General features: G+C 40.2%; 1 protein-coding gene across 4 annotated transcripts; it reads right to left on the reverse strand.

Moving 5' to 3' along the window:
- Window positions 1-28,548: 28,548 nt before the first annotated feature.
- On the reverse strand, window positions 28,549-75,177 carry MAP3K7 (mitogen-activated protein kinase kinase kinase 7). Of its 4 annotated transcripts, XM_054399146.1 has the most exons (18): window positions 75,088-75,177; window positions 64,127-64,237; window positions 62,450-62,515; window positions 61,521-61,566; window positions 60,736-60,874; window positions 59,473-59,597; window positions 56,003-56,131; window positions 53,881-54,011; window positions 53,400-53,481; window positions 52,115-52,266; window positions 51,484-51,643; window positions 48,845-48,925; window positions 41,786-41,853; window positions 36,154-36,262; window positions 34,203-34,286; window positions 33,318-33,379; window positions 32,675-32,790; window positions 28,549-30,738 (listed from the first exon to the last, which is right to left on the reverse strand). In XM_054399146.1, exons 1-18 carry the CDS (start codon window positions 75,175-75,177, stop codon window positions 30,558-30,560), a joined length of 1,932 nt encoding a protein of 643 aa, XP_054255121.1. In that variant the 3' UTR covers window positions 28,549-30,557. The 4 variants fall into 4 exon arrangements, with proteins under 4 accessions (XP_054255121.1, XP_054255122.1, XP_054255124.1 ...); XM_054399147.1 differs by lacking the exons at window positions 34,203-34,286; window positions 64,127-64,237; window positions 75,088-75,177 and having other exon boundaries at window positions 41,786-41,850; window positions 62,450-62,462; XM_054399149.1 differs by lacking the exons at window positions 34,203-34,286; window positions 48,845-48,925; window positions 64,127-64,237; window positions 75,088-75,177 and having other exon boundaries at window positions 41,786-41,850; window positions 62,450-62,462.
- Between the last annotated feature and the right edge of the window lie 69,002 nt (window positions 75,178-144,179).

The following is a 144,179-nucleotide window of genomic DNA, read 5'->3' on the forward strand; positions in this document are numbered from 1 at the left end:
TTTGTAGCAGGCAGGTGAATCAGCTGCTGTTGCCTGTGGAGGGTAAGTGATGATTTCAGTGCCTGCACCCTGAGAAGCTGCCAAGGTAATGATATGTGGATTATCAACTGTCACCCAAGTGTCCCTTCGCAGTGACATTATCGTTCATCAACTCCTGGCAGAACACGTCCACAAGTGACTTGGCAGGGTAAAAGCAATCTTTTGTGCTGAAAGACCTTCTGCTGTACTGTGCACAAAGCAGGAGGGATAAGAACATCTAGCAAGCCAAAGTCACCTAGTAATACCATCAGGATGACTTTGATACCTAGCAAGCCCCATTCTTCACAGATGATTGATTCATTCAGCCCAGCCCAGACACACGCAAGCTTCCAGATTGCAACGGCATGTGAAAGACTGGTGTTTAACATGGTAGACAACTTGGTTTTCAAGGTGGAGATAATTTGGCAAGAGGTACTATAAATTACTGTGTCTCATGTTTGCCTCATTTGGAAGGATTCTCTATTTTGGCAGCAGCTCTGTTGCCAAAAGGGGACACTATGAATCTTGATTCAAGCAGAGACTACAACAAGTAAATAACCCTAAAGGAGTTTTAGCACATTCAGAATGCTTGTTAGCACAACTTCTCCTGGCTAGTTATTATCACTAGGTGGGGAAAATGAGGCAGAGAGTTGCCTGCCCTTGCTAAGGACATGCAGGTATGTGGCACTCCAGCCACATTCCTGCTCCTTGTTTGCAGAGATCCCCTGGGTCTCTTGATATCATCCTCATGCATACTCCACAGCAGAGATTGGATGGATCCTACAGGTGACCTTTGCAAATAGTGAGCACTGGGCATTACTTCAGTACTGACAGATTTGGGAAGGGGGAACAGGGAACATAAGAAAAGCACTACATGCTTTCCCCAGAGGGGAAGGGCAGTGCCTACAAAGTGAAAATGGTGGGGTTTCTTTTGCAGCATGCATAAATAAGGACTCCCTTCCCTTGCTCCCTACACCCTCCTGGGAGCTTCTGCTGGCTTGTAGCTCCCTTGACATGGCCCTCAAAGTGGTGTGTGCCTTTCAGCCACAGTGTTTCTAGCTCTCTTTGGGATACAAACTTTGGGCTTCGTTCAAGAAAGCACTTAGGCATGTGTAATTCCTTAAATTTCGGTGTGACTATTCATGAGCACAGAGCTAGGACATATTTAATTGCCTTCCTGAACACGAGCCAAAATAGAGAACACCCCAAGAGCACATGGGAAAGAAACATTTTTCTTTGCTTTAATAGAGATAGCTGCTCCACTTAGACACATTTGCACAAGGTTTGGAACTTCTTGCTAGCACATCTCTAGAAAGTAAAGCAAGGATCCAACCCTACTGCACACGAGTTGAGGATCACCTGTCTGCACCACCCTAAGGGGTAAAACTCACAGGAGAATTGATGCTTTTTCTTTTCTTCTCTCTCTCTTTTTTTTTTTTTTTTTAATGTCTGCCCAACAAGTGCTCATCCATCTGAGAATTTTTCAGTTTTTGTTAATGTCCTTTGGGAAAGAGCTCTGGATTTAGATTATTCAATTGTGCAGGTAAAAATAGAAAAGAAAATGTTTTAAGTGTCTCATCTTCAAGTCTCTGCTTTCCATTTTAAAAATAACTAGAAGGTGATGAGGAGAGAACCTTATTTTTGATATTAATTCTGACATGGTAACAAACTGGAAGAAGACGACCAGTAGTGATGCTACTCTTCCTTAGTGCTCAGGTTCCCACACAGACCCCGCAGACCTCCTCTGTGTTCAGTCAAAATTGTTACTGATTGTGAAAACCCACCAAAGTCTTAAGTATTTACCACCAGTTCTTAACCAAATAGTGCAGATACTCTCCTCACTTTTCAAATACCGTGATGTGGCTTGTCAATGAGGAGCAGCAATTTCCATTTGGCTTTTTCCTTGTAAGTAGTGAACACTTGGAACTGTGCTGGAATTTCAAAAACAAAGCCTTTTGTCCAAGACTTACATTCATTTATCCTCGTATGGCTAACTGTGGTAGAGACCTTCACATTTCTGATGAGGTTCACCTTGTTTCAAAAAAGATATCTCCCAGACATCTATTAGATAGCTAATTGAGTCTAAGAGATCACTGCTTAATGTTCAGACTCTAGTTTGCAACACTGGCAGCTAGCAAGAAAAACCTACTTTCCTCACAGTCCCTTTTAGTGGTAGCTTGGCCTGTGACAGTCATGACCCATATATGCATGTGCCAAGCTGACTGAAGATTAGCACACTGACCGCTGCTGCAGGCTTAGAGGGTTTTGGGTTGAGTCACAAGTGGGTGGGAGTAAGGCTTTCTCCTTCATAACCAGTGTTATTTTCACTGCCTGGGTGAGATGCAGAAGGAAGGAGGTTAATGAAACAGTGTGTGTGTGTCCTGCTTGCAGCAGCATCTGATGTGCCTGATCAGCATGCCAGGGTTGAGGGCAGGCATCTGGCCTCCATGGTGAGCAAGAAGCTGCTGAATCCTGGAGATGTGGATGGTGCCTTGGTAGCATAAGGCCCTTGGGGTGCACAATAGTCTCTTTTTTTGTGGAGAGAGGCAAAACTGAGCTCTGGGATGGGGCTGCTCCTCTTCTACAGCCCTGCAGAGTGCTGAAGACACTGGGCAATGGCTGGGCTTTGATAGGGACTTGTCTCAGTACCTGTCTGCTGCCCCATCCCACCTCTCCTCTTGCCCTCTCTGCAGCTGGGCTGCCCTTCATGGTATAAAGGCTTCTTCACTTAAAGGATCCTGTGCCATCGAAATTCTGCAAGGGACAGAGCTACTTTGGGCCCTAGGATGAAAGCAGATTAAGCCATGGTCCTTCCCTGCCATGTAAGAAGGGGGTCTCAGTCTGCACAAGAGCATTTGCCTGATGATGCTACGCAGCAGGGTGCGTTACTCACATTGCAGTACACTTCTGTGCCCGAGGTGTGAATGTCTTCCTTATGGAGATGAGGCAAGTGCTTTTGAAAGAATGTGAGAGAACTTCAAGGATTACTTCTACCTTAGCTATTCCTGAGGAGTATGGCCCTGGAAAGGCAAAACCCAAAGGGGTACTCACATTTACACACAAGTATATTTTTATATGTTCTATGTGAGGATGGTGGTCATGAATCACAGAATGGCCTGGGTTGGAAGGGGCCTTAAAAATCATCTAGTTCCAGCCCTGCTGCTATGGACAGGGACACGTCCTACTAGACCAGGTCGCTCAAGGCTCCATCCAACCTATCTTTGAACAGTTCCAGGTCTGGAACCCCCACAGCTTCTCTGAGCAACCTGTTCTAGTGCCTCACCACTCTCATAGAGATGAATTTCCTTCTGATGTCTAGTCCAAATGTAGAATCTTTCAGTTTGAAGCCATTACCTGTTGTCATGTCACTACATGCCTTTAACAAAAAGTCCCTCTCCAAGTGTCCTGTAGGTCCCTTGAAAGGCTGCTGTAAGGTCTCCCTGGAGCCTTCTCTTCTCCAGGCTGAACAACCCCAATTCTCTCAGTCTGTCTTCATGGGAATGATGTTCCAGCCACCTAATGATCTCTGTGGACCTTCTCTGGACTTGCTCTAACAGTTCCAATAGGTAGCATAAAACTTGCCCACAAAAAATGCAATTCTAAAGCAAGACTGATCTGTGCAAAGAAAATGGACTGTAACTGAAGGGACTGTTTTAAAATTAGCAAACCTTGACCAGTCACTTTGTTTTTTAACATTTATACCTAAATATAAGGCCATGCTTATAGTGGCATCTAGTGGCTATTGTGTTTGTGGAGCATTCCTTCTCAACACGGGACCAGGACAGCTTTGCCACACCAGTTGTTTGCCTTTTTGTCCAAGATTGACTTTCTAGTAGCATTTCTTCTTATGTATATATATATTTCTTTTATTAGAGTATTTTATAATCGGTCGATGCAAAGATCAACACTGAAGCTGGGAGAGTCCCAGACTTTGGGGTAAATGTTGGGTTAGAACACCTTATAAACAGATGAAGTTCTGGACTCAGGTCTCTGTCTTTCCTGTGCTGTGGACATCACCAATAGAAACATTAGCATGATGCTAAGTTTTTCTAGTGTAGACTTCTCCTCTGTTTCATCTGCCATTGTGCTAGTTGGTCGCTCCACCTTTGCTGGGTCCTACACTAGGGATTTCAGCCCCTTTGCACCTCTTTTGACTCACATCTATCTCTTCCTCCACCTTATGCCCTGCTGCCCCTTTCTGCAGAACTTAGCCGTTTTTGCTAAGATCTGTGAGCTCTGCTGTGACCTCTCTCTTCGGTTTGACCCACTCTTTCCTTTAGTCACCAGCACAGCTTTGACTATAACGATGTTATTCTGGGGCCTACGGCCTTTCCTTCTGTGAAGTTCAGACACAGCAGCCATGCTTCTGCTGCAAAACTCAACAGGCCAACAGAAAGGAAGGGCCTGAGCAGTGCCATGCTGTTTTCCATACAGTCCCTTAGCAAGTGGTGCCCTGGCATGCTAGCACTCTCTTGTGCTGAGACATAGTCCAGGACTTACTCCTAACAAGCTGCAGCAGCTGGATAGGGATACCTGTGCTGTGTGACAGCAGGTGGGTATCAGACCTAAAAAGAAATCTCAGGTCCATTTTGTTTACTGAGGCAGCTGTAATCAGCATGATTGAAAGTGTTAGGGAGAATGACTTATTGCTGTCTACAACTACCTGAAGGGAGGTTGTAGCTCGGTGGAGGTTGGTCTCTTCTCCCAGGCAACCAGCAACAGAACAAGAGGACACAGTCTCAAGCTGCACAGGGGGAAGTTTAGGCTTGATCTTAGAAAGACGTTCTTCACAGAAAGAGAGATTGGCCATTGGAATGGGCTGCCCAGGGAGGTGGTGGGATTGACATCCCTGGAGGTGTTTAAGAAAAGCCTGCATGAGGCACTTAGTGCCATGGTCTAGTTGATTAGTTAGGGTTGGGTGATCATTTGGACTTGATCTTGGAAGTGTCTTCCAACCTGGCTGATTCTGTGATTCTGTGACTCATTGGCCAGAAGATGACACCAGTCCTTACTGAATAGCTCCCTGGTCCCTCTTCAGCAAGCAATTGCTGTGCTGGCATGGCTGTGCACCTGTCATGAGGCCTGCCCTACCTTGCCCTGCCTATTGGAAAGGTGTTACAGATTTGGGGAAGTACTGAGATATACTCATGGCAGAAAGACTCCTCAAGGATCTTCAGACCCTTCATGTTTTCTTCAGAGATCCCCAAGCCCCTGGTATCACAGTATCACAGTATATTAGAGGTTGGAAGGGATCTCAAGAGATCATCAGGTCCAACCCCCCTGCCAGAGCAGGATCACTTACGGTAGCCCTGGAATGCATCCAGGTGGGTTTTGAAAGTCTCCAGAGAAAGAGACTCCACAACCTCTCTGGGGAGCCTGTTCCAGTGCTCTGTCACCCTCACTGTAAAGAAGTTTCTTTTCATGTTGAGGTAGAATCTTCTATGCTCAAGCTTGAACTCTTTTCTTGTCTTATTAGTGTGCACCACCGAAAAGAGCCTGGCCCCCTCCACTTGACACCCACCCCTCAGATATTTATACACATTGATCAGATCCCCTCTCAGTCTTCTCTTCTCAAGACTAAACAGTAAGTGTGAGGTGAGTGACTGGGAGAGGAAGATCACTGTATTCATACCTACTCTTTTCTGACATGGATCCCTAAGTATCCCCCACTTTCAGAGACAGGCTGGATGCACCCTTGCTGATGTTCCTCTTTGCTTGCCTTGCACACAGTAACAAAAGTAAATTCAAGGGCCAGAGCTCTAAGGATGGTGTTTTCTTTGGTGTGAGGACAACTAGATCTACATACTGAATTGCTGTGTTAAAACAATTCCATCAGCAAAGCTTGGGAAGACTTAGAGAGCTTGTGTGCTATAAAACCCCAAGGGAGGTTTTTCATATGTGCATACCTTATATTGTGCTGTATGAAATATTGTAGCTAATGAGTCCCATTTACCTGAGATGTTAATACATCCACATCCTGTACCACTTCATCTTTTGACATTTTAAAGCTGTTTCTTTTCTTTTTCTCTTTTTTTATCTTTTTTTTTTGAGTACATTATAATGAATTCATTTAAACACCTGAAAGCTCAGCTATAGTCTAATTGTGACATGGGTATTGATAGTAGGAAATCTGCTTTTGCAATGCAAAATTACTGCCTATTAGCAGAATCTTGTAAATTTGATTTGGAGTTTGGAGCAGCAGCAGCTGTTTATTCCGTTCACAGGTTTCTTGTGGTTTGTGGTTTCTTGTGGTTTAAACATTTGCAGGGTGTAGACATTAACGAGAGCACTGAATTGTTTATGGTGATCTTTGAAGCAACACTGCAGATTCGTTACAGATTTTTGCCAGGCCAGCAGAAACATATTAGCCTCTCCTTATGAAAAGTCCCACGTGCAGAGCAATCTTACTAATCCAGCACTTTGGGACCATGCCACAAAACAGGTCAGAGAGAGTTTGCACTTCTGCTGTACAGCAGCTGATCACTTCCTCTCTTCAGATTTATCGTTTGGAGGGTTGCCTTATCCCTAAAACAGGACATTCAGGCATAAAGCAAACCTCCCCCCCTCCCAAACAAAACAAAACAAGACAAAACAAAACAAGACAAACCAAACCAAACCAAACAAAAAAAAAAAAAAAAAACCAAAAAAACCCCAAACGCCTAATTTTAAAGAGCTTGCAGCAAAAGCCTGTGTAAGAGCACTGGACGAGGCAAGAGGTTAGCAACTTGTGAAGTAGCCTTGCAATGTCAGCTCTGCACTGTCAGCCCAGGAATGTGCTCTCCTAGCTAGAAACCCAACTCTTACAAAACCAATCTCCCACCAGAATCTGTCAGGCAGAGCCTCTCGTACCTTCTCTGTGTACTTCTGCCTGGTAATCCCCAGCTGGTTCCATCACTGCCTGTCTTCAGCAAAATTACTTTCCAGGAGCCCATTCAGTTCATGCCAAGCTCCATTGCATGAGCTATGGGGAGAATGGGCTGGTTTACCCAAACTCAGAGAGTAAGTGGCCAAATTAATGACTCCTTACTTGACAAATATTGACTGTAGAGTATCCTTACTTGACAAATATTGACTGTAGAGTAGTCCACTAGATTGCTGTTCGGGGAGGGGAGGCTTATTTGAAACAGTTGGAGCAAACCTCTGAAGAGATATAGTTGTTGGCACAGTATTGGAGAAATAGGAATATTAATCTTACAAGATCTTTCTAGCTAATTGTTGATGACATACCATCTTCTGTAGGTACATGGGAAAAGGGTAAGTGTGGTATAGGAAGATCTGTTTTCAAGATACTCCACAGCTGGTATCATTTTGTACTTCAGCAGCTAAGAAGGTTCATGAAACACAACAATTTGTACTACAGCTTTCAGCACTAAAGAAATCCAAGCTACTCACCCAAGCCCAGCATACTTTGCCTAATTTGCATAATTTGCATAATTAGCAACAGGTTGTAAAAATGTCTTGTGCTGTAGTATATAGTGGTGAGCTGAGGCATAGAATCATTTTGGTTGGAAGAGACCTTTAAGACCTTTAAGTCCAACCCTTAACCCAGCAGTACCAGGTCACCACTAAACCATGACCCTCAACCTCCCCTGGTGCAACTTGAGGGTGTTTTCTCTTATTGTGTTGCTTGTTCTTTGGGAGAAGAGACCAACCCCCACCTCACCCCAAGTTCTTTTCGGAGAGTTGTAGAGAGTTAGAAGGTCTCCCTTCAGCCTGCTTTTCTCCAGGCTTAACAACCCCAGCTCCCTCAGCCTCTGGCCAAGCCTGGGCTCTAGAGCTGGAACTCATGACTCTTCATGGAGCTACTGTCCTCACCAGCTGCTCAAATACTTCTCCAGCTTCACCAGGTCCCCAGAGTCTGAAGTTACAGAGGTAAATAATAAGCAATCAGTGTTGTCTTGTTCTCTGCACACACTGACACTGTGTGCTGGAAGATCTCAGCATCTATGTCCTGTTTCTCTAAGCATCCATCAAAGACAATCTGGAAGGGCTGGTGGATCTTTGTAATGTCTCAGACTGGCTGTTCTCATGCTCCCTAATATGGGGTATGAAAGGGTGAATAAACACTGGGGCGTGGAAAGCCCTTTTACCAAAGTCTCATACTGGCCTTCACATTTTGCACTCCCATGAATATCCTGCATTGGCCAAAGCTCCATGGATATGTATCGCTTCTCCTTTTCCTGATGTCCTTCATCATACCCTGCTCCCACTCCCAGTTACCTATGTGCTGACAGTACCACCAGCCAGCATGTCATATTTGTCCACATCTTCTGTAATTGTCTCTACTTCTCCTCCCAATGCTCTAAGATTCCTTCAGTAAACAAGCAAACCCATGCTTCTTGGCTTATGTATGCTGCAGTGGGGGTGAGGAGTACAGGAGTGCAGGAAGAAGAGAGCAGTCATGGTGTCACTGCTGTAACGAGGAGGTAATGAAGGAAAAGGGACAGCTGAAGGGGGACAGATTGAGTGTGATAGTTAAAAATGCAAGATCTTGGTATCTAGCAATTTGAGTGCTTTTGGATTATATAAAGCCTCTTCCTGCTGTTGGCTGAATGCAAGACTCAGACCTGCTCTGGTGCTTTGTTGGCAGCACGAAGGACAGGAAGGTGCAGTGAGACCCTCCATGCCCTGTGGGGTGGGTGTCTTTCAAATCAGGCACAGCAGAACCCAGCCAGCTGCAGCCCTCTTGCTGCTGCCTCCCCAGCCTTCCCTTCACACCCAGCTTGGGTGCAGTGAGTCCACTGGGCTCCATAGCCTTGTGTCATTTCCTCAGTGAGGATTTGCTGTCATGACAGACCTAACGATACTCCCTCCATTCTCTGCCAATTTGCTAAAGCACATGGCTGAAGCTCAGGTGAATTACCAGCAACAGGAATTACTGGGTGTAGCTTTTTGGCCTGAGTTAAAAGGATGATAGTCCCGGGGATTGCAGAGTTTCTCCTGAGCCTGAGAAACTATGAATCGCCCTGTGAAGCCTGCGGCTCTGCACAGTATTGCAAAGTCTTCTGTTCCTTTGATTTACCACCCCAATGGCAGTGCTTTCACGGGCTATGGCAGTTGCATAGCTAAAGGAGCCTATGACTGTATCTTCTCTGGTCTTTCCTTCTTGGACAAAAATTACTGTCAGGGAAGTAGTGTAAAGCATTTTCATTTTAATGGGATTTCCCCTTTCTTATTTTACAGCTCTCACACCAAAGAAATAGAAATGAGCAGTTTTGCCCTGAGTGCCAACCTGTGGCACATGCATGTGACACATGCAACATGTGACACATGCAGCAGCTTAGCCTCACACTTCCACCAGCACTGAGATTTCTGGGCAGCACCTGACTTCAGACAGTGAAGTAGAAGGTGAGGGAATGCAGCTGCTTGGCTGAGAAAGGCATCACACCTCATGTGTTGCTGTGCTTCTTAATATTGGGCTGGAGCAAGGGTGCCAACAGCAGAATTGCCTCTTTATAGAATCATCACAGAATCATAGAATCATAGAATCAGTCAGGGTTGGAAGGGACCACAAGGATCATCTAGTTCCAACCCCCCTGCCATGGGCAGGGACACCTCACACTACATCAGGCTGCCCAGAGCCTCATCCAGCCTGGCCTTAAACACCTCCAGGGATGGAGCCCCAACCACCTCCCTGGACAACCCATTCCAGGCTCTCACCATTCTCATGGTGAAGAACTTCTTCCCCATGTCCAGCCTGAATCTCCCCACTTCCAGCTTTACTCCATTCCCCCTAGTCCTATCACTACCTGATAGCCTAAAAAGTCCCTCCCCAGCTTTCTTGTAGCCCCCTTCAGATACTGGAAGGCCACAATAAGGTCACCTCGGAGCCTTCTCTTCTCCAGACTGTACAGCCCCAACTCTTTCAGTCTGTCCTCATAGGAGAGGCTCCAGCCCTCTGATCATCCTCATGGCCCTTCTCTGGACATGTTCTAGCGTGTCCAGATCTCTGTTGTAACAGGGGCTCCAGAACTGGATGCAGTACTCCAGGTGGGGTCTCACCAGAACAGAGTGGAGGGGGAAATCATAGAATGGTCTGGGTTGGAAGGGACCTCCAAAGCTCATCTAGTTCAACCCCCTCTGCTAGATCAGGTTGCCCAGAGTCCTGTTGAGCCTCACCTTGAATAGTTCCTGTTTCTATTTCTTTTCTAGTTGGATGACATGACAATGTCAGAGGTGGTTAAATTAATATTTCCTCTCAGATTTCGCTGCTGACCTGGAGTGTGCTTTAGATTCCAGGTTTTTTAATTCCTCTAAAAGTTTCATCCAGTTGAGAACTGCCTTAACCTGGGGGCCATGCCTATGTCAGTGTGACCCTCTATTATCTGCTGGGCTGTCTAGTGAGTGCTGTGGTCTAAGCCCATTGTGCTTTGCTCTCTGCAAGACGTGCTCAGACTAGTTCTCCTATCATCCCTCACAGTACCATCTGACTGAATTCCTGAGGGGCATCCCAGTAACCATGCAAGCACAGAAGGGCTCCAGGCATTAGAGCCTACAACTACCTGAGGGGAGGTTGTAGCCAGGTGGGGGTCAGTCTCTTCTCCCAGGCAGCCATCACCAGAACAAGAGGACACAGTCTCAAGTTGTGCCAGGGGAGGTATAGGCTGGATGTTAGGAGGAAGTTCTTCACAGAGAGAGTGATTGCCCATTGGAATGGGCTGCCCAGGGAGGTGGTGGAGTCACCATCACTGGAGATGTTCAAGAGAAGACTGGATGAGGCACTTAGTGCCATGGTCTAGTTCATTGGATAGGGCTGGGTGATAGGTTGGACTGGATGATCTTGGAGGTCTCTTCCAACCTGGTTGATTCTATGGGAACAGGGAGGGCTCTGATGGGTGCATGGTGAGATAAGGCTGAAAGAGAAGGCAAAGGGAGCACTCAACATTAAGACAAAACATTTTCAAGAGTGAGGATTTGGCACAGTGCCCTTACTTTCTGCTGATGGGAACAGCCTGTCTTCATCAGAGAAGAATGAAAGCTTTGTCTTTGGTTACTAAATGGTATTAGTCTCCAAAAATACTATCCTGCTTCTAGGAAAAAAATTGCTTTTGGTTCAAGTGTATTCAATATCCAGTAACACAAGAGTCTGGCTGTGACATGCTGATTGCAGAAGGATTCACCTATAAAGAATTGCTCAGTCAGTTGCTTTGAAGATACAGAGAATGGTAAAAGACCAGATTTGGGGGTATTAGCTGCCAACTCTGCTGTAACAGAAATCAAAGAGTGTAACACCCAGTACACAGGCACGATACACAATGTTTTCAGACAGTTGTGGTCTCTAGACCAGTGAGAGGAGGTCAAAGCATGACTTTCTTTCAAAATGCCCTTTCTATTCCAGCAAGCTCAGTGTTCCCAACACTTGTACTCCTTTTTATCCAAAAACTCCCTCTCTGGAAAAAAAAAAAAAAAAAGCCCAACCAACAAAAAACCTTTAAAAAGGATTTGGCCAAGGCCCAACTAATAACAACCAAATAACCAAGCAAACAAAACCTCCAGGCACTCCCTCAGGACAATATTTCTGTTGCCTCTTGAACTTGGGAGACTAATTTCCCACGGTGGTGGGGCAGCAATTTAATGCCTAGCTAGGCAGTGATGACGACACTTGCAAATTAATGTCATCCACTCTATTAGAAAGATTGGTTTGTCAGATGCTCATACAGACACTGTAGCTCCAGAACAGTTACAAGAGGCAAAAAAAAAAAAAAAAAAAAGACCCAAAACAAACCCCAAAAATTGAACAGCTCCCAATTAGCTGGTAGAAAGGAACACATGGTGCTTATGGCACACCAAAAAAGCAGCATGCAACTCCTCTGAAAAAAGGCATCTTGTGATACTTTAGCCTCCTGCGGTGCCAGATGTAGCTAGTGTTTTACTATTTCTTTCTTCAAATAGCAGTGCTCAGGGGGGATAAACTTTACTTAACCTAATTAATTTTAATCACAGCTTTCAAATCTCATACTGTGCAAAGAATTACAAATTGGAATACATTAATAGAAGCCATGGTTTATGCTGCAAGCTAATCGGGAAGTGTGCATTTACATTTTCTGCATGAGTTTGCAATTACCATTAAAATAAAATTCAGTTATGTCCTTTTGAATTACTAAATTGTGAAGAACAGATTGAGCTGGTCCCATTTGTTGCAGAAAATGACTAGAAAATGGCCTACATTTCAAAGAATTAAATGATTCTTACTGAATAAGAGATTTTAGAAAATGATTTCCAGTTGTCTAGAGTTAAGGTGCTTCCAGGCATTATGATTTAAAAAATCTTTCTTTTTAAAATAATGGATTGCTTAATGTTTCCTACCTGCTTCAGTACAGGTTCCTAGAATGAACAAAGGGAGTTCTCCCACAAAGCCTCAACTATGTCTTCCTCCAGGAATAAATCAGAGACACAACATCTCAGCTGACCACATCCAATAATTAACTCCGAGCTATCACAACTGTGAGCATCAGTCAAGAAAATTTCCTTCCCGTTGGGGAAGTTCCTCCTCATCTATGTCATGAATAATGAGGGGGAGGGGGTAGAAATATCCCCCCAAAAGAAACTGAAGCAGCTCTGGGGTTTCATTGCAAACACAAAACTCCTCCACGTGTCTTTGAAATTGTAATTCCAGTAGGACTAGGTTAAAAATATTACATTTCCCCAATGATTTAATAGCCTTCACCCATTTGAAAATAATAAACACATGCACTCAGAAGACTGATTCCTTCATCCACTGATGGTGACTGATACCCATTCCCCAGTGCCTGGCTGTGGGATTGATGGACCACTCTTCAGCATTGCCCATTTTTGGGAGCTTAAATGTCAAATTCCTGTGGTCTGTGTTGCTTCACATCTAGGGGCTTCTGTTTCAGAGATGCCAATGACTACAGAAGGAGTAAAAATTAGATGTCCCTAGCTTTGATAACAAATGGCTAAAGAGCTGATTATTTCATGGGATTGTGATGCCAGATCAAACCAATATGACCAACTAGTGTTTGTCTTTTAAAGCAGCTTGGTCTTTTAGGCAAGTAAGTCCCACTGACTTCAGTGGAAATCTAGGTTTTCAGTGCCAAACACCCTTTTGAGCCTGCAGCTCAGATACCTAACTCATCTGGCTCTTTTTAGAAAGTGTTATCTCACTAGAAATGGCCTCACTTATATGAAAGTTGAATCATTCCCAAGAGGAGCATGATCTTCAGGAGTGTATTGTGTGTTGCAGTCTGACCGTGCCCACAGTTGGTTTTAACACAAAGTTTTACACCATACTGACAGTGTTCAAAAAAGTACAGCAGTGCTTGCATTTATTTTCTAACATAAACCTGCTGAAACTTTTTTTTTATCAAAATCATTGAAGCAAGCAGTGCAAAATCCAGTGGAATAGATTTGTAGAATGGTCTGGGTTGGAAGGGACCTCCGAAGGTCATCTAGCCCAACCCCCTCTGCAGTAAGCAAGGGCATCCTCAACTAGATCAGGTTGCCCAGAGCCCTGTCAAGCCTCATTTTAAATATCTTCAGGAATGGGGCCCCAACCACCTTCCTGGGCAACATGTTCCAGTGTTCCACCACTCTCATAGTGGAACAGTCCTATCATAGTCTGTACAGACACAGAAACAGTTTATTCTTTTGTATAACAAAAAGGTCAAAATACGTGGCTTTGGGAAAATACAAGCATATATGTCTATTATAGATAATAACCTTTAGTTAAGTTGTGAACTTCTTGCTTATTAAATAATTGATGGCACATCAGAGCTCCAGAAAAGCCATGTTTCATATGCTGAGTTTAAAGAAAACGGTCTGTGGTAATGACTTTTTGTAAAACATAATAGAAAGGACAAATACTGACACAGAAACCAACAAGACGAAATATTTCCATTTTGTTAAACAGATTACTGTACCTAAAATAGCACTGAATATCACTAAAATCTCTGGAAGGGGAAAATCAATCATGTTTTCATCGTGGAATATCACTTCAAACTTGTATTTGCAACAGAAAGCTTGGTGAGGGTTTCTTCTCTTTAAAAATGGAGCTTAAATGCTTGATAGAGTGCACATAACCACAGAGTGATGTAAGCAGCTTTACAGGAAATGAGGAGCTGATTCTTAACTGATGTAAATCACCAGAGCTCTGTTTAGAGTAAGTGGAAATCTACTCAATGGACAATTTGGATTTTAAATAAGATACAGACTGTAGATCCACCAAAATAGTTTCCACATACTTTCTTTAAATTGCAACGAGAAGAGGAAAATTCACTTTTCCACCCTTTCAGTTTCCATAGGTGACTGTGAGACTACATTAACATTTGGCAGAAGGAAATGCAAAAACACACCTTCTTTTCCTTTCTGTCACACTCAGGTAAGTCACTGGTAAGTTTATAAAGGTTGCACCACTGGGAAAAAAAAAGAATAAAAATTTTGAGAGAGCACATAGTTGAACGCAGACATGCCTTATGTCTAAGTGATTAGTTGGCATCTTTTATGCCATGTAGAAGGATGAGAGTGGTGCAAATGCCACAACTCTGCCTTGAAAAGAGCCTTTCCTGCTGCTGAGGCAGAAGCTGGAGTCCAGAAAGCACTTTTTGAGTCACAGAACCACAGGGGATGGAAGGGACCTCTGAAGATCATCAAGTTCAACCCCCCTGATGGAGCAGGATCACCTAAAGCAGAATCACATAGGAATACCTCCAGGTGGATATTGAAAGTCTCCAGAGACAGATACTCCATCACCTCTTTGGGCAGCCTGTTGCAGTGCTCTGGCATACTCCAAATAAAGAAGTTCCTTAAAGAAGGCACTATAGGTTTGAGGCTTATGCCAGGGCTTACCCAGGCAGTCACCACCTGGAGCAGCACTTGTCCTTCTGCTCTTTAGTGGCAGCTGCAAATACTGAAAGGATCCTTCGGCCATTTCAGTCATTTCAAGGGCTACTCAGTTAATTTGGGTGACTTAGGTACTGTGTTGTTTGTTGTTTTTTTTTTTTTTTTTAATGTGGAAAATCCTACAGCAAAAGTAACATCCAAGGTCTTCATTAAATAATGACTAATTTCAGATGTGTCTAAGATTACTTAACTGTTAAAATCCAAGATTTTTTTCTGTGTTCAAGCCTGTCTAGCTGTCATCAAGGTCAGCCTGGGTTTTAAGTAGGCTTTTTGTAGTGGTTGCATGCACCAGCCTCTGCCCAAGTGCACATTCTCTTTGCTCTTAAATTATTAACAATGTCTAATTTCAGACACAAAACCATTTTGCACCCATTAGAGAGGCTTTGTGTATTGAACAGGCTCCACATGATGTTCCTTTGCAACAATTCAGGACCAGAAGGAGGAAACCACTGCAATTCCCATTTCCAAGCTGTAAAACAGCTTTCAGCACCACCATTTGACTACTTAGTGCATTTTAATTAGCTCAGGAACACTCCCAGGCCAGTGTTGAAATGAAATGTGTGCACAATGAAGACTTGCTCATTTGCAATCAAATCTTAAGTCAGCAGGCCCGTTGAGCTCTCTCTCTGCAGAGCAGAGTTGCTTCTTCAAAAGCTGTGATATTCTGCCAGAGGCAATGGAAACAACAACAAAAAAAAAAAAAAGAAAAAAAGGTCCTATATTTTTGCATAATCACTGCTTTCAGTAGGACAAAATTCACTGCTCTGTGGGACATTGCAAAACAAAAAGTCTTAGTAAGTATGAAGTTGTCAGTGCTCTGACATGTTAATGCAAGGGAAAAACTGCCTTGTACAAAAGGGATTATGAAGGTTATTTGGTACCATTTTTCTGTTGCTAGGTCTTTATTCAGGATCTCATCACATTTGAGGAGCAGAGTGGCAGGATTTGAAGGGCTCCATGAGCAATGCGGTTAAAAAAAAAAAAATCTTTCTCATGCTGCTCAGCATTCCTTCAGCAGAAGTCTCTCTCACCTCCAGGAAATCGAGGTTATAGCATGATATAATTTAGCCCTTGCTGTCAGTTTCAATACTGTTTAATTAACTTTTTCAAATTTATAGTGGCTTTTTGCCGATCCAGGGTAAATGCTGTGTCTTGGCTACTGCAAAGCTGACTGTGTTCATTTATTACCACTCATATAGTAAAAATACATTGATTTGTCTACTAGTATGCACAACAAAAAGAGGAATTACGTATCTTTTCCACTGTGGCTTGAATGTAGAGGCCAATTTCTGTTGATCATGTACTTGTTTCTCTATATTGGCATTTAGTCTTCAACCCATAACAAGGATGATTGTGCACTGCACTTGCCTTACCTTCAGTGATGAACAGTACAGTAAAAAGAAACCTCAGCTGGGCATAAAGAAGCCACTGATCAAAAAAAGACAAGTTAGAGTATAGTGACACAGATCTTGGGCATGCTCCACTGAACAGGCGTTGGCCTTGGCTGGCTCCATGGCTGGGGCTGGACGAGAGCCCCCAGGTAAGTAGCAGCACCCCGAGGTAGGCATGCAAAGAAATTTCTGCAAGAGATGACAAATTACATCTTCTCTAACACAACAATGGTACCCTGAGAACAAATGCAGCACCCAGTGCCAGTGTGCTGGGGTTTGGCTGTCCCCTCCTGAACTTGGTTGTGTTTTCTGAAACACTGAGAGAAGCTCTGGCATTAATTTATCTTTTTGTTTGTTTGTTTATTTTTGCCTGCCCCCCCCCCCCCTTTTTTTTTTTAAAGAGAATTTGGCCCTGTTCCTCAAGGCAAGTAGGCCACAGTTCTCTCAAAACTATGGGCCTCCAGGGAGCCAGGAATAACTGAGCTAAGTCAAGAGACTAGGAAAAGTTATTACTTTGAGAACCATAAAGGTTTTCTCAAGATAGATGTGAAACATGAATGTATTTAATTTTTGTTTGCTCTCTCACTGGTGTCACAAGCAAGTAATGCATTTTTGTTTATGGTTTTGCAGTTACTGCTGCATTCATAAGAGGAAGATGATCTTGCATTTCCTGTGTTCTAAATAGTAGAGAAGAAAGAATTTGAGCTTGGTGAGAAATTGTTCCTTAGGAGCACTGCATGTGGAGATACAGCTTTAGGCACATTCTTTCCTAACTGCACAGCATTTTAATGTAATTAAAGACAGTCCCTTGTAAGGAAGAAGTGAAATGTATGATATAAATAGCTCTCTGTTAACCTCTTATTTCAACAACAACAAAAACAAGATATAATAATTGAAAAATGTTTTTACAGAATTTTTAACAAGGTACAATGTGCCTGGTTTACAATGTTTTACTCTCTCCCTGAAATACAAAGTTCTTTAGAGCATTACCACAAAGTTATCTCTTAGGTTGTTTTATGTCATTAACAGTTAAAACCCTGAGCAAGATTAAGCAGAGTCAGCTAGTTTGTGGCAAGCCCCAAACCCATGGTCTTTTATTAAAACCTTTTATAGGTAGGAGACTAATTATCTCATATTAAGATGTAATTTCATCACCCTACTGTGCATATCCAAAAGATTCATTCATTGTTATCCCACTTTCACAATAACAGCTGACCTGGTTTGTAATTGGTTTACTTCCACGTGTATCAGTCTAATCAACTTAGCTGCAAACAGCAGTTAAAAGTAATAATAATAACAATTTACCCAATCCTTGCTAACTAAAAAGATGCCAAGTATGCTCTAGCAGAGAAGCCTATCCTGAATTGTACTGATTAACTGATATTTAATTAGGGACAGAATCACCTGAGCCCATGTGATGGTTTGAAACTGTCTTTTTAATTTTTCCTTGCAAAGTTCAAACAGAGAAAGTGAGAGAATGTAAATAAGTCACTATTGGGTGTAAGAAAGCAAAATACTGATTGTTCTAAACACTTTCATTGGATGGATAGAAATGTTTAAGAACTATTACCCAAAACAAAGTAGGCATTCTGCACTCTCTGCGTTCTGCAGTGGGGGCAGTTGCTGGGCTGTCTGGCTGCTGTTTCTTCTTCTCTTCTGGCTGAAGATAACACACTGACCTTGGCAGCTAAGTTAACAACTTTCTGCTTAACTAACTCTGCTTCTCTGTCCAGGAGGGTCTGGGGGGAAGCTCCTGGGAGAGAGAGAGGCCCCTTTGGGAGGGTCCCCTTGGGGGGAAGCAAAGGGAGCTTGGTTGTGCTTTTCTGTTGATTGTATATATTTGTAAGTGTTGTGAATTTTGTATATTTGTATATATTCATTGCATTTCATTGTAGATTTTAGACTCTGCTTGTAAATACAGCTTTTCATTTGCTTCCAGACTGAGCTAGCCTGGTTATTGTTGGTGCGGGGGGAATTTCAGCTCACACCGACACAGCCCACTATATAAATTGCTGGGTGGACAGGCAAGAAACTTGGATCTTATTCCCAAATTAGGTTTGGACCTTCTGGAAGCTATGCTCCCTTGAGTCTCTATTTTCCTGTAACCACACTTTTTGGAAAGTGTGAAGCCTTCATGTGGGAAATACTCTGCAAGTGTTCTGTAATAAAAGTAGGCCTAATGACCACATCTTCTTCCCTTAAAGGCTTCCCATGGAGCCAGCATCACACATGGAGACTTCTGCAGCATTTTCTTTTTCTTTTTCCCCCTCTATTAATTGCTGCAAGATGAGCTTCAGTTCCTGGTTTATCATGATAAGCTTGTGCTTGTGCATTTAAATACTGGTGAAAATCCAATCACTGCTGTAGATTTTCCTATTGTCTGTTCTCTGTACATTGCCAAACAAGCTTCTGGCTCCTGGTTGCTGCAGTGCCATTTTTCACAAGCCACTGCTGCCTGTGAGACCAGATTACAGTGTTAATGACCCATGGCCTTGTTCTCTGCTTCCCTTGCTTACGCCTCTTGTTTCTCCACACTCAATTAAGGAAAGGAATTGAGGGTAATATTCCTGTCCTTGAAATTAAATCTATCCTTGCCCCACAGTGCAATTAATGAAAACAATTCGGATACAGAGCCTTTCATCTCTAGGCCACCGGCTTGTTTAGCAGGAGTTGACAATGACTCACACCATTAATTTGTTTTGTCTGCTGGGTGGCAAACATAGAGCAACATTAGCCTAGATTACAGGCATTCACCTTGCGAGACCAATGCCACAACTTAATACCCCTGAGGTGAAGAGTTGTGGTGGCTACAAGACTTCCTCTTATCACAGGTCCTCCTGCAGCCTGCCTGTAGACACAGAGAAGATACATCTGACTCGTGCTGCTCTTCATATTACTAATTCTAGGGTTAACTAGATAAGCCTGGCCATTACATATCTAATATCAGCCTTGGTCCAAATAAAAGGGCAGGTTATACTACACACTTTCAGGGTGAAAACTACAGGTTAAATATATATTTGGATATAAAATGATTTTAAAGTCCAAAATGTGTTCAGCACAATCCAAACACAACCTACACAAATGGGTGTAGGTATCATCTCTGGTTTTTCTCATTGGCAGATGCTGACATATAGGGACTCCTTGGGGTATTCACAAATGCTAAAGGTATCTGAGAGTAATCTTGCCCATATCCACCTATGTGTCAGTCTATGCTGGGGGGGCAGAGGGCTGATTTGCCAGGCAAGACAGATGTAGGCCTGCATTATCCACTTCAGGAGCCTGAACTAGGCTCATGGCTTGACATAAAGCAGAAGAACACATCTCTCTTGCCTTTAAAGCAAATGGGAGAAAAGCATCTTTATGAATACTTCTACCACCACTCCAGTTACCTACTTCAGGGCTGGGCTCTGACAAAATGGTCAAAATGGTCAAAAAATGGGAATAGGCACATGCAGAACAGAGACAGCATCACCCCTTTACAAGCCTGATCCTTGGCACAGAGAAGGCTGCTTAAGGTCACAGCAACAGAAAGTCTTTCATTCACTGCTGCCCTGATACACTGGGGCAGGTTTTCCAACCCTGTCAAGCATGCTCAGCTTGTAAAAATACAGAGAAAGCTGTAGTTTTCTTTCCCACATCTCTTCAAAGCAAAACAACAGATCTCCAGAATTGTGGCTTGATTACAATCACACTGAAGGTTTTTAAACTCTGCTGTGCCTGAAAGAAAGGGGAGCCAGCATTAGTGCACTATCATCACTCACAGAGCAATGATTAGGTATGAGCAGATACCATATAGGAACATCAGTCCAAGCAAATACCAGCCACAGGATCATAACAGTTCAGGAGTGCTCAGAGTGCTTAGTGTTCATCATCTGATTCTTAAGGGATGTGTATCTCTGCCAAGTTAGTAAGTGAACATCATCGCCTATGATTCATTGCCATACTGTACAACAATATTTTTCTGCAAGCAGTTGAATATCACTGATGCTACATTCATTTTTTGACTGGCTTGTGGAAGTGGCCACTTTTCTTTTCTTGACATGCTCAGGCTGGACCATAGGGCAGACAATGGAGTTGATAGCACTGAGATTTGAGAAATCTGTTGTGATGATCTTGCAAAATTCTTCACAATGCTGCTGTGGTGGCTTGAATACAGATGAATCAATGACTTGCCTGAATGCTTCTGTATTTCAATGTGTATTTTAGAGCTACTGCACACTTGTCCATTACACAGCAGGAGGGACAATGAACCAGAACATAATCAGTCAGCACTTTTTAACTTCTTTAAAGCACTTTGTAAAACATTCAACTGATTCATCCTGCAAGCAAAAAGGGTTCTTGAGACTTGGCAGCACCATCTGACAGAGAGCTACTACAGATAATTTTATATTACACAGCCAGGATGGACAGTTCTTTTGCTTTACCAAGTGAACTAAACCTCGGATTTCTACAATCTCAGTTTAGAGATCGCCTTTTAATTTCACAGAATCATAGAATCAGTCAGGGTTGGAAGGGACCACAAGGATCATTTAGTTCCAACCCCCCTGCCATGGGCAGGGACACCTCACACTACATCAGGCTGGCCAGAGCCTCATCCAGCCTGGCCTTAAACACCTCCAGGGATGGGGCCTCAACCACCTCCATGGGCAGGGTCTCACCACCCTCATGGTGAAGAACTTCCTCCTCATGTCCAGTCTGAATCTCCCCACTGCCAGCTTTATTCCATTCCCCCTAGTCCTGTCACTACCCGATATCCTAAAAAGTCCCTCCCCAGCTTTCTTGTAGGCTCCCTTCAGATACTGGAAGGCCACAATAAGGTCACTTTGGAGCCTTCTCTTCTCCAGACTGAACAGCCCCAACTCTCTCAGTCTGGCTTCATAGGAGAGGTGCTCCAGCCCTCTGATGATCATCCTCATGGCGTTTGGAGCGCAATAGGTAATTACAGGAAACGCCGTCTTTTAGTGCAAGAAGCCAGTTGAAACAAAGTAACCTTAAGCAGCAAGCTGCTTATCACTACAAACCATTTGTAAGACACTTGGACATTGCAGCTACTGCTATAGTCTTAGTGAGACTTCCCTAGGAAACGAAGAAGAACATACTCTCTTCCGAGCCCTGTACACACTGATCACCTATCAAGGACTGTACTGTTTTGGGAACTTGATGTTAAAGAGCAAAGAACATGATACTGTTTGCAGTTGTGACAGTAAAAAGGATTCAGCCAGGCATGGTTTGCTGGCAGCCTCTCAGACCTAGATAGAGCTGAAAAAAACCCAAATATTTTGAAACACTCTCTCTCCTGGAGGTGTGAAGGTAACACACCGTTTGCTTCCCTGCCCAGTTTCAGATATTTGGATTAATGTGCCAGTTTGCCTGCAAATCCATTTTCACATAATCAACCAGTTTGGAAAAACCCTCAGAGATCATCAAGTCCAACCTATTACCTAATGCCTAACACCTCCTGACAACTAAACCATGGCTCCAAGTGCCACATCCAATCTTTTTTTGAACACCTCCAGGGATGGTGACTTCACCACCTCCCTGGGCAGCACATTCCAATGGCCAATTACTTTCTGTGAAGAGCTTTCTCCTCACCTCGAGCCTAAACTTCCCCTGGCACAGCTTGAGACTGTGTCCTCTTGTTCTGTCACTGGTTGCCTGGGAGAAGAGACCAACCCCCATGTGTCTACAACCTCCTTTCAGGTAGTTGTAGATAGCCATAAGGTCACCCCTGAGCTTCCTCTTCTCCAGGCTAAACACCCCCAGCTCCCTCAACCTCTCCTCATAGGCCTTGTGCTCCAGATCCCTCACCAGCCTTGTTGCCCTTCTCTGGACACGTTCAAGCATCTCAATGTCCTTCTTAAATTGAGGAGCCCAGAACTGGACACAGTACTCAAGGTGTGGTCTAACCAGTGTTGAGTACAGGGCAGAATGACTTCCCTGCTCCTGCTGGCCACACCATTTCTCATGCAGGCCAGGATGCCATTGGCCTTCTTGCCCACCTGGGCACACTGCTGACTCATGTTCAGCTGGCTGTCAACCAGTACCCCCAGATCCCTTTCTGCCTGGCTACTCTCCAGACATTCAAAGTTTTGAGATTTCAGCATTTGGTTTGATTTCAGAAGTGGACTTTGCAAGTTCACTTTCTCTGAACCCAAAGTTCTGCTTCTCCCCAGCATGAGTTGCCAGATGACTGGAGATTGGCTAATGTGATGCCCATCCAGAAAAAAGGCCAAAAGGAGGATCTGGTGAACTACAGGCCTGTCAGCCTGACCTCAGTGCCTGGCAAGGTTATGTAGCAGCTTGTCCTGAGTACCATCAAGCCACATGTACAAGACAACCAGGGGATCAGGCCCAGCCAACATGGGTTTAGGAAAGGAAGGTCCAGCCTAACCAATCTGATCTCATTCTATGACTGGGTGACCCACCTGGTAGATGAGGGGAGGGCTGTGGATGTGGTCTACCTAGACTTCAGCAAAGCCTTTGACAGAATCTCCCACAGCATCCTCCTGGAAAAGCAGGCAGCCCATGGCTTGGACTGGTGCACCCTTTGCTGGGTTAAAAACTGTCTGGATGACCTGGCACAGAGAGTGGTGGTGAATGGTGCAGTATCCAGTTGGTGTCTGGTGACCAGTGGGGTCCCCCAGGGATCAGTACTGGGCCCAGTTCTATTCAACATCTTTATTGATGACTTGGATGAGGGGATCAAGTATACCGTTAGTAAATTCATGGATGGCTCCAAGTTGTGGGGAGTGTGGATCTGCTGGAAGGTAGGAAGACACTTCAGAGAAACCTGGACAGGTTGGGTTGATGGGCTGAGGTCAATGGTATGAGGTGTAACAAGGTCAAGTGCAGGGTCCTATACTTTGGCCACAATAACCCCATGCAGTGCTACAGACTGGGGGATGAGTGGCTGGAGAGCAGCCTGTTGGAGAGGGACCTGGCAGTGCTGGTTGACACCAACTGAACATGAGCCAGCAGTGTGCCCAGCTGGCACGGAAGGCCAATGGCATCTTGGCTTGTATCAGGAATAGTGGCCAGCAGGACTAGGGATGGAATTCTGCCCCTGTACTCGGCCCTGCTGAAGCCTCACCTTGAGTACCATCTGCAGCTCTGGGCCACACTTCAGGAAAGATACTGAGGTGCTGGAGCAGGTCCAGAGGAGAAGAAGAAGACTGGTGAAGGGACTGGAGGGAAAGCCTGATGAGGAGAGGCTGAGGGAGCTGGGGTTGTTTAGCCTGGAGGAGACTCAGGAGAGACTTTATCCCACTCTACAAGTACCTCAAGGGAAGTTAGAGTAAGGTGGAGGTCTGGCTCTCTCCCAGGCGACTTGTGACAAGAGGGCATGGCCTGAAGCTGTGCCAAGGGGATGTTTAGGTTGGATGTTAGGAAGAACTTCCTCATGGAAAGGGTAATTAGAAACTGGAATGAAACAGGGACATTACCATCCCTGGTCCCTGGAGACGTTTAAGGAAAGATTGGATGTGGCACTTAGTGACATGGTCTAGTCAATGTGGTGGTGTTAGGTCAGAGGCTGGACTTGATGATCTCAGAGGTCTATTCCAGCCTCAATGTTTCTGTGATTCAGCTTCAATACCCAGACTGGAAATAACCACTCAGGTAAAAATAGACAGTACTACTTAAAAACTTGTAACATCAACACCTGCCATTAGACCGATGTTCTTCCTGCTAAAGACATCCTGAAAATTACTCATTTCATTGTTAGTAAGTCTGGTCTTGATTAAATCAAGTAAAGGCTAAACTTCTCTAGAGTAATTTGCTATGTAATTAAGATTTTATGACCTTTAGCAAATCTCTAATCTCTGTACATGGGCTTCACTGGCAGAGACTATACTTGGAGGAGCTGAATACAGAAAATCTGTGTGCCACTGGTTATATCAGCTAACTCTTCTTCTAGCTCCGAGTCTGGGCATCAGGGAAGGAAAAACTTTCCCAATATTTGAGCTCTCAGACAATTAAACCCAAACCACATTCTTAATGCTCATCCCTTTTCATCGTTCATGATTTACCACAGCAGGATTATATTAAAAAGAGATGCTCCAGTAGTAGTTCGACAAAAACTTATACTTTATGAAGGGGCAAATTCCTCTGCCCTTCCCACTTTGGCTCAAGTCACTGACCTGGAGAAAAGAAGTTGCTGCTGCTAGTAGCTTCGAGATGAATGTATTTGCTCCTTCCACTCTTGAAAAAGGAATAGCCCTCAGCTGGGCTGAGGTTTGCCCAGGAGGTGCAGGTTATGTGGCTCTAAAACCACACAATTAAAGCATTCGAGATTGAAAACTCAGGTTGACTTACAGCACTTTTTTGGGTGGGGCATACCACCATATGCAAAATAAACAATAAGCCAGCCACATTTGGGTCCCCAGCTGTGTTGTTAAGGCTTTGTCCTCTTTCTCCTTTCAAGTCTGAGAAGTTAGAGCACAGACAAAAGCAACCATGAAGCCTCTACCACACCACTTGTTTCACCACATGGTTCTTTTGGTAGTGCACTCGGGCAGGGCTTGTGCCAAGGCTTATAGGTGTGTTTCCCTGATCCACAGTGTGCTCAGTGACCCTCACCCTCATTTATTTGCTGGTTGTGTTGTTTTGTGGTTTTTTTTTTTGGGGGGGTTTTCTGTTTGGTTTTTTTTTTTCAGAACAAATGAAACCAATCTCACCTCAGCCATCTCTTGGTATCTATTATTTCATGAGCATAAAAAGTTCACCCTAAATCTCACACTTTGCTACATCCTTCAGTGTCTGCCAGCACTTGAGGGACACCTGGAGTGGTGGCTAAAGACCTCTAGTGAAAAACAGCAGTATGGCTCTTATGGGCTGGCCTGCCTACCATTCAGCTATGGCACTGTGCTGATGTAAGGCACAGGTGCACTGACCAAAACAGCTCCTTGTGCTGTCTCTGCCTCTTAGGTCCTGTCCAAGCACTTTACTGACAGAAGCAGTTTGTGCCCAGCAGACCCACACCCCAGGCAACCCTCAGAGGGCAAGCTAAATTAGCTTCACCTCCTACCTCACGAACAATTCCCGGCTATGCTCTAGCCACGTTGCTAATGATGAGGTAAGGAACTTAAATAAGAGTCTGATGTGCACGTACCAGGTTTAACTTTTTGGAGACAGCTGTTTTGAGTTGTCCTCTGGTGATGGGCACAGGCAGGCTCTTCTGAAGCCCATGAGAACAAAGATGTTCATGGCAATACTCCTGCCATAGCAGCTTGGCAAATACAGACATCCTCAGGTGGCAGGAAAATGTATTCTCTCTCTTAGCCTAATGTTTGTAACTTTGTCCATGTTTGGAGAGAAGTCTGCATAGTCTATTGTATTGACAGCAGCGATGCTGCATAAGAGGCTAACTGCAAACAACTCTCATTTTCTTAAGCACCTTTTTGGCCACCCCTCTTTTCACATTGCCACCACATCATGGTGGCTTTGCAAGTAAACTTAAAGTGGCCCAGTAGGTGAAGGACTACCTTGCTGCTTCATGTGAAAAAGGAGAGGAACAGACTCAGAGCTCTTAGGCTTATCCACCTCATATGATCACCAAAGTCTCTTACAACTAGGTATTTTTCCTAAGTTCCTGCTGTAAGTTAAAATTGTGTCTCATCCCACACCCTAAGCCCACAGGCTGTATGAGTACAGGTCACTCCTTGGTCCTCTGCCTAAATACCACAGAAAAGTGGCCCATGTGCAGCTGCTCTACAGCCTGTCCTATTCAGCACCAGTGGGAGGGAAAAGCAGGGCCAGGAAAAGAGAAGTGCATTTCCACCAGTCTGCATGTCAGCATTAGTGGGTTTGTATTTATGAAGGGAGCACCTGTTGCTTAAGACCAGGAAGAGGTCTGAGGGAAGCCACAACTCACAGAACCACAGAAACATTCAGGTTGGAAAAGACCCTCAGGATCACCAACTTGCAGCTGCAGCCTGTGCATTGCTGCTGAGGAGCCACAGACGGGGTGCACTGTGTCACCTCCATCTCCCCCAGCACCGGTGAAGAGCTGTAGTCTCACACCAAGGAGGCAGGGGCTGCACTCTGCTTTTTTCCAGGCCTGTCTCTCCCAGTGCATTTTGCTTCAGAGGGCTGAATATGCTTTTAACATTGTAAAAACGCAGCAATTTGTTCCTCTCTTTCTGTCCATAAAAGGCAACAGTTCCCAAGCACAAGAGTAGCTGGGCTGCCTTTATCCAAGTTAGCAGGGGGGTACAGGCAAATCATGTGTAATTATGTGAACACAAACCTATTATATCCTTTGAGTATTTCAAAGTTTTACTACTCAGTGTAAAGCACAAGGCTATTTATATAAAAAAAGATTTCTTCATTAATGCCTGTTTAGGTTAAAGTTCTAGGATTAATAGTGCTTTTAAAGTATTTTAAGACAGTATTTCATTGATAAGCTAAAAATGTAAATATTTGGTCTAAATTCCCTTTTGCTCTTTCATTAAGTACTCCTCCATGAGCAGAGTCAGGATACAGGTTCAAAATCTAAACATTTGTAGCAACTCTGTTCAGGTGTGGTGAAAACTCTGAATTGTCCCTACAAGAAGCAGAAAAGGGTTAGATGGGCACAAAACCATAACTGATGCACTCACATACACATACCTCTAACTGTGTCTATAGACCTTGATCCTCACAGGCCTTAAGCACCCGCATCTACTGATGCTATTGAAGTAAATAAAAGCTAACTACAGAAGGCTCAGATTTTGGAAATAAAAAGGCATCGTTCTCAATTTTGATTTGCTGTATGCAGCTCTCCACACTTACACATCTAACAGTGTGTATATGTACGTGCATACATGCGCAGAGGCATACCTGCCCTTCAACCAGATCACCACAAGGAAATCTGTGTTTTGAGGAGCTGAGCGTGCTGCATCTTTTTTTTCTCCCCCGGCCCTCCCACCCCCCTTATCCCTTCAAACTTTTCTGTAGCTTTGAGCACCTAAAACGATTGAGTTGTTCAAAGCAGCTCAGAACAGATCTGAAGCACAATTTTGTGTTCTTCACAGGCAAGGAGACAGTTAAGAGGCTGGCTCTGCCTGTGGTATGGCAGTGGAAACTCAAGCAATAAAATCCATTATGAACAACGTAGAAAAGTTCCATGAATCCTTTTTCAGAATATCCCAGTGAAAGATGTGGCATTCTTAAAATATCTTGACACTCAGTTATGAGTGGGACTATTTATCCTACACCCTACTTCTGCACACAGGAAGGGAAGAGCTAATAGCAGAAGCATTTTCTTTCAGCGGTGGGAACAACTGCATGATGATCTATCCCCCACACCCCATGTGGGATTCCATCAGGGATCAAGGATACCCTGGCAGGCGCTAGGGCATTACTACATATTTGTGGAAATCTCTCAGCTTTTATTAATTAGATTCCTGACAATGCAATAAAACCCTGTAGCAGAAAGCCACACTTCTCGTTCCCGAATCATAGGAAATCATTCACTGTTTATGTACAAGTTTTGAATTACAATCTTCTACTTCTCATCAGAAAAAAAAAATACACCAAAAAAGCCTAAAAATGGCATTTTTGGCAGAAGTGTACAGAAGCATACTTTCAATGACACAGTATTTTACAGAACACATACTTTAACAAAAAGCTGAGCCTGCTACCTTTTCTGATAAGGCAGTGCCCAGACGAAACTAGATGTTTCACCCCTGTCATTAGAGGAACAGCTTTAACTGGACAAAAGAATACATGAAAAAATTCCTGAACACTCCAGGTATTTTAACAGAAAAATAAAAGTACATTTGTAAACAACTTTAAAACAAGAGCCTTATGAAGATACTAAAGGTCACTGAAAATTAAGCTGTGAAAACTCTTCTTAGCCCAAACCACTATATTCTACTGTTACAGGGGGTTTTGTTTTATGTTACAAAGATTTTGCCACACAGAATGCTTTGCTGAGAAATCTGGGAAAATACTTTTAAAATTTTTGGTGGAGTTAAAGAGGCAATTTGAAGGCAAAAGGTTGAACTCTGAATTCCCTTTGAAAATTACAAAAGCCATATAACCTAGGTACTGACTGGAGCCGAGTTCAACCGTGTATGGTAGCACAGTACTTCACAATTTCGAGACCCTATGTAATGTAAACCCTGAAAAGTCATAAGCAACTGCTAGAACAGACTTCTATCATGTACCATTAAGTTAGCATTGCATTCACTTTCATTATTCCAACTTTGCCACAAAGTGACTTTTCATATACAATGCTGATTTACCCTTTAGTGTTGCTCTTCTATAACAAGGCAAACTGTAAAAAACTGTCCTGGGAAATGATTTTGTGTATGTAATTATCAACCATGCACCTGAAGTTGAGCATTAGTATTTATGCTGCTCTACTTCATGCTTCAGCATATGCTAAGGAAGCTGCTGATCATTGAGCATGTCCATTTTAGTAGATGGACAGATGTATGTGAATGGCAGTGCTCTGGATAACTTGTGCTATTCCTAATACTACAGTCATTTTCTCTGCCAATTACATTTTGCTATAAATATGTGTGCCCTTAAGCTGATCCCAATATCAGTTTCAGCTAACTAATCAAATTATCTGCTAAGGTTTTGGGAATGATAACCTTTCATTTATTTAAATAAAATGAGGGAAGGGTTTTTAACTCCCAAAGGTTTGCCACAAATAGATTTATTTTCCAGACAGGATGACACTGCTCAGTAAACTGTTTGTCACCTTTGCTGCACACAGATAAGCACAGCAGTATTAATGCTTTTTATCAGGTAAGCAGGAAGAGGAAGAGAGAAGACTGGAAAGTTTTTGCCCTTACTGTTTTTCCAAGCTCTGCTCATGGGCTCTTATGAATAATTATCCATTTGAAATAAGCGTGCGTCAAATTTCAGATGATTCCTCTTGTATTTTGAGGGCTTGGTAACAAAACTTCAATTTTTTTCTTTTCCTTCTGCAGAAGAGTGTTATTAAAACCCTGCCCACAAATGAGCACGCCAAAAGCTTATGTCAAGAATAATTTCTCATTATATTTAGAAATGCCTCATTTTGGTACCAGTTAAAAAGTTAATTCACAATCGATCAACAATGTAAACAAGTAGTTATTTTCTCCCATGTAATAACGGTAAGTATCGACACCAAACATTACATATTCTGCTTGAGTTCGGTAAATGCAACTCTTCAGCCACAAAGGGAGCAACCATTCTGTGATGGACTTCCTTTGAACTATGTTCAAGTGAGTGGAATCACAGACTCCTGATGGAGCCTTTTCCCTAATTTTCTTAATAGTTTCTGCTATGTGCATACTCAACTCCATTTATTAATTTGCTATTTGAAGTAAATTCATTTCCCCAAATCCTTCTCTCCCAATCTAAACCAAACTTATCTGCATTTATGGTTAAATGCTTTTCAGCAAATAAATTGTAGGGGGAAAAAATAATCCAAGAAGTGGTATAAAGGAAACAAGTATTTAAAGTTTTGTATCAATATGCTTCTGAATTTCCTTCCAAAGATGCTACAGGGACAAAAGCTTCAGACGTTTAAAAAACTTCACACATTTTTGATTCTTTCTCTTTTTTATATAAGGGATCAACCTCGCCCAGTGATCCCCTTCATAACTTTTGCAGGAAACTGTAGGTCATTCCCCCCAAGAAAGAAAATACAGCTTTTTACTTCAAATATTTTATGAATGCAAGATTACAAGAAATATATTAGTCAAAATGCAGGGCTATCAAGCACTGAACCAAGGATGCTGGCATCAGTTTGCATACCATTTTGCATGTGGGAAAAAATACACTACGTCTACAGGTAAAAGGCATCCCTAATGCATCATGAATTGCTCTGGTCAGCCAGCATCACCTCTGCAGCTTGGTGCATGTTTAAGTCCTGAAAAATAACCATCATATTAATAGTTTGAGATGAGACACTGGAACAAAATTGTTCTTAAACAGGAAAGTTTTCGTTTTGCTCGTATCGAGGTAATACCAAAAACTAAACCCAAGATCTTACAACTTAGCAGCTGTTTTCAGCACGTGTTAGGCTAGCCTTCACACAAGGAGCATGCACACAGCCTCTGGGGGCTTGCTTTAAACTGAGGGCTGTTGGTTAATTCAAGTCATTGTTTTCTCACCTTCTTCGATTAACCTGTTGAACTGGATGTCCACCATAGGAAAAAGAAAATTAAATGATGTTAAGTGTAGCAGACAAATACAGATCACACCAAGAAGCTAACACTCATGAGTTGTCATAATAAGGGATAGTAGTAACAATAAAAAAAATAATCAGTCTTTTCTGTGCATATTTTTAAGTTCAAAGGTCCCAGGAAATCATGATGTGCCTGGCCGTTTCTGTTGCTGATTTCTGATGACCTCTAATTGCTTTTTGCATTGCTGATAATAAGTTGAGAGACTTTTGTTCTCATCTAACAGCTTTTTATGTTCTTGTACCAGACGGGATGTGTTTTGCTGGTCTTTTTCATCCTGGTCCAGTTCTGCTATTAGTTCTTGTCTAAAATAATAACAACAACAAAAGTAATTGTCATTTATAATCTACTTCTATTTGTCTGTAAACGACTTCACACATTTCAAATCAGTATTTGATTATCAGTCTGAACTCATGGCTGATGGTATTTTCTGGGGAAAAAAAAGTAATTAAAAAAATCCTATAATTTACTGTAGTCTAGGGAAAAATTCTCTTCCAAATCAAATCTACATTTAAACTTTAAAATAGTTGCAAGTCTCTATTTCTCTAAAAGTGTTCTTTGTATACTGTCCTTCAGACACAGGTTTACACGCCACAATAAAACATCTAAGAATCAACACAGAATTTCATAAATATATTCAACTCCAATTTAGCTTAACTATGTACATTTAAAAAATAAAAAAAGATGAAAATGCAACAATTTTGGTAATTTTTTAGTGAAGTGCTGTTTTCTATTTGGACTTGAACTTCTTAAAACCAGTGGAAGAACCAAGCAAAATATTTTTCTAACTGTCATTTCACTTCATGAATGCCATAAGCATTCAAAATATGTTTTTTAGCAACCATTTTAGCGGAACAAACACACTGATAAACTTGCTATAAATTATCTTGCAAAACTCATGTGGCAGTTTGTTTTACTATTTGTTTATGAGGTGACAAGAAGGCAATCTGCCAGCAGCATTGCAGCAACAAAACAGTAGAGGAGAAAGTTCATGTTAATTGTTGCCATTATGTTTTTTAATTACAGTTAAAGAAAACTTAATAATTCTATAGAGGTTAAACTTTAACCAGCATTAAATTCATCAGTCTCAACACTGTATCTTAACATCTATGGGAAGTTATGTTTTGACTAAGAAAAAAAAACAGTTTGGGAGAAATGGGTATTCACACTTCCTAGATAAAAAGGTAAAGTAGGAATCTAAAGGTACAGATCTAACAATTTTGAAACAGCAATTTACATAATTTATTTGCCCTTTGGGACAACAGAAATAAAATCAAATAAAGATCTTCACACTAGTTTCAGTATCTCCTCATGCAAAAAAGTTGCTTTCAGGATGTTAAGCCAAAAGCAAATAGATGATAGGAGGTTGATCTTACAGCAGCATTTTTCTCCAGTCTGTATGCTGCTTCTAATCTACAAGAGGTTTATGCACATTCTTTTCCCATTACCTTGCTCACCAAGGCAAGTGCCTCATTATCAACTGCTTGCCTGCAGTGGGTCAGACTCTGGTGGCTAGGTAACAAGCTGGTTACTTGGTCTAGCATGGGAGTGTATATGACAGAAAACAGAAATTATGAGAAGCACAACACAACAGGATGTATTGCAAACCGAAGCCCTGAATCAGCAATAACTTTGGCCCTAATTCAACAATACATGCAGTTGCTTCATTTATATGTGTACACAATGTGTGAGGAAAGAATTTATTTCCACTCCGCAAAGATAAGGAGGTACAAAATAACTTTCAAGTCCTAAACTCCTGACAGAAAACCAGAAGATGGGTGTTGATAATTCTGTTGTAAAAGTAACGACTGGCAAAAGTCAGATCTAAGGTAAAAACTAACTTCAAAATGAGTAACATGGATGTATTACTCAAAATTCAATAATCTATTATCCAAGTGATCATCTACAAATTACAACTGAAAATCTTTTACTGGACATCATTGGAAATAAAATTCCAAGGTTCATCAACAGTCCAGCTCTTTCATTTGAGATGATATAAACCTTACTACTACGTTACATACACAGATGTGCCATACTTTGAAGTAGGATTTATCCAGAAGAAGAGTCTTGATATTGATTAAAACTTCAATTATCTGCTCTCTATATCTCACCTGTACTGAGCAGCTCAGTACTTCTGAGATTAAGGCTGGAAAATAATTATACCTTATGAAATGTTACTTCCTAAAGACAGAAATAACAGTCACAGAAGAACAGAAAAGGTTGTAACAAATTTCCACTTACTTCCTTTGCAACAGCAATGCAATTTCTGTCTGAACTTTCATATATTCTTGTGCCATTTTGCAGTGCTGTTCAAACACAGCCATAGATTCTTTGGAGTTTGGGCATGGTGCTAGAGGCTGAAAATACATCAGACATGTTAAAAACTAATGAACTGATACCTTAGTATATAGTCTGTTAGAATGTCTTTGCAGTGTATTTATAACATCTTTTAAAAACCAAGTAAGCTTTTAAAAATAAGTGCCCTGGAAAATGTGACTGCACTGATGTCAAAGTTGACTGAAACATCAAATCTGCAGTTACTCTGTCACAAAAATCAAAGCAGTGTTTAATGTCAAACACAGCAAATGAAGTGCATGCAACAATTTAATTCATTAATGCTCAAGTAAATAATCTATTACTTTGACAGTCAAACTCAGCTTATATTTGTTTTTAAGGATCAAGTTTCCCAGGGTTTGTTTTTAATAGCTTGATCAAATCTGAGTCAACCAGTCTCACATTACATAATATATTTTTTTAGCCTTGGTCAAAACTTAAGGCAGAATATAAACTCAGGTAAATATGTGACACTACATTTTGCAGCCCCAAATTCACACAGTAGAATTAAATGTATGATATATTATCTAATAAAACATATATTTATTACCTGTAACTGATGATCTAGTGTAAGATATGCCATTGGGATAGAGTTATCTGACCCATTGGTCTCTGTAACAACAGCAAGAAAATGTTAATGTATTTTCAGAGTTAATTCTATTCTTACAGGACAAACCCAAGAATTCTAAATCATTTTACAATACATTATCTGAATGTGGAAAGGCAAATGGAAATCGCAGCGGTCCAATTCCAAGGCAGATGCATCATTTTGTCTTTCTGATAAAGAACTTCAAAAGTAAGGTCTATCACACCAAGAAGAAATATAGATTAAGGTTAGCATCCTACACTTCAAGAAGCCATGTAACACCATAAAAATTTAAAAAATATTATTTTTCCCAGTTTGAAATCCTGTTCTTAATTAAAAAAAAAAAATTGCCATTTCATTCTTGTTTATGAAAGATAGCCAGCCTGCCCATACATCTAATGATTTTAAAATTAGAAACTGTGCAAACAACCTCTGCCAAAATAAAATAAGCACAAGCTCCTGCTCAGTTTTGAAACCTGCTCCCAGTGAGGTCTGTAAGTATCTTCCTCACAGCACGCTCTAGGACATCTTCTCTGCTCTGTAGAAATACTTTGTGGGTAGCAAGGAACCTGATAATCCATCTGTCTCCTGGGCCTGGCTGCTCTCTTCTTACACTGTAGTTAGTCTGGATTTCTCCAGTGCTTTCATTCCTGATTTAACATGTTTCTGAGTTCTTACAGATCCTGTCTTTTGGTAGCCCACAATCTGGGGATCACAAGGTTACTGTAAAGCTTTAAGAGACATAGGAGTAAAAGATGCATGGAGAAACTACTGATTTTGTATCTGTATCATTGCTAGTAGAGGATTACATGGAGGAGGGTAGGTGGGGAAAAATGAAGTGCTGCTTACCCATACCCCAAAAGCACCTACCACAGAGTGGTAGCAGAGAAATTAAGGTGTTGCCCTCAAAGACTATGCTGTCTCCAAGAGCAGCTTCAAAAGGAAATAGAAATAAGAGGGTGGGAATGAAGACAAAGTGGTTAAGTGCATGCTTGTCAGGAAATGGGAAGGTGGTTTAAAAAAAAAAAAAAGAAAAAAGAAAAATCAACCTAAACCCAGAGACCACAGTATCTTAAAGGAAAATAATATAAGAAATCCTTCCCTACATTAGACTATTACTGTATATGAAATATTACTACAACATACGAATTATTGCAATGTTTCAAATACATCAACACATGAAAAATACTTCAGATGACATTCCTGAGCATTTCAGTACTGTCTTGCAGATTAATCTCCTGATTAACCAGATTTGGCTGCATCCTCATTTTATCATTTTGCTTCACTAACTTAAAAACATACCCTCTTTTACAGAAAACGAAAATTATTTCTCTCTTTAGAAACGTAAACAATTTGCTGTTCATGGACTACATAAACCTAACAAGAGAAAATACACATGTAGTACATTCTGTATTCACCTGAATATAAGGTGAAGGATTTCTGTGGGGCAGAAAATGGATCTGGCCTTTAGCTCTAGTGCTGTGCTGCATTTAAGGCCAAAGACTTGGGACAAACTGCCTTTGCACTGGCATATGACAAGAAATTTTCAGTTCCCAATGAGCTATCAACTAGGCAAGCATTTGTTTCTGTGCAAGACTGCAACTCCCTTAAGTGGTCATTGCCTAAAGCAACTCAGGACCCATGCTACACAAAAGAACAGGGTGGTCTTTGGGAGTGGACAAGGGTTTTGGGAAATTATGAGTGACAAGGCATAGAGTATGACCAGCCAAAGTTACAAGGGACAGAAAGAAGAAAGTACAGAAGTAAAGTACAAGAGTATGTTGTCCCTTCCCACTTAAAAAAGGAGGGGGAACCCCCTCCACCTCCACCTCATATACAGGACCATGTGCGCACACACAGAGAAATCTATGCGTGTATATATATATGCTTGCGTGAGAGTCAGTCCACAGGTGAGTTTCCATTTTGCAGCTGGTTACAGAGAAAGAATGAGAGTCTTATCAGCCAAACATGAAATGGACCACAAGAAAAAGATTTCAGAATTTGAGGCGCTATGAGGTACCAGCTTGAGATTAAGATTTAACACGTACATTTTGGTAACAAAAGGGTACTGCTTATTTATAGTCTAAAGACTAATTTGTAGGCATCCATTGTTTTCATGCAGTGCAGTATTGGTTCTTCTCATAATGGAGTGTAATACAACTTCTAAAATGGAATTAAACTATTGTATTATGTTAGTTCTTAATCTTGTTTCACAACAAAAGAACAGTGATGCCAGAGCAGAACTATTTACAACACTTCTGAAGACATACTTATGGTAGTTCATTTTAATAAAAGGAAGCCTGTGTGCACGTTTATACTGCACAAAAAGCAAAATTACAGCAGATAAAAAAACCAGAATTGATGTATTCCAGCTGATACCCACCTACCTAGCATTTCACTCCAGAAGTGAGAGCTATGAAAGCTTTAACTGCATTTGTAATAGAAATGCATAAGATTAGAACACTCTAAGACGTCTGTTTCCCTAATGCCCTCAAACTACACCACAGTTAAAAACTGGTGCTAAAAGATCTGCATTAAGTGCTACTATTATTGCATATGTACAATAATTTCTTGCAAGCAAAATGCTTTCAAGTTTATGTAACAATATAATGTATATAAAACCAGTTCTTAAAGCTAGGGTACAAAAGAAAACAATAATGACTTACTTTAAGCAGAACTAGAAAGCACTGACTTTCACTGTTTGATTTTGTTAATGTCCAGGCACGCATCTGACACCATAATCAAATATTTGTTCTTTTTACAAGCACAAAGTTAACTAATGAACTAATCTTTTGATTACCTGCATCATCAGGTGTCCATGGATTACGAGTTGGCTTTTCAGAGGTTGGTCCCGAGGTAGTGATCATTCTTACACTAGGACTAGATGATCTACTGCTGTTTCTACTCTCCTGAAATGATAAAAACACAGTAACAGGAAAAGTTAACAGAAGATTTTCTTGAAGGCTTCATTTCAAAAAAATATCATTAAGAACAAAAATACATGTGAAGAAATCTGAGCCTGTAATCCTCCCAAAACCTCTCCTTTTCAAGCTTTTATCCTCAAAGCTCTCCATATAGTTTGATAAACCTTACATGCAGGGGATAATCTCATCCTCATTTCTACTCCCATCTTTGCCATATAAAAAGAAATGGATATAGTTTGACTAATCAGCAAAATAAAAAGAAGCACTGAACAGTGTGCTCGAGACCTTTATAGAAAAGCATGACAATCTAGTAATATTCACACCAATATCCAGTGAAATCTAGCAGTACCATAACACAAGGAAGAAATAAAGTTTGTTTCCAGTGTTTAATCAATGAATGGAACTACAATCAACTAAAGGAATGCAGCCTAGTAACTGCACTAGACTGAGGTGTATTCATCTACAGTTATCTTATAGTTCTTCTGTTAACTCATGAGATTGTGAGGTTCAGCTTCAGAAAACACAAGAAAACATGGTTCATCAAAACGGATCAATTAAAGCAAAGGAATTAGAAAATGAGTACACACTCTCTCACAAAGCAAATGGAGAACTGAAACAAAATTCTGTAGGAAGTTCCTTTACATACAGCTTGAGGCCTCCAATCCTTTTGTTTACCAAAGCACAAAAATGTAACAGACTTCATTATTCCACTGAACCTTTTTTTTTTCAGAATTATTATTTACAATGTATATTCTTGTATTTCATACACCCCCTCACCTCAATGACAAGATTAACACAGTAAAGGACTCGAGACTATAAACCTCAGTGAGTTTTGCAAGAACAAAATGAAGTAAAAAGAAAAGATGCTATTAATAATACAACTATTTTCAATAGGGTGCACTTATCATTAAATAATCAATTTTTCAAAAGCACTCAAATACACATTACTTGGACACTGTATTTCTTCATTACTCTAATTTCCAAATATCCTATTACAATTTAATTTTAAAAAGCCAGGATTTCAGTCAAGTAAAAAAAAAAAAAAACAAAAAAACAAAAAAAAAAAAACCCAAACAAAACCCCCCAAAATTTTACATACTGAAGTATCCATTACTGCAATTGTGTTATGCTTCCCCTGTCATTTTTATTATCCATTTAGTGGTTTATGTTAGTAGCCAGAAATAGGGCAATAAACTGTTGCAGAAATAATCCAACAGATGATATCATCAGGATGATGGCATCAGACATTTTGAAAAATCTTTTGTGTTGGGAGTGTCTGCTGGCATTAAGCAAGGTTTAAATTGTTCAGCTTAGTGGTTTCTGTCAGTGTCCTTAGATACTAATCATAAAGACAGCCTGTTTATGTGAAAGGTCAAAAGACAGAGTCATTTAAGCAAAGAGATTAGTCAAGTGTCTAAAGCTGATAGCATAAGGTACCTGAGAAGTAATCTAGTTACAGCAACTTCTCAGTGCTGTACTAGACTGCTTGCTGTACCAGACTGATCCATCTACAGGAAAAGACTCATTTCCTTTATAACACTATGTAGACAAAAATTACTAGAGACAGAAATTAATTGTTTGTATCTGCAGCCTATCCAAAAAGAATTGCAAAGTCCAAAGGAAGCTGCCCAAATTGAACATATTTGATTGTGGCGTTTGAGCATGTGCCGAGAGATGCATTAGCCTTCCTGGATGCCAGCCCTGACAGGTAAGCCTGTGACTTCTACGCAGTTTCTGCTACTCTTTCACAAGTGTCCATTCATCCTTGCTTTCCTCAGGTGTCTCAAACAACTCTAACCACATTACTCTCAAACCATCTTTGCCAAGTGGCCAAACCCCCATGGCATCGTTAGCCTTTTAGCTTCCATTTATCAAAGACCTGCAGTCTCAGGAATAATCCCTAACTCAAGTTTAATTTAAACAAGCAACATAGTTTAAAGAAATCATCCTTTCTAGCCTTGTCTCTTCATCTGTGGATTTTATCTCTCTGTGAAAGGGGAGGAAAAAGAAGTGTTATCTGTGACCAATTTTACAATCTCATGGGCAGAATGATTCATCTGCATATCAGATCTTCTAAATTATCACACTTGGTTTGCATGCATGTGGGCATGCACATTCTGCCCCTACTCCTCAACTGGTCAATACGGTACATACTTAGTTTTTTCCTCACTTCAATGTAATTGTACATGTCATGAAGGCCCAGCAACAGTTACTAACCAAAACTCAAAGGTTTAAAAGAGGTCACTTTGATATTACAATAGCATTGTGAAGGATGATGTACCAAAACAACCAACTCAATGAAAGATACACAGGCAAGGACATGGATACCTTACTAGGCATCTGACTGCAGACTACAGTTCTGCAGTGACTATGCCAAACACAAACAGTAGCTGTATAAAATATCAAATTCTGTAAAGACACTGTCCAGTACAAATAACAGATTCTCTGTGTTCCTTGAAGCCCACAGAAGTTTTTGTGGCTGCAGTTCAGAGTAAGCACATCTGTTTCTGTGTTGCAAAGTTGTTTAGGCAAGGGCAGTAGTGTTGCACAGATGACACAATATATTTTAAAATGCATGCACAAGGAAATGGAAAGGCAGAAGGAACAATCACTCAGTGTGAAAAAAATTATGTGGAAAAACTAATACAGCATCATAGGACATGATTGGAAACAAATAGAAATGTAGTATTTGACTGCACAGAGAGGGTTGTGTCAGTGCACCTTATGTTACTTGATGTAAAGTCCAGTCTAAGGTCATTAAATACTAGGGAAACCTGTGGAAGACTGGACTTAAAACATGTTCTCAATACTGAGCCACTCCAACAGCTAATCCAGTGGTGGAAAATCTTTGGCTAAGCATATTTTCCTATCTAAACTGTTGATGTAAAAGGGTCAGTTGAATAGTAAGATCACCCACAAAGCACTATTACTCTGTTGGTAACACCACTAAGAACAGCACTGGAAAAGGCCTTAAGTGTCTCAACAACACAGAAATAACGTAACAACATATAAACCACACAAAATATTCTTCTAGCGGTAAACAAAGTATACCTACAATCATAAAAACATACAAGAAGGTCAGATCAAAACAGACCAGCAGTTAAGCAAGGAGACAAGAGTCTACCTTTCAGGTATGAACCCCAAACTTTGGCATATATATTATTATCAAATTCAGTGTTTACCTTAACAGAAATTATTTTCTGAATTGGAAAAACCTTCCTGATTAATAGTTAAAATGGAATAGTTTTCTATTCATACAGTGACAATGTTCAGAAAATCCATACTTAAAAAAACAATTTCTGATCAGCCTTAGTGTGTCAGTCAAATAGTTAAAAAAAAAAACAACAAACAAACAAATAAAAAGGTGGCACCGTGGCAATCCTTCAGGTTAGAGTGGGACTGGGGCTCCCAAAGACTGGGAGCATGAATGGAGGCATGCAGTGCCATGGCAGCTTGGTGAAGAAGTCTGTGCTACAGGGTGGGTATAAAGAAGAATGGAATGCAAGGAAGAAGGATGTTTGCAATGAAGGGAGGGAGGGGGAAGGAGATTTTCATGTTAGAAAGGATAACCTATATATGGTATAGTGCATATGGGGAAATACGATGAACTGACCAGAGCTATGCTAGTCACAGATGTTTCTTCTGTTTTGGCTAGTAGATTGCTTATATGGATAGCAGTTCAAGATTTGTCAGAAAAATTCAAGGTAGTGAGGTCCGAAGCTATATAATCCCATAAAGACTAATGTTAAGCCTCTGGCCACAACTACATTGTGCCTGCTTTCTTTATTGCTTTCCATAATCATAAACTCTAATTAAAAAAAAATAAAAATACAAACATATGTATGTCAAAACTTAGTTTCAGCAGACTTTTGTATCTCACACCAAAAAGGGGATGAAAATTTCTTAATTGTTTATATGGACAGTGTAAAAATTTCTTTCACACTGCATTTCTCATGCCTGTTAAAATATGTTTTCCAGATTTCATCACAGCATTTCCAAAAACTGTAAGATAGAAGCAGACAATTGTAATTCTTCCCCTTCGATTTCCAATATGTACACTATCAGAAGCAAGAAAATAAAAACATGAATCTGGTGCCTCTATAGACCTTCATCAGAAATTAATGAGGTAAATAAAAAACCTTTCCTATATTCTCCTGGTTGTAAGAATGATTTAGCTAGAACATCCATACAAGCAGCAGAACAACTTTCAAAGAAAGATTATAATACTTAGTAAGAGAGGAATGAAATGCTGAAATTATATATATTTTAAATGATAATCATTCCTTAATAAGACATTTTAAATAAGAAAGCTACAATTAAATATATACATAAATCAATTAGTGCAATTTGGTATAACTGAGGTACTGTCAAATATTTTTCCCCATGCCTTGAATAATTTTATTCTACAACTAACTTGAAGAGGCTCATCTATTTACTAAATTTGGCAGATTTGTTTCTTTCTAACAAACTTCTCTTCTTTGAAGATAGTAAAATGTATTTAAGACTCACTTATTATTTTCTGACAGATATATGTAGTAAAGTCTACTAATAATACCTGGAGGATTGATGAGGTTTCTGTGGCTATCACATTGCATGGAATTAAAGAAGGATCAAAAACACACTCCCAAAATGACCACCTATTTCAGAATATTGTAGTAGGTTGTTTAATATGGAAATTTAATATGGAAACTTGATCGATCTGATAAATATGCTAAGCTCCAGTTTCCCACATTCCAATAACAGTAAAGATCTCAAAACTGCCAATTCACAGTAATGGCCAAATGCCTCTGAATTACTAAACGAGACAACGAAGCAATTAAGAACACAAAATAAAACACATCTGAATGAAGCATTAGCTGTACTTTTCTCATTTAACATGTTCTTAGTTTACTGTCAGTTTTATGCAGCATACCATCATGTCTGTTACCATGGGATTTATGATACCAGACAAGAAGCTATGTTATTGTAAAACACCTTGCGATAGGCTTTTCTTAAAAAATAAAAACAAGCCAACTTTGTGACAGCACCCTCCTGTAAACATTTTATAAGATACTACTGTAAATTACTATTCAGATTTCAGAGACTGATAATAAATACATTTAAAATATTGATGCACATGCTTTTTATTTTTATGCAGAAAGTGAGTCTAATGTACATATAACTGCTTCAGACAATCACAACTAGTTATTACCATTTTTTAACACAGAGAGGTGAAAAGGCTTTCCTGCATAACACCTGCCCTCAATTAAGTGGTACACAATAACTATATGTACATAAAAATGATAAATGCTGCATGAGCTATACAGAAAACACTTCTCATCTACATCTCATTCATAGATTATCCTCATGGAATCTCATTTAAATGCAATACAAATGACATGACAGTCTGCCAGACTTCTACATCACTTCCATGAAAGCATCAAAGGTGAAGATTTCCAGACCACTTTCCCTCTACAGATCTGGTGTTGACTTGACTGTAAGCTAAAGAAGAGATGAGAAAGACATTACCTGACTGGACTCTGTTCCAGCAACACTGAGATCTTGAATGGATCTGCGCCTCTGCTGTCCGTTTCCTGCTGGGAAAAAAAACCAAACAAAAACAAACCAGTGAAATCTATTCAGAACAAAATAAGCAGGGTGCGAATGTTGCAGAGGAGCTTGGAATTTGTACAAATCCACAGAGAGAAAGTGAGAGAGGGGGAGAGAGAGACAGCTGCAGAATTTTAACTCAAAACATGCTGGCCTGTCAACAAAAAGTATAACCCTAATACAATAACCACTCCTACCACATGAATAGCTGCTGCACTCTACTCCACCATCTTCTGTCACATGTATTTGCTCAGGCTTAGTACTCGGGGCTGGAGCTGATGACGACATCTATTTCAAGTGTGTTACGTTATGGGGATTTCTAAAAGCTAGACCGCGAAGATAAGAGGCTGCCAGCTTTAACCTGTTGCTCTTTGGTGTGCCCAAGGAACACAGCAAGGACTTCTGCCTGCATGCTGCTCCTCTCCTGAAAATTAAGAAGCGAAAGTGCTTCCTTCTGGTCTCTGTCTTCTTCAGATGAACGAAACTATGCCCTATTCTCATGCTCTAAGAAGTGTGAAAAGGGGACTGTTCAGCTAAATCTCATCTCACCACCAACCTCCTGAGCACAATGCTGTAATCTTTTCCTCTTCTCCTTCCACCTGTTAGCAATTATCCACCAGTGACAGCTCCATAAAACAGTTTAAATTTTAACACTGACACGCAATCAAAGGCATTTCCAGGAAACAACGTCTCCTTAAAAATAAAAGGAGATTATGCAACAGAATCTCCCTGGCTACTTTGATTTTTATTACGGTGATTGTTTATATTGTCTCTCAAGAGCAGGTCAGCTGCCCAAAAGGAAACACCAAAACGTCCTGAGTAACAGCTGACAATGCTCAAAATTCTTGCTCTTCGCTCTGTATTACGTAACTTTTCTACTGGAGGGGAGCATCTGAAACATGTCCAGCAGCCGTGGCAGCCCCTCACCCAGTGACCCTGCTCACAACAGCCAACCCAGCTCACTCGAGGCCCTGGAACAGGCATCGCATTTTTAACCTCTTAGATGCTTCTTGTTCAGCATCGTTTCCACATGGCTCCACAGGTGTTTTGATTTGCAACAGTTACTACAAAAATGTAAGACTATTTAATATGAAGCAATACATGTAATGGCACCATACTTGAAATTTTTAAATACAGGTACTGTTACATTGAGGAACACATTACCACAGAACAGCAATACAAAACTCTCAGTCTCACTTACCAATTTGTCATGACACTTTAGAGTCTAAAATTTATAGACAGTATTATGAGAAACAAGCATATAAGAAAATCAAGCAGGATTCTAAAACAGGAATACATTCTTTGCTCTCACTACAAATGAGCTCGAACTGCAACTTTTCTGTGGTTTTGATCCTTTCCTTCTGAAATTCATGGAAAGTATATACTTACCTAAAGCAGGAATGGCTATATTATGTTTAATATTGTGATATTAGAGATCATGTGAATGACAAATCTACATCAAAATTTATGTACTTATTCATTTGCAGTGAACTTTTTCACTACCTAATCATTTAAGGAACAAGATATACATTCAATAGAATCCTGCGCTGTGGATACTTCATTAGGCTGCCACATCTCATCTCAAGATTCAAGATATGGGCGATCCACCCACAACTGATACAAAATTATGTGCATGTTTCATTCAACAACACTGTTATAAGATTAGCTCAGCTGAAATAGGCTTGTAAAAATATCTGAAATTCTCATTTCAGATTAGCAACATTTGTGAATTTAAAGAACCCGACACATGTGTTGCTGAAATATTAGAACACGGCTGCCAAAAAGTTAAAATAATCAGGGTGGGGTACAAGAAAAGAAAATGCCTTGGGGGAAGGGGGAGGGAGGGAAGAAAGAAGGGCCAAAACTACTGTGTTGTAATAAATGAACACCTTTAAATAAAATATCTTCAAGTTAGTAACATGAGGGAAGAGCAAGCTCTACTAGGCAATGCCATTTTAATTAGTGTAACTAGTGCAGACATCTGGCAAATTGCTTAGAAAAAGCAGAAACAGACTACGAATCAACAAATACTTATTGCTCCAGATTCCAGACAAATGTCAACTGAAAAATGTACTATACTATATATAATCTTTACTTGAACTGATCACTGATGCTTCTCTATGCTTTTCTCGCAGTTTTGATCTCGTTCTTACCTTTACATCCATTTAAAACTGATTTTTTTCTCATTACAAAATCTAAGAAATTTGTAAATGAAACAAAAGTCAGTCAAATGCACTGTGTCAAGATTTCAGTGGTTTTCAGGATTTTAAGATTAAATATCAAATACCACAAACATACTTCATGGCCTGAAAAAGAAGCTATTTCATGTACTGCTGTTTATTTTCTAAAATGAAACTCAAAAGGAACAGGAAATGTCCATCGTGTGCTGCCCCACATATTCCAGCAAAACCAAATTCCACCCCCCCTTCCCTCCGCCCCCTGCCAAATACCCAGACCAGCTATGAACTCTTCTCCTTGCCCTTTAGCAGACACTTGTGTCTCCTTTTACACTTTATTTGCACACAGTACTCTCTTCCTCACACATCTACATAAAAGGACCAAACCCCTCTCACAGTGCAGGATGATCAGTGAATGTAACAGTGCCAGAAGACATTTTCAAGAAGTTAAAACATTGATCTGAATTCCAGAAAAAAAAAAAAAAAAAAGAAGTTATCTGGGGAGACAAGCGTAGGATTTCTGACTTATATTGGTTTTAAAAGCAGATGGAAAAAATGACAGACCTAAAGCATCTGTAATTCCTATCCACTTTCTAAAGGCACTCAACAAACTGTGTCCGGAGTGATCATTTATGCAGTGTCAATGCTATAAAAATCTTAACGCTGTGGTAGTTTTCAGATGACAAAATGACAAAGCTAAATGCATGCATGCTATGCGTGAGATGTCTGATGTTGCTAGTGAAGAGAAGGCTGTAATTAAGATACATTTGATAGATGCTGCCTGAATGGTTTTGATCAAAATGGTGTTCTGATTATTTTTCTTGATCATGTACAAACTATACTTTTTGGTTTTGTTCTTTAAACACGCAGCTACTTAAGCCTTTTGTACTTTTTAGGGCTTTTATTTTTTCATATATATATATATCTAATGTTGGAGCTTATCTATACATACTATACACTAGAAACTGAAAAAAATTAAAATATAAATATTTCACTTGGTTATCTGGTTGCATGATTCTATCACTGAAAACTCATTTGTCAAGCTGTTACACATAACCAGCATTAGCTGATCTATTTTTTAGTTTCTAAGTTTTGAAAGCTAGTAAAAACCCCAGCATTTTAAATGCAAAGTAGTCCTATTCACCCTTATTTACACCTATTTAGAAAGAAGAGTAAATATATATTAAAAACTTCCACTTCTGCCAACATTTTACCTTCAGCTGGTAAAAATTTGTATTTTAGGACCCCAGTAGCATAATCAGTTCATGGATGAAAAGCAGCTGAGGCAACACATTATGAAAACCCCCAATGATAGCAGATGTAGTACTCATACTTCTAAAATAGCCCTGCCCCAAAGCAGCTGACTCATGGTAACATGACTGCATGGTGCCTCCCCTCTCCAGGAAGCAGCTGCTTCACCATGTGTTCAGCAGAACTTTAGGCAGCGGCACAGACTGGGTCAGCGCTCGAGTTGTCCCAAGGATGGAGATGGGATGCTGGCCACACTGCAGAAATGCCCAGGGAAGTTCGGAGGAGCTGGGTATGTGGCAGAAGTGCTAAGGAATGTGATGGGGTGGGACTGAGATGGAGGTGCCAGTTTAGGGGTCTTGGAAATGTAAGGGGGAAAGCATGTTAAGAAGCCAGGACTGAAAGCATTGTGCTGAGAGAGTAAGGAAAGGAAAAGAGGTGAGAAATCAGCCACATTGTCTTGTCGTTAAAAGCATAACTAAGCAAGGTACTTCTGGATAACTGCTTTAAGCATTAGATAAATATAATTAGTTTACTGAACAGATGATCACAGCCCTGTCACATAATGATTAATTTCTTTTTTTATTTAACCTGGCCTTGAGATGCTTCCACGAAGGCTGTTCTGACAGCCAAAAAACTCTTTATATAAAGCCCAGATTTATTTGCAGGCAATTTACATTTTTGTTTTTCTTAGTGCTAATACTGTCTTTTAATTTAGATAGTTCTCTCTTCCTAGTCTTTAGCTGCAGATTCATCTGTAGGAAATAATAGTTTAATTTCTCAGCTTTAATTATGTGGTCTAAAAAAAAGCCATGCTTTCAGATTCTTCTTTATACTTTCCATACCATCCCAGTAGCTTTCGTTGCTATTATTTCAGGTTACATGTATGTTTCTTTTACATGGCTGCCCAGAACAGAATGCTAAATTCCTGATTAAACTTTGATAAGGGCCTGTAAATAGTGTTCTCTGAACCTTCCTGGAAATGAACCCTATAATTTCCCAGTTTTTCACAACTGCATTACATTAGTGGCTTATACTACTTGGGCTTAGTCTGCATGCATCTGCTATGAATCACAGAATGTTAGGGATTGGAAGGGACCTCAAAAGATCATCCAGTCCAACCCCCCCTGCCAGAGCAGGATCACCTATACCAGCTCATATAGGAACGCATCCAGGTGGGTTTGGAGTATCTCCAGAGAGGGAGACTCCACAACCCCCCTGGCCAGCCTGTTCCAGTGTTCCATCATCCTCACAGGGAAAAGATTCTTCCTTCTGTTTCCATGAACTTCCTATGCCTCAACTTCCACCCATTGCCCATTGTCCTGTCACTGGGCATCACTGAGAAGAGCCTGGCTCCATCCTCTTGGCACTCAGCATTTATGCATTTATAAACATTCATGAAGTCATCCCTTAGTCTCCTCTTCCCTCAGTCTCTCCTCATAAAGAAGATGTTCCACTCTCTTAATTTCTGTCACTCTGCGCTGGACTCTTTCAAGCAGTTCCCTCTCCTTCTTGAACTGAGGGGCCTGGAACTGGACACAATATTCCAGATGCAGCCTCACCAGGGTAGAGCAGAGGGGGCAGAGAACCTCTCTCAACCTACTAACCACAGCCCTTCTAATGCACCCCTTCTTGGCCACAAGAGCACGTTGCTGGCTCATGTTCAACCTTCCATCCACAAGGACTCCCAGGTCCTTTTCCCCTTCACTGCTCTCCAACAGGTCAGTCCCCACTCTATAGTGAAACATGGGGTTGTTCTTTCTCAGGTGCAAGACACATCACCTCACTGAAAGAAACTGTTGTTAGTATATGACCCACAGTGCATGACCCTGGATGTTACCTTATTTTTACTCTCTTTTTCCCCAGTCACCACAAAATTCACCCTATGTGATACTTCATACTGTTATCCTCTATGAATAGTTGCATCTGATAAAGCATTAACAATGAATTTCATTATTATGTATTTAAAACTTAAGTACCTTCAGAGTAAATTTTGAGACAAATCAGTAATATGCCTGCTCCAGTCCTATACCTTCTTTCATTTCTGCAGGTTGCTGTTTCTCTCATATCTATTCCAAATTCACCTTGGAATTGCCATCCTGTCAAGCCGCATTAAAATAGCTCAGATGAAGAATATCTAATTGACTGCCTAAATAAGTAAAACCAATAGACTGGTACAGTCTACTTCATGAAAAGAACATGGCATTTTCTTTCACTGACTTCTTAGTATTCTCCAAAAGTTTCAAGGTTTCTTGGAAGGCTCAGTGCTGTTAATGCAGACTGTGCACAGGCGAGACACTCAGCGTATAGAGCTTATTTACAGGCTCTCATGTTGACACTGCAGAACTCCACAGATCTCTTCACTTTCTCTTTCCTTGCTCTTTCATGATTTCATTTATGTCATGCTGGCCGGGGCTGCTTGAAAATTACAGTACAAAGCTACACCAGTAAACTTTCTTGCTGATTTGTTAGCCTCAAAACCAATTAGATTTTATTTTCCTGGGTTGTGCTATTTTTTGACAGTCTGTATCTTTATATGTAAACCTCAATAAAGTTACTTGAAAGAAATATTTGCACAAAATTATCTTTCAACTTTAAAATACTGAAGGACACTGTCTCAGCTGACACACATTTAGAGTAGGGGTTCCAGTTTTTAATGGATCTCCCACTTAGCTGTAGCTACTATTACTTTGCTTCTCCTGCCTCTGACAAATAATTTTGAAGTAATTTTCATACTACTAATGGTATACCTATCACAGTTTGGGACTGATTATACTTATTTTTAGGCTTTGAGAAGTGTGAAATGAAAGAAACAAATCCACTTTGATTGCCAAAAAGGAATGGGAAAGGAAAACGATATGCTGCTAACTAAATATAGACTTGGGATAGATGAGAATTATTCATTAAAGTCCCAAATGAAATCACCAGCTATGGTGCCTGATTATACTGATTTTCTTCCTGTCAGAAGCCTCTCCTAATAATTTTAGTTTGCACTAACTTAAACAGAACAGAAATACCTCATGCAGACACATTTTAGCTGTAGGAAAGTGTAGTCAAATATAAGAATTAAATGGATTAAGTGTTAATTTTTTTTTTAATTACAAGTATCACATGGATTTAAAGTTCTGTATGTAATATATTTAAGTATCTTGTTCTACTAATATTTGATTGGATTAATAATGGGAGCTCAAACAAACAACAAAGGAGGTCAGGGTAAGATAACTTCCTAAATAGGAATTTTTTTCAACTTAAGTCCATTTTCATCAAATGGAATATTGTAACAAAAGACTGCATGTTCAGTTTTGCTCTGTAAGAAGATGGTAAAGGAAAACATTCTTTATGAATCGAAGTCAACTTGAACTAGAAAGATCAAATCCTTTACTGGTAAGCTTGCTAAAGTATCGTGCTCCTCTTTAAAGAGGCATTATGAAATTTTTTTTTTTGGCTAATTTCTAGTTCTGTCCTAGAGCAACTGGAGCAAGAAGTATTTCTATCAGTCTGATCATTATTCCGGCATCTTAACCAACTGACCCGTTCACCTGGTCTGCGATACCTGGTATGATGATCTCAGGGACATCCAGAATGTTGCCAAATGAAGCAGTTTTACGATGGCCTCGTTTAGGCTTGGAATAGGCTGAAAAAATACACATATACAATACACATGCAAAACACTAAAATAGCAATAGCAAAATTATTAAATTCTTAATACTGCATTTTTTTTCATAAACTTGGTTAAACTACAGTTCATGCAAAAAATGTGTCATGCAGAATAAACTGCATTGCCTTCCGCTCATGCTTACACATAGTAAAGCAATTGTTAAAAAGCAAAAAATGCAGAACTAGCCATCATTACAACACCGCGTAATTAGTTGTAGTTAGCAACACAAAAGTCAGACACAGAAAGCAGCATGGCAAAAAGAAAGGGAAAAATCAAATGTAATTATCCAAACAAAAAACAAATTAAATTATTTCAGATCACCCTGTATATTCAATATAAATTCTTAATTGTCTGAACTTACATAACATTACTGTTGGGCACAAACTATTTTATAAACAAGATTAATAGTTAGGTATTCCCCATTCTTTAAATCCCCTCCTTTTAAAGGAAATCACATTTGTCTCTGAAAAAAATGCTAACTCTTATTACACCTGACAGTCATTCCTGCTTTCCATTCTTGTCATTCTTTTGTCCTTTTAGTGAATTTTTTTTTTCCCGAACTGAGTATCACTACCAACCTTTTTATTTTTGAATGACACTCAACAAACATTGTGTACTGTGGAAACAAATCTACTAATACATTTTTAAATTTTATTTTAATAGTTGTGTAGTTTAAGATAAATAATTCCCATTTAGAGAAATGTCTGAATGCAAGGTAGAACACTGCAGATTTTCCACCTCGAACTTAAGTAATGGTGATGTGCACTGTGATTTAAACTTAATCTAACAATAGTGGAACAAGAAGATTAAATAATTCTTGACTTGATTTACTCTTAACAACAGCTCAATTCTTGCTCAGCCACAATTTTTTTTTTCAGATTCACAGCATATTTCTGTTACAGTCAACAAGATTAAAAACCAAAGCAAAACCAATATGGTGCTGATTCATCTCTTTTTGAAAAATTTATGGTCAGATGAGTTTGACCTCATTTCTAGTAGTCCAGAGCTGCCTGAAGTGATTTATTAACCCCCTGCCTAGTATGTCCAATATATACTTTTGTTTCAAGAAAAAGCAACCCTACAACCATAAAAATAAGAAAAAATGTTAAGAATATTCTGAAATAATAATTACTATTCAGAGCAACATACTTAAGGGAGACAAACCAGGAAAATTAAAAACTCACACAAAGGAGGGCCAGGATATCTCCACTAATGTAAAAAACTTACATTCACTTTAGAGTGTCAGTGACCAAAGTGAGTCCTGACATATTTTAAAATAAAACCAACATATTATTATTATCAGGTAAGTACACAGCTGCCTTCTGTGTTAGGAAACCTTTAGAGATATTCAGGGTGAGATGTGCTACACAATCCAGTCAGACTGACAATACAAAAGACACATCTTGGAATAAGGCTTTAAAATAAAAACATAAAAATAAAATGTGTTTAGGACAAGATAAATATTATTTCATGAGTGACCTCAGCATTCAATAAAACAAGATCCTGAAGTAATAATAATACAATGAAGAACAAAAATAAAAGTCATGGTGCACAAGAAAGCCAGAACATGATGCATATTTTCTTATTAATTATAGCTACTCGACTACCTTAATTTTCAGATTGGAAGAAAACCACTAGAAGAGCTAAATAACCCTAGGACTAACCGAGTTAATTTGGCCTGGCTATTTAAATCTGTGGTTACACACCATAACAAAACAAACAAAAAGTTTCACACATGAAACTTAAAAGCTGAAGTTCTCAGATTAACAAACAACCTCTCTGATGAAGAAAAGAGACAGGAAAGTGTTTGCCAAGTATACACATTTTTATTAATTTGCTCGTCTGGGAAGAATAAAGACTGGTTTCATCATAAATGTATTTATACTTACATATGAATTCCAATTCACTCAAGGATGAAATGTTTAGGCACAACAGCAAACCTGGCAAAACACCTCTACCTTTTCTTTTATTTTTTCCTTTCTTTTAACCAAAAGATACCAATTCTTTGTTAATACGACTAATAAAATATAACTATGTTTCTCTTTCTGAAACTTGTCAAAGCAGATTTTGAAAATCTTATTTGGGAACAAGATGAACTTTGAACCCATCTCTCAATTTCAGGATTATTCCTATAATATTTTGAAGGAAACATTACTTTAGAAATAGTTATGCTAGCAAAGATGGAATAACATTATTTCAGATGTAAAGGAGAAAGTTGTGCCTTGGGAATAGGACTGATATTTAGAAGTCTTATAATATTTTTTTAAAAAAGGTAGAAGACTAATTCAACAAAAGTAATCTTGTCCACAACCTTAAAAGTACCTGATTAAAATACTCAACCTTGTTGAGTGTACAACCACAAATAAAACCATTTTCCTCACCAATTAATAAAGGACAATAATGACTACATGAGTTTAAGTATTTTCACAGGCTTAATGGTATTAACCTTCCACAAGACTATGCATGTTCTACATCTTTTCTCCTTCCTTCCTTCTAATTCCTTAATCTATCCCCCGAACATCCTTTAGTTTTACCTGTGATGGAAGCTATTCTTGCTTCTATTTCAGACATGTCAGCACTCATCCTTTTGGCTTCTCCTGAAACAAGGGCTGACTGTGGTCGTGCACGAACATCTGACAGGCTCTCCACGCTGCTCCCACGAGATGGGGGTAAACTCAAGCGGCCAGGATCGCCCTGTTTCAACAGTCACATTTTTATAAAGAAAAAAAACTTCTGCAGATGCCCCTCTGTGATATTCACAGTATGTAGGTTAAAAAATAGTTTTATTAAGGACATTTGAAAAGTGACTTTTTAAACACATAAAATTCAATAATCTGCAGTAACGTAGCTATTATTGGTATACAAGAACCAAATATCTGCAACTGTCAAAAGTATCTAACAGTATGCAGATAAAAATGGAGTAGAATTAGGCCAATAGTGTCACAATAGAATCTCTGCATTTTCTCATCCTACTTGAAATAAAACACAGTATTTTCAAAATTCACATAAATGTTTAATCCATTCATGTCATAATAATATATTGGAAAATTTAGAACCAAAATATTTTTTTTTAACCTAATGATTCCCTTTAAATAAAATGCACTGCTTTTTGTCCATCTTTGCCTGTTTCATTATCAGGGCTCAAAATTGCATACATTGACTTACCGGCTGCTTGGCTGTATTTTTCATTTGCTGTGCTAGTTTTGACTCTAAACGTTTAATAGTGTCATTGGTAGAAGCTCCTTGGAAGTCACTTGGTTCCATGTTAGCATCACTTTTGTTACTTGTGTTTGTAGAAGTGATGTCCATGAATGAACCTAGAAATCAGTAACAAGGAAAAACATTTGTAAGTTTTCACTCAAAATACTGAAGTGCATCTCTTCACTTTGCTTTAAAGCAACACGTTTGAAAATTTTTAACAAAAGACAAAATGCAAGATTGCAACAGATCCATTAATGCAGAAAGGAGTGAAAAAGACAGAATACACCACTAAGTACTATGATGAAATTTTGAAGTCAGTCTTTAGCTTGTAATAAATCTGTTGGGGTAGATGTTGTATTAACAAAACAATCAGCAAACCTATACACAATTAATGACAAAGTCATTAATTAACCATAAAGGAACACAAATACCTGAAAAATATCACACGATATATATTCACAGTTTCATGTGTTAAAAAATATATTAAAATAATTTGCTGAGAGGTGGAGAAGAGCACAATGCTACAGCTGAAAAGATTTTGTAATATAAATGCCACTAAGCTGCAAATTAGTCAAGGAAACTTTATCCATGATAACAGCAATTTTTTTGGAAGTAGAAAACAGACCAACCAAGCAGCTAAGTTTAAAAACCACTGAAGTGGGAGAACTGTACCCTAAAAAATGAGAAGACCAAATGATCTCTATTTTCTTTTACTAATAGGATTTCTCTGAGGGCTGGACTACCTGAAAGCCTATCCCACATTTTATTCCATTCACCTTTCCAGTGAATTCCTTAGGCTGAATTTAAATTACTTACTGCATCTTACATAAAAGAACTGAAATAAGTTGTGAAGTTCATCATTGAAAGCAGGTGCAGCTTTCAAGAATAGTCAAAAATCTAAAAACACCAACTCCTGAACATTATATATGAGTGAAAAAGTGTCAACTGCTAGAAACCTTCTTGAGGAAAAGAAGAGACATTAAACGTGGGCATATGGAGGCATCTTTTACTATATGCTTGTCCTCCATTAAAGGCAGCCTTCAGCAAAACCATTGCCTGAGAACACTAAATACAATGTGGCATGAGGTCTTAATAAAAAAAAAAAAAACCAACAGATTTCTGTCAATGCTTAAGATTTTGGAAAGGTTTCTTTCCCAATGTGACTTTAACATCAATATGACAATGTGCTTTATCATCCATCTGTGTAATTTCACATTGCCATTCTTTCCCCTTACTTATACAACTGTACCTGTACTGGTGGCAGAGTTGCTTTGGCCTTCATCTGAATACTGGCAAGGATACTGTAGAGGTTCATCAGCTCCTGGAAAGTACTGTGAAAAAACCAGCAATGATTTGATAAAAAAAGTAATTAACAATTGTTTTGAAATTATTTAAATAGTATTTCATAAAATAATTTATAACTGCAAATTATATAGTATAATAATTAATTTAGAATATACCCAATTATTTTTAGTAACACATTAAAACACATGTATGTTTACTAACTTCCCCAAATTTGCTATGAACTAGTATACATCTCCCATAAGAAGAGGAATTATTTCCTTTTCCACTGCAATAATTTGATAATTTTTATCGAAAAGAAACAGAAGGCAAGAGAAAACATGCAAGCCTGCCTTTAGAGTGTGATAAAAGGCATTCCTTTGATAATTCCACTTCCCAATTTAATAGGTCCAAAAAAATTATTAAGATACTAAAATAAATGTTTATACCCGCATCAAGTGTGTCATTATTTTAACAATTTCCTCCATGGATGGTCGTTGTGAGGGATCCTTGGACCAACAACGGGTCATTAAACTCTCAATTGGTTTAGGTAAGTTTTTGATCAGTGGTGGCCTAGTACCTGTAATTGAAATTAGAAAAAAATCCTTTATTTGTTAAACAGACTCAAAGACGAATGACAGCAACTGATCTCTCTCTAGTATTTTAGTGAATAAATACAGGAAAATATGTAGTTAACTGTAGTCTGAAAGAACCAATCTGCACTTTCTTTTCTTTCTTACAAGCAAAAAACTGTCAAAAAAGTTCCTTTCCAACACACAAGTTACAATTACACAGAAACAAACAGAAAGGAAATGAAACGTTTCCTTCAGTAGTGCATTGAATAAATTCAGTGATTGACCCAATACAACATATTACAATGGCTAATGAATGTGTTACTGCTTTCTGAAGAATAAAAGGTCTAGACCAAACCAGGAGGTAAGTAGTAATAGTATTTGGCTGTGCTACTCACAAGTTTTGAGGGCTGATTTGCTCTTATGAACTTCCAGAGAAATTATTAAGCATGGGAAACACCAATTTTGTGTGACTTTTTCATAGCCTATAGACATTTTTATTTACATATTTTACTTCAACTGTTGTATTACTATTCAACCGGTTTTTTAATTCAAGTTTCTACTCCTTCAACAATGAGCACAACCACTGGACATCCAGTTGTGTTTAACATGAGATGTAGTGACATTCTGCATATAAAGCAGCAAGTATAAAAAAATGCTATTAAGCATAACGAGTAATATATCAAGAGTGCCAAAGTGGTTGCAAGTGAGATGTTGTGCACTAACACCTCCTTCTTAGTGAAAAGAAAAAAAAAAAGTTTTCAAAGCAAAAGTAGGGATAGATAGGGAATCTGTCTTCCCTAAAGGCTACTCTCACTGAAGATGTCTGACTCCCAACCATTACTTCTATGCAAGAAACTCATTGCTCCTAATCTCAATGACTTGTGTCCTTGAAAAACTGAAATGGAGAAACTCCTTCTTCCTTCAAAAATGCCATTTGAAAACATCTACCTTTGAGTTTCATTATGACTATAATGCTTATCCATCCTATCACTGTTTGCCCCTTTCTCTTCATCTAACAGGATGCCTGTGCTCACCTTAAGCATCTACCATTTATTACTGAAGCAGTGACACTCCGAGTATCAGCCTTCATTGATTGCTTGGTTAATTACAACTTTCAAACAAATTCACGACTTCTTTGATGTGTTTCACAAATGGCAGAAACTCTTTGCAGACGCTCAATGAAATACTTAACTATCATTACGTTAATTCTTCTTAAAACTCTGCTTTGCCATAGTACTGTTAAATTTGCACCACTAGTAGGAAAATATTGCACCGTCTCATTTTGACCAGTGCTGTACCACTGCTTTCTTTTGTCGATTTGAATCCAACCATTGTCTCCTGTCTATATTCTAAGCTCCTGAGAATCTGTACTGTATAGTACAGCACAGTAGTGTCCTGTTCCATGCCTGCAGGTACCTAGACATAAAGGTAAAATAATTCAAACAGCAGATCAAAAAACCCTACCAAAAGCCACAAAAAACCTCAGACCAAAACAGATGAAAGAAAGAGTAACATTTTTAACGTCTAATGGTCCTGCAGCAGTTTGACAGTTTTGATCATTTTCAAAGACAGGTCAAGCTACCTAAGCTCACACATTTACTGTAGATGCCCAATTTAAATAAACCAAGAAAACAACTTGACTAATAAAATTGTCGTTCATCCAGCCAGAAGGGTTGTGAGTTTTGCTGTAGCACTTAATTCAGATCACTTTAAAAAGGAGTGTCTTTAACAAAAAGAACATGGCTCTTTTCCCTTGTTTGTTCCTATGCTAGGTTATGTATAGCAGGAAATGCAAATACTGTAGCAGCCAAATAACAAAGACCCCATAGTGACACAAAAGTGAATGCTTATTTTAAGTCTTTCTGACAAAAACACATATTTAATGAAGTATAAAACAGAAAAACACTAGTGATTTAAAGCTGCATGGTTAAGAGTCTTTAGCAAATTTACAGGTCAAATACACAACCTCAAATGCAATGAAGTATTTTCAACTCACCATTGTGAACTGCCCACATTATGCGGAAAGCTGGACCACCAATCTCATCAAAAGGTTTCCTACGGGTGATTACCTCCCAGAGAATAATACCCCAACTGAAAACGTCACATTTTTCACTGTAATTGCTACCTGGAAGAAAGCCATCATTACAATTTGTCTCTTTTCTATGTAACACATAAAAAGAAGTACAGATCAAGCTGATAAATAGCTCTATATGCTTCCTTTCACTTCACATTTGTTTTGCTGAGAAGAAACAGTTTTCTAAATCTGGCTGATTCACACTAACTTAAGGCTGAAATCATTTGACAGTAGCATTGTTAAGAATGTCTCTCTCTGGAAATCAATCCTTTTCACACTTGGAGTCATCCTGAAATGATAAAATGCAACACTTCTCTTATATAATATAAAATGCAATTTGGTAAGCTTTGAAGATCTCTTTTATTCAGGATTTAACTAACTATGCTTGCTTGCTCTAAATATTCTTCTTCAACTCACCTCTTCCATGTGAGTCATAATATGCCAGCCAATAACATCTCTGTTGTGTCAACTGCTCTTTACCAATTACAGGTCTTTAGCAGAACTATGATATGAACAAACCAGCAGATTCCTCAGTTCCTCACCATCTTATTTCCTCCTTGTTTATTATTACTTTTTGTCTTGTCATTATGTAACTAACGTTCTTTAACCATAAGCTCAATATTTCTAAAATTCCTGTTAAGGGTGCAGAAAAGCACACAGGTGATATAAAATGATGAATAAATATATTCAGAGACTGCAAAGAATGGATACTCTGTAACCACTGCTCATGCAAATACTAAATAGAAATGGGAATGGCTAATGATGTGTTGATATAGACAAAAGATTTGTTCATCTGTCTTCAAACAAGGATCAAAATTGGCATAGAGCAGTCAAGAGATTTTTTTGTTAACATGTAACCAGAAACTATAATTGAGACAAATAATTCCTAAATAGTGGAATTAAGGAAGCCTAGTTTCCATGTAGACACCCATCATACAGCATCGAGTTACAACAGGCTCCACTCTATCAGCCATCTTCCTCTGTCCCATACCTCTGAGAAACTGTACAAGGAAAGTAGCATGCCTTGGGGCCATTTCCTGCAGATCAGCCAGTTTGCAAGGCAGACAGGAGAGACAGGCTGCAGCACAAACCACAAGTCCTCTCTAAGTGAGGGTACAGATTTGCCCTTTTCCCAGCCAGTGATTTTACAAAACTCTTTCAGAGCTTGGAATCTCTAAAACTCTTGACATCTGTATCAAAGTAGTTGAATGTGACTAATGAGTTCAAAAGTTACTGAAGGGGAATACGTCAGCTGTATCAGTCAGTTTATTTTCAAAGGCACTGAAAAAAACCCCACACTGTAAGCAATGGCAGATTGCTAAGGAAAGCAAAACAATCTCTCTTATCTACACAGCCATAGCACTTCTGTGACATAGCCTGTAACAGGGAATTACTGCGATTCTCCTGTTCAATCAAGGAAATTCAGTTTTGTGGCTGAGAAATCTTGGACTAATTCTGCAAACTGAGAATCTGAAAGAAATGAGAGAATATTCTGTATTGTTTCATTACATAACAGATCAAGTTAGGACAGACACAATCATTGCTGGACTTATCCAATTATCCCAAAGGAATTTTAAAAGTTTCCTCTGATTAGAGTTCTGAGCTTAGAGCACTTGCTTTATTTCACTTTATCGTGGTCTAAATAATATTATTTTCCTTTAGATTGTTTTAGCTGTACACAAGACTTCAGGTGCCCTAATGTTTAAAATGGGGGAAAATTGTTAGGGCAATTATTTCAATGAGAACTATGCCATCTACAACAGATGTTTGTTGTGTCTTTTATAAAAAGAGTCAACAGCATTTATGCCATTGCTGAATTCTAGTGCAGGAGCATAACAAAGGTTTAGCAATTCTGAAATTAGACATGATTGCTTTTGTAGTTTAATGATGGTTTCAAAAGTAATTTGGTATGCTGCATCATAGAAGCTATCTTTCTTTCCTTAATACTTTTTCTTTTATAAATATTTGTGTCATTATCAGTAAATGCTTTCAGATAAAAGTACGTAAAACCAACTGTAAACTGAAGGCTTTCACTGCTGCAGAAGAATAAATTTGCAATACAAGTTTTCTTTGCTCTGCCTTGTTGAATCCACACACCAGAGGAATTATATATAATATGCACTGTAAATCCCTACTACAATATTTAATTCAAAGTCTGCTCTAGTCTAAGGTTATTCACTGAAAACACTTTTAGCTTTAACACTGATTGTTCAATTGATTATTTCTAAAGAAGAAAAGTCTCTCTTATTTATATGATTTCATTCAAAAATAAATAAATGTTAAGGAAAGAAGCATTCCTAGCTAGAGTTAAACAAATAGAGTAGGTGTCTCAATATAAAATGACATAATAGAAAAACTTTAAGCACCAGAGTGAAACAGGTGACCCTTGGATGAGTACTCCAAGCAATATGCTGGAGAAAACGGTACCTTCAAAACAAATTCTCCAAAGGTGGTTTTTGGTAGGAAACACCTCCTAAAACTGTATATGGATATATGTAATTTGCTTCTCCGCTCTGGAATAACAACAGTAAAAGAGGCCACTAGGATCCTGAATCTGTGTAACTGCTGCCACACACAGGCACTTGCCAAATACATCAAAGCCAGGATACTTGCTTCTTAAAGCAGGAAAATAACTTCTCCAGACCATTGTGTTAACCATAATGATAATTTAAGGTACTGACTGGCTAAAAGGTATATAATCTGCAATCTAATTTTTCACTGGATTATTTCTTTGATAATTATGGAGCAATTTTACCTATCTAATTATCAAGTATCATCAATCTTCCCCAAGAAATATCTTGTTTTCCTACCTAACTAAATTAACTATTGATAACAAGTTCCTTAGTATGTAGGAAAGGGGAAGTACATCAAAACTCTAGATTACACAAAAAAGCAGACAAAGATGGAGTTGCAAGAAAGTGGGGGATTGAAAAAGGAAGGCAATTATGTTCAATTTAGAGACACTAACAGGGCAATTCTAAAGATAAAAGCTAGCAGTGAAAGTAATGACAGCGTATTTAAATGTCAGAATCTGAGTTTGAAATGACTTAAAAATCTCAGAAACAGAACAATCCTAGGGAAAAAAAGCCCTCCAGCTATGTTTTACTTACTTATTTTATAAGAAACAGCAGGTGTTTAAAGGTAGTCCTTATGCAAATTTCAGCAATGGCACAACTGTAATTAACTAATACTAATATGATAGTCAGTTCAGTGCTGCTCTCCAAAATGCTGCAAAATATTTGGCAGTGTACAACCACACAGATTATAAAAGAAACGTTAGACTCATTGAAATAAAATCAGCTTACATGACGCTCTTATTTCCTATATCAAATTCATGCACAGTTGCATCTCTAGAAAGACAATATCATATTAGCACTGCAAATTATTGTTACCTTCAAAAACTTCAGGTGCCATCCAAGCAGCACTTCCCTTATTGTTGGTCATGTGTGTTTGAATATCACAAGCTGTACCAAAATCACAGATTTTTAGAACTGTCCCCCCAGCTACCAAGAGCAAACTGTCAAAAACAAAAAATAATTAAAATTGAAGGATGAAATTAGTTTGGTAATAAACAACTGATTTTTTTTTTTTGTTACCTCAACAACTATTATTCTAATATAGTTGAATATCTAAGGCTTTGCTTCTCAGTGCTTGAGTTTTAGAATGCGACAAATAAGTAAGGTTGCTGGAGCCTAATCTGATCATATGAAATACTTTAAAATAATCTAATGTATAGTGTAATTTATTAATATCCCTAGATGTTACACTATAAGTAAATATACTGAGCCAGGAGAAGCTACTAAGCATAAATTGACAATAGGACTCTTTCAGATGCAAGGCTGAAACCCAACAAGTGCTGTAACAATTTTACCAGAAGAAAAACGATCAAGACTCCCATTAATGTCAGTCACTGTAGCTATTTATTTAAATTAAAGCACTTGAAGCTACATCTTAACAGCTGTCTAAATCAAAACTGGGGATACAAGAAAGAATCCAAGATTTAAAGTGTGGCTTCAAGTTATAATTTTAGCGGGTAATAATTGCAGGCTGTCAACAAGAGGGGATGATCTTGCTGATCCCCAAACCTCTGTTTCCATCTAATCTGTGGAGCAAGATCTGAAGCAGTAAATGAGTCAGATCAACAAATTGTCTGAGCAGAAAACTATTAATTTTTGTTTCAGTGGAAAACGATGGGATATTTTGTCAGCAGTAGTGGAAGAGGAAGAAGGAAGGGATAAAGAGGATGGCCATACAGAGAAAGAAGTCTAACATATCAGATTAAATATTATGTTAAAATCAAGCAATCAAACAAGCCTACCCATCTAACATTCTCTTATTGAGCATCACAACCCATTGTAAAATTGGGACATTTAAAATGCCTCTGATTAGAGGCCCTATCCTTATCAAAATCCTCTTCCATGAAATAGGACAGAAGGATGTTTTCTCAGTATAACAGAGAGTAACTGAGTACAGCTAACTTCCTGTACCATGCACCATCATTCTGTAACTGAAATTTTAAACACACAGCTTTCACTTAGAATATAGTACATCCAAAAAAGTTGGTATCAACTAAAGGTATTTATTTCAAATGTAATGAAATCATTATAAATGACCTTAAATTCAAATTGTAAAAAAAATATGAACCATAAACCTACTTTGGTGGTTTCAGGTCTCTGTGAATTAGAGCCTTTGGTTTCATACTGTGGAGATATGCCACTCCTTGGGAACATTGTAAACACCAGCTCATGGCATGTGCAGCAGTATAATGAGGCAGAGGTTCAGCACCATGCAGCACTGCAAAACAAAGGCACAAACTAAAAAGAACTTTATTGCATATTACAACAGATACAAAGGAGTTAACAACACACCAGTCACAAAGCTCTATGGAATCTAAGTAATTATCAAAGCCTCATTACTGCAACTGATAACATCTTTCTGCAGACTGTTACAATAATGGAAAGGTCAAGATATTTTCCAATTGTTAGTAAGTTTTTCACAGCTTTTGGTGATAAAATTCAATACGAAAGGTGTTGCTTGTTCTTAGCTATCCCTGGTAAAGTCTATAGGGAATTTACAAGTTAAAGAATCTTTTCACATGTTCCACTGAAAAACCTTAAACAACTTGTATAAAACAGAACAAACTGATACCAAGAAACTAGCCAGTGGAGTGGAAAGTTATTTTTAAAAAGCACATTCCTTTCTCTTTAAAATTATTTTTAGAATTTCAAAGAATGGTTAGTGTTGGAAGGGACCTCTGGAGGTCCACTAGGCAGGGCCAAGCAGGCTGCCTACAGCCAGTTGCCCAGGACATGTTCTCAGTGGCTTTGGCATTATCTTCAAGTATGGAGACATATATAGGAAGCAACTTTTGAGTTTTGGGTGTTTGCCCTAACACCAGCACTTCAGCTCCAGGAAGACACTATGTTGAAATGATACTCACCATTGTATAGAGAACCTCCTTCAGCATACTCCATAACAAGACACACCTTTGGGGGTGGGGAGGGGACAAAAAATAGGGATGTTTTAAATGTAGGGGTGGAAAACAGCTTTTGTAAACTGAAAGTTCTTTGACAGGAGCCGCAAAGTCCCCATATGTAAGCTAATGGAAAATTTCTCTACAAGATAAAAAGTCAATTTCATAGGTACACTTTTGTATACAAGAAATGGAAATCAGTTTTATACTTAAGTTCCCACTGCAAGTCAGGAAAGAAAATTACCTCCCTCCCCTCAGTGTTGAAAAACAATGCTGTCTTCAAACTGCAATTAATTAGCCTTTACTCCTTTTTTAGTGTCTTACAAAAAACTTCAAATATGATGTCAAAAGAATTCCAATAGTACTAAAAAAAAAAGGGGGGGATGTAGCATTATTTTAACTAATTAGACAGCCATACTAGAAGCAGCTAGGGATACATCTGTTACTGCCACGGTACTTGCCTTTCTGCTTTGAGAATTTCTGTGCTTTTTTGCAGCTCTGGAAGCAATTCCTGAAGATTGTGTATTTGAGAATAGGAACTGATTCAAAAGGTTTGAATCATGTATTGCTGATGGATTTTCTTTTTGTGTTGCTGATCAGCAATTAATAGGATGAATGTCACTACGTATGTACTACACCAGATTCCACTCTGACAAACTGATGTGTTTAGCAATAACTTTGGAATTTTCTTGAAAAAAATTCTTTCTCATAGCAGGAGAAAAGAAAAACAAAACCCTGAAAATATAAACCAACCTACATATCTGTGTATTCCCTTACTATGATTTAAACAGTCAACATACATAAACCATACATTTTTTTTTAACATAAAATGCACATTTTGTGCATTGATGCATATGTTAAATACCTTTTCTCATACTGACAAAACTGTAACTTACTGGGTTCAGACAGGCTCCATATAACTTGACGATATTGGGATGGTTTACTCGTGACAGTTGTCGAAGCTGCAATGCAAACCAAAATTCACTTCAAACCGTGAAAAAAAAAAAGGCTAATGCCTTATTTTCAGATCTACAATTCATATACCATTACAACAATATACCACAGCAATTACAGTTTTACATCTCTGCATAACCCTAGATGGTGTATTTAAGAAATAAAAGACTGAAGTCCCTGTTTGCATTTTAATTTATGTAATTAGGTTGGTGTCTAACCGGAACTGTATTTTAAAAAAAATTAAATACAAAGAAAGCATTTTTTTCATGGTGTACTAACATGACTCAGGTCTTAAGCACTGTTCAACTAAGGCCTCTATAAGTTCACTGCTCTCCATGGAGCCTCTAGGTTTGGAATCCTGATTGTCTTTACTACACAAACAATCCAAATGACATTGGCTTTATTCACAACATAGAAAACTAGTGTTTAAAAACCCAAACCCCACAACTCTAATGTTAAACTGGCTGGCTTATTTTACAATGTGACAGTTCCAAGAACCTACCACTGTTTCTGTTGATAAATAATCAGACTATTTTGAACTGAAATTTTCTTTACTAGCAGGTAATAGAAGGGAAAGAAAAAAAGGAAATTTTCCCCTTTACACAGACTTCCGAGGCAGCATATCCTGTTCAGTGTTTGAGAAGCTAAAATTTCTCTTTTGTGAATACTTTGTAAGTCTTAAAAAAAAAACCATAATGGAACATTACAACCGATGCTTACATTGCACAGGGTTTCCTGAACTCCAGTCATTACTGAAGTATTTTTGGAACTACCTTCTCAGATCTCTTTTAAACACAAAAATGCTAGGAGACTGATCAGGTCTACTCATTAAATTAGGCTCAGACTAATAACACTAAAAACTTTCTACAGTAATGAACAATATCTAAATATTTACACAGAGAGGCCTATTACAAATACGTATCCTTTAACCCTTCACTGTGTTACACTATCAGTTCCAAAATTAAGAGTTTTTTTTAACATGTTTTATGTATCTTGAACATCCTAGATTCTTATTGACTAAATACTAAGCAGCACATCACAAAATATCTAATTTAGATTACATGGCAAACTTCTGATTCCAGAATGTTACATATCTTGAAAAGTTTATCAGTGTATCTGAACTACTCAAAATCCTTCTGAAGCAGACAATGAATGGAAAGAACGATTGCCTTTACATGAATAACATATATTAATAAACTTATATGTAAGTAAAAATAATGAAATTAGTAGAGCTGCTGAAAAAACTAAGGAAGTTTCAAACATGAACTTCATTGTATGAAGAACCTACACTGTAGCTCCTGGAAGTGTTAATCAGCTCCAAGTTTTTGGTGGGTAATTCTGCTGCTTTCTGACTCTGTACTGGGACAGAATCTACGAACTGGTGTTTCAACAACCATATGTCCTTCTCACTCCTTCCTTGCCTTTCACTTTTTATGAGAAGCAAAATATGCTGTCACAAGTGTCCTGTTCTGCAAGACAAGGGGTCCAGCCCTGTACTTGGTACCAGAAGCTGCCTTTACCTTGTAATACAGACACAGCTTTTAGAATACTAAATGCATCCATGAATTTAAGAAAAGAAGCTCTACCAAACCCTTTATTTTCCAGCAAACTTACTGTACCTCTACAATGAAGGCTTTTCTTTCAGATTCACTTTCTATTTGTTTAATGGCTACATCTTTAGCTCGCCATTTTGCTTTGCAGACCACACCAAAGGCTCCTCTTCCAACAACCTACAACAAAATATGAAACACCTGAGTTAAAATCATAAATATTTAATTAGCTCTGCAAGACTTCAGAAACAGAAATTTAACTCGGAAAAACGAGGACACAGAATTGAGTTTTACAGTGGCAATTTAATACTATGCCATCAAAGCACAGCTTGTGCTTAGTTAAGTTTCCTTCAGACAAAATTTACAGAACTGGAAAACACACATACAAAACATTTTATTATCAACATGCAGTATCTCAAAAAAGCATGATCCTAATTATTTGAAAGAAGATTTACTCATAAGAAAATTAGGGAACTGATGGCAAATTTATTTTTATACATGATCACCGAACAGGAATTCAAGCTTCTGAAATTTCAATGCATATGCAAACAATAGCAAAGGACTATGATGAAGTGGGGATGCGATTTACAGTGTGCACAAAGTTATCCCTTCATTTTCTCAGAGGTGCCTCAATAGTGGGAGCAGTACATTCTCCTGAGAGGCCTCCAAGTAAACACAGGGCTCTATAAACCATGCCTTCTCTAATTTTTTGAAGGCTATTTTCTAGTTTATTTGGAATTAACATTGCCTAAAAATACACATAACCAGACAAGAGTCATAACTCTTCACTGTAACTTCATAGAAGGAGTAGTAGCAGCTTCTGCATATTACATTATTCGAGAATCCATTGACTTTTGCTGTGAAGAAGCTCTAACATCACCATTATTTGGAATAGTTTTGAGACCAAAGAACTATGTCAGGACAGAGAGAAGTATCCTTTTTTCTGTGTGATCACTTTCAGTTACTGGTGAGTTATAAACTATGGCAAACTAAAACGTTGCTTCTTTTATAACTGTGTTCTTCAGGGGGAAAATGGCAACACACATACGCCCAAAAGGTGGAGAGGAAGAAGAAATTGAAGGCACACCAAAAGCTGTTAGACAAAAATGCAAGGTGGGGCAGATGGGAAGGATGGGGAAGAAACAAGGGTCTAGGTGGGCTGCTCTTGGATTTTGTGTTTGGCCCTAGCATCCCTTCTTCATTGTTGGTTTTAACAGCATTCTTTGTTCATGGTCCTAGGCCTTGACTTCAAGTAATATCAGATGTATCCTCAGGAACAAAGCAGACACTTCTAATTAAACAGTTTTGGGGGGGGGGGGAAGTGAACAAGAGTAAAAGAAAAAGGAGAGAGTGGAGTGGAAGCATTTACAAATGTTATTATCATAGCAGTTTATTACAGCAGAAATTAATTCTACTGTCTTCTTTAAGTGGGTAATGGACACAAAATAATATTAATTTGGATGGAAGTACAGACTTCAAAATTACAAAGTTCTTCACTAAGGAATTCATTATTTAATACTTTACATAATTAAAAATTTAAGTGATTTTTGGGGAGCAGTGGGGAGGAAGGAAAATTCAAAATTCAAATATAAAGATGCAACAATTAATGTTCAAACATCATATTGCACCCTCATTATAAAGAGTACATCGACTCTTATAGGTTCACTAGTGAATTCACTCCTTAACAGGATGGCTTCTTAAATGATGTGTGATTTGTGGACCAGTGAATAAACATGCATCCCCAGTGCTGAAAACAATGCAAACTCCCTGCTGCCTGAATGCTCATCCTTGGAAGAAATAACATTTAGCAATTTTACATTTCTACTTTATGATGAATATGAGAAAGTCTGCAATGAGAGGCCAAATTTGAACAAATAGAAATAAAAAAATGAAATCAAGACTTTGCATTGAGAAAAATGAGGAAAGGGGAAATATGCTAAATATTTTTGAAAGGTTACACATGGATATGAGAGATGACTGCCCAGCAATGATTAACAGCAACATTTTCCTCTTCTAGTTTCCTTAATGCACACAGAGAAGTATTTTTCTCTTTTACATTACAGCACACGCATACTTTTCCAGGGGTTCCTGACTTCTCACCTTTACACTCCACAACAGTGATTCATAGGTTGAATCCACAAGATATCCACAGCAGATCCACGGAACATGCCCCATTCTGCCCGTGTGAAAAAGAACCTGTAGATTAACCTCCTCCCTCACCTACAGTATAAGGCCTTGGCTCTTCTCCTGATAAAACACATACCAACTATTTTCTTACAGTCCACAATAGAGGTTGGAAACACCAAACCATATGAATGATAGTCAAGCAGTCTACAAAAATAGTACATATAAACAAATTGGAAACTGTGAGTCACTGGAAGAGCTAAAAATTCCAGATAATCTCCCTCGGTATTTCCTCTTCTCTTTCAGACCATGTTTTGAATAAAATCACATAATTTCTTGGGATTTGCAGGCCCCATCTTCTTCTATTGGCACAAGAGTTGTCCATTGCAACTTCTCTGCCCACATCACAGAGTGCATTTTACTTAGCTTGAATCATTCAAAACAGTTTGTGATGGATTAGTCTAACTTCTTTTTGGCTAGTCATACATTTCCTTACAGAAAAGACTTGTATATGTCCATGTGTGCAAATACATGTATTATGGATATATTTTAATATTATGACTACATAATACATACTATCTATATCCTTATATATTAAATTTATTTTTCACTTGTATATAAAAATAAAATCACATCTCTAACAACAACAACAAAAGCCCAAGTATCCCTTATATTTGATTCAACATTGTCAAATTCAGCCCATAAGCCCATACAGTTGCATACCAGTCCACTGAAGATAAATCTAATACCAAGAACTGGTACATGTGTTTCTAGTTCATATATTACAGAAACCATTATTTTTCCATTTTGATACATTTTAAAATATGATTTCTATTCAATGAAGAAACTAAGATAAATAAGTATACTGCCCAGTGTGATGTTTTTCATTATGCCATGCTCTAGCTGATAAACGGAATTCCACAAATCAGATGTATTTTATGTGTGTGTGTGTGTGGAAATTAAAACAAAACAAAAAATCAGTGTCAGGCATAAAGAGGAAGAGTTTAACAGACAATCTAAATCTTAATCATGTAATAGAAAGCTGTAAGAGACCATCAGGTAGATACATGAATTTTATGGTTGGTGAAAAGAGTTTGATAAATGACTATGCAGTCAGGGTTTCATAACAATCTATCAGTGACTTGGTGCCTGCTTAGGCAGAGGGTTGAACTTGAGAAGAGGACACAAATGCACTGAATATTTACCTAGGATACAGGGAAAACAGAGAAGAGCCCATCCTCCATTAAAGCAGCTCAGTCTCTTGGACAGCATACGAAAGGAGCAAGTGTCGGAAGCAATGACGGATCTGACACAAGCTTGACGTTTACTGTATGTGAAAGACCAGTATATCTTTCCCACTTAATCTGGAAAAAGTATCTTACTCATGGTAAAAACATCCTTTATAATCAACAGAATGCAGCTTGTGATGAATTCCTCTTACATTTCGTTTTCTTCCTTTAAGTTTTCACTAAACATACTCTTTAAAGGAGTAAGTCTTAGAATTTGTCATAACAGTTTAAACACTACGCAGTTTCCTTCAGCACCGTGTACTGGAACTAAGTAACTTAATAGCACAGGAGGGAGGCACTGCCTGAACTTTAGTTTCTTCACACTTCTTGTCCCCTGCTGTTGATGCCACACCATATGTTTGGGCAGTAGTGCATATTCTGAATTATATGAAGCACAGTTAATGGAATTATTGACACAACAAATCAGTAAACAGCAGTTGATCTGTAGCACTGTGTATGTTTGGAAAATGATCTAAAAATAAACACATTCTTTTGGTAGAAGATTTTGGCTCTCTACATATCTTCTAGGAGAAAAAAGGAAAATATGGGGCAGATGACATGTTTGTAAATAGAACATGAGTGCTTCTACTTTTCCACAGAATAAAGTTTGTCAAGAACCACTTGGCTAGTAACTAACACAGACATATTTTAAACTGGCAGAAATGCTTAAAGAGTTTTAATGATCAGAAAGTATTTACAAATTTACTCTTCTCCTTATAAAATTTATAGCAGTAAAAAGATATGTTTTACTGTGCAATAAAGTGATGTGGTGAAAGAAAGTGCCGTTTGCATGTTTTCCAGATAATGTATTTCAAGTCTTATTTAAAGAATATGAACCACACAAGAGCCCTGGAACAAACATTACCTCTGCCACTGTGTACAAATAGTATCAAATGCTGTACATAAACAAAGATACATGATACTGACTTGTAAGTACGTGAACTATACTGACTGATAAGTATGTAGACTAGAAATCGTGCAGGAAATAAAAGACTGCAGATACCTTAAAACCTTAAAGATGCATTTTGTCTTCAGGAATCAAAGCACTAATCCCTCTCCCCACAATAAAACAAGAAAAAAAAAAGGCACCTCTGTTTATTCCGTTGGACCCTGTTCCTGTATCGAATGCCCAAACTTTGGAAGAATTAATTGCAACTTTGCAATAACTGCCTAGGCTTTTTGTTCACTCAAAAGCATAAAGATCCAAAGTTTTCATCTGTCTGTGAAGTTTCCAGGTTAGTTAGCTCTGCATGTTGGATACCTACTGAATCTCTTCCATAAAAAAAAAAACCTTTGCTGGATATGTAATACAACAATAAAATATAAAAGCTCCCTGGTTGCAGTGGTAGTATTCATTGGAGAATTGTCTTCATATTTTGCAGTGTCTACATGACACATTTGTTTACAATTTTGGGGAGCAGGACAAGAAGTTAAAAAAAACCCAAACAAAACACAACCACAACCCAACCACAACAGAACCAACACAATCAACAAAGCTTGTGCTTCCAAACAGACTGTAGTCTATACCATTAGTATCTGTCCATTTAGTTACCAGTATATTTACAAATGAAAGATTTACACAAACTGAACTTTTGCATCTCTCAAGCTTCAGACACAATGCCAGATGGAGGGGGAAAGAGAAAAAGAAAGAAAGATGGAAAGACAGAAAAACAGACAGAAAGACAGAGATGTTCTACAATGCTTTGTAAAAGCAGAAACAAATTTTTAAATTTAGATTCTTCTATTCTATGTACCAGAGTTCCATTAGTACCAATAAACCATGCAAGTATTTTCAGGTTTTCACACATCTGCCCATATGACACATGGAAAGCATATAGATAAAAAAAATAAAAATGAAGTGCCAAAAGAAGCCATGAACAACAGTTTACAAGCCACTAAAAATATGTGTCTACATTTTCTATCATTCATTCAACCAGCCTCAAATTCCAGCTTTGCTTTCTCTGTGTGCGCTATGCTTTATTAAGCAGGTTGAAGCAAATCGGCCTCGTGCCACAAATGACTGTGGCCAATACCCTGGCAGCACTTTTAGGAAGGACTTCATATCTGCCAATTCTTACAGCTACATTCTTTGACTGGTTAAGTTTATTTGTGCTGGTGCTCAACCCAATCCTAAATGTTGCTTTCCCTTTCTGGGATTCATACAGCAATATAAAAAAACAACCCCCAAAACTGCTCTGGATCATCTCCCCACCAACCTCCAGAAAACAAAACAAAACAAACCAAAACAAACAATCACACTAATATTAAGTAAATGAAATAATTTGATTCAGATTTAGCATCCTAGTTTAAAGCTCTATAAAAAAAATCTTAATGAAAAAAATTACTTATTATAAATCAACTTAAATTCTTAATAAACATACGTAACTTCTGCTTGCCACAAACTAATACAGTTGGTACAGATTTAGGTCATCATCTGTTAGAGTTGCACAAGACCATACAGCTATTATATAGTGAGTTTGCCATCTGAATTTAATTCTGTTTTTAAGAAACCATTCTCTTTTCAACTTCTTCAGAACACATTCAGAAATAGTGCAGCCAGCAGCACTGGGGAAGTGACTGTCCCCCTGTACTCAGAACAGGTGAGGCCACACCTTGAGTAATGTGTTCAATTTTGCAGCCCTCACTACAAGGAACATGTTGAAGTGCTGAAGCAGGTTCAGCAAAGGGCAATGAAACTAGTGAAGGGTCTGAAGAGCAGGTCTTGTGAGATGTGGCTGAGGGAACTGGAGTTGTTTCACCCAGAGGAGGCTGAGGGGAGACGTTATATATATGGAAGATGATTGTAGGGACGTGGGTGTTGGTCAGTTCTCTGTAGTAACAAGAGACAGAAGGATAGGAAATAGTTTCAAGTTGCACCAGGGAAGCTTTACATTGGACATTTAAAGAAACTTTTTCACTGAAAAGTTTATCAAATACTGGAATAGGCTCCTTAGGAGGTGGCTGAATCATCATCCTTGGAGATATTTGAAAGACACATAGATGTGGTGCTAAGTGACATGTTTAGCATCAGACTTCATAGAGTTAAATAATGGTGGGACCCAATGATCAAAGGTCACAGAGGTCTTTTCCAACAAAAATGATTCTATGATTATGCAAAATTAAAGTGCCATCATAAATATTCCTAAAATTATGGGTGTTTCCAGAAATTCTTCCTTTGCTCTAAACACACAACCAACTCCTTCTGCATTTCCATAGCTTGGCCATTCCAAGAAACGTGTGCACCTTGAGCAAAGATAATGGTTTATACGTTACAATTTTGTTCCAGCTTTTTACATACTGATAGCCTTTTGCACATCTGTCCCAGGAACTCATCTTAATTACCAATAATTTAAAAACACTAACAAAACAGTTGTGTGATGTTCTAATATGAATCGATTTATTCTGTTACAGCAGCCCAGACAAGGAATTCTAGTTTTAGACACAAAATGCTGGGTAATAAGGCACTCAGGGTGAGAAACTCCAACATGAGGTGGGCTTGCTGGGCTGGCAGAGTCTAAGACTACTGGTCTTTAAAAAACATAGAATCATTCTGCAGTCAGTAAAATACTGCTCTAATCCACTGAGTGAGCTAAGTAAGGGACATATGAAGCTTGTTCTGCAGGTTTAGTTTGTTGTTTTGTTTTTTTTTTTCTAGGAAAAAGGCCTTCACAATTTCTGATAGCAGTTACACTGTCACCCAGTTGTGACCTTAACTGTAGCATTAGACATGAAACTTTATTATTATCTCACCCAAACTTCTTCCAGTTTTGCAGATAGGCGTTCTACAACTGAACACAGTCCCCCAGGATATAAGAACAATGTAGACAGTAACAACTCCATGTTCAGCAGCAGCTTACACAGATCTGTTTTATATATATATTTATATGTATAATAGGGACATTATCGGTCACTGCATCTCATTAACTTTAAAAAACTTAACTACTACAAAGGGCAGCAAAAAACAATTGTCTCACTGTGTTTCGCATTTTCTTTTCTATGAACTTCTCTGCTCCACGAATCAAGGAACACATGGAGTTCTCAGCACACCTCCAGACAGTAAATGAAACATTTAGCTATTTTAGAAATGTCAAAGGTAGGTGAACGTGCCATAAATTGCATTTCCATAGTTGCTGGCACCTGAGGCAGGTTTTCCAAATAAATATTTAGAAAACTTACCTGTTCATTATAGAGAAAGCTTTACCTTGAATCCTTAACAGACACTTCAGTGTATACTACAGTACACCAGCAGAGCATTAAACAATAGTTTTCATACAATTTACACTTTCAGACTTTTCAAAGTTACTTGCAACTATGGCAATGGTTTTCAACCTGGCTACATGAGCGACTAGGCAGGGACACAGCATACACAACCAAACATGAATCTTTTGGCTGTGTGATCCAAGGCATACACACACCATGTGATGAAGAGGTCTGTGGTTTGGTCATGTATGGGACTGTTACTGGGTTACATGATGGAGGAATGGCTGTAGGATTTTCAGGAAAGAGTGGCAGGGAGCAGGTTGCCAGAACAATTCAAACCCAAAGTCTGCTCATTGCTTAGATGTGAAAGCTCCTCTAGGAAGAAGAGATAGCAGTATTTCAGCTAGATTTAAAGATAAGATTTTAAAATAGGGCTAAAAGGCTTTTTATTGTTAATTTGATTTCAGTTATATCAAGTTTTCAGGTAAATTCTGTAGTTATATTTATTCAGTTTGTAATGATTTGTCTAATATCTAAAAACTTGAGAGGACATTCTCACGGTCTGATATTTGCATAGTTAAAAGCAGAGCCTTTCCCTTGAATCCAAGTTGTACAATGTTTTCCCTTTTTAGTTTTGAAGATTCACAGATTGGATCAGGTTGGAAGGGATCCTCAAAGGTCTTCTTATCCACCTCCCTGCAGCGAGCAGGGACACCTCCTACTAGATCAGGCTGCCCATGGCCACATCGAGTTTGACACTGAATAATTCCAGGGATGGGGCCTCAATCACATCCTTGGGCAACCTGCTCCTACTTCATCATGTCAATTCTCATTCAAAATAATTACCTCTATATTTTACTTCGATGTAAGCATTTTAGATAATGAATAGGCATTTTGAAGTTAGAGACATATTTGATTGGTAAGAAGTAACACTATGGTACAGTTAGCCATATGCATGGTAGTTAAAGTGTGACATAGTCTTCATACTATTCAGTAAGGTTCAACCAAACCTAAATGAAAGCACACTTATAGATCTCACATTTATTAGCAAGGACTTAGGGCCTGAAAGTATTCCAGAACTTCAATATCTATTAATAAACCAGCAGCAGAGTGGGACTGCTATCTGCTGACAAGACAGCCTTGATAATACAACAGCAAAGCTATGATTATACTAGCATTCATCTGAGTTCCCAGTGTAGATCTGTTGACACTCCATTTGAAGCATCTGACATTTGCCAAGCATATTAAAATCTAACCATTTTTAGTCCTTACAGCCATCTCAAAATACCTAAAAACTTCTGAGCCTGAAGTGAGAACACAGAAAATCCTCTGTAAGGAGAGTTGATTATTTGTGCTGAAACTACATCATGAGAAATACAAGGCCTAAGTATGGCCTCTATTTCACTTATTTTCTTGTAAAGTAGATCTTATTTCTTCCTCCACACGATGATGTTTAGACTGTTGAGCACTATGATAGCCCCATTGTCCACAGTAATTTCTGTTAGGACAGGTACAGTAAGCATAACTCAAAATACATCAGCTGTTACTGGATTCTCTCAGAGAGAACACTTCATCAGAGTTCCTCTGCTTACATCACATAAGCATTGTCATCCTCAACAGAAATACTACTTTGAGGATGGTGCAACAATCACATTAAGTAAAGCACAAACCAGGCACCATCTCAACATACATTTTTGTGCATATAGTCCTGTCTCAATGGGTGCTAAGCAGGTATGCAGGACACAGAAAAGCTCTGAACACTAACCTTGGAATGATAAATTCTAGTTACACCAATTACCCACTATGTAGCTCCACATTTCTGACATGTCAAACAGCAACAGAATCCTTGCTAACAGCCTTCCCAAGGGTGTCGTGAGGATTAAAGGTTTGTATAGTGTTTTATTCATTCAAAGTGCTGTGTCTAACATATTGATGTGATACTCACTCCTGTGAGTCATTACAGCACATCTTTTTGTGATGGATAAATTCCTGTCAAATTTATTTTCTTCTTTGGGTGAGAAAAGTAATTTCTCTCAAAGCCTGGGACTTGATCTCCGTCCATTAGTTAAGTGTTGCCTGGTGCCCTGGTGTTCTATGAAAATATTGCAGATTTTATGTTCTGTAAACTCTCCCAGAGCATGTGAGCCCAGCATAATGATTATGAACATACCAGTATCTAGCAAACCATTTCAAAAACTCAAACCCCTAGTTTTGTGTAACATCTTTTATAGATAGGACAACCAAATTCACTTTTTTTTTAAAGAAAAAGAGGGTGATTGTTACTGAAAGTGGTTAATCTACGAATAAATGCACAAAGGCTGTTTCAGCAGTCTTGGAAGTCTGTTATGTTCAAGCTGGCCACATCAAATTCAGTATGGATCTGCATGAAACAATTTCATTTCCCATAGAGACATTGGCAGGGGATTCTGAGAGATAAGCATCGTGGTATACTACTGAGCCTTTTAGTGAAGCAGGTAAACTATCCTATATCACATCCATCCTACTTTTACAGGAAATCCAGACAGATGAAAAGTAAACATAGCATTCCGTACTTCACCCATCCATCCCGTTCCAGCCTCCAAGATTTTAAAGTGAGGATTTTAACTACAAAACTTTCAACAGAAGAAATACTTGTTTCCAACTATGTTATACAGTAACTGCATGTAACTTCCTGGGTTACACGCATAGGCCATAAATGAAATGTTACAGACACATGAGTGCAACGTTACTACCATATGTTAATACAAAATAATTAAGAAAGCTCCGTTAACCCTCACGGCAAACAAAGCTGTAAATGTAGCAAATAATTTACACTGGTATGATGATTAAATATACAATGGTTCAGTTTGGTGGCTGAAGGAGAAAGCAGGGACATATAGAAATAGAGATCCAAAAGAAACATCAGAATTAACAGTTCCCTGTTGTGACAGCATTTGACAACTGTTTGCCACCCACACTGAAGTGGGTGGCAAAATGGGCGGATAACTTCAATTTTAAAAGTTCCAAATAATCTATCCCGCTTAAATAAAACCCGAGAGTACAGTACCCAGCACCAGGGTTGGTAGAAGTAAGCTGTCACCTCTGCTATCAGCCACACCACCTGTGTTCTCTGGTGCCAACCGCTGCAGCATCCAGTGGAGAAAGGGAACCCCCGGGCAGGTACACCCGTGGGGGCAAGGGAAGCGTACCGGCAGCCCCGCGCACCAAGGGAGCCTCCGCAGCCCCTTTCGCAGCAGGGGGATGGCGCCGGGGAGGGCAAGCACGGGGGCCCTTGGGGGCTACGCGGGGGCATGCGCCGCGGCGGAGGCCGGCGCCAGGCGGGGGCCAGGCTGGTACCTCCGACCCGCCGCAAGCCGAGCACGGGAGGAGGGGGGGATGTGTGCGGAGCGGCCGCCCAGCGGCGGGGCCCTCACTCACCTCTTCCACCTCGATCTCTTTGTAGTCGATTTCTTCGAAGTTGAGGACCGGGGGGGTTTCAATCATTTCAGCGGAGGCGGCAGCGGACATCCCTCCTCTTTCACCTGGGGGAGGAGAGGCCAGGGCAGGCCAGGGACGGAGAACCTGGCGCCGGGCAGCCGAGGACCTGGGCCTGGGCTACGTGGGGCGCGGAGGCGGCTCCTGCCCTCCGCGCGGGCGCAAGGCGGGGAGGGCCTGGCCTAGGCGCCCCCTGGGCCGCTGCGCGGGGCGAGGCCGCATCCGCGGCGGCCGCGGGCCTCAGTGGCGCCGGGCGGAGGCCCCGCCGGCAGCACCACCGCTTCGCATCTCGCGCTCTCCCGCACTCCCGCGGAGGGCTGCGCTGGCTGCCCTAGGCCGCGGCTTCTACGGAGCCTGAGAGCCGCGTCGGGCGGGAGTCTCCAAGGGAAAAAAGGGGTCGCCCCCGGGGCCGAAGCTGGCCGCCTCCGCCAGCGGCGGCGGGCGAGAGAACGGCGGCGGGGGTGAGGGAGCCGCTCAGAGCCGCACCGCGGCCGCCGCCGCTGACATCAGACCCGCTTCCTGCTGCCCTGGCGGGGGAGGGACGGGACGGGGCGGGAACGGAAAAGGCGCCAGCCGCGGCAGGCCCACGACCTGGCAGTAGCAACCCCACCCCCGCTGCGCCCCGCCCCTCCCCCCGCCTCCGCCAGAGGGAGCCACCGCCACCCCGGCTCCGCTTCCTCTTCCTGCTGCCTCCGCGGGGGCCGGATCGGGAGTGACCGCGGCCAGCGGCGCCTGCGCCCCGCGAGGCCGGAAAGACACCGCTGTCTTAGCGGCGCGACTCCGCTTCGCTACATCGGAGACAGAGGAACAGAGGCAGGCAGTTTTTTCCGGGCTGCAGGCAGTTGCCCCGTCACTTTTCCGCGGCTGCACAGTGCCTCTGTCGGAGCTGTTAATGTTAGTAGCTGAATTGCCAGACCAGCTCAGTTTAAAGCAAATGAAGCCATATTTACAAGCAAAACTGCAATCTAGAAATATGAAATCCAATGAATATATACAAAATATACAATATTTACACATATACAATTTATAAACAACACAAGAACCCCCTCTGGACAAAACTAGGGGGTTGCCAACAGCTTCCACCGCCCTGCTCCCTTCCCTTCCCCTGTATATGGGACAAGAAGAAAGAAGAGCAAAGAGTAGCTTGTTGGTACTTAACGCCAACAAAGGAACGCAGCTAAGGTCAGCAAGCTAGCAGAAACACCAACTAGAGTGAAGGAAGCTGAAAAAGAAAGTTCGTGTACACAATACCAAGCCAGTGGGATTATTTAGACCTCATCATTTTCCTTTTGCATCCAACGGTAATTTACTTATATTCTACCACTTTCTGTCCAAGATCTGTGGAAAATCCCTCTAGGCACAGCCTAAAACTACCACAATAGTAAACTTTCCTAGATCTTCCTCTGCTAAATGCTAGTAAATGTTCATACCTTACAGTAAAGTCTTGTAAATAGGAAATAGAGCTGCCTTACGGAGCTAGTCTGAGAAAGCCACCTAAGTAATTAGCTATGAAAAGAGAAGATCAGGCAAGAATATGGGCAGTGCTTCTGCCAGAGCTACAGTGCCTTGTGACAGATTGTCATTTTGGGTTGTTCACTTCACTCTTGCTTTTTTTCTGTTGGATTTAGTAATTGGTCCAGCATTTCCAGATGCCTAGTGATCCAGAAATCCCAGCCAAGCCATCATGGTGTGTATACCAGTAGACTGTTGCATGTGAGACGAAACATCACCAGAACAGGTTGGGCTGGTGTGATCACATCACACAAGCAACTTGTGAGCATGTGGGGAGCATACTCATATCCTGAATGTGTGAAGTTCCTTAAGTTTTTTTTATTTTATGATAAGATTTGATCTAGAAGGATCTAAAGAGGCTCAGTTAGAGAAGGGAAGGTTCCAAATACCACAAAATCTGACTCATATCTGCTTCATCAAGCAATGGGATTATTCAGAGCCTCTAGTTTCTCAGAGGTTGTATATGGGTTTGCGTGTTTATACTGATCCTGGTGTTCTCCAGATAGGCTGCTAGATCCATATCAGCTAGAAACTACATGTTATACCCAGAGGTGTATTTGAGTTTAGTTTTCATGAAAGCCACTGTTAGTACATGTCATGATTGTACAGCGACATGAAGTCACAAAATACCATGTTTGTACCTGGACCTGATGACTTCTTAGAGGAATGTGTATCACTTCTGTTTAAGCAGCTGCTACTGCCTCAGCTGCTGAGCGTGCAATATATTGGTTTTTGGAAGATGAAGAATATGGATTTCTGAGATATTGAGAAACTGCAGATTAGATCAAACCCAGACAACTCTCAGAGAAGTTCATAGTGCTGGATGAATTGTGTCAGTTCTCAGATGGGGATTCAAGGCAGCTAACAGATAAAGTCAGCTGAATTTAAGGAGGAGTGAATGGAAAGATTATCATACATCCTTTATCTCACTGCCAGTCTTCATACTTAGTTGCAATCTTGAGTCTAGTGTGTGAGAGAATTCTGAACTAAAAAAAAAAATATTTAATTTGGACACAGAAACTATGCATTAGTAAAGGTGAACTATGTCAGTGCTTTGTGGAAAGCTGCCTAGGTGGTGGTACCTTAGGTGCGAGTTAGTGGTCTCTAGTGAAAGTAACTGAATATTTGACTTTTTGTTAGGCTTCATAAACCTCTCTTGAGGATATATATCAGGTAATTGACAATTTTATTTTTAGATGGTTTAGTGGTGAGATTATTGTTACCTATTTTTTGTTGTTGATGAGAATTACGAGCACAGAGGAGAGCATTCCAATTATAGTTGCTTGTAAGATTAATTTCCTTTCAGAAATGGATGTAGAAATACAGATGTCAAAAAGAATGAGTTCTATCTTTGTAAGGGCAGAATCATCATCATTATAAAAATGTCACTGTCAGGAAGATCAGCTGGGGCTTTAAAGATGTGGTAATTTTGATGTTACTTCTTTTTGTTTTCCAACTGACATAGTCATAATTAGCTGTGTGTTGGGGACAGGGTACAACTTGTACATCCCCAAAACAGAACATTTGAAATATTTATTAGAAGAACACATTTGAAAAGTGAAGGAAGAGTAAAGCTGCATCCTCCACAGACTGTGTTTATCTGGGGAAAAAAGCAGCTCTTGTGTTTAGGAGGGAAAACCTAGAACCTGGGAAGCCCACGTTCTGGATCTCAATCACTTATCATTAACGTAGGAAAGAGGTTATGCTGCTGGAAAAGTGAGCACTTCAAGATTGTTGGAAGTCTCAGGATACCAGGGTTAGATCACACACAAATGCAAAAAATTGAGCTAACTGCAGTGGAGCAGGTTTAAGAGCTATATTTTTTCAGAAATAGGCAGTGGGTCTTGTGCAAACTTGAAAGTGAGTCTTTGTAGGCAGCTTTAGACACCTGAGACTTAGAGCACTAATATCTAGGTTTCTGGTATCTTTGCTAAAATTTGTCCAACATATACAGAATCTTACAGCTTAGAATTTGACTGCATTTGCATAAGTACAACTGAAGGTGCAGCCATATTATCGTGGCTACCCTCTGTCCAGCTCCCTTAAAATTATTCCATGTTACAATTGTAGGAGTTTTTTAAGAAAAGCAGACCAGAATTATTTTTTTCTAACTTAACTTAGAAGAAAGCTAAGTGATTTCCTTTTTTTTTTTCTTTCTGAAGATTTCAACTTTTATTTTCAGTTTATGCACCCGTACCCCCTCCCTTCCTCCCACCTCAATTGGTTAAAATACCTTATTTTAAGCAATGGAAGAATAATACTAGAAAGCAGCAGGGGAAGGTGTTGGATGGTCTCAACAAGTAGCATACCTACAACAAGAAGGGATCCCTCCTAGCTTTAAGCACAGACACTAGTTCAGGTTTCTGACAAGGCTGGCACTTTATTTTTTTCAGCATTGAATATTGTCATTGTAAATATGAAGTTTTGTCACTTCAGTTTATGGGAACCCTGTGTGATTAGAGACCTTGACACTAGCTGTAGAACTGGTCGGCATCATCTCCTGTGTGTTGGAAAGTGTTAGCATGTATACTATTTGTAGGAAACCCACAGGAATTACAAGGAGAGAAATTAGCTTGGGTGACAGAGTGACAAAGAGCTAGTGGGTGTACTTGTTCATTGTCTTGCATGTGTGAGACCAGAGCAGGTCCCTGCTGAACAGTAGTATGGAGCACACAATGAAACAGGCATGCCCTACAAATTCAGGTCCCAACTGGGAGGGACCCTGAAGAAGTCATCCTTTTTTTTTTTTTTTTTTTTTTTTGTTCCAGTGCAGGTATAGTGAAAATATCTCATGAGGACAAATTACTATGATCATATAGAAAGATTTCTGTTGCTCAGCATGGTAGAGTTGTTGCCTAATCCATTCTTGTGATGTAGCTTCTCAGCTCCTATGTTAAGATTTCCCAAGAACAGGTTGCAACATTTTAGGTGTCAGATGTCACTATGAACATCAACAATTTCACCAGTTCTGCCTTGAATTAGTGGGTTTGCAGACTCTTGCAAAGCATCACAAAGGTGTCTTCTGCCAAATACCCTGAGATAGCATCCCCAATGTGCTTCATGTTTTCTTATTACTTTTTTCCTTTCCCCACACTGTGTGAAGTATTTTTAGAAAAGCTTTTTTAGAAAAGCTGTGAATTCCTTCAATTGTAATGGTGCTGGTGGAAAGCAAGTTCTCCATGGAACAACAATGTGCTCCTGTGTCCAAGATGAGATGTATCAAGAAAGGTGTGTTCAGCAGGTCTAGGGAAGTTCTTCTACCTCTTTACTCTGCCCTGGTGAGACCACACCTGGAATACTGTGTCCAGTTTTGGGCTCCCCAGTTGAAGAGAGACAGAGACCTGCTGGAGAGAATCCAACAGAGAGCCATGAGGATGATTAGAGGACTTGAGCATCTCCCCTATGAAGAGAGACTGAGAGCCCTGGGGCTGTTCAGTCTTGGGAAGAGAAGACTGAGAGGGGATCTGATCAATGTCTATCAATATCTGAGGGGTGGGTGTCAAGTGGACCGGGGCCAGGCTATTTTCGGTGGTTCACAGTGATAAGACAAGGAACAATGGGTTCAAACTAGAACAGAGAAGAATTGACCTCAACATGAGGAGAAGCTTCTTTACAGTGAGGGGAGGGAGCACTGGAACAGGCTTCCCAGGAGGGTTGTGGAGTTTCCTTCTCTGGAGACTTTCCAAACCCGCCTGGATGTGTTCCTGTGCAGACTACCCTAAGTGATCCTGCTCTGGCAGAGGGGTTGGACCTGATGATCTCTTGAGGTCCCTTCCAATCTCTGATATACTGTGATATTGTGATAATGTGCCTTATAATTTGTAATAAAATATATATTAAAAATAATAAATAAAAGCCTTGCAAAATAATTCATGAGCTGTTTTGCTAAGTACCAGCAGAACTGTATGTAAGGAACTGTATTCACAGAACTGTCAGGTTTGGAAGGGACCTCAAAGATCGTTAGGGGTTCCAACCCCTCTGCCATGGGGCGAGTAAAAGGTAAAATGTTATCCTGTGTGAATGTTACAGAACTCAGGTGGTCAGTTATTTCTGAACCTTAATTTGCCTGCTAATCTGGGGCATGTTAGATCTCTCAAAATTTTCTAGCAACCTAACCCAGGTAAAAGGTGTTTAATGCAGCCAGTGTGCAGTAAGGGCAAAGTAAAGGTGAGGCATGACCTAGATGCAGTCCCAAAACTAACCTGATGCTTTTCCCCTGATGCAACTATCAGGAGCTAGGATTGACTAAGTAGCTAGTGGGAAAAAGATACAGAAGAATCTGGCACACAAGAAATAGAGACAGATAGCAGTAGACTGACAGATCTTCAGCTTAGAGGTCTGAAAGACATGGATACAGGAAACTTCTAATAGAAGGTGTGTTAGAAAAGGGCAGAAATGCTACCAGGTAACTGTAAGCATCAAAGGTGTTTTAGAAAGGTGCAAACTGATGCAGGCTTTTAAATGCATGTTGGTCTGCTTTCAATAGGCTTTAAAGCAAGGCTTTAAAACAAAATGTGAAGGAGAGAATAATAAAGAGCATGGAGGTAAATGGAATGAAATGTCACATCTTTTTAATCAAAGGTAGATTATCTCAGATTAACAAAAGATTTTTGATAAATTCTGTGATATTTTTAGGCAAAGGGAATAGATAGAACTCTTCTGTCTTGATTGTATTTGATATATTGCCTTGTGGGAAATTATTAATTAAGCAGGATGTGATAGGAATCATTAAAAGAACTGAAAATGGGTAAGGAGAGTAGGAGAGTAGTCAGAAGACAATGAGAACTATCAAAAATGAAGTACTGTAATGAAGTTACTAATAGATTTTTAAGATTCAGTTTTGAGATCAACCTTGTTAATCTAATTTCATTAATGATGTTGACAAGAGAATTAGGAGAGTGACAGTATTCTGGTGATGCTAGTTTAGACAGCATAGTTAATGGAAAGTTGGATAAAAATATCAAATGGGAAAAATAAGGACACTCAAAGGACGTGAGAAATAATGTAGCTAATATTTAAAATATTAGAGTGCAAGTTCATGAATTAATTTGAGAACTTGAAACATCTTTTTATCCTATAACAGACTTAGTAGGAAGAGATGAAGAATACAACTTATATCTTTTAAACTGATCTTAGGAGATATCTTGTAGGTATCTCACCTAGAAAGAAGTCCAAGCTTATATATCCTGTATGATATGTTCTGTAAAGCTGTACAAGGTTATGCAGACCTCATCTGAAAGACTCTACAGTGTGGGTTATCTGCATTCCAAGAAAAATGAACTGAGGCATAACTAGCTGCAGAGAAAAGCTACAAAGCTGGTCAAGATAAGAGCGGGCTTACCACAGAAGGGAAAATAAAACAACTTGGCACATTTAATCCTGCAAAACAAATAGGATATATGTTGCCTCCTTTTAAAGAGATTGTGAAGATAAAGATATTAGGGAGGTAAACTGCTGAAGAAAAAGTGATGTCCAAGCAAAAAGAAACTTCTTTTGGCATAGGAATCCTGTTAATGCGTGCAGATTGGAAACCAGAAAAAAGTTTCTTGCCATCAGGGCAAAAGTCACTTAGCTGGGTGATGCCTGATCAGTGAAATAATTTGTCATAACTATCTGTGAGAGCAGAGTACTGAATTCATTGACTAAAGAGGTCTCTTCCAATCACATTAGCCAAACAAGTGCTATTCAAAGTCTAAATAATATAATGAATATTTTTCATGGTCTTTCTTTAGCTGAGCATACATTGAAATGAACTGATATATTCTTAGTTGAAGTAAAAATTATATTGATAGAAGTATGTGAGTAAGGCCTTGTTCTGAAGTTCAGAGGGAGCAGGAATATTTATTTTTTTAATTGTTGGAAGTTTCATCTTGATATAAGAAATTTTTTTTTATAGCAAGAGCAATCATTCACAGGAACAACCTCCCCACAGGTGTGGTGGTGTCCCTATCAATGGAGGTTTTCAAGACATGACTGGTCAGGGTGCCAGATAATCGCATATGGGCTCCCCTTCTCACATAAAGTAGGACCAAATGATCTTTCAAGAGCCCTAGGAAGGGATCTTCTAGGAAATAGATTGTCAGGCTAGAAACATTTGGCAAACAGCCTGTGTGTGCATGTGGGAGACACAAAGACCACGAAATATTTACATTTCTAGCTGATGTACGATTCACACAATACATAATGAATGTGCTAACAATCAGTGTTTTATAAGGTACCATAAAACCCACAAAGATGTGGCTATTTTTAAAGAGGTACTTAATAATGTGGTTTGCTGTATGTCATTAGGCTGCTGTATCTTTGTGGAAAGTATCTTAAAGCATGGTCAGTCAAAATCATCTGTAATGGAGATAACATGTTCTTACCAGTGAAAGAATAAAGCAAATACAACCACAGAAGAAGGAAGTAAGTGGTTTATATCATTGTGTCAGTTGTTTGATAATAAAATATGGGCATTGTCTTCTGATTTACTGGGAGCACAAGAGATGTGATCTTACCAATTAAATGTGATAGAAGCAAAAGTCACAGTAAAACTGCAAGTGACAAATCACCAGAACTTTTCCTGTCCCCCTCCTATAAACTTCAGGTCAGGTAGTACTCGACCACTGCCAGTAGCTGAGTGTTTCATAGAGGTAGTGGTTATTCAGGCCACTACTGTAGCCATTCCTTCAATAGCCAGATCAATGTGATAGAAGTGCTGACCCAATTAATTTACTAAGGCCTAATTTGTGGCATTTCCTCCACAAGTTATAATATCTAAGCATATCAGTCTTCAGTAATCACAAATATATCTCTCTCTTAGTATCAGACCAGTAGGTTAGATGATAATAACACTGAGAATTTCTTCTCAGTGAAGGTCAAGCTGCTGAATGTAAAATCTTTATTCTCTTTGGTACTAGAACTTCACAAACTTCTGCAACAAGGCTCAATTTCTTTAAAACCTGCATATTCTTTAATCTGCATGTTCTAGTGGAGAATCCAGCCCCAAAGACACTGAATATTTTACATGGGAGGTGCTTGCTGTCATACTCCTTGAAACTCTACCATTTCATGGTTCACTGTTTACTGGAGTGAGAGAAGTCTAAAGAATCAGAGAATCACAGAATGATAGGGGTAGAAGGGACCTCATGCATTGTTACTCTTGATTTGATTGATTTTTAAGTATTTTATGCAAAGTGGAACATGACAAGATGAAGGACACTTGATTCATAATGCCCTAAAAATGATTTTTAATGACATCCTTAGGAGATGAATATTTGATGGATAGTTGAATCCCCTCAGGCAGGGAAGGATTTGAATGGTGGTCTGTTGCACAGTGACTGAACTGTGAGATAAGCAGTGCTTGTAACAGTGATATTTCTTCTTTTCCTCTCCTATTGGTCAATCCAGCACAGAAATTGGTTTGATTTTCTTGCTCTAAAGTTCTAAATTAAAACATTAAAGATGAGCAATTGAAAACCTGAAAATAACACAGCATGCAAATGTTTCAGATTGGAGGCATATTTGTCAAGTTGAGAAGCTTGTGCTACTTTGCATTGGGTGATGAAGGAGTGGTGGCACAGCTGCAAAGCTCCTTCACCACTGCACTGATTACTTGGTGCTCTGCATCCCACTACCCACATTGCTTCCTTCTGGGGTCAGGTAGATTGAATTCTAAAAGACATTTCTTTGTGTTGATGAGGCCCAGAGGCCTGGGCTCTCTTGGGAATCTAAAGCTGTGTCAGTTGAGCCCTATGTGTGAAGAGGAAGAAATAGGAGCTTTTGTAGAAAGAAATTTGCGTACATAGATCTCATAACTGTGGAGGAAAACTCCAAGCCTAGCCAATGTCTAGATTCACAGCCATCCTGAAATGGTAACTTTGAGACTTGCTTGTTTTTTCTCTGAGAAAGTCTGTTGACCTTCCAGTCTAGGTGGGACATACTGACTAGTGGCACAGCAGGCACTCCAAGATAAGTGTGCTGGGTGATGGCAGAAGCCATAGCTCTGCGTTTTGTAGAATTATATCTGCTCTTGGGATGCGTGACAGATCCACACAGATGGAGAGTAGGATGTAGGGATTGAACCTGGAGAATTTGGAGGAGATCCTGAATTCAGAGTGTTGGTTTGTGAATGTGGGGAGCAGAGTGAGAGGGAGACACAGAACAGGTATCTGTTTTGAAGTCTTTCTGCCAGCTGAAATGCTGTAGAAGAGAGGTGCTGCCTGCTTTGGGAAGAGAGCAGGGAAGACTGGCCTGTAGAGCATGGAATTCTAAAACACCAGCTAGGCATAGAGGCATTGCTCCTGCATACAAACACTACCTGGCAATCAGGCCACAGTTGCAGCTGCTGCTTCTGATTAAGGCAGGATTCACTGCCGCCACTAATGATGGGACCTGAGCTGGCTGTTTGGTGTCCTCTGAGGCTTGTGGCATGTGTATGTTATAGTTCAGATCACATTAACCAAATTGTATGTATAATGTGCAACCTGGAGTGTATTATCACGATGCAAAAATAGGGAGAAAGTGTAGAATCTGTGGTACATGAAGTCTCAAATTCATTTCAGCAGAATGTGATCACCTGAAAATAAGATGTCTGGATTCCAAGTGCCTTCTTTGGTCAGTAAGGAGAGATAGGCATCTTCTGAGGGTATTTATTCCTGTCATAGTTATACATGCTAGGATATGGTGAATTATTGTTTGGAAATGTCTCTTTTTCTACTGACTGTAAAAGGAGCCTCTACAACCAACTTCAATTAGACACCTAGTGATTAAGTCATCTTCCCACACATAGCCATCTAGTGTCTTTGGTGGCCCCCAAAGATTTCTGAGACCTCTGCATGGGGTTGGTAAATGTGATGCAGGTCACAAGCTGATGGTCCAGGAGACATATGCCAGGGAATCTATGTAACAACTGGACTTATTGCCTAATTTCCAGTTACTTAAAGTGATCCACTGTCAAGATCTGACCCCAGGCCAACTAAAGCTGGTGACAGTCTCTCAGCAGAATATACCTGCAGGATCAGCCCTCAAACTCTAGATGTCTGAATTCACAGCCTAGCTTTGTGTGAAGAGTAAACCTGAAAGCAATTTTGTTTTGTTTCTTGTGAGTTTGATCCTGCACTATTTCTGTTAATGGGAAGTTTTCCAAAGCAGGAATGCAACTGCGTTTAACCTTTATTTTTGAAGCAAAACAAAACAAAACAAAAAAACCCAAAACTAAACCAAACCAAACCACAGCCAAACAAAAAAATCCCTCAAAATAATGCTCCCCTTCTTCCATCCCCTGACAATATTATATTAAATGTTGTTATCCATGCTTTGGCACAGTTTGTCCCAATTTGACCTGACTCTTGGTCTCCAGCATTGAAGACTCCAAATGAAATGTCAGGAGGAGCTGATATTAAAAGTTCTGTCCATTAGTAAAATGCAGAGGGAAGCCTGGTTGTTGGTTTGGGTGACATTAAAACCATTTAGGAAAGAAAGGATGAATTGCCCTGCTTTGTTATGGGGCATTAAATTCAGAGATGCCTCCAAGAAGTTATATTTGTAAGTGTGAAAATTACATTTAATGGAGCACTTAAAATCTAATGACTGGGCGACCGTTTCTTCTGACAGCCAGCAATTATTTAATCATACAAATTTCTTTCAGTATGTAAGAGAAATAGAGAAAAGCAGGTGATAGTTCCCTTTGGGCATCTGAGGATTTGATAACCTTATTTCTTCAGATGTACTCAGGAATATTACTGTCTCTAATCTCTGCATCAGTTACAGAAAAGCAATAAAAAAGTCATCTCAAAGATCCTGGCATTAATTTGTTTATGTCATAGCCTTTAGCTTTATGAAGAATTTTGTGGGGGTGGAATTTGACATCCCTGCTGCAATTGTTCTCTTGATTCAGTGTAGCTAGAGAAATAAATTTGCATCAAATGGTAGTCGAGAAAGAAATGCAAAGCAAATGTAAAATGAGACATTTTTCTTCCAGGAAGTTTTTACATTAGACTTCTGAAAGGTTTTGACTGGAACACAGATTCTTCAAAAAAAGTAATTTGACACTGTGAGAAATCATGCATTGCATACATTGTTGGTGCCTGAATCTGTTTCATTTGTCTTAGAGTTTTATGTTTATGTGATGAGTATTTCCTGAAACTGTGCAGTGGAAGTCAATACAGAGACTATTTGTTTCCCCACAAGGTGGTACTGTGGGACCGGCAATAGAACTCTTGTTTTGGCTTTAGTTGCTTTATTTCTGTGACCTTTCTGTATATGTTTTAAAGACAGATTTTTGTCCGTGAAGAAGGCAGTTTCAGTGTTAGAACCAAATTTCTTAGCTGAATGGTCTTAAGACGCTTTTGGTGTACTTTCTTTTCCTAACTTCTTGTTTCATTAAAAGTAGATTTCATTGCAAGTTGCAATTGTCAGAAAAACTCTCTTATTGCTGTTGGGAATTTTTTCACCTTTTATTGGATTTTTAAAATCTAATCAGTCTATTTCAGGCTCCCTTGTTTTTCAGACTAGAGCAAAGTTCTTGTAAGTTTATTCAGAAATTCATCTCTTTCTCATTTTTTTCCCCCCTTAGTTACATGTAAGTATAGAGGCACTACAATTAATCACAGAAATGAAAGAATAAATAAAAACATTAAATATTCAGGACAATGCAATTCTTCACCCCCTACCCCCAAAAAAGCTTAACCACTATTGGGCACAGAAACAAACCATAATTAATTACTTATCTTCTGTGGTAGTACCTGAGGTTCATCCAGTTGCTTGCAGAGGTCTACAGATTGATCGTGGACAACTCCATGTGTTTGTGTAACCACCATCACATCTGAGAATTTGCATAACTTCTGTGGTTGTGCCTATGCTACTACACTACCATAGTTTATAGCATACAATGGAATCAGGCAAGGGTAGAGGCCTGAGCACTAGTCTAGGGATCTGCAGGCTGTTAAATGATCAGCATAGTCCTTGGCAGGGTTTTGTCCCAGGACACTGCGTATTCCCCCGGCCAGAGGTTATCTGGGTTTGACCATGGTCTGTGCTTTACAGGAAGGAGAGTTAAGCTATATTGATATTTACTGTGCAATAATTACTGGTCTCAACACTGGTATCAATGTAGCTGCTAGGACCCACTGAATCATGCTTGTGCTCCAAGCTTCCAAGGTAGATTTGGGGCTGTTCAGTTTTAGAAATGTGAACTCCTGTTTTTGTAATCTGGCTTTTACATCACTATTTTTCTCTGTGTGGTCTGTTTCTATTCACCCCACATACATGGGTACAGCACAGATACCTTGAAGAAGCAGTCAATTCACAGAGGCTGGTTGTACAAGATGTAAAGCATCATGCAAAATCTGTAGTTAAAAGTGAAGGGAGCACATCAAAATAGGTTCCAGTTACATAAAATGAAGTTTTGTAATGCATTTGGAGGCTCACGTTTAACTGCTATTTTAAAAAAAAAATGTGATGTTAGAAACCAGTGATCTGTATCTCATTTAGTGATATCTAATGGCTTTTTAAAAAATATGTTCTTTTTCTATAGGTTTTCAGTATATTTTTCATGAGTTGAAGAAATACACTTGAGAGCTGACTGTGGCTATCATCTTTCAAAACTCCCTTTCAAAGAGCATCCCACTCCATGTTCGTGTGCTTCATGGCAAGCCAGGGGCTACAATGTGCATCATGCAAGTGATTTCAGAATTAAAGGGGTGCATCTCCTCAGTGATGCCCAGTGACAGGGCAAGGGGCAATGGGTGGAAGTTGAGGCATAGGAAGTTCCATGGAAACACGAGGAAAAGTTTTTTGACTGTGAGGTTGATGGAACACTGGAACAGGCTGCCCAGGGGGGTTGTGGAGTCTCCCTTTCTGGAGATACTCAAAACCTGCCTGGATGTGTTCCTGTGTGATCTGGTATAGGTGATCCTGCTCTGGCAGGGGGTTGGACTGGATGATCTTTTAAGGTCCTTTCCAGCCCTTAACATCCTGTGATTCTGTGATCCATGCAGATTCCCTTATCAAGGAAGAGTGAATGCCTTGAGTCCATAATCAGCCTAGCACGCCTTGGTTACCATGGTCTACAGCTTGCCCTTCATGGCCTCTAGGTCAGAGGATACAACTGGTCCTGCTGGGATGAAAACAGGGCCCTTCTTTTTAGAAATATGTGACTTCCAGCACTGAGCTGAGGATGTGGGAGCCATGGGAACAGCAGATAGGGGCTAAAAGAAGAGTTGAAGGGTCACTAGTCCCCTGGCAAGTAATGCTTTCACAGGAGATTGGGGAGTCTCTTGTCGATATTATAACTACATTATTGTGTTTGAGGTAACAGGAGAATGGAAGAGAAGTGCTACACAAGATGTTTCTACTCAGACATGCTGTACATTCTACAGATTGAAACCCTTCCTATGAGCATCAGATCTCAAGCAGAGAATTTATCTATGATTATGTCTTCTCAAATTATAGAGCTATGGTCTATTAAGTGCCTGTACACCCCACCTGGAAAATGACCTAAGAGCATTTTAAGCTTTTGGCTCTGCTTTTGGACATTTTCCATCTATTATTGTTGATAAAGGCCTCTTTCTTCTTACTATTTTCCCCTATTACAAAGAAGTCCACTGAATACTGGGACTTCCCTGCAAATGTGCATGCTTAAAATGACACTTCCTGTGAGTTCTTCAGATTTCCATTTTTCTTGATGAAGATAGTTAAGAATATTAATTCTACATGAGACAAGGAAAATATCCAGTGTCCCGGGAAGGTGTTCTGGACCTGGGAGCAATGTCTCAAATGTATTTGAATGAGATCTAGCAAAGAAGAATAAGCATGTGTCATAGGCAGGCTTTTGAGACTGCAGAATGGGAGAAATATGCTTGAAGGAATCATGCTGAAGTGGGTTTGCCAATAGAGACGATTGCTGGTAGGGGTATTTAGCAACATGGATATGGTTCTTGTTTCCAGGACTTTGACTTCATAAAAAACAGGTGGAAAGAGATTAAGTGCTTCTCTGACATCATTTTTCCATGTCAGAATTTGCTTTTGGTGCCACAAGTTATCTTTGCAGGGGTAAACTGAGCTACATAGCTACAAGCAGGAGAGGGAGGTGTGCATATGCCCTATAAACCAAGAACCTTGTTTCCCATGACACTGGATCTCAGTAATAGTATTTCTTTGTTACAAAAACGCACTTCAGAGATTGAATTGAAGCCATACAGGACAATTTTAAGAATTGTATTTCTGAAAGCAGAGGAATCTCTTACAAAGAGTAGCAGACATTGAAAATATTTGCCCTGTGGCTTCCAGCTTTGAATTCGGTTCCTAAGTGCTCCTTCTCTGCACAGAGAAGTATAATGATGGACTCAGCCCTTCACAAGCCAAACTTAGCTCACATACACTCTGAAACATCTGCAGACTGACGTAAAGCAACCGGAAACCCCAGTGTTTTGTGAGCTTTGGCCTTTAGGGAGCCTCTACCGAAGCACAGCTTTGGTATTAAGGAAAGAAAATTAAGGGTCGCCAATTTGAGATAGTCACCAAAGGGGACAGCAGGATCAAGGTCATAAAAAAATCTTTTAAGAATGCACTTTACAGGTAATAGATTGAAGAAAATGACCTTTGTAAAGTCTCTTATTCTCCTGTAATTTCTGTGTCAGGTTTTTTTTTTAAATCAGGTATGACTATACAGTGCTGCAGGGTGAAGTAGCTAACTCTCAAAGCTTGGGAGTCCATGTACTTTCCTCTTTCTTATTTTTTGGAAGAATACAACCATATATTCTAGTCACTCACTGAAGAATGGATTCCAGTTTATCTAATAAATGATATAAATTGCTGATTTGTTCTATCTGGACAAAAGAAATGAAAAAGAGCTCAGATAAAAGCCTGCCTTTATTAAAGAGCCAAAGACATTTTAGATCTCATTTGGCCTTCATGCCCAGCTCATTCCTCCTCTCTTTATCTAGTGGTGCTTTGCTGATACAGTTATTATCCTTTTCAGATACTCTAAACATATATTATTAATTCTGCAACTGGCTTTCTACCTCCAGCTCTTTTAATAGAAACTCACTGCAGTCCTGTAAGGCTATTTACTCCAGCAATGCTCTGCATCTTTCTCACCTGAGTGTGCATACTCAAATTCCCTTGGTGAAGGTGACAAAACACTGCAGCAGGGTACCCAGAGAAATTGTTGACTCTCCTCTGGAGACTTTCAAAACCTGTCTGGAAGCATTCCTGTGTGACCTATTTTAGGTGATCCTGCTCTGGCAGGGTGTTTGGACTAGATAATCTTTCGAGGTCCCTTTCAAACCCTAATGTTCTATGATGTAATTCTGTGAATGGCCCATTTGGGCCATGCCTTTCTTGCTGTTTGTTCCCTTGCCACCTTCTTTCTCCTTTCTGTGTTTCACTGTCTGCATCCCTTCTTCTCCTGCATCAGGAAGACATCTTTGTCCTCATTTTCTGACTTTTTTTTTTCTTTCCATTCTTCCAGAAGCAAAACTGTGAGGGAAATAGGTGGTAAGACTTGGAATTGAATCACACCTGAGTGGTGGTGTTGTAATGTGGTGGGCTGAAATTCCCCTCCCACATTAACAACACCAGACTAGCTCAGTTCAGAAGCAAATGAAGCTGAATTTACAGGCAAAACAACAACTACAATGTACAAATATACAGGATTTACAGTATTTACAAATGTGTACAACTAACTGAAAGAGCACAAAACCCTCCTGGCCAAAGCCTACCTCTTTCCTGCCTTCCCCAGACCCCCCTGGCAGAAGGAAGAAAGACAAGAAAGCAGAGAGGTTGTTAAACTTAGCTTTTCAAGGTCAGTATGCAAGTATGTTATCTCCGAAGCTAAGCACAGGAGAGAAACGCAGACTGCCCAGCAGAGAAACACCAGACAGACAGAGAGACTTGGTTTTCAGTACTGACTCTTGAACATTTCTATCCCTCCAATGGAAGTGTTTAGAATAATCATTATTTTGCTTTCTTACACCCAGTTGTGATTTATTTACATTCTTTCACATCTCTGCTCGAACTCTGTGAAAAGAAATTAAAGGCATAGCCTTAAAACCATCACAGGTGGTTTCAAGACCCCTAGGTTGAAATATTCCAGCTGAAATATTCCAGTGAATGTCCATTTTGAGATCACATTCTGCTTTCTGCATGGTTGGCCTAGACTATCATAATCATCATACTGGCTGATTTTAAAATCCATGGATTCTTCTTTAATGGCTCACTTCAATAACCCACCACTTCAAACAATTACTTCTCTCTTTCTTCATTAGTAATCCCCTCACGTGCTCTGCTACAGTGTTGTTTCATCTTGTATTTGTTTGTCCTAACTAATTTAGATATTAAGTCCTTGGTGACTGACAATGTGTCTATCTATGCAAAGCACACTTAAATAAATACATTTAATAATAATTAATAATAAATATGCCAGCTGAAAGCTACACATCCAAGCTAGCAAGGACGACACTGACATGGATGTATGTGACTTCAGGAGCAGCGCTCATTGTTCCTCTGCCATGGCTCCCTGGGAAGTGCTGTTAATAGCTGCTGCACTCTGAGAGGTGCTGGGTCCTTTTCTCCCAGTCTTTCCATCACAGAGTTGTGCTGCCTTGGCTCTCATCACTTGCCAATTTGAAATTCCCCCTTTGGAGCTAACACTGTCCTAAAGGTGGTCAAAATCCATGAACCTCTTTTAGAGAAAAGAATCCTGTAAATCCTTGACATCTTCCAAAAACCACTGTTCACAACTAGTACCAGTCTCTTACAGACAGTAGATTTTTTAAAGCTGTATCCATCCTTCCATGTGGAGCAAATTGGGTTTTTTTCTTCTCTCTTCTCCACTCCTCCCTCAGTTTCCTGTATGCAAAAAGCTTGCAAAGCAGGTAGGCATTTTTGTGCAACAGGTGGAATCATTGAAGCTGGCAGGAAAGAATTCATGTGGTGTGCTGTAACAATTGTCTAAGGTAGAACATTATTTAATCTGTTATTCCTGGTGGGCACTACCTTGTAGAAAAATAATACTATTACAGATATAATCTTTCGGTTAGTAATAAACCTCAGGAACGGTCTGGCAGAGAAAGGGGAGAAGTGAGTCTTTTCTGAGCAGAAGTAAACTGGGCAAAATCTGCCCTTCATGTGTCTGCCTGAAGAATTATGGCTTCTGATAGAAGCAAGTTAGTCACAGTGAATGTTGCCTTTCTTTTCTTTTTCCTTATGGAAAGAAGGGATTGCTTTGCATGTATTTTCTCTGGTCTGTGAATACCAGTAAAAGTCAGGAAAACAATAGCTGAACAATATGTAGCAAAGAGGAAAATTGTCATTTCTGTGATTATGAATCCATCTGAACATGACATTTTTGATCAGAGATGGCAATGTCTAGAATGTGTCCTTTGTAGTAGCAGCTTTACTGCCATCATAAAGTATTTACTGCCATGAGTAATGTTTGTCGCTTGAGGTTTGTTCCACAGTTGACCCCTGGGAAAGAGAAGTGAGTGCTCATGGACTTTAGGTTTTGTAGAATCTTTAATTTTTTACAATGGTATAAAATGCAGCTTGGAGGAAGCACTGGGATGCTCTATGAGACTGAGGAGCTGCAGATTAGACCACGAGGCAGTCCTTTCTCAGGCAAATAACTTTTCTTCTTACCCTATAAGGCTTTGTTGTGATAGAACTGTCTGAAGTCTGGGGAGTACTTTGAATATAAACACTGCAATCTTGAGCTTAATTCAATATTTTGTGGAGTCAGTGGAGAAAGTAATATAATTTGTTCCCTGTAATCAGCTAGTAGGTGTCTCTGAAGGTCCAATTGCTTCATGTTCAAATAAAATGCACTGTTACAATCCAGATGGGAGTTAATGATGGCATATATAACCAAGATGGACTTAGGATGAAGTCTTTTAACCAATCAGAGATAAAAGAAAACATTATTGATGGATATGGTTCCCTGGGAGCTTGGTGTGAATGAGAAATCCAAACCTAAACTAAATACTGTAGGTATGCAACATCAAAGTAAGGATATGGCATGGTGACTACAAACTTTTGGAAGTCTGCTGCAGAGCCTCCAACATAACCTCTGAGTCTCTCAGGTTCCAGATTCTCCAACCATTTTTCAAATACAAGGTACTTTTGGCTCACGTGATGATGCCAATATAGTCCCCCTCCCCTTCTTCCCAGCTTTTCCCTTAACAATAGGAAGTATGGGGCCACTTATAGCATCCTTTATACTTTATGGTCATGCGTGTCTTACTACCAGTTTGAGGATACAGTCAGTGGGCTCACTTATGCACTGCTGCGTATCATTGATGGATTGTTGGCTTTTTAGTCTGTATCATCCAACCTCACCATTTCATGGCTGCATGGGGATGCTAAGAAAGACTTGAGAGAGAATTGTTTCTTGCAGAACTCTGTTTTTAAGAAGTCTGTTGATGGATAAGGATTTTTGTCATTATTACTTGTTAGGTATCTTCTAACCCTGAAATAAGCAACTATTTTAGCCTTTTTATCATGATGACTTTTTCTTCTAGGCAGGGCCTTTGAGACCCTTGAACAGATTATATTTGCAGCTTACCCCAGGATCTCATAGTAGCTGTGAGCTGTATGTGAAGCCGAAAAATGCTACCTAATGGTCTTCTAATTTTTGTTTCTTTTGACAGCTAAATACCAAATCACTGTAAATGAGACTCATCTGCCCAAACACAGCTGTCTGTAGCTGAGCTAATCACCTTCCTTCATTAATTAATGAAGAAAACTAGGCACTTCTGGGATTCAATTTGTTTTATACCAAAGTAAATACCTCAAACATATGAGAGATATTGAGACCTTGAAGTTTCAAAATTAGTGACCTAATTAGGTCACTAAAATTAGTTCAGGCCAAGGGACAGGCTTTTTATGCTCAGGGGACAATAGAAGACTATGTATAATTTTACTTACTAACAGGAATTCCAGTAATCAATATTCCCCTGTTCTGCAGTATTTTACAGGAACTGTATCTCTCATCATTTCTGCCCTTTTTTTTTTGTTTTGTTTTTTTCTCTTTCTCTTTGGGAGAGGAGAGCCAGGATTCCTTTCTTTCCAATTCAAAGTGACTTCTATCCTTGTTTTTGAAAGACAATTTTACTCAGGGATCTGAAATGGAATGGTGTGTGTGAAACATGCAGTGGGCTCAGGACAGGACTAACTGGATCACAGAGTCATAGAATGGTCTGGGTTGGAAGGGACCTCTGAAGGTCATCTAGTCCAACCCCCTCTGCAGTAAGCAGGAGCATCCTCAATTAGATCAGGTTGCCCAGAGCCCTGTCAAGTTTCACTTTGAATCTCTCCAGGGATGGGGCCCCAACCACCTCCCTGGGCAACCTGTTCCAGTGTTCCACCACCCTCATAGTAAAGAACCTGTTTCTAACATCCAGTCTAAATCTGCTCTTCTCCAGTTTGAAGCCATTGTCCCTTGTCTTGTCACTGCAGGCTTTTGTAAACAGTCTCTCTCCATCCCTCTCATAGGCCCCCTTCAGGTACTGGAAGGCTGCTATTAGGTCTTTCCAGAGCCTCCTCTTCTCCAGGCTGAACACCCTGTGATGGTTTGAAACTGTCTTTTTAATTTTTCCTTGCAAAGTTCAGAACAGAGAAAGTGAAATAATGTAAATAAGTCACTATTGGGTGTAAGAAAGCAAAATACTGATTGTTCTAAACACTTCCATTGGATAGATAGAAATGTTTAAGAACTATTACCCAAAACAAAGTAGGCACTCTGCACATTCTGTGTTCGGCAGTGGGGGCAGTTGCTGGGCTGTCTGGCTGCTGTTTCTTCTTCTCTTCTGGCTGAAGATAACACACTGACCTTGGCAGCTAAGTTAACAACTTTCTGCTTAACTAACTCTGCTTCTCTGTCCAGGGGGGTCTGGGGGGGAAGCTCCTGGGAGAGGGAGGCCCCTTTGGGAGGGTCCCCTTGGGGGGAAGCAAAGGGAGATCGATTGTGCTTTTTCTGTTGATTGTATATATTTGTGAATGTTGTGAATTTTTGTATATTTGTACATATTCATTGCATTTCATTGTAGATTTTAGACTCTGCTTGTAAATACAGCTTTTCATTTGCTTCCAGACTGGGCTAGCCTGGTTATTGTTGGTGGGGGGGGAATTTCAGCTCACACCGACACACACCCCCAGCTCCCTCAGTCTGTCGTCACAGCAGAGATGCTCCAACCCCTGATCATTTTCTTGGCCCTCCTCTGGACCCTCTCCATCAGGTCCATATTCTTCCTATACTGAGGGCTCCAGACCTGGATGCAATACTCCAGGTGAGGTCTCACCAGAGCGAAGTGGCAGCATCACCTCTCTGGATCTGCTGGCCATACATCTTTTGATGCAGCCCAGGATGTGATTTGCCTTCTGGGCTGTAATCTCACACTGCCTGCTCATGTCCAGCTTCTCATCCATCAGCACCCCCAAGTCCTTTTCCACAGGGCTGCTTTCTATCACCTCATCCCCCAGTCTGTATTGATAGTGAGGATTGTTCCAGATGTGCTTTTATGAACAATACAGGAGGTCAGATTAAATGGTTCACTTCTAGCCTTAAAATCTATTAAAATACCTGAACATGTTCAATAAAAATGTAATAGTGTCTTACACGACTGACTCTAAACCCCCTAAGAATTAAACAATAGTCATTAATAGCCTTTTTAATGATTCTTTCACTTTATATTTCTAAAGCAACAAATCCCACAGAGAGGGATATATTTCTCTTTAAATGGATGATGTGATGGGGAAAAAAAAGTCCTCACTTGAACAATCAGCCTTGGTATAGCAAAAAAGCTTGTTTCCTAGTGTGGGTGCCTCATGTGCATGTGCAAGTAGGAAGAGCTGTAGTTTAGAAATGAGAAGGGGATCTCATTTTAGCATGAATTTTCAAAGCACCACTCTGTGTATCGTTTAGACAACCCTTGGCTCTGACTGCTGTGTACAAATGCATAAGCCAGTGTGTGTGGGCAGTGTGAGTCATTCAATTTTCCTACTATATAATAATAAAAAAACAAATGGTGGTGAAGGCAGCATTTACGTCTAGGGAAGGAAGCTGTGATAATGCCATGAATCCTTGCACTCAGGGATCAACAGTGATGGCATACAAAGCAGACACAATGACAGGCAGCTTCTTGCTTAATGGATGTTGATCTGAGCCACAGACACATTTATCCAATCTTATTTTTATCTTGCAGCTTCTGCACCCTGACTAATACCTTTAAGAAAATAAGTGGTGCTTTAAAACGCAGTAACTCAAACGTATAGGAATTAAACACATTTTAAAACAAGTTAATTCATCCTGGTTAATATCAGAGATTTCTGGCCTTTCTTCCTTCCTCTTATTCCCCTCAGTTATATCTGTTTTACATCTTAATTTAAAATATTGTACTGTAGAGGCAGTAGTTTCGATTCAGGCTAGTGAAAAAGAATAGAAACCCAGAACTGCTGCAGTACCATGTGCCTTCAGGGGATCCCTGTAGCCAAATGTGTCTGGAGAACTTCCTTTCATAGGATATAGCTTTTGCATCATCCCTAGTAAGCCAGAAACATGATTAAATGTTGCATAATGTAGTTAAATACATACTGTGCACACACCAACAAGACAGAAAAAATGTTTTATATTGCTTTTATTAGCATTATTGCACAGAAACTGGGCTAAGAATTGGTTTTCCAAACTTTATTAATGGTGAGACCTGATATTTAAAGAAGATCAAGTGTGAAAAGAGAAGATGACTTCAATAATATTTAATAATCAGACCACCCCATTTAGGTTTACAGTCTTGTTGGAGATAGTGTGATGTTCCAAATTAAGAGAATTGAGAATGGTGACTGTCAGAAAGGGAGTATTAGATGGGGAAAGAGTCAAGCCTCTAATTCTATTACAGTATTCACAGACAAAGTATAGCAAATTTAGTGGCACATAAAGCACTGACTTGTTGACTTGAAAGAAACGTTGCAAGGCCATTCACGTGAGTAGAATATTAATTCTGGTGGCAGAAATTCTGTATGTGAAATTGCCTCAGAGAGTTTCTGAACTGCTCAAGACTCAGGAAAACTTGTGGCTCTAAAGTGCTTTAAGGGTGAAGAATTTTTAGGTGTGTATAACATAGTGAACTGTGGAGGCTCTTCAATAGTAGCAAAATGTAAGTATATTTTACTAATAGGCTGATAGTGATGCTTAGTGATGCAAAGATCCATATAGAAATGCTGATAAGGGGATTCTTGCATATTTTTTTCCTCTGTGTAAAAGAGACCACAATGTGAGTTAGAAGTTTGTACATGCTATAGAAATGTCCACGGTTTCTTCCCAACCCTGCTGAGGTTGGAATGCTATAACTATCCCTGTGAGATTTTGGTCCAAACTGGAGCACAAATTATGGGAAGGTTGAACAGTGTTTGTGGTTGCTGGAACAGTAAGATGCAAATTAATAAAGAAAGCAGCAGCAACAAAATGCTGCGGGTCACAATTTGTGATATAAAATTAAAGCAGACAGCCCAAAGGAGCTAGTGACAATAAGTAAATAACATTTACAAATATGCTGGAGGAAAAAAACCCCAAACAAACAAACAAACCAACCAAAAAAGCTAGAGAAGCAGTCAGTCTCTTGATAGATGTCAAGGGTAATAAAACCCAGAAGGATGAAGCTTTGCACAATTCTCTTCTCTTTCTGTCCTTGTTCTCACTCATGCATCTGAAGTTGGAAATGGGATCCTCTCATGTCTAATGGGAAGGGACATATAGTATAAGGGAAGTAAGAAGAGCAGACATATTCTAGTGCCTTCACTGCTGCTTGTGTGAGCTTATCACCATTCAGGATGCACAAAATCTTCAGTCCTCTGGCAAAGCTCAGCCCAAATGTCTGGCAAGGCTCAAAACACTGAAGGCAAATCCTACCTTTCCTGCTTGGTCTTGACATCTGGCCTTTCCATCCTCCTACAACACCTTTGTCTGGGCATAGATGAAGTTATCACAACCCAGGGACTAGACAGGCCAGAAGGCAGCAGGAGCCAGCATCTCTGGGGCTTCTTTCTGCCTCTGTTCTAGTTCCTCAACAAAGAGTTTATCTGCCTTTCTCCTACCAAGTGCTGCTGCACTGCTGGTAGTCTAAAACTCTTTCACATCTGCTAGAGGTGTACATCACACGAAAAAGACATGACACACTTGACTGGCTTTTTTCAGTCTCCCAGATTCCCCCCTAGTGCAGACAAGACTTTTTCAGGGGAATGAACTACCAAGCCAATGCTACAGTCCTTCTGTTTCCCTGCTGTGTTCTCTCTGGGTCCCTTGGCATCAGCCACCTACTCCAGCAGGCTCTGCCAGGATTCCCAGCACAGCACTGCCACAAAGCCTCCTTCACCAGTCTGTTTTCACCCCCCACTTTCCCAGCAGCTCTCTGTTACTGCTTTTTCCCAGCTCACATATTTCTCAGTGCCACTCCTCTCTCCTCCTTCTCTCTTCACTGTCCTTTCCCCCCCCATTTTCCCAGCAGCAGCAGCCCCTGTCTCCATGTCAGCCCGGCGCCTCTGCCTGAGTTCAGCTGTTAACAGAAGTCACTGGTGTAACAAACAATTACATGGTTACAGATTATGGGGCTCTATTTAGTAATAAAATCTCTGTTTTCCTCCAAGTGGCAGAATGGAAGTAAACTTGAAGTTTTACCTTCTGTGGAAGTTTAGCAGCTGAGGCAGGGAGCCTCAGAAAGGAAACTGGAAAGATTTATGGAAGGTAATGAGAGCTTGACAAATAGGGGAATTATCCCACAGAGAATCTCTGTGCTCCTCAGACTGCCTTCCTCAAAGCTGGAGCAATGCTGGCCTCCAGCACTGTTCAAAAGGGGTCTGCAAACCTCCAGTGCTGTGAGAGTGTGACAAATGCAACCAGAAATGTGCTGGCAGCTGAAATCTCCCTAGGCTTGTAAGCCAATTCCAGCCAGAGAAGAGTGAGATGGCACAGCAAAGGAAATGATCTGGGGGGGAATTTCAGGTGAAGGTGCCTGGGTGGCTGCATGCTGAATGCTGGCATTGTGTAGAGATGGAGCCCAGGCAGGCTATCCCACCCCAAAGAGAGGGGTCAGCCAGCGGCTGTGCTTGCAGGGCTGGCTCCCCTGGTTGCCCAGGAGAGAGCAAGTTGGGTGCCCCAGTGAACCCTGAGCAGCTGCCTGCAGAGACAGCCATCGGATGGCTTTGGAAGGGAAGGTTTGTGGAGTCTCCTGCAGCCCAGCCACCCTCAGCAGATATGTTTGTCTCTCTCTAGCTGGTATTAGCCTAATGTGGCTGCACTGCTCTTGCTAATATGGCAAATTTATTCAGAGCAGATTGCCAGTGTTGTGACCTAGGTTAGCCTTAGGAGCCTGCTTACATAGTGAAATTTAGGAGAGCAGTGCACACAGCGCAGCAGCTGGCTGTTCATGCCTGCATGGGCTGCTGCTCTGTGGTCTCCATCACCTTCACTCAGCCCAAAGCTTTGAATAATCAACAAGTAAAACCTGTAACATGTTGATGTAGATTAATGCAAAGTGCCTTTTCACCCCTCATGCCATCTATGTGCAAAAAACCCAAAGGATTTGTTTTATTTGTTTACATTTTATTTACAGCATTCCTGCTTTACCAGAGGTGTCAAATTATTAACAAATTATGTCCATGTTCACAGAAAAGCTGAAGTGAATCCAGTACAATGTGGGCATGTTAAAAGACTAAGAGATTCCCTTTGCCCACAAAACTATGCATTATGGTCTGAAATATTCCTTTTCCAATTAAAGATACTTATTTATTTTGATTTTTAGAAGTCATAGTGAATTCTTGTCAGTGGTAGGTGGTTTTTTTTTGTTGTTGTTGTTGTTGTTTTTGGTTTTTTTTTCCTCCACAGAAATGCTCTGTATTTTTGCAGGAGTAAAACTTTAATTGGTTGTTTTAACACCCTTAGTGCAATATCTCCATGCTTTAATAGGGCTATGATTTTAAAATGTAGGTCTGTTATTTTCAATGGCATGAACATTAGCAGACTTCTCAAGTGTCTTGCTTCTCACTGGTATCTCTGATTTCACATTAAAATCCCTCTTTGTCCCTCCTTAGTCCCTGCTGATGACCCTTGTTAACCAGAAGGATTTCTAGAGCTGAAAAGCTTATCAGGTTAGAAAGGGGCATGTTACAAAAATGTGTTTTTGTCAGAACTCAAAGTAAGCATCAGGATAAAGAAAAGAAAAGCCTGTGGTTTTGCACTGGGCTGCAGGAAGATTAAGATAAGTATGACATAAGTTAGATAGCATTTTCCTTAGGTGTTTTTTGTTGTTTTTTTTTTTTTTTTCCTGTTGTGGTGGAATGAAGTATAAGGCAGGAGCATTTGTTTTATTCCACTAAAGGATATCAACTCTGCTCACTGAGCACTCAGCTGAGCTTTTGCAACAGCAGGCCAAGTCTCATAGATGGTGACAATCAGGTCATCTACCTCTTTTCCAGATGTGTTTGGGGGAAACTCACTTGAACTGTTATCTTCTTTCTGTCTTTTCTGGTGGAAAAGGATGTGGAGGGTGTATGGATGGCTGTAAAACACCTTGCTGAGGCAAATTATTGCATTGGTGTCAGCAAATGTCTTGCCATGGGACAGCAAAGGAAACTTTGTTCATTGATGCTGGCTGGGACCTGGCTCTTTGAGTTGTTCCTCTTTAAACAGCAGTTTCCTGCATTTAATCAGAATGACTCCTGTAACTTTGCACAGCTTTCTATGAGTAGAGTTAACAAAACTGGGCTAATGAAGTAAAAATCAAGTGTTACAACCTAAAATGCAGCATGACTGAAAAAGCTAGAGTTCGTGGTATGCTTAGCATTGAATGAGGTGCTCGCTGGGAACTGCTAAGGGTAGAGGATAAACACAATGGTGTGTAAGGAAGGAATATCCAGTATGAACAGGAAAACAGTGTTCCACATTGTTCAGTGTTGGTCAGATGTTTACTGGAATACTAATAAATCAGGCCAGAATATCTTCAGAAAGGATGCTTTAAACTGGGGAAATATTGCTGCCCTGATCACAAATCTTTCACCAAGATTTAACAGTGGTAGTTTCGAGTCTATAAATGTACCATAAATTTAGGGATGTAAGAAGTTTGATGTATTTTGATTCTCCAAGAGGAGATTAAGGGTTGAACTGGCTATGATTTAAACTTACATAAGGAAGATATTTGTGGAGATAGGTCTTTAATGCATTGGAAAAGCAATAATGAGATCAAATAATCAGAGAATAAGATGGACAAATAAGATGTGTGTTTTAGTATTGAGGGTGATTAATCCACTAAACAATTTAACTTTGAATATGATGGCTTTTCAATTGCCTGATATCTTCAAATCAATAGTGGATATTTTTCTCCGAGATGGGCTATAGCTCACTGAGACATTATAAACGTGATGCAGGAGTCAGTTGTTAAAATTCTGTGGGGAAAGGTCAGGATAACTGATAATCTAACACATCATAATCTATCTTTGTGGTTTATGAATCAATTTTGTCATTTTGGCCAGCTCTGAGTTTCGATTCCTGTTTGTATCTGACCTAAGTTTGGGTATACAGAAGCTTCATGCACCATAGTCTGTAAAATCAGGGAGGGGATTAGCAACACTTCTTGGGGAAATTTGTGAACTGCTATTTTTTCTGCATTTCCAAAGTAGTGAACGTCAACTGTAAAACAAAAGGACCTTGAAACCCTTAGTAATCCTGGTCTGTTGACTTGACCAAGTGGTCATCTGTCATCTGATAACATGTGACTGGGTTTAGGGTCCACTGTCTCAGCCTAGACAGAGCTGCAAAGAAGTCATTTCTGCTCATCCTGGACCCCTGTGAGAGTAGATCAGGCTGAGCAGAACATAAAAGAGGATTTGCATTTCTTCTCTATTTAACACTTCATTACTTTTAAAGTATGTCCTCTTTCAAAAAATACTTTAAGGGAGGAGTGGAAATAAGAAAAGACCAATCTTAGGAGGGCTTTTTCTTTGTATCCACTTGAACCAAGAACGTAAGTGAGTATTAAGCTATTTGAACAAATAGAAAGCTAATTCTCCATAAGTTGAAACGTGAATCAAGCAAAGTGAAAATACCTGCTTTGCAAAAGTATGTCATTACCTTGGTGATGCTATTGAAAACACTTGTTTTATTCAAAAGCCTTGTTACAAAACCTTCATGGGAGTGAAGAGATGGCTGAGAAACAGTCCCCATAAACCATAATTGGAGAATCATAAATGTAGCAATTATTTTACTGTTCCTGGAGTCTGCACAATTTCCTTCTCTCATCAAGGATTAAAATAATGAAAAAATTACAATCATGTTGTCAGAGCATGGTTCATACTTTAATTCAAAGTTTGTGGGCTAATCCTGGCAGTGGTATAGCTACAGTGATGTTTATTGAAGTTATTCCACAGAGGGATTAGATGCTGTTTGTTTCCTAATGCCTCTACTTTCCACTCTGATGAGATACCTTTGTATAATCAGTTAGGTTTTTCAACCGTGGGTGACATATTGACTATAATATTGGTTTTTATCACTTCAAGCTGCAACTTAATTTTTATTTTATTTTGTTTCAGTAATATCTTTGTCAGTTGGCCACAACCTGTGGCGAGTATAAGTTTCTACCAAGGCTGCAAATGTGTGATGAATTTATACTCCCAGAGTAAGCAGAAGCTGAACTCTAGAAATTATAATTAATACTGTTTGAAAATAAATTGCGTTAGCTTTAAGCTTAATGAAATTCCAATAGTCGATTTTACACTAAAAACTATGCTTGCAAAATCTTGAATCAGCCCCCATCTGTGATGAATGTGGTCACATCACAGTGTGGAACGGTCTGTGATGTAAGGAAATTTGTAAGGAAATATCTCAGCTTCATTTTGCTGTGGAATTCAATGCCTAAAATAAGAAGGACAAATGGGAAAAAGGTGGGAATATTTTTAATTCTAAAAGTCTTGTCCTATTACCAGCGAAGAGAAACTAGAATCAGAGAATCAATCAGGTTGGAAGAGACCTTCAAGATCATCCAGTCCAATCCATCACCCTGCCCTGTCCAATCAGCTAGACCATGGCACCAAGTGCCTCATCCAGTCTCCTCTTGAACATCTCCAGGGACGGCGACTCCACCACCTCCCTGGGCAGCCCATTCCAATGGGCAATCACTCTCTCTGTGAAGAACTTCCTCCTAATATTCAGCCTATACCTCCCCTGGCACAACTTGAGACTGTGTCCCCTCGTTCTGTTGCTGGTTGCCTGGGAGAAGAGACCAACCCCACCTGGCTACAACTTCCCTTCAGGTAGTTGTAGACAGCAATGAGGTCACCCCAAGCCTCCTCTTCTCCAGGCTAAACACCCCCAGCTCCCTCAGTCTCTCCTCATAGTGTTTGTGTTCCAGACCCCTCACCAGCTTCGTTGCCCTTCTCTGGACACGGTCCAGCACCTCAACATCTCTCTTGAACTGAGGGGTCCAGAACTAGACACAGTACTCAAAGTGTGGCCTGACCAATGCTGAGTACAGGGGAAGAGTAACCTCCTTTGTCCTGCTGGCCACACTATTCCTGATCCAGGCCAGGATGCCATTGGCTCTCCTGGCCACCTGGGCACACTGCTGGCTCATGTTCATACTCCTGTAGCACAGTAATACCTTGTGACTCATCACATTATAGAAGGATTAAACATATTCACACAGAATATATAGAAGAAATGCAATGTGTATGTCATGCTACCCTTAACCCTAAGATGCAGAGGCACCTAGAGAAGCCAAATGGATAACTGTGTATGTTTTTGTTAATCTTCTGATACTTGGTGAGCCATGCAAATATGTAACACAGCGTGAGTTTCCTGGAAAACAGAACTCCCTTGAACTGTTCCAGTAGTGGCATGGTGTTTGTGTACCCTCTGAGAACTGTCTGCAGAAAGTTAAATGGCCTTTCTGGGACAGATGTGCAAGCATAGAATCAGAGAGTCATAGAATGCTTTTGGTTAGAAGAGACCTTTAAGATCATCAAGTTCATCTGTTAACCTAGCACTGCCAAGTCACTGCTAAACCATGTCCCCCAGCACCATATTTATATGCCTCTTAAGTATCTCCAGGGATGGTGACTGAACACCTTCCCTGTTCCAATGCTTGATAACCAGTTTGCTGAAGAAATTTTTCCTAGTATCAGATCTAACCCCCACCTGGCACAGCTTGAGGCCATTTCCTCTTGTCCTATCTCTTGTTATCTGGGAGAAGAGATCAAGCTCCACTTAGCTGCAATCTCTTTTCATGAAGTTATAGAGAGTGATAAGGTCTCCCCTTAGCCTCCTTTTCTCCAGGCTAAGCAAACCCAGTTCTTTCAGCTGCTCTTTATAAGACTTAATCTCTAGAGACCCCTCACCAGCTTAGATGATGTTATTTGGACACGCTCCAGGACCTTAATGTCTTTCTTGTGGTGATGAGTCCAAAACTGAACACAATACTCAAGGTGTGGCCTCACCACTGCCAAGTACATGGGGATGATCACTTCCCTAGTTGTTCTGACCACACTGTTTCTAATACAAGCCAAAATGCTGTTGACCTTCTTGACCAAAAAGTATTTCCTTAGCTGTTGGAGCACTAGGTTGGGAAAAGGGGAAGGAATGAACATTGTACAATGTCCATGCTCTCCAAGCTACAGGCAAAGCTGTAGAGTGTCACAGCTGTTTTTCTTGGAGCAGTTTTAGAGCACACCAGCCAAGCAGGAAGGGGAGTGTTATCTGACCATGGAGGGATAGCAGGGGATGATCCCTCCATTTTTTGTAGAGAAATAGGATTTCTCCCAAGACCTTGGAAGTCATCCCAAGACCAGTTGTTAGTAGATGGAGAGTGAGATTTTCAGCTGTTTGAAGCTGAGTGTTTTCTTGTCTGGGTAAATATCTGTTAGATTTGAACTAATCAGGCTCTAATTCTGTATTTGTAATGCTTTTCTTGTGGCAATTAAAGTAGTTACTTGGCATTTGATTATATAAAGCTCACCTCAATGAACAGCAAAACTCCCATGAGCTTTCTGTAGGATTAGGTCACAGCCTCCTATTCCTTGGTACTCTCAGTCAAATGTGGCTCTTCTTTGCCTGGGAGCCTGCTTCCAGGCTCTAATGGTTACTGAGCATCCCCCACCATGGGAGTGTTACTTAGCTTTCCTGACCCTGTGTCTTCTTTGTCTCAAGCTCTTGACAATGTTATCACCTGGTGTGGATGTTAAGTTTACTCTCTTCCATATCTCCCTTTGAAAAGAAGAGGAGGACTTGGAATTTAAGTCATCAAAGCCATGATTTTGACAACATGAAAACCTTCATCTAATAAGCTGTATGTAGAACACGATAAATTCAATTCAGTAAGTGAATGACTGAAGTTTTGTGTCACTGGGGAAGGATTCTGTAGAAGCTGTGACAATGATGGGCAATATTAATTTTATTTGTTCTTATGTTTCCTAGTTTCTCAGACCTGTGTATCAGTGTTTTAAACCATCACAACCTGTTAGAATCACCTAATCTGGACCTCTTCTGCATAAATAGAATTTCACCCAGTTATTTCTGTGTCAACCCTGATAATTTTTTTTCTCCAAACTGGTAGTCTTTTAGCAGCTTTGTGCTTCTTAATGGTTATTGATTTAAACATCTTCCATCCTGCTCTTAGAAATGCTTTGTTTCGGGGTGGAAAAAGTACACTTGTTTCTTGTCTGAGCAAAATAAGATCTTTCACTCAGCTTGGCATGTCTCTCCATTCTCCATAACAAGAAAGTTCTTCATAGCAGCTCAGGGCATTTCAGGGAACGTTCTCAATTGTTGGTGGAAAAACCCTATTGATTTCAGACGACAATTGGAGAAGAAAAAAGAAAACATGTGAATACCTGGCACATGATTAGCAGATTCAGCAGCTTCACTCAATCCTCTAATTGTTTATAGACTGAAGGACAGGTTGATAGCAATCACTCACTTCTTCCAAAATAATTAAACTGTCCATGTCAGCTTTGTTTATCCTCCCCAAACAGTTTGAAGAGCTGACTCCCTAAAAATATTTATTCCTCAGTCAAAAAGTAACATTGGTGTTAGTGAGACTTGGTGGAATGAGTCCTTTGATTAGGTTGTTGGGAGGGAGGGCTATAGGCTGTGCAGGAGACCTTAGCTGGGCAAGCAAGGAAGAGGTGTTGCACTATGTGTAAGGGAGAAGTTTGTTTGCACAGCCATTACAGTTGGTGTTGATGTAGTGGAGAGCCTCTGGGAAAGGCTGAAGGGGATGGAAAACAAAGGACATAATTGTTGTAGATGTCTACTGCTGATTGCTGAAACAGGATGCAATCACTGAATTATTCCATAGGCAACTGGGAGAAATTTCTGGATCGGTAGCACATGTCCTTATGGGGGAGTCTAGCTTTCCAGATATCAACTAGAGATACTAGACAAGGAACAATGGGTTCAGACTTGAACATAGCAGATTTTATCTCAACATGAGGAGAAACTTCTTTACAGTGAGGGTGACAGAGCACTGGAACAGGCTGCCCAGAGGGGTTGTGGAGTCTCCTCTGGAGACTTTCAAAACCTTCCTGGATGCATTCCTGTGCAGACTACCCTAAGTGATCCTGCTTTGGCAGAGGGTTGGACCTTATGACCTCTGGAGGTCCCTTCCAGCCTCTGATATACTGTGATACTGCTGTGATGAGCAGGTCTTGGGAATTCTTGAGTTTTTAGGAGATAACTTCTTATCACAGGTACTCAGTGAACCAGCAAGAAAAAATGTCCTCCAGCACTGGCTATTTGTGAGTAGAGAAGGATTTATGGGGAATGTGATGGCAGGTTGCTGTCTTGGCCACAGTGGTCATGAAATGCTTGAGTTAAAAAATTTCAGTGTAATGAGAAAAAACAACAACGGAGTTGCCATGCTGGACTTAGGCAGAGCAGACTTTAAACTATTCAGGGAGCTATTTAGCAGAGTACCCTGGGAATCCGCTTTTGAGAGCTTGGGAGTCCATGAATGCTGATCAATCTTTAAGAACCACCACAGGAGTGGGCAATTCCACTGTGTCATAAGTAAGGCAAGCAGGTCAGAAGACCTGCTTGGCTGAGCAGGGAACTCCTTGTGTAGCTCAAGAAGAAAAAGAAATTGCATGATCTCTGGAAGTGAGGTCAGGCTTTGCAGGAGGATTACAGAGCTGTGGTTTGTGTATGCAGGGAGAAAACACAAAATGCCAAAGCTCAATTAGAGTTGAAACTGGCCAGTGTTGTTTCAGATAATGAGAAAGGGGTTTTAAAATAATTAGAGGAGATCTGAAGAAAACATTGAAACAATGCTTGTTGTGGATGGTCATCTGACTAATAGGGATGAAGAAAAAGCAGAGGCATTCAATGCATTTTTTTTGTCTGTCTTTAATAATAATAATAGACCTAGGGCTGCCTAATTCCTTGGGTTGGAGAACCATGAGTGTGGAAACACTGACTTTCTGTTCGCAGATATTGAAATTGTAAGTTATCAGCTGAGTGTTCACAAGTCCATGGTGCTTGTGGGATTCATCCCATAGTGCTGAAGGAGCTACAAGATGTTATGGAAGTTCTCTTGATCATCCGTCAAAGGTCTTGGGAGTCTAGGGAGGTCCTCACTGACTGGAAGCTAGCCAGTGTTATTCCAATCTACAAAAAGGGTGAGAGGGAAGTTCCAGGGAAAAACTTCCAAACCTGTTAGTCTAACCTCAGTTCATTGAAAAAATATGGGGAAGATTGTACTGGATACTACTGAAAGGCATTTAAAGAGTAACGCAATTATCAGACACAGTCAACATGGGTTTGCAAAGGAGAAGTCCTGTTTAACTTGATACCCTTCTATGCCAATGACACTGGCCTAGTGGATGAAGGGAAGGTGATGGATGTAATTTTTTGTGGATTTTATTAAGGCCTTTGATACTATCCCACATAACATCCTTTTAGACAAGTTGTCCAGCTGTGAGATAAGCAGGTTCATGGTGTGCTGGCTGAAGGGTAAAACTCAAAGAGTCGTAATAAATGGGGCTACATCTGCTGGTGACAGGTCACCAATGGTGTTCCTCAAGTTTCAGCTCTAGGGACAGTTCTGTGCAATGCATATATCAAAAATCTGGATGCAGGAGTTGAATGCATCATCAGCTATTGCAGTTACCATTACAGCAAGAAGAAATGATTCTACAAATATATTAACAACAAAAGGAGGACTAAGGGGAATCTCTGTCCTTCACTGGAGGAACATAGTGGTCAAGGATGAGGAAGAGACTGAGGTACTCAATACCTTCTTTGCCTCAGTCTTTAGTAGTAGGTGCTGGATGGAAAATTTACATTGTGAATACTAGAGGCTTTTATGGTAATACACATTTTAATACAGTTCTTTATATTTCAACTCTCAAGAGGTATAATGTTCCAAACTAACCCTCTCTAGAGACAGGGGGCGAAAAAAATGCCTAACAGCAGAGTAAAGAGTGCATGTGGACATCTGCACTCCTTGTACTGACCTTTGGTTTTACTTATTCAGATACAAATGGGAAGAGAAAAAGAACATAAGTGATAGCAGTTGGCATAAGGCAAACTGTTCTCCATTCTTCATTGCGTATTTCATGTCTCCTGGGAAGGCTGCAACAGGCTTGGCTGGACCTGATAAGCAGGAGTACTGTATAGCACCTGAGCCTATGATAAGTGTCAGCACTGCATTTGTGATGAATACTTGTGCATGGGCTATCATATTAGGAGGTGAATGCTGTTCTGCAGCTTTGTACCTAATAAACAGTACGAGAGCAAACGGTTGCCAGTAAATGCATCTTAAATTTCGATTAATAAAGCTGCAAATAGGGATTACATTTAGAACTTGATACAAATCATATAAAGAATTTGATACAAATGATGACTCCAGAGTGAATGTGAGATTTGATTTCTCTGGAAGGACCCAGTTAAGTCATAAACTACCAGCTCCCAGCGTAAATGGTTTACAAATGGCAGCAGATCTCTAGGAATGAGTTCATTTGTTTTCATTCCAGGGCCATCTGTTGTTATTTCTAATATGTGCTTCTTAGCTTTCACCTTTGATATCTGCAATTTCCAGGTTTTAAAACTTTTATAGCTCATGGTTATATGTTTTAGTGATGTCAGTGAAAGGGTATTATCACTTTCAGTGATAATTTTTATAGTTTAATGGGAGCTTATTATTAGCTTACTACCCTGAGAATTGCAAATGAATTAGCCAGTAAGTAAATATTATGGAGAGATGGTTGTGTTTCCATAGTTAGAGGCTGTGACTAGCTCTGTGTCTCAAAGTCGATGATAATGTACGTGCTCCTCCACAGGAAAGTTCACTAAAAGCAAAGCCAGATGCCTAATAAATCACACATGAAATGTCTTGCTGGAGGTTGATTCACTGTGCAAGCTTTGAGGATACTCACAGCAAGACTGGACTGGAGTGCAGAAGTTATATTTTATCTCTTCATATACTCTTTTTTTTTTTTTTTTTAAACTGAACCCTCAAAATTACTTTCTTGAGCAGTGCCAAATTTATGCATGTAAACTAAGGCAGAATGAGTCAGTCTTGCAGAGGTGACTAGGGCACAAAATAATTGGTGAGATAACAGTTAGCACTCAATCTTTTCTTCTCGCTGTCTGTCACTTACCACACTTCATTATAAACTAGTCATATTCCTGAAATGAAAAATATACTCTCCAGAAAAAGGGCAAAGCAAAGAATGTGGTATTTATTTGCCTATCACCCTTACATTGTTCTTTCTTAGTCCCAGTCTTCCTTCACCACTAGTTTATATTCTTATTTGCATCACTGTGCAAACTTAAAATGCTTCTTTTGTTTTTGTCAACGAAACTTCCTTTTATCAATCCTGGTCCCATTCACACCTGCCCAGAAAACCTACAGCCTGGATGAACCTGCACTGAAAACATCTCCCCTTCTTTACTAACTTCTCCTTATGGCAAAACAAGATTTAATTCACTACATGATGCTTCAGGACTCCCCCTTTTAGATCACTTCTCCCCAAATCCCAGTGCAAGGAGGCAGGGAGAAGGTTTGGAAATCAGACACACCACAAGAGATTGTCCTGGTCAGCTGCATACAGCAGCAGCCCAGGCATTTAAAGTGGTCTTAGCTGTGTTGTCTGCCTTTACAGGCAGCAGGAAGAAGCAGACACTTAAAAGGTGCTGTTATTTTACTTTAAAATGCATGAAAAAATAAACCAGATGAGTCATGCCTGAGGGGGGGCACTTTGTAAAAGGAAGTTGGGATGACTGACTTGAATGTGCAGGCTGCTGCTGGTGTGATGGCTCCTACGGTTGCTAGCAGAAACACAAAGCTCTGAAGCTCACATCCTCTGTCACTCAGAACAAAGCAGAATGCTCCATTTTTGCTGTTATACCTTTGGTGTGCCCCATTTTTGACCACTGTGAGCAGTTCTGGCCCTATTTCTAGAAGGACATATGGGAGATAGAGGAGGTGAAGAAAAGGGTGAGTAGAATAATTAATAGTGTGGGGCAGCTGCCTGATGAGGAAGGGTTGACACACATCTGTGGGATACTTCAGATGGAGAGGAAGAGATTCAGGAGGGATATGACTGAGGTTTCCAAAGTCACCAAGTAGGTAGATAAGGAAAAGGCAGAACTGCTGCTGTTCTCCAAACTGCAACATTGGATCCAGAGGACAGTATCAGAGAGTATCAGAAAGTATCAGAAAGTACTTTCCAGCATGCCTACAGCAACAGCTGTTTGTATGCAAAGAAGAAATTCTAGAAAGCAGTCTGACTTGTGGTTGTCCTTAGTAGTGTCTCCTTGTGCAACTCAGGGGCTGAGCTAGATGGATTACTGGTGAGACCTGGTAGAACATATCTTAATGTTTCCCTGTACTGACTTTGTAAGAAATAGAGAGTAGCTGTGCTTCTGATTTCTGTTTCTTGACACTTAATGTCTGGCATCAGTCCTAGGATGGGTGCTCTGAAAGCAGCTACCTCTGATGTTGTTCTGACTTTCTGGGACTGCAAAGGTCCACCAAGAGCTCTGTCTCTACTAGTGAGGTTTTGTTCATCAGCCTGAATGACCTGGGAGAGAGCAAGTTCTCTCTCCTCCTAATGAAATCAATGAGAATTACAGGCGTTGAGTGTATTCCACCAGGTGTTCAGCATCCCACAAGGTCAGGCACTTGGTTAATAGACTGAAGCTGTATAAAATGGTGTATGCTATTAGCAGCCAGGGGAAAAAATCAAAAGGTAGAAAAGGACATTGGGCAGAGCTGTCAATTACATATTGGAACAAGAAAAGAGAGAAACTGTCTGTAGCACTTAGAGCAGAAGGGTTTAGACAAAATAGAAAAAAACTGCTAGTGTTTATTGCTATCAAATTTATTCTGCCCTCCTGAATGCTAAGTATTTTTAGTAATAGAAAAAAAATTGAAGCCTCAAATATATTAAAGAATCACCAGTGCACAGTTAATTTGCTCAGTGATACTAAATCTTAGCTTGCCTCCATATTGGAAAACATTCAGGCTCAGGTTAGCCTGACATATTTAGGCAAAGCTGACTTGATTTTGAATGTTTACCTGAAGAAAATATGCAAGTTATGAAAGTCTGGTCAGCTCAGGTCACAACAGCAGTCCATAAAGCTTTTGAAATGGATAAAGCAGCTTTATGGAGCTGGTTATCTCCATTTGACCATTCACCACACCAGTCATATTTCTTAAACTTAATTTATAGCATCTATACAAGTTTGTGTCTCAGAGTAGTGTAATTGAATTCATAGAAGCTTGTCATACTTTTAACTTTGAAACTGGGTGTAGCATACAATAAATAATACCAATCTCTTACCACAAATTGACTCTAATGCAAACAGATACAAAAATCAAGCCTGTTCAGAAGAGGCTATTAACCACATAATGGAAACAATAACTGAGTTAGAATTGCTCAGCTAATCAGCACATGCTTTATTAGCCCATTGCTTTTTCCTCCAAGTTGTAAGAGACCAAACCAGAGGTTAAATTGCCAAGTTCAGTTTCATTTTTCTTCTATGAATGCTTCAGTTCTGAAGGACTGTCAGGACCCATCACATTCCTTGTAGTCTGGGGAAGGCTGCTCATCCTCTGTGGGCAGCAGGAGCTCAAGGCAGCCTAGGGTGCTGAGGTGCTCAGTATCTGGCAGCAGCGGTGGAACGCTCCTAGCAGTATCATTCTCTGAGAATCAATTACATGAGAAATTCTGGCAATTAGTAACACAAACCCTGTGATATTGCTATAATTGGTTAGGTAAGATATTAACACTGGTAAATTCATAGTTCCTTCATTAAAAGTGGCTGTGAAATGAGTCTATCTCTTTGTCAACACTGTTGTGGTGAGTTCTGCGTTGCTCCTCTCTTTTCCTGCATGGGGCAGGGGGGGAATGTTTTCAACCCACCTCAAACCCTCTGGGCCAAGAAAGATCTCCCTCAGATCTCCTTCATTTTAACTCTTCACAGTACTTCTTGCATTGTGCTAGGGTAATATAGCATTATAGTTTCTCAAGATGAAGCAGGTATTCCTTTCTCCTATTTGATTACTGAGCTTGTGAATACTTTTGGGCATGCAATATCCATTGCCCTGGCACAATGGTTTTCTCACTTGTGCTGAGGCTGCTAAGTGCTTCTGCAAATAGGGAAAAAAAATGATATTTTTCCAGTTTTCTAATCATCTGATATTGCATTCTGGTATCAAAACTCCCCTGAAGTAACTGCTCATCCTTCTGATCCTAATTGCATTTATCAACTCAGTATGAAACCTATTGCTACCTGGAGCTTCGTCTTCCTTTATCCAAATATTTCCTCACAACTATTTTCATAATCTGCAAAAGCACCTACAAAATATATCCTCACAGGAGGCACTCTTAGTATTCTTCTTAACAAATAGAGGGAAAAAGTCATTGAGTTTTTATATTACATTCAAAATTACTGTTAATACAAAGGAATATTTTTTTTTCAGCACACAAATCCCATGCAGCACTCTAGGTTGTGAGATAAAAATTGTTTGTATGTTATTAAGTTCATGCTGTTTTGAACTACAGAATCACTTTGGTGATATTTTTGTTGGAAAATCAATTATATATGAAATTGTGTAGCAATTTAGTAACATAAACCCAGCTAATAATGTAATTAAAAAGAAAATATTTACTTTCTTCATGGGATATTTTGTATGCATCTTAATTATGTACCTTTGCTTGCTGACTTGTATTATGCTTATAACCTTTGGGTAGGTTTAGCATCAGACAGATAGGAAAATAATAAAACCTGATACCATGGTTAGATTTTAGTGGTAATTTGAAAAATAATTTGTATCTAGCTCGTTGCTGCCAGTGGCACTGTGAATTAGGGAAATGGATAGGAAAAAAAAAAAAAACCCACTTCTCAGTGTGTGAATCTTGCATGTTAGTGTGAGGAATCAGACCCCAAGTATCCAACTGACTGTGTTTTAAGGCCGTGTTTGTTTTAGGCCAGATCAGTCTAAATGGTGTAAATAGTGTGACTTTAGCAGAGTCAAATTCTTCATAATATTTCTCTGCTGTGAGTCACATGGAAAGAACTTCAGGAAATGTCCTTCTCAGAGATCTTACAACTGTAGACATGTACAGTGAGAGATTCCATGTTTTTTTTTTTTTGAGAAGTGTTTTCTTTGGTTTCTGTGTCAGAAAGATCATCTTTATGCATCTTTTTGCTTGAGCTGGCTGTTTTATTAGGAGCTGAAGATGATGAAATCACCCCAGTCATTCTCAGCATTGCTGAAGTAAATGAGACAAGACTGAGCCTACTAGCCCAGTGAGGATCTCAAGCGGATATATCAATATTTGTCAAAGTATTTACAGACTTCTGGAGACTTTAATTAACTGTTGCATGTTAAGGATTCAGTTCAGTGAAGGCAAACAAGCTATATTCCCTTCAAAAGCTGGATGAAGTTTACCGCAGTCCTAACTTGAGGATTTGTTCTGCGTAGCAAAACAAATCAAGCACACTCTGATTATAGCTCCCCATTAATCACTTTCCACATTGTTTCCCTACCAGGTTTTTTTTTTTTTTTCCCCTCTCTCTCTAGGACTTTTCAATTAGTTCTGAAATCCCTCAAGAGGACACATCTCTACTACTTTGAAAGAGTTTGGACACTTTCTCTAAGCAGACTGCTTCACTAATTTTGCCTGATTTATGTGATATCCACTACTGAGCGAGTTTCCTGTTGTGGTCACTGCTGATCTAACCAAGACTGATAATGGAGTTCATTCATCTGGCCAAATCCAGTCCAAACAAGATGCTTCCTGGACTACCCTGATAAACCCAGATGTGTACTCATCTATGCTGTATAGACCTACATATGAGATAAACTGGTGCTTAAACTATAGCTGGAAGTCAGATATCCAAGTTAAGTTGGCTTGATCTTTAAAGCTACAGCATTATACAAAGTATCTTATTGTTCAGGGGCATATGATGAATGCCTCTTGTGGCAAAGATATAACTCAGGTGTTGGAGTTTGCTGATGTTGTCACACATCCTTTTATTCATTTTGAACCAGTTACCCATTTTAACTCTGTAAAGTGGATACATTATGGTTGTCTTCCATTCCTATGACTGACAAGCCTTGTTGCTGCTGTCTTGATGCTCGTGTTTTCTTACATCTATACATCTCCAAGCTGAGAAAAAACATCCTTTCTCATCCTTGGGAAAGGGAGAAGGGAGAAGAATATTTTTGTTACTTTCCAGCAGCAACACAATCTCCCCTAGAACCTGTTCTTTTTCTAGAATTGATTTCAACTCAAGGCCTCTGTGCTGTTGGAGGCCAATATCCATTATGCACTATTCTATATTTACACTCAGCTGAAGTCAGTGTCAAATGCTGTGGTTGGGCAACTGCCAGTGCTGGCAAGTCCCTGTTTTCTGTGGAGAATCCCATGTATGGTTGTCATTTATCAGACTGACAGAAGGCTTTTTCTGGATGTAATGTTGGATTTTGTTGATTCTCAAAAAGGTGCTCCCCACTTCAGTAATGAGTAATGCAACTCAGTATTATCCAGAGCATCCCACTGGCTCTTCTCTGGTGGTCTTCATGGTCAACAAAACTGCTGGTACATCTGACAACAGAAAAATCAAGTGAGAAGATGAGCGCTTTGTTCTAAAATAAATAGGCATTTGAAGACTCCTCCTGCTTCCCTCCCCCCTTTCTCTCAAGTCATGGTGGGAAATATCTTCCTGTCTTTTGGCAAAATCATGCCCCCAAAAAACAAAACGGTGGTGGAGGAAAATGGGAGGCCATCTGGTCTGGATCCCATTGTCAGCTCTGTGCAAGAGGTTGTTACAGCATTCAGTCTGAGGTCTTTGGGAGTGCCTTGCCGGTGGGAACCTTTGTGGCATGGAGGCTTGCAGTGTGATCCTGTCCAAAAGCTAGACTGATTATGCCCCTACTTATTGTCTACTGCCTACTTTTCAAGCTGTGGTTCTTTCACTGAATGTTTCTTTTAGTTACATGTAACTGTAGCACTCCGGTCTGAGGCATTCCGTTGGAATCTAACCTGAGAAATTTCGGCCAGTTTGTTCAAAATCTTGCCATTAGTCTCTTTCTTAGTAAGTGTTGGCTTGAGCTGTGATCTGACATTTTTCTTTAGGCTTTAATACTTGAAAGGACTAAATAGAGCCTGGATCTCCGATATGCTTTTTCTGTTTTAAGTGTTGAAATATAACTCCTTCATTCCCTACTATTCTCAGTCCTACTTGGATATTTTTTCTCTTCTCTCTCAATACCTACCTCCAGCAGCAGTATTTTACTATATTTTAAAGTGGATATTATCAAGTTTTCTTCCTCTTCCTGTAGTGCATACCTGTGTACTTTTTTCTAGTTGTCTTCCTCCTGGATTGTTTTCCCCCTTGGACATTTTTTGAGTCAGCACAAAGGTGCGCTTTAAGATTCATAATGGATCTTGAATTGAGTTGGAAGGAAAGGAGATCAGGAGGAAAATAACTCACTACTGCAACATTTTGGGTAAGTCAGCTTCCTTCCTGATGACCTGCAACACAACATCTCTGTACTTTTTAACTCTTTCTGGAACATGGTAGGAATAGATCAGCATTGGTTAACCAACTGAATATGCTTAAAGAAGAAATGAATGACTTCATTACGTAAAAAGGAGAGATCATAACTCAGGCAAACAATGATTTTTCTTCTTTAAATATCTTCTCATTCCACAGTCTATTAGAAAAAGCAGCTAGAAATTGAAAGATAACTAAGTTAATAGAAATATTCTTTATCTCTTTGTATCCACAATAAAAAAAAAAAAATCATATTTACAGGTAATAGGAAAGCTCCACACAACAACATGCAACAACTTATTTCAGCCAGTATAAAAACAATTTATTTTTTTGACCCAGAAGAAAGTAAAAAGAATTGATGCAACCAAGACAGATATCAGGACATCATTTAAAATTCCAGGACATCATTTTAGACCTGGCAAATGATTCTTCAGATGCCACTGAATAAGAGGAGTGTGGCAATAACCTGTTTTTCTGACCTAAACTAGAATGCCAACAAGAGTAAATTCACCTATGTGCCCCCTTTTTCTGTCTGAATGAGCAAATAGACATTGAATGTGTTCAAAGCAGTCCTCCAGTCTTAGGTGGGTTAAGCAGCCTAATGTGGAATCACAAAATTAGGTAAACGCAATAAGACTGATGCTGAGGACATTTAAGGTGAATGAGATCCTCTAGTTTATACATGAGGCAGCCAGGTAAATTAATAAGGGAAACTGATAATCATTTATATGTGCTAGTGTCAGCAGGCATCTCAGCAAAACTGCTGGTAAAAGGTCACAGCTCATGTGCCACTAAGACAACCAGCAGCTAGGGTAAAAATTATTCATTTTCAGACATTGTTTAGGTACTTTGCTCACCATGGAGGCAGAGGACCCTTTTTTCCTTCCTTGTGTGTGTGGTTTTTTTTTTTTTAAGCAGGCAGAAGTAATAAATCAGCTAGTTTAAGAAGACCCAGCTAGCCCAACACAGATCGATTTCACAGAGAAGTCGATGGGCTGCTAATAGAATTACAACTACCTGTCAAAATAGGGAAAACATATCTGTGACAGTGACAAAGGGCAAATCAATTGAAGAAGTGTTGTGGGCTCTTTTTTCTTTTTTAGACATAGATGCAAAGTACATGTGTGTCTTTGAAAGCCTGTGACTGTGAAAAGCAGAAATATGTTTGCCCTTTTACAGCAGCCACCAGTCCTGCAATATGGACTTCTGTGGTCACGTTATTTCTTCTGCAATCACAAGGCTAATCCTGTGAAATATAGCTAAAGAGCTGCACCCAGAGAAATTTGAGCAGTTTTTCGTGTGTTATGAAAGCTACTTAAATAGCTTTTATTAACAGCTGTAATAATTTGCTCCAGGTGAAGAACCTTGGCACATATTGTTTACCACAAACTGTTTTTTCTTTTTCCCTTATGCAGACAAGCTTGCCACTTTCAGGTGGGTTTTAGTGTTTGTACAGCTCAAGCAGAAAATCAGTTACAACAATATTGTTGGCGCAGAAATTATGGTATAATTCGTGATAATTAGATAAAAATTGAGTTATTGAACAGTGGAAAGCTGCCACTATGCTGAAACACTACTCTGCTGCTTGTATAGCAGCACCTGCAACTTAAGTGCATTGCATATCTATACTAGGGATCAGAAAAATTCTATGTAGTTAAAAATGTAACCAAAATAGGTACATACCTATTGACACAACAGTTTTGGCTGGACCTGCAGATGTTATGGTTGAATACTGTAAATCACAGAAACAGAACCACAGAAATATTCAGGTGGGAAAAGACCCTCAGGCTCACCCAGTCCAACCAAGAACCCTGCTCTACAAGGTTCATCCCTAAAGCATATCCCCAGGAACCACATTCAAACCACCTTTAAACACATCCAGGGTTGGTGACTCAACCACTTCCCCGGGCAGCACATTCCAATGCCTGACCACTCTTGCTGTGAAAAATTGTTTTCCTAATGCCCAGTCTAAACCTACCCAGTTGTAGCTTGAGGCCATTCCGTCTTGTTCTATCACTAATTCCCTGTGAGAAGAGACCAGCAGCAGCCTCTCCACAACAGTCTTTCAGGTAGTTGTAGAGAGCAATGGGGTCTCTCCTCAGCCTTCTCTTTTCCAAACTAAACAGCCCCAGGTCCCTCAGTCACTCCTCATAAGATTTATTCAATAGGAATTTATTGTCTCTAGGAAGGTCCAAACCTGATATTTGATATGTAGCAAGTCATGACAGCACAGGCTTCTATTTTGCTGGTACTACTCCAAAATAAGGAAGAAATGCTACAGGAAAGTGAGTGGAGTAACACTTCTTATTCTCCTCTCACTGCAGCTGTTGCTGGGGTTAAAGCTGCTTCTGTCTTTCTACAGAGAAAACCATATATCTTTGTGAATTTTTTATACATATGTGAACAGCAACTTGGAATAAAAATGTAATCAAAATTAATCCTACCTAACCGAGGGGGCCACCAGGCCCCCCGGCCTTTAGATCCCCATCACCATCACCCAGTGCACACCATGGGGACTCACCAGTGATGAGAGAAGGATCCCTCAGCCCAGATGGGCTCAGTTTGGGGCTTCTGCCTTTCCTGGGGGGGATTAAAAAGGGGAGTGGACAGGGAGGGCAAAGTGGCCACACCTGGGGTGGGAGGAGACTCCAACAAAGCCCAGGTGCTCTGGGTTTGAGGGGAAAAAGGGGGTAAATGGGGTGGGTGTGGTGGAAAAAGGGCAGGTGGTGATGAATGAAGGGGATTTTTAGGATATCAGGTAGTGATAGGACTAGGGGGAATGGAATAAAGCTGGAATTGGGGAGATTCAGGCTGGAAGTGAGGAAGAAGTTCTTCACCACGAGAGTGGTGAGAGCCTGGAATGGGTTGTCCAGGGAGGTGGTTGGGGCCCCATCCCTGGAGGTGTTTAAGGCCAGGCTGGATGAGGCTCTGGCCAGCCTGATGTAGTGTGAGGTGTCCCTGCCCATGGCAGGGGGGTTGGAACTAGATGATCCTTGTGGTCCCTTCCAACCCTGACTGATTCTATTCTGTTCTATTTAAAAATAATTTTATTTTCCATAAATCTTCCATGATGCACAACTGCAGTTCATGGTTTGCTTTACCTCTGTGCAAAAAGAACAAACCCATCAATACTTCATAAAACAAAGCACAATGGTGGCTGTTACAACAAAGCCTTTCCATAAGTATCATTTTGGTTGGTGGGAAAATCTGTGCTTTTCAGATCAAACTAACAAGTTTTAACAACAACAACACAAAAGTGAATTTTCTCCCTGGATACCAGCAGAAAACACCAGCATGATGAAGGGACTGGATCGTATGCCCTAAGAGGAGAGGCTGAGAGCCCTGGGGCTTTTTAGTCTGGAGAAGACAGAGAGGGGATTTAATAAATGTTTATAAATGTCTGAGGGCTGGGGGTCAAGAGGGAGGGGACAGACTCTGCTCAGTTGCACCCTGTGATAGGGCAAAGGGTCATGGATATAAACTACAGCACAGGAGGTTCCACCTCAACATGAGGAGGGACTTCTTCATTGTCAGGATCACACAGCACTGGAACAGGCTGCCCAGGTTGTGGAGTCTCCTTCTCTGGAGACTTTCAAGACCCATCTGGATGCATTCCTCTGTGACCTGTGCTAGATTCCATGGTCCTGCTCTGGCAGGGGGGTTGGACTCAATGATCTTTGGCGGTCCCTTCCAACCCCTAACATCCTATGATCCTATGATCCTAATAATCTGGGGATCTTCCTCTTGGTCCATTACATGAGTATATAAAGCAAAGGGGTATAATTCCATTTCTTTCATTTTTAATGTGTGCCAGTTTGGACAATGATTGGGTGCCAGAGAGCTGTACTGCCAAAAACAATGAAGTAAACAGTTTTATTCTCCAAAATTTACTCCTGTAATTTCTTTCAAATATGTGTATATACACATGTATACCTATATACATGAATGGCACACATTTACAGAAGTAATGGAGGTGGCATTTATAGCTGTATATACTGCCCTGTTAAATAACCTGAAGACCACCTGAAATGAAGTATTTTGCAGTGCTACCTGTGTGCAGGCCCAAATTATGCTGATAGGAAGAATCTTGCACAACTGAACTGGGGAAACTTCCTTGAAGTCAATTGAATTTGCATTTAGATGGGTGATAAAACTTCCCTTGACTCCCAATAAGAACAGGATTTCATGCAGCACAATTAAACAAGACTGTAAGAGAAGTCAGAGTCAGAATTCTCAGAGCTGAATGCCTTACTTTTCTTGCATTTCTTTGCCTGTACAAAATGAGTGCCCAGCTGTGCTCATTATCATAGGCTACAACTTCTGTCGACTTTGTTGGGTCCTTCAGGCTCTCATGAGCATGGCAACAATGTCTCTGGAGGCAGCACTGTATTTTAAATTCTTTGGAGCAAGGAATAAACCATAACATTAATCTTTCTGTAGAGCATTCTATGCATTTTTAACACTGTGATTTTTAATAGATAGTAATAATGGCAATTCTGAAGTACCCTGCAGATTCTAGTAAAGGACTTTCCTTCAGAAACACTATCTCCTGCTGCTACTTTGCAAATCTTCTAATTCATTGCCACATGGAGTGTCCTATGTGTGCAACACTTTTTTTACCTCAAAACAGATAAAGCTGTGTATTTTACCAACAAAGGTTGCCTGACAGCATGTTACCATTTCTTCTGTGTAGCACTACAGATACACTGAATAATTTCCAAATAATGATAGTGTATAGTTTAAAGATCATGAATAAGTCATTTATTTAAATTAAGCATTTAGATTAGCCATCTGCATTTGAAAGCTTATAGATCCATAGTAAACCAGTATTTTTTTTCCTAAATAGTGTTATTATGATGTGGGTTATTGAGTGAGTCACATCAGAAAGAGTCATTCCTGAGAAAGTCACATCACCCTTAAGTTATACATATCTATGAGAAGTATCTTCCTATCCCTGGCACAATGTGGATCTTTTTGCTGTACAGACCTCAGGAGCCTATCAGGGAGTGGCTGGGCTGGCAGTTCACAGCTCCTGTGGCAGGGAAATCAACAGGGAAGCTATTGCTGAAGCTCTCAGAACAAAAGGTATGAAGTGAGATCCAAGCACTGAGTGATGACAGAGTGTCTCTCCAGTACAGAACACAGCTCTTTCTGGAGCCTTACTCACTTCAAAAATAGTGGGAAAACTCCAAGAAAGAGGGCAGATGTTCCTGTTAAGTTTCAAACAGACATATAAAAACCTGGGTAGCCTAAAAGGAAGTTTAACAAGAGCTTTGTAATGGAACTCAGAGAAGAGCAAGTGGCTTGGGCTTTGTCATGACGACTTAAGAGTGCATCTGGTTTATGCAGCCCAATTTGAATTGGATATGCTGTTTTAACTTGGACCTATGTCTTACAAGTAAGGCTTAAAACTCAAGTCTTAGGTAGGAGAGTTGCTGTGAACTTTGATTGTCTCACAAACAAAAAAAGCTTGAGGGAGGGTTTTCCTCTCCAGAAGTACCAGAAACCCCAGTTGTATGTGTCTGAAGAAAAATATATAGGGGAATGGGTTATGGAAACAGTGAATCTTAAAATACTAGCACCAAAAATACCCTGCCACCACAATTCTGTGCCTTAAAAACCTGGTATCTTTGAGCCAGGTTGTACCTGGGAGACAAAGCTACTGGGGACAGAATGTGTAAGCAGTGTTTTCAGCTGAGCATTGAATCACTTGTGATTGTGTTTGGCCCACTTTTGTAAACTATGGATTTTAATTTGCATTATGGATACTCCACTAAGGAAGGTATTCACTTTTCTTAAATAGAATTTCAGTGAAATATGTCTTCAGAGGATATATGACCCTTTTAAGGCAGAAGTAACTATTAGTTACTATAGAAGCCCAGAAAATATTTGTTCAGTGCTCTCTTAAGCATGCAGCCTGAACGCCTTGCAAACACAGTGTCACCATTATAAATTAAGCAGAGTCAATGTGCCTGCCTGTCTTCCAGTTTGATACACAAAATGCTGTGAACTCCAGGGCTTTTCAGCACCATCATGTCAGTGAAACACAGGGGAAAATTGGATTTTGGGTGTATTCCTGGTTGGTTTATTGGCACTTTTGAGAAGAGGTGGTGTTTCTACCCCTTTGGAGGATTGTGCTTACTAGATACTGCTTTAAAAGGGTTAATATTGGGGCTAATGTTGTACTTTAGCATGTATAACATATGCTGAAATGTTCTGAAATACCAAGGGTGAAAAATATTAGATCAGCTTTTAAAAGATACCTTTGGAAGCCACTCTTCCACCATTGAAGACACTGAGTGATTAAAGGAGTATCTAACTCTCTGAGGTACACAACATTCACAGTGCTACCAGAACTGCAGATTTCCACTGCATTTTTAAGGAGCTGAAGAGCTCTGTGTCTGCTCAATGTTAGCTTTTGACAGGTGATCTAATTTGACCCTAAGCATTAAATAATGTAAGTATATCTGAAGGATTTTAAGTATATTATTTGTGCATTCAGCTTTTGGTCATCTCGCTGCAATTTTCAGATGATAAGAAAATTAAAGAAAGTGAAAGAAAAGAAGAAAATTAAAGAAAATGAAAGAAAAGAAGAAAATGTTCATCTGTTTCTATATTGTTCAGTTTTAGTGCTACTTACTATGAAGCAAACTGAAGTAAAATATAAAGCAAATAAAAAAGTACCAAAATTGGAGCAAAAATAAAGTGCTCCTTCTAAAAAAAATCCCAAGGCCAAAACAAAGTAATTCTAATTAATATAGTTTAAAGCCTACCCACAATGCAGAAGATTTATCTTCCACAAAGCTTTCACTCTAATTCATTAGTTCCTTCACAGAGTTATAAACTGCATTAGCTCTCCTGTGCAGAAATCAGCACTGTTACAGAGCTCTTGAGCAGATGTGATACAAGAGAGCCTTTTGATTTTCTTTTTTTTTTCTTTTAAACTCAAAGAGTAATGACACTGCAATATCATGTGGTGAAGGCGCAATAATTTGATAAACATTGTCTTTCCATTAGATTAGAGCAATTAATCTGATTCTAATTTAGCTGAAACATTACCATAGTGGAATCCCTAGAGCCTGATGAATAATCTCTAAACACATTGACACACTCAGCAGACAAACATTATCTCCACTCATACTGTTATTCCATATGGTCTCCTCCCCTTCTGATGGAGGGCACCCTGCTGTTTCAATCAAATAAATGTCAATTATCTGAGATAGATTTTTTGGTTCACAAGCACAGGCTTACATTTCGACAACAGTGGCTGTGGAACAATAGTCTGCAGCTCTCCCTTGATTGCTGCTGCCTCCTTTTTTCAGCTGCAGACCTTGCTGGATTGTTGTCAAACTTCTTTGCACCATAAACTGTTTCAAAGGCTCTTTCTGGAAAATTGTAGGCACAGAAAATAATTTGTACCTGGGGAGAAAGCAGCAAAACATAGAAGAAATGGCAGAAGAGTTTCTCAGGTAGACTTCTTTACCCTATTAGTTGGGATGGTCTTTATTGTCTTTTCTATTTGTTGATCCAGCAGGGTGCCAAAACTCTACGTGACTAAAGGCTACTCAGATGATTTGACAGGATCTTACTCTTCTAAGATCATGGCTCCCAAGCCTTTTGCTTCAATGGGTTATGGGAATAATGTTCACCGCTTCTCACAGGCAGCGTTGTACTTTTAATTGAAAGCACTATAAAATTCAGGATGAAAACTACAAGCCCTTGCAAGCCACAGTTTTGGAAAGTTCAAAGCTTATCCTAAATATCCCTTTGGCATAGTAATCAGACTGCTTAGTTTATTTGCCTAATGTAAGCCTCTGGCTGCTATGGTGTTTAACATGGGAGCAATGCATGACAGGTTACTTGCTGCCTAATGCCATCAGTAGAGAGAAACAGGGCAGACAAGGTAGATCCCTTTCAGTGGTTGTCTGGACACAACATTTTGCAGGCTGAACACATATCACATATGACCCCTGTTATTTAGAGTAAAAGTTATCTTCTCTAGATGAGTCATATTAGGTGAATACACCCAGTGGGAAGGAGGGATGGAGACGGAAGATTTTGTTGAATTGTGCTCTCTTCAGCTTTCAAATTTTTTGGATGCTCAAAGTAACATCACAGAAGATACTCTCTCAAAGCACCTTATACTGTGTTAAACATTCTGTTGCACCTGCTCCAAGTTATGTGGCACTAGTTGATTGATCATGGTTGTTTAAATAAACATGCTGCTTTAGAGTGTCTCTGTATCTGTGTTGGAAAGATCACATGGCAATCTGACATGGAGAAAGTTTTTAAAATTGAAAATTCTGCAAAATTTTTGTGATATTTGGCATTCAGCTTGACCTAAATGACATGGTCACTGTGAGAAGTTTGTTGAATTTGGCCTGTGATCTGTGTAAGAAACTGCTCCTTTGACCATGTGTGTGAGGGTCAGTGCAACATTCCTGTGGCTGAGAAAGCCTTTTGCTTGAATAAGTCCTTTTAGGTCCAGTAGAGTGAAGTAGAGTGTGAACAGTTTTTCCTCAGTTTTAAATCATGCCTGTGAAATTGGCCTATTTTGACTCACTCACATATAGCACACCTGATTTTTTCCATCTCTATTCCTACTTACTTTCCTCACCAGGTTCTCTTTAGCATCCATCACATAGACCTGAAATGCTGTAATATCTTTCTGCTTAGGAAAAAGAAATCTTACTTTTCAAGATACCGGCTACCTTCCTCTCTTCCTAACATCACATGGACTCCCGGATACTTCAATACCTCAGGAGAAAATTCATTCATCCTCTTCCTGCTAGATATTTCTCTTCCCTGGCACAGGCAGCTGGAGAAACAGAGAATCTGTCAATCAAGTGGGGTGATTTGCATGCAGCAGTTATCCATGCATTTCAGCAGAAGACAGGGCTTCTAAGCAGAGCCATATGTTTATCAGTTTTTAATCTAGGATTTTAAGCTATCTGTAATTGTATGTTATAGAAGAAAAAAGGGTCTCTTACTTTGCATTTGGACATTCCATCACCATTAATGTGCCAATAAAGGCTTTGCTTGAGGACATTGTGGAACGACACACTTCTGTTAATATTGTTCAATAAAATTATTAATATCATCACTGATTTGAAATGTCCCTTGTCTTGTGAAGTATCAGATCATTAACTTTAATAATGTCAGCGAGTTCTGACTATCATATCCAACTAAATTAATGTCCAAGGAATAGCTAAGAGCTCATTTTGCATAATGGAAAGTATTATTGTGCCATAGTGGAAAGTATTAGCGTGTTATTAGATGTAAATAAACTGAAGAACCTTCAAATGCTTCATAAAGGATGTAGGCTTGTACTAGTACATGCCATAAAAAAGAGGCAATGAGAGACATGAAACAGTGAGGGAAATAGTGATGATTCTTGAACTGAAGGTATGAGGTACAGCAAAATGGCAGTGAACACCTGAAATTCACTTGTAACCATAGGGAAATGTTGATTCTCAGGGTCTTAGAGTAAAGCATGTTATATGCTGTGGATAAAGAAGAAGTAGGGTCAGGAAGTGAACAGAGAAACAACTCTAATTATGTAAGAGACTAAATCTCGTTTCTCTTGGTGTGATTCAACAAAGATAAAATCACCTTTGCTCCCAGACAACAGAAATGTGTAATGGGCAGATGCCACCGGATAATGACTCTGGAATATGCACAGACAAGATCATCTGTGCCCCAGAAAGGGAGGATGGTGAAAAGGCTGGACTATACAATGGATTCACCAGCTGGCATGATAAGCCCCTGAGGTGTGTTGTGTGTATGGGTAGGTAAAAGGCAAAGGCAAAGGTGGAGGCCCCTGCCTTCTGCCAGACCCCTGTAAGCACACAAGGAATACACAGGAAGATTCCCTGGGGACAATACCTGGACACATACCTAAAAAAACCAACCAAACCTGTGACTAAAAAGCTGTACCAAAGACCTGAGTGGTGCCTGCTCAGGAGGAGAAAAACAAAAAGAGAAAATGTCAGACACAGAAGAAGACACCATGCAGCCTGGAAGCAGTCCAGGAACCCTCTCTTCACCACCACCAGCAAAGCCGTGCCCTAAGTTCTGCCTGCTGTAACTCATGGAGAAGAGAAAAGGCATCTTTACTGAAAACACCACTTATTGGAGGCTGCTCAGAGAAGGACTGGCACTTGGACTTTGGGATCTCTCCCTTCCTTCCTCCAGGGCGGACAGCACAAGCCAACAAGGATGCAGCAGCACCCTTCCACAGACCCAAATCGTCTTGGGGCTGGGGGCTAGGGATGGTGTGGTAATATAATTCCTTTCCTTCTCTCTCTCCATTTTTCCTACTCTGTCTCTCTCTCTCTCTCTCCCTTCTTCTGTTCCATCCACTTTATTCTGTTAATAAATAGCATTGCTGTTGATATTTTGGCCTCATTTGTGCCTCTCATTTCATAACATGGGAATGTTCAAAAAGAACTGAGTCTCTTTCTCCTTCCAGACTGAAACAAATTAGGAGAGTACTTCTGAAGCACAAACCTTAGTATTTCCTGTTTAAAACACTTGGTTTACATTGTAGAGACGTGTTGGAGTACATGCAAGTAAACCGAAGGATGTGGTCCCATCTTGCAACTAATTCACTCTGTTCATGGCTAAAACATTTAGTCTGGCCTTCCTTTGCAGGCGGTCATAGGTAGCTGAAGCTGTATCACTTGCCAGGACTCCAAACATCTGTAGCAATTACTTGGGGAGGGTCTATGTCTCTGCATCTAAGACTTGTTAGCAAAAAGGGGTAAAATCAAGGCAGAGAAAATAGAGGGAGAGCCTTGGGGAGCCTAACTTGCTGAGAGGAAGGAATGGTAGATGCTTCTTGAATGAGAGCCCTCATTCTCCCACCCAGAAGCTGCACATTTCCAGCTGTAGCAACAGCAATGGCTGATTTCCATCCTGGCAGCCTGCTGCCTGAGGCTGCTGTCTCCATTGCCTCACCTTGATGACTAGCTCTATTCAGGACTTTCAAACTTGCTCCAGGGAACAGAGCAGCTGTACTCAAAATATTGAGCAGACATCTTCAACCTCCACCTCAGTACTGAAGGCTTCCCTGTTCTTCCCCATGGGGTGACTCAGTGGTACAGGTTAAGAGCAGAGACAGGTGTCAGCATGGCCTTAGTCAGAAATCTAAATTTTCACAGCTTTGCTGAGATACTGGGAGATAAAACCACAAGCTGGCCTCAGAAATGTCAGACATATGGAATGGCAACTAGATGTGACCCACAGAGACATAGCTGAGCAGGTGTCTGCTTAAAAAGCAGCTGCCTGGGTGATGGCTTTTCTTCACTGCCTTGTGTCAGTTTGCTCATCAAAGTCAGTGGGATCAACAGCATTGAAAAGACTGAGTACATTGTTTCAGTTCTGATTTTAAAAGTAAAACTTTTATAATTAAAATATTCCTCTTTCAGAATATGTTTTTCCACCAAAGTTTGGCTTTCACTGATGACATTTTGGTTAACATCCCTCTTTAGATTATTTTTCTTAGAAATAAGTGATTCTTTTCAGCTCCTTTCTGATAGTTTTCTGATCAAAGAGGAACTTTCTGTGTTGTGAGACTGAAGAAGCTGGCTCCATTCACAACTCAGCAGTGTGTTAGTGAAGGGTAAATATGACCTATGGCTGCAAGAGTCTAAATGGATTTTTTCCCCTGCTCTATTTTCAAGATGTGACAAAATTACTAGGTAGCCTATGTATCCCAAGTCAGAAATACACTGAGGGCTGAATACTGTCAACAACACCAGACAAGCCTGATTTTAGCTCCATTGCAAAGCAGCGGAGTTCTGCGTTCATGGTGCATTAATTCAACACCTGCAGGCACTCTCTTTCCTTTCTGAAATTACAGGCTGTCTAGTGAGTAGTTAAGGCTTCAGACTGGAGTGTAGAGTAAAGTCGTGTGGTCTTTATTGATCCGCACAGGGCCAGATCCTAGTAGCACAATGTAAGTTACAGATGCTCCCTCATGTTGCCTTTTAAAATGTAGGCAAAGGATGAAACATAGCTGAGATGTTTTGCTGAGATGTCTGCTTTTTCAAAATTCTTCACCTTTAGCCAGTCACCTTTAAAACAGAACTTTCTTTAAAGGAAAAAAAAAATTCCTTTCAAGATCGTGGTGCTGGAAAATGATCAGTATTCAAATCTGTTTATTTGCTTATAAGTTGAAAGCATAATTCAAAAGCCAGATCAGCCTCTCAAAAAAGATTTTGAAACACAAGACCACATGAATCACAGAAATGCCAACCCAAAAGCTTCGTTTTTGTTGCGTGCATTAATGCATTACATTAGAAGCGTTAGAGAAGCTTAATTTAATTTGAAAGTAGGCAGTTGACAGCATTGTTTGGATGTTGGACTATTGAACCACTCTGTTTCCTGTGCTGGTAGGAAGGGCTGGAAGTAACAGGAGCTGAAGGGGAGGCCATGAATAAAAAGGACGTTTAATTCAGTATCTTGGGTAAAAGTTTAACAGTCATAATGAAACTGCTGTGGAGCATGTTAGTATGCTCCAACAGGCAACAGGCTCTTGTTGTTTCTTTATTCTCTAACAGGGCAGTTGTGTTCTAAGGTCTCTCTGCCCTGCAGAGTAGAAAACAGGGACAGTTCTGAACCCAGCAGAGTGCTACTGCCTCATACCAAAAGGGATCCCACTCCTCTCCTGCATCTGGTGAAGTCATGCTGCACGGTTCTGAAGTGCCTCATGCTGCATTGAGTTATGTCTCTTGGCTGGTTCCTCACTTTCAAGCAGACAGTAGCTCTCAAGGCCTCACTAGAGCCTCACTAGAGTTTTGAAATAAGAGCTGCTCCATCACTGGCAGTAGGTGCTTTGTGGTAAGCTTCCTCAGTGGTGGAAGATCATGCTGAATTCCTTCTGGTGCTGACAGCGAGCCAGTTATCTAGAAGTCTTGATGCTCCTCAGTCTATCAATGGAGATCTGCATAAAGCTGCATATGCTGCCCCACTCTGAGCACAGAACAGCTTGCACAGAGACTTAATGGAGACTAGCTGAATGTTGTAAATTTAGGACATAAAAAGTCAGACAATAAGAGCACTGAATAAGATCATACCACATGGCTCTCTAGCTCTCTGTCCTGTCCCTGATGACCAGCAAAAGAGATGTCTAGGAAGGAGTATAAAAACAAGATGCACGATACGTGATACTTCCCTGGGTGCTCTCCTTGCTTTCAATCATTTACAGCTCAGAGACTTCCTGACCTGGAGAAATTTCTTTGAATTTATAGCCTGAAAGTATTTCTGATCTGTGAGCTTGCAATGCCTCTCCTTGATCTATGTAGGCTTTTAACATCTGCAACATCCTGTGGCATGGAGTTCATCAAATGCATGTGCTTTTCTAAGGTCACTGCCTCAGAGGTCAGGCTGACTCCTCGTGTCAACAAGATTCAGTCCCCTATTGCCATCACAGCAGGACTGGGCTCCAAGAGCAGCTCTTCTTCTGTCCCTTTTCTGTGTACCTGTTAATATGTGTTAATATTGATTAATGCACCCACTACATATGGTGTAGGCACTTGTCGTACTCCCCATCTACCCAGGATGAACATTAATCAACAGTACAGCAAGGTATAGTATGTCATGTCTCATTGCTTAAACATTTTCCTACTCCCTTATGTTGCTTTTAAATTGAAGAAAACTGAGTTCTCAGACAGAAGTAATAGATCAATATAACTGGATTTGTCTTAATACGCCACAGATGAAATTTGCCCAGAAGAGTTTCATGGAAAATCTTTCATGGCATACAACATCTTTTTGAGGATTGATTTCTGCAACTACAGTAAAAAACCAAAAAAAGACCTTTCCTCATCCCCCCCCCCTGTAAAAAAAAAAAAAGTAGGTGGCTGGTTTCAGAAGGACAGCATTTCAACTTCCCAATACTTTGATTTCCCAAACAGTGCCCTGTTAATAGGTTATAGCCCAATGATGATGGTACTCGGTTTCCCTGATGTTACCAAAGTAAGGTGCCTGGTCTGAGTGGCCAGCTCTGTAGTGGACACAGAGGGATAGGTGCCTCCTGAGAAAGATTAATTTTACCCTGTAGTAGGTGTTTAAATCAACCTCTAGGGATGTCTTGCTTGCTCTGTTGATTAGAGGTTATTGACTGAGTGCCAACTAGCTTAGGCTGTACCTTTCCTCTAAGAAAAACCAAACCCTGGGCCCTGGGGCTTAGGGAGCAAAGCAGCAAGATGGAGAATGATTTCAACTGTATTTGGTATAGCAGGCTTCAAATAGATAAAAATTCATGTTTAGTAGACATAAGAAATTGGAAATAAGCAAGTTTCCTAGAAGCATAATTCAGAGAACACAAGCTCAAAAGGTTCACAGGGCAAACAGCAGGTTCTTCCAATGCAAATGGTTACTGGTGTGAATTGCTCTGTTATAGGCTAATTTGCATGTCTAACTGATCACTAAATCAACACTGTTGCTGATATTAGTGTCAAGTGAGGTGCTGCTCACTGAGAGCAGGAAGTGGTGGAGACTATCCTGTAATCAACATACTTGGTGTGCCAGTAACAATAATGAAGGGTCAAAAGAGATGAAGATGATCACCAGAGGTTTTGTACTTTGCTCAGTGTTTTATGTATCCTGCCTCTAGGGTACACAAAGTTTCTTTTACATTTCTTTCTAAGATTATGGACAGAGCTGTGTCTTTTATTACTAAAGAAATTTCTGGGCTTCTACACAGCCCAGTAAGCATGCTGCATTTTAATGTGTTTATGCAAAATGACAGGTTTTTGTTCCTCATGCATGTTCTCACCATACAGTTTTGTCACCAAATGCAAATTTTGTGGTTCATTAACATAGTTTTGGAATTTTTTGTGTTTTTAAATCCTAGATATATGAAGACCATTATCAATATGCCTTGCAGATTATTGGTGCTATATGAATAACAGGTAGAAGCTATGATATCCTTACACTGACTGCATATCAGCACATCTGAGGTACAGTCAGACTTTCTGAGCATTGCAAATGTAACTTGTGATGCAGGAGCGAGTCCAGAATAACTCTGATGCAGGAAGTCTTTTGATACACAACTGAGAACTTTTTAATGGAGTATACTTTCCAGAGTATTTGTGCTTTACATCTTTAAACAATTGTATCAACAATAAATAATCCTCCTCATCAGTGTCACTATATCCCATTGAATAAGTCCCCAGGGCTCTATGAATAAAGGTTATCTTGCAGCCATCAAAAGCAAATAGAAGAAGAACGATTTCCTCACTGGTTTTGTGAAGTTTTCAGTAGTGTTTTTACTTGATTCAGTTTTTCTGATAGTAGTGTAGTTTTGCCTGCCTGCCTAAGTATTCAGAAGTAAGCAAGTGTGTTAGGTTCACAATCCTCACAAGCCACTGAGGGACTGCAGAAGCTTGCTGGATTGTTTGAGAGCTTTGCTGCAATCCACTGCTCTTCAGGGCACTTTTGACACTGCATTGAAACCTGTGTCAGGACTGTCCGTAGGCATACCTGTGGAATAAAACCAGGCCAACCTGCTCTTGCTCTAAACAAAGATTACTCACTCAGGTTCAGGGCAGCTTTTGTGGCTTTTAGTCACCTCAGAGTATTAGGCAACATAAGTTTGTGTCTGGCTGCCCTTACCTACCCAGTATCACTAGATAAGTACACAAGCCCTCATTCATGTAGAATGCCTGCAACTCCAAATGTTAAACTGTAACTCATTACAAGGTCCCCATGAAGTAAGAAACTACTGTAACTGTAATTTTACAGATAAGAAAGTGAGGCTCAGGGGCAAGATTGTTAAAGATACTTTTATATCTTTGCAGTATGTGTAGAATGGGAGTCTCTGAGTTGTAGTGAAACTTTAAGAATCAGAGATGTAGTTAATTTAATTTCACTTGAAAGAGCTTATTGGACAGTGTCACATATCTGAGATCAACTTTATTATTCTTTTCTTGCCTTCATTTTAAATCTGGAAAGGAGGGAAAGTTGTTCCCTAAAAAAATAAACACTAATTATAAATTCATTATTATTCCTCGTAAATCACCTTTTTTTTTTTTTTCTTTGGGCTATAGATCCCTTCTTGTACTTAGCAGTGAAAGAGCTGAGACCTGTGATAGCCCAATCCTCTATTGTCTCAAAACAATATACATGGCAGGGCCGGGCTGATAGCCCTTAATGATTCTATTAGAATCATAGAATCAGTCAGGGTTGGAAGGGACCACAAGGATCATCTAGTTCTAACCCCCCTGCCATGGGCAGGGACACCTCACACTACATCAGGCTGCCCAGAGCCTCATCCAGCCTGGCCTTAAACACCTCCAGGGATGGGGCCTCAACCACCTCCCTGGACAACCCATTCCAGGCTCTCACCACTCTCATGGTGAAGAACTTTTTCCTCACGTCCAGTCTGAATCTCCCCACTTCCAGCTTTATTCCATTCCCTCTAGTCCTACCACTGCCTGATAGCCTAAAAAGTCCCTCCCCAGCTTTCTTGTAGGATTTCTTGTATCTTTCTTGTCTCAAAGACTGTGTGACATACCTGGTCTGAATACACAGGGTGATGGTTTTGATGGCCTTTAATAGCTCTCATGGAGAGCTGCAGGCCTGGCAGATTTTTTAACAATCAAAAGAGATAATATCTGCCGAGGTGGGAATTCCTTCTTTCCTTACTATAAAATCACTGCAACAGTGCCAGGGAAAGGCAATATGCAACAGCACCATGTGTCAGACATTGCATTGCAGGGACCTGGTGCATACCTCTCTCTGTGATTTGGAGAGACTGCCCCAACATTACCAAAAGGGTATAAAAGGACCACAAATGCCAGGGTCCATGTGTTGCATCTATCATGGAAGACCCTGCTAGAATGTACACGCACCACCAAGAACTTGGACTAATCCTGTGAAAATGTCACTGGAATCAAAGATGGTGATATATTTATTTTCTTTTTTTTTTCTCTCTGTATTTTTTTCCTCTCCTTTTTCTTCCCATTCTTCCTCTGCTCCAGTCCAACCAAGCATCCCTAAGGTGCAAGTGACCAAGAATTTTCATTTGATCTAATAAAGCCATTTGCCATTTGGTGTCAGTCCACCTTAACGTAATCCAAGGGAAATTTTTGAATTTTAGCATGACTTCTGCCTCTGCCCAGAGCTGGCTCTGGAAGCTGGGGCTTGACAAGACCTGACCATCTCCTCTGAAGGCCTTTGGCTTCAGGGCAGGGGTTTATACAGGAGGTGAGTGCAGTTTTCAAGAATGAATAAGGAGCTCTAGAGTCAAGTCATATAGAGCTTCCAGGTGCCTAAATTGCTTTGGAAATAGTATGAGATCAACTGACATGGGTAAGGCTTTGCTGCCTCAAGCTTCTTTCAGAGTTTGCCGCTTTTGTGACAGTGAACACAGAATTGCATATTTAAGTGAGCTAAAGTAAGTTATTTGCTTTGACAAGCCACAGGAGATTTTCACTGACAATGGTCATAGTAGCCATAGCAAGAAGGGTCATAATCTACCTCAGCAAATAGCACCACTAGATCACAGTATCACAGTATATCAGATGTTGGAAGGGACCTCAAGAGATCATCAGGCCCAACCCCCCCCTGCCAGAGCAGGATCACTTAGGGTAGTCTGCACAGGAATGCATCCAGGTGGGTTTGGAAAGCCTCCAGAGAAGGAGACTCTACAACCCCCCTGGGCAGCCTGTTCCAGTGCTCTGTCACCCTCACTGTAAAGAAGTTTCTCCTCACGCTGAGATGAAATCTTCTATGTTCTAATTTGAACCCATTGTTCCTTGTCTTATCACTGTGAACCACCGCAAAGAGCCTGGCCCCCTCCTCCTGATACCCACCCCTCAGATATTTATAGACATCGATCAGATCCCCTCTCAGTCTTTTCTCAAGACTAAAGAGATCCTAAACTAGCTTCCAGTTACTTTGGAGATCAATCCTGAAAAAACTTGTGTCTTCTGCATTTTTTTAAATGTTGAAATTTGACAAGGACAAATGTAAGGGCAGATCGGCAGTGCCTCCTGTGTTCACTGGGAATGGAATTTCAGGATGCAGAGACCCACACTATCAGGATAAGACTCAAATCAAAACTGACTCATTTGGAAAAATTAGTTTGGGTTAAGCTACTGAAGGGTGCTGACCTTCTGTGACCATCATCTTATGTGCAAAAAGGACATGCACATGATGTGGTCAAGGCAGATTAATTTGGGTCGAACGTACACTCCATTTTGAGCACATCTGAGACAGCAGAGTAACACCCATTGAACCAACTTGAACAAGGTATCCTCTGCACATCCATGGGAAGTCTTTTTCCCTTTAGTGGAAATCCACTTATGTAGGTTATGTGACAGGTCAGGGTTTTGGTGTCACACACGGGTGCTGTGTTGGTTCTTCATGGCGACCATCCTTTCTTATCCTGCTTCATTTCCCAGCTGAGCTGCAGCCAGTCAGCAAGAGTTCTCTACTCATTTTCCTTTTCCCATTTCTCTTCCCAGGAAAGGAGAGCCTTCCTTACCTCAGGTGCTATATGGGAAAAAAGCCCTGCTTTTCATGCCTCTTCAGTAAGTAAAAACAGAGTAATGAAATTAAAAATTTCCAGAAGAGAAAGTTAGTTCTGAGTCATATTTACCAACATATTTTTACCTTTCCTGATTTGCTTTCCTATTCCTATGGTTCATTCACTGACTCACTGGTAATAAAGACCCTTATTACATTAGATGTAAATTGTGTTTTGGCTTTTTAAGGTCATGCATTGCTGGTGGTGTGTGTGAAAGGCTTTTCCTGGTCCTACTTGAGATGTGACTTTGAGATCATAGAATCATAGAACATTAGAGGTTGGAAGAGACCTCCAGAGATCATCAGGTCCAACCCCCCTGCCAAAACCAGGATCACTTAGGGTAGTCTGTACAGGAATTCATCCAGGCAGGTTTTAAAAGGCTCCAGAGAAGGAGACTCCACAACCTCTCCAGGCAGCCTGTTCCAGTGCTCCGTCACCCTCACTGTAAAGAAATTTCTCCTCATAGTTAGATAAAATCTTCAATGTTCAAGCTTGTGTCGTGGAGAGGGGGAATAGGGATGGAGGATGGTGATTATTAATTATGAATTATGAAAATACAAGTTATGGAATTATTGTTTATTATTAATAGTAATATTAGATTAATTACTTTATATATATCGATTCGGATGCACGGTTGTAATAATATAGACCATAACTGATTTAGTATTTACAATTATACCCAATTATATTTACAGTCAATTTCTAGTTAAGGGAACGAAAGGGTGCAGTTCTGCCGCTTGTCCACTAGATGGAGAGTCGACAAGGTGCTTGCGGCTGCTAGCTATGTAAGAGATATTTATAACGTTATCACGAGGCAGGTTAAGCTGGAAATATCACGTGGCTATGCGCAGGTGCTTTGAATAGAACGTTACTAAATGTTACACACATGAAAGATACATGCAGCGAGACAAATTGCTGGATCACGAGGGCTCGCTGGGTATCTGCTTCTGCCCGAGGATGGCCCCGTTCGGGCGGCGCTTTCTTTCTCCCTCCTGGCTCTGTGGGAGGGGGGCAAGGTTGGCTTTCTCTTTCCCGCAGTCTGCGGGAAGGGCAGCTCACTTCTTTGTCCTCCCGCGGTCTGCAGGGAGGGGCTGGCTCCCTGACCGGAGGATGGCTCAGGAGGGCCAGGTCTTTTCGGTGCTTGGCCCTACAAACGAGGGCAGTTTTCCTGTAGGCAGGTCTCCTGTGGAGGGTGCGGTGACGCAATGCTTCCCCCCCTCGGCTCGGCTTGAGGTGAGCTGACTGCTGCTTCTCTGGACGACTGCTTCCATTTAAATTATAATGGTACAGTCATTGCCTTGACTTCAATGGAGAGGCTAATCTTTGCTCTCTCTTTTCCCTCGGGGAAAATCCCGGGTGTTTCGCTCTGATACGGGCTGTGGAGCGGCTACAGAGGGCGGCTCCTTTCACTCCCGTGGTCTGCGGGGGCCACGCAAGATGCGTTTCTGCTTATTTGGCTGCTTAATTAGCTTGCAGCGTTTCTGGACAGCCAGGCTTGGGCTAGTCCTTCCCCCTTTGGGTTACAGCTTACCCTCTTTGGGGGCTTCCTTCAGTCCTTGTTGACTGGGTCTACGTCACTTCTGGCGACAGGGTCATCCTTTGCGGGTCCTCGATGCACACTCAGTGGGCTGGCTTCCATGTTCGCAGAGGCTTCCAAGTATGCTTGCGTGAAAGGCTTCTAGCTTACACAATCGTGAGTTGCATGATGGGTGAAAGCAAAGGAGAGAGCAACGTGGCACCAAAATGGAGCAATACTTATAGACACTCGAGGCTGGAAACTAGCAGTGGGCACACTTGCCAGCAACCTGCTTCCACCTATAGAAAGGTGAAGCTAGAATTATGCCCTTAGATGGACAGAGCATAGGCATCCCATTGAGATGGGTGCCTGCAGTTGTTTATTCCCTTAGGAGACAGGCTGGCGCCTGAACCTTTTGTTCCTCCTCTCCTGAAAGGAGGGTGGAAAGGGGAACTTCCCAGAACATGTTGGGACAAGTTAGCTGGTATCAGGGGGCATAATTCTGGGCATGTGATGCCTTCACGACAGCTTGCACCCATTGTTTCTAGTCTTATTACTGTGCACCATTGAAAAGAGCCTGCCCCCCCCCCCCCTCCCCCCAGTTGACACCCACCCCTCAGATATTTATACACATTGATGAGATCCCCTCTCAGTCTTCTCTTCTCAAGACTAAGCAGCCCCAGGGATCTCAGTCTCTCGTCATAGGGGAGATGCTCAAGTCCCCTAATCATCCTCATGGCTCTCTGTTGGACTCTCTCCAGCAGATCCCTGTCTCTCTTGAACTGGGGAGCCCAGGGCAGAGTAGAGGGGGAGATGAACTTCCCGAGACCTCCTGGACACACTTTTCTTGATGCATCCCAGGATCCCATTGGCTCTCTTGGCCACAAGGGCACATTGTTGTCCCATGGAGCTTGCTGTCCACCAGGACTCCAAGGTCTTTCTTGATGGAGTTGCTTTCCAGCAGGGCAGCCCCTAACCTGTTGTTATTCCTCCCCAGATGCAGGACTCTGCACTTGTCCTTATTGAACATGAGGTGCCATGATGGAATCTCCAACCCCTGTACAGTAGCTCACTTTGATCAACTCTTTGCTGTTCCTGCCACCTTGACATGGTACTTGTTCCATTTCCTCTTTATTTCTACATTCCTCATGGTGGAGTATTCTGCAAGGAAAACTGAAAGCTCTAACCAAAGGAGAAAATTGAAAAAAATACTCCATAATATCAATCAGAAAAGACATCAGTAACCTGAAGCAAAGGTGACTTGTGAATTTCCACATTCAGAGGATACTGCTTGCCATGTACGTTTCAAACTTTTTAGTGCATCTGTGGATACAAGCAGTATTTCTGGCAATTCTCATTAGGGATCTCCTGCTCAAAGTCAATGGACTGCCAATATGGACAGCAGAAAGACTGGAATCATCTTTGCACTGCAAATGTTTAAAATGTGCCTGAAGTGCTGCCCATTTGTACAAAACTGGGGGGGGTGCGGGGTGGGGGGTGGGGTGGGGTGGGGTGGGGTGGGGTGGCTGACACCCTGTCAGGCTGTGCAGCCATCCAACATGACCTGGACAGGCCGGAGAGCCTGTCATATATCTTGACTTCAGTAAAGCTTTTGATACAGTCTCCCATAACATCCTCATAGAAAAGCTCAGGAGATGTGGCATAGATGGTTGGTCAGAGAGGTGGATTGCAAAGTGGCTCCACAACAAAGTTCAGAGAGTCATCATCAATGGCAGAGTCAATTTGGAGGCCTGTGGCAAGTGGTGTCCCCCAGGGATCAGTACTGGGTCCAGTTTTGTTCAATATCTTTATCAACGACCTGGATGAGGGCCTTGAGTGCACCCTCAGCAAGTTCCTGATGATACAAAACTGGGGGGGTTGGCTGACACCTGTCAGGCTGTGCAGCCATCCAGTGTGACCTGGACAGGCTGAGAGCTGGGTGCAGCAAACCTCATGAAGTTTAATAAGGACAAGTGCAGGGTCCTACATCTGGGAAGAAATAACAACAGGCACCAGGACAGGTTAGGGGTTGCCCTGCTGGAAAGCAGCTCCACAGAGAAAGACCTTGAAGTGCTGGTGGACAGCAAGTTCTCCACAGAACAACAATGTGCCCTTGTGGCCAAGAGAGCCAATGGGATCCTGGGATGTATCAAGAAAGGTGTGTCCAGAAGGTCTAGGGAAGTTCTTCTACCTCTCTACTCTGCCCTGGTGAGACCACACCTGCAATACTGTGTCCAGTTTTGGGCTCCCCAGTTCAAGAGAGACAGAGACCTGCTGGAGAGAATCCAAGGGAGAGCCATGAGGATGCTGAGGGGACTTGAGCATCTCCCCTATGAAGAGAGACTGAGAGCCCTGGGGCTGTTTAGTCTGGAGAAGAGAAGACTGAGAGGGGATCTGATCAATGTCTATAAATATCTGAGGGGTGGGTGTCAAGTGGAGGGGGCCAGGCTATTTTTGGTGGTTCACAGTGATAAGACAAGGAACAATGGGTTCAAACTTGAACATAGAAGATTTCAGCTCAGCATGAGGAGAAACTTCTTTCCAGTGAGGCTGACAGAGCACTGGAACAGGCTGCCCATAGAGGTTGTGGAGTCTCCTTCTCTGGAGACTTTCAAACTCCACCTGGATGCATTCCTGTGCAGACTACTCTAAGTGATCCTGCTCTGGCAGGGGGGTTGGACCTGATGATCTCTTGAGGTCCCTTCCAACCTCCTATATACTGTGATACTGTGAGAGCAAAGAAATCAACAAAACAGCCTGTGCAGGGCCTAGTCTGACACGAATTTCTTCCATGACCTTTATACCATGAAAATCTGATAGTTCTGAGGGAAATAACCAAAAAGTTTTCATAAATATGATGTTTCATAAACATTTTTAAGCATTAATGAAAGAAGCACAACCTTTCCGTGGTTCCAAACACCAGCAAGTGCCATTGCCTTTTAACACGCCTCAAGGGGAATTTTGTAGTAGGCTTTTACTTTGGCATTGATAATATTTTTTTTTTAAGAGAAAGCAAAACATGAACAGAAACACTAGGTTTAGTGATGTTCTGAGTTTTTGCAACAGCAGAGGCCTTCTATGCTTTATCAGAGGCCAGTGTTGGGCTGTTATGCTCCATGCTTTTGTCATGCTTTGTCTCTCTCTGTTTCAATTAAATCCCTGAGCTACTGCTGGGTCGATTTCTGGTAGAGCAGAAGTGGCTTAAAGCCAGTTTTTCTTGGTTGAGAAAACCACATGTTCTCCCTGTGATAGTGTCTTAAAGAAAGAGACTGTCAGTAAAGTAATCAGTAAAGTAAGAAACATCAAGGATGATCCAATAGTCACACCAAAGAGTCTATTAATGTATCAGAAACTTGCCTGCTTTTTATAACATCACCATGAAAGACTGTGGATATATTTTGGTTTTTATTTTATGGCAGAATGAGCTCTGCTCTCTGTATACAATATAGCACTCTTTGTACAGGCAAAGTGGAAAAGACATCTATCCAAATATACTAGCTCAGTGAGCCTTGGTTTCAATGACCTTATGCCTTTTTGGTCTTCTGGTTTAATTGTGGTGCTTTTTTTTGTTGGCTTTGAAGCAGTTAAACATAGTCTGAAAGCCTTTTCTGATTTCCTTTCCTCCTTTTTTTTTTCTTTTTTTTTTTTTTCTTCTTATTGTAGGAAAAAACCTGCCTATGTCAAGGACAAACATTTGGGTTATGGATTTCCCCCCCCCCTTTCCTATTACTATTTTTATTACAAAGCAGCCCTGAAGACCTTTTCATTCTCTTGATTGTTTAAAAAGGCTTCATGAAAACATGACATCTCAGATATGGAGATAGGTATAATTGAGTGTAAAATTCTGTTTGCCAGGACCCTACCATGGTAAGATCCTAAGGAATTCAACAAAATGGAAAAGGTCAGTACAGGTTTAGTGGAATTTGATAGGAGGCCCCATACAAATATTCAGATGAAACTGTAGCCAATTATTCTTTGCTGAATATTATGCCCTGATGAAAATAAAATACCTGAGTTTAATCTTTCATCCAGGGTAAAGATTTGTAGTACAATGAGCTGATTTAGCTGAAAAAAGGGAAAAGATAAGTAAGTCTGACAGCTGAGAACAGAAGGGGGATTAATCTCCAAAGTTGCTAGTCTTTGTTTCCCATCCTTTCATTATTGTATAGTCAGAGCAAAGAAAGAACGAGCTGCCCTGTCATAGCTCCAATTGCATGGCTTGGAGAAGGGTGAGGCATGGGGGGAGAGATTTTTCCACTATTTACAGGCAGAGGCACTGATGGGGCAAAATGGAGTCAGTTGATCCTGCCCTTGGTTTGCCTGGGCCTTAGGGCAGAAGCAGGCTAACAGTGCCTGTATTCATCACCAGGTGCAGCAAGGGAAGCTGCAGGCAGGTAAGACAGGCTGCAGTGTCTCACAAGGTGCAGTAGGACCACTGAAAGCATACTCAGTGTTACTTTTCAGTCACATTTGACCTCCAGCATGCCTAACGAGAGGAAAAGGAGGGACATGATGATGTGGCATACATTAGAATTCTGCCTGCTCTTCTGATCGCTTTTGTGGTGCCTCTTGGCATGTGATATGATGCCAATTCTCATTCCACTTGAGAACATGTACAACAAGTGCTGCTCCACCATACACCACTAAATGCAGTAGTTGCTGCAAGGCAGACTGTGGTACAGCTACTGACTCCAGCTGACTGGAATTGCCCTTGAAAGTACCACAACTTAGCTTGTACACTAGCTGCTTGAATTAATGCTTGAGTTATCACATTCTTGATAATCACTGTATTACAGAAGCAAGGGACAAAAAGGCTAGCAAGAAAAACTTTCCATAAGTATGTGAGAAACACCATGAAGAAAACTGGCTTAACTGTTAAGAGAATAATAAAATAAGCTGCCAAAATGTTGATATAGGTGACACGTTTAGTGACTTTTTTTTGGTGTCAGTGTTCACTAACATGGTCAGCTGTGCTCATAAATTTAGCAAAGCTAACCTTGGAAGAAAATAATAAGATGCAGGATAGAGCATCTAGAGAATATTTAGTTCTTGGATGTTTTCAGGAAGAAGACAGCTTTCATGTCATGGGACATCCACTGTAATGTGAAGCCTGGCAGAAGCAACCTTAGAGCTATTAGTAGTTATCTTTAATAATTCTTGCAAAGTGCATAGGCTTCCACAAGATAGAAAAAGAGAAATCATAGTATCTGCCTTTGAAAAAGGATGTATGAGAAACTAAAAAATTTAAAGTGGTCTGCTTAGCTTTGATTTTTGGAATAATACTGGAACAAATTTTTAAATACCTGGAAGATAAAAAGGAAATCAGTTAACAGCCATTATGGATTTGCCAAGAACAAATGATGTCAGTTGTCTAATTTCTTTTTGGAATGAAATAGTAGCTGCAGAAACAGGCAATAACATGATGCCTTTTCCTGATAAATTCTGATATCATCTCTCATGATATTATCTCTCTCCAGCTAAGGAAGCACTCTATAGATTTAATTATCATAAGAGTAGTGTGACAGTGTTTGGAAAACTATATTTAGAAAGTAGTTATCCAAAGCTCACAATCACTTTTCAATATTTTCATGAACTTTCAGATGATACCAACATTTAAGGTGCATACCAGAGGACAAGATGAGACTTCAGAAAGAGTTTGACAAGTTAAAGATGCAGTCTAAGCCAACACAGTGCAGTTCAACAAGAAGAATTTCTAAGGATTATGCTTGGAAAGGAATAATCTTCTTACATCAACTCAGAGAAAGAATAAAAGGTTGGAGAATTGAGTATTCTCCTCATTGGAGAATAATAAGAGGTTAGACTGGATCTACTGTCACAGTGAGTCACATACTGAACAGGATTAAAAGATGTAATTTTGTTGTGAGTTAATAGGGTAGTTACACAGGGGTATTACCTGTAGGGTCCGTGAAATCATCTCCTGCTTGATTAAGTTTTGGTAAAGGCTTGTTTAGAATATTATGCCCACATTTGGATCCTAACTTTTGAGAAACACCTGTCTCAACTGCAGAGCTGCTGCAAACAGCAACTGTAGGAGGAGAAAATGTGATTTATGAAGAAAGGCTTAAGAAATTGAGATGGTTAAGTAAAGAAAAGAGAATATTATTGGGAAATGTAATGGTCTTTGTGCAACATGAAGGAAGGGGGAAGCTGTGTCTTTCATGTTCTATTGATAGAAAAACAAATAACAGACTTTAACAGGATAAGTGAAGATTCTCATTGTAAGTTAGAAATAACCTAATGAGGGCAAAGACAGGAAAACTATAACACAAGCTGTGAAAGGTTGTGAGATCTTCATTGGGGGGAAGGATTAGATGTACTCTAGAGCTCATTTCCAGTCTGATTTTCCATCACTTTTTGATGAGTCTATTTTTGTTTTCCTTTCAAGATGAGGTTCATCTTCAAGAGTGACTGTGAAGTGAAACACATGGTATTCAGCAGAAAAAGATTAAATGGACTTGATGGTGGTCAAATGTGGGCTTGTGATCACTTCTCACAAGGTCAAAATGGGCTTTTTACATTCTGTTGTGAGCTTGCAGTGCTTGATGAGCCTCACAAGTAGACTTCAAAACACTCCTGCCCTACTTGAAATGCTTAACAAGTCTGATTAGTTTTATTGAGACAATTCTTAATGAGTTTTACTCTGTTAACAACTGCCCACCATTTTAGAAAACCTCAGGCTTTGGTTCATCTTGAGACTCCCAGTTGCCTTAAACTAGACTTTACAACCAAATAATGCACAGACTTGGTTTCTACCTTAGTGTTACCTTTGCTCTCTGTAGTTCATCTCCCAAAAGCTTCAACTATACTCACTGTAACCTTATAATTTTAGGCTATGAATACATTGGCACCCAACCTATGTTCCAAAAGGTTTTCTTATTATTAGGTTTTTCTGTTCACTTTCAGGGTTGTAAGGTCAGGTTCCAAATACTGCGGAGTTTTTCTGTCTCATCAGGAGACTTTGAAGTCTATTATTAGACTTGTTGATTTTGGCTTGTAATTGCAATCAAAGCTGAATAATTAAAGAAACCCACAACAGCAGTGGTTCAAAATGATTGCCCATTATAATTACAAACCAAAATCAACAGTCCTGCAGCCTAGTGGTACTATTTATGCTTTTCTGCTCACTGTAACTACCCTTCCCCCATTTTCTCTTCTCACTCATCATGGGACACCTTCCAGTTTCTGCTTGGACACTTTGCAAGGCATCAGAGTTGGGATCTTCCAGGGTGCTGTTGTTAGCAGGATGTTTCCTGTTATAGGCGTTCTGCCCATGTGCATGAGTTTTGTCATCTCTTCCTCAAGAAGCTATCATATGAAGAATGCCTCTTGGTGAAGGAAACATCAGGTAGCCAACTGAATTGATTAAAAAACTTTGATTATTGTTTGTTAAACTGACAGCTGGAAAACTGATTCTCAGCTAACGG

This window comes from Indicator indicator, chromosome 2 (assembly GCF_027791375.1).
Source record: "Indicator indicator isolate 239-I01 chromosome 2, UM_Iind_1.1, whole genome shotgun sequence".
Taxonomy (NCBI): domain Eukaryota; kingdom Metazoa; phylum Chordata; class Aves; order Piciformes; family Indicatoridae; genus Indicator; species Indicator indicator.

What these genes read in the sequence shown, in the direction of transcription:
- MAP3K7 (XM_054399146.1), bottom strand. Translation starts at nt 75,177, where the DNA reads ATGTCCGCTGCCGCCTCCGCTGAAATGATTGAAACCCCCCCGGTCCTC. An exon ending in GGCACCTGAAGTTTTTGAAG is followed by an intron (nt 56,132 to 59,472) that starts GTAACAATAATT and finishes GCTTTCTTCCAG; the next exon opens with GTAGCAATTACAGTGAAAAA. An exon ending in CCCTGAGATCATCATACCAG is followed by an intron (nt 41,854 to 48,844) that starts GTATCGCAGACC and finishes TTTTTTTCCCAG; the next exon opens with CAGGAAACGGACAGCAGAGG.